This window comes from Gastrolobium bilobum, unplaced genomic scaffold, assembly GCF_033153095.1.
Source record: "Gastrolobium bilobum isolate Gb01-03AN ecotype WA unplaced genomic scaffold, APGP_CSIRO_Gbil_v1 utg1991, whole genome shotgun sequence".
NCBI classification, from domain to species: domain Eukaryota; kingdom Viridiplantae; phylum Streptophyta; class Magnoliopsida; order Fabales; family Fabaceae; genus Gastrolobium; species Gastrolobium bilobum.
This window is the reverse complement of record NW_026898956.1, coordinates 266,923-388,818: the sequence shown is the minus strand read 5'-3', so window position 1 is coordinate 388,818 and position 121,896 is coordinate 266,923. Positions and strand designations below refer to the sequence as shown.

At 32.4% G+C, this 121,896-nt stretch overlaps 5 protein-coding genes and 1 long non-coding RNA gene across 9 annotated transcripts in view; 2 read left to right on the top strand and 4 right to left on the bottom strand.

The window, feature by feature from the left end:
• Positions 1–13,021: 13,021 nt before the first annotated feature.
• LOC133285777 (auxin-induced protein 22B-like) lies at positions 13,022–14,542 on the top strand. The gene is made up of 4 exons (XM_061483058.1): positions 13,022–13,445; positions 13,584–13,780; positions 13,897–13,996; positions 14,086–14,542. The coding sequence occupies exons 1-4, from the start codon at positions 13,249–13,251 to the stop codon at positions 14,159–14,161; spliced, it is 570 nt and encodes a 189-aa protein (XP_061339042.1). The 5' UTR covers positions 13,022–13,248; the 3' UTR covers positions 14,162–14,542.
• Positions 14,543–21,590: 7,048 nt separating this feature from the next.
• On the bottom strand, positions 21,591–42,008 carry LOC133285744 (alpha-mannosidase I MNS4). The gene is made up of 16 exons (XM_061483024.1): positions 41,630–42,008; positions 41,404–41,496; positions 41,184–41,270; positions 40,206–40,296; positions 34,104–34,159; positions 33,729–33,801; positions 31,704–31,813; positions 30,494–30,544; positions 29,403–29,491; positions 29,191–29,272; positions 28,974–29,087; positions 27,574–27,653; positions 25,950–26,085; positions 24,334–24,404; positions 23,999–24,245; positions 21,591–22,268 (listed from the first exon to the last, which is right to left on the bottom strand). The coding sequence occupies exons 1-16, from the start codon at positions 41,882–41,884 to the stop codon at positions 22,170–22,172; spliced, it is 1,734 nt and encodes a 577-aa protein (XP_061339008.1). The 5' UTR covers positions 41,885–42,008; the 3' UTR covers positions 21,591–22,169.
• Positions 42,009–44,417: 2,409 nt separating this feature from the next.
• LOC133285753 (rRNA-processing protein EFG1-like) lies at positions 44,418–48,482 on the bottom strand. Of its 2 annotated transcripts, none has more exons than XM_061483034.1 (7): positions 48,213–48,482; positions 47,882–48,145; positions 47,651–47,789; positions 47,270–47,384; positions 46,896–46,959; positions 46,515–46,775; positions 44,418–44,791 (listed from the first exon to the last, which is right to left on the bottom strand). In XM_061483034.1, the coding sequence occupies exons 1-7, from the start codon at positions 48,360–48,362 to the stop codon at positions 44,786–44,788; spliced, it is 999 nt and encodes a 332-aa protein (XP_061339018.1). In that variant the 5' UTR covers positions 48,363–48,482; the 3' UTR covers positions 44,418–44,785. The 2 variants fall into 2 exon arrangements, with proteins under 2 accessions (XP_061339018.1, XP_061339017.1); XM_061483033.1 differs by having other exon boundaries at positions 44,419–44,791; positions 46,515–46,781.
• Positions 48,483–52,273: 3,791 nt separating this feature from the next.
• On the bottom strand, positions 52,274–66,632 carry LOC133285748 (putative ion channel POLLUX-like 2). Its single transcript, XM_061483027.1, has 24 exons — positions 66,477–66,632; positions 66,210–66,286; positions 64,316–64,437; positions 61,544–61,830; positions 60,386–60,457; positions 59,990–60,065; positions 59,782–59,880; positions 59,552–59,706; positions 59,356–59,460; positions 57,818–57,904; positions 56,906–56,990; positions 56,665–56,812; positions 55,974–56,050; positions 55,805–55,885; positions 55,237–55,419; positions 55,023–55,136; positions 53,941–54,036; positions 53,725–53,848; positions 53,586–53,662; positions 53,427–53,474; positions 53,265–53,334; positions 53,096–53,169; positions 52,620–52,730; positions 52,274–52,537 (listed from the first exon to the last, which is right to left on the bottom strand). Exons 1-24 carry the CDS (start codon positions 66,572–66,574, stop codon positions 52,436–52,438), a joined length of 2,568 nt encoding a protein of 855 aa, XP_061339011.1. The 5' UTR covers positions 66,575–66,632; the 3' UTR covers positions 52,274–52,435.
• Positions 66,633–91,113: 24,481 nt separating this feature from the next.
• Positions 91,114–92,641, bottom strand: LOC133285765 (CBL-interacting serine/threonine-protein kinase 4-like). Its single transcript, XM_061483044.1, has one exon. The coding sequence runs from the start codon at positions 92,616–92,618 to the stop codon at positions 91,320–91,322; it is 1,299 nt and encodes a 432-aa protein (XP_061339028.1). The 5' UTR covers positions 92,619–92,641; the 3' UTR covers positions 91,114–91,319.
• A 29,087-nt stretch (positions 92,642–121,728) lies between these two features.
• Positions 121,729–121,896, top strand: part of LOC133285769 (uncharacterized) — a 3,734-nt gene continuing 3,566 nt past the window's right edge. For all 3 annotated transcript variants that reach the window (XR_009748051.1, XR_009748050.1, XR_009748052.1), the window contains exon 1: positions 121,729–121,880. This is a non-coding gene — a long non-coding RNA (uncharacterized LOC133285769). The remainder of the gene's footprint in view (positions 121,881–121,896) is intronic.

Here is a 121,896-nt window from a genome sequence, read left to right as displayed (position 1 = left end):
CAAGTCGGCATTCGATATCTGTGGTCAGGGTTACATCACTGACATTAATAATTTTGTTGGTCACCTGATTTTCTATTTTCACGAGTCCAAAATCACCATCTCTGTAAGAGAAGAAAAAACCTTTGTGTAAAGTGACGTGGAAGGAGGCATCGAAGTCAACAATCCTGGTGCATTTATCATATACAACATTCAAAAAATTATCTTCACCGAGCAGAAATATCTCGACATCCAAGTTGGCAGCCACCACTGTGGTGCTCTTGTCTACTTTCCTCTTCAGAATGTTATAATCCGGCTTCATAGTGCTTTTCTTCTCGTCTTTCTATAGAGTCCTGCAGTCTGGCTTCTTATGACCGAGCTTCCTATAATAGAAGCACTTCAATTCATATTTTGATCTTAGCCGGCCTCTAGACTTATCCCGTCTGTCACGACCCCGACTTTTGCTTCGACCGCGGGCGTCAGACCTTCCCCTGTTCTCAGCAACGTTGGCTTCGGACATGCTAGTTACACCTCATCATCTTCTCCTTGACTCTTCGTTCAGGAGGCTATCATTCACGACATCCATCTTCAGTTTTCCATCTGGAGCCAAGTTACTTAAAGTAACTATAAGGTATCTCAGCTTTCTGGCAATGAGCTCAGCAGCACAAGGCCTGCATCTCGTTATCAACCTTAATCTCGGCTTTAAACATCTAATTCACAATAGTTTTGTAGGTGTTGAGGTGCTCAATCATACTCATGTCATCCTTGTACTCCAGTTTCATAAGTCGGCGAATCAGGTGTGCTTTGTTCTTAGTGTTTTCTTCTGAATCATGGACTCCAGCTTCGTCCATAACTCATAAGTTCGTGAACTCGGACACGTGCTCAAAGAGGCTTTTGTCGATATAATTCCTTATCGTGCCTACCGCCTTCCGACTCAAGATCTCCCATTCCTTCTTAGTTTTGCCTTCAGGCCTCTTTTCAAGGACGATGGGCTCATACAGGTCTTTGTAGTAAAAATGGTCTTCCTTCTTAGGTCTCCAATATGTAAAGTTGTCTACAGTCAGCTTAAACATGTCACCGTCATGTGAAATTTTACTGGTTTCCATCTTGTCTCCTTTAGAACCTGTCGAACCCAGGATCTGATACCACTGTTGGGATGAACTCGGTCCCTTAATCTCAGCTAAGAAGCCTTTGTGGAAGTCAAACGTCGAGTTCAGAGCTCGGTACAATCAGAGAGGTCAACTTGAACTTACCAGGTCGGCCTATACGTAGTAGAAACAAAAAAATTGCGAAGGAGAGTAAGAGAAAATAAACACAAACATATTTTAATGTGGGAAAACCTTATCCAATGCGAAGAAGTAAAATCCAACGAGACACTAGTCCGGAATCAAACTTCACCAATAATGGTGGTATTCTCTTAAACTTCCCTAAGGAGGTCTAACACTTAAGTTTTTCTCTAGAGGTGCTCACAAAAAACCAACCTTATCTCCATCCCACAACTAACGCTTTTATAGGGGAGGAAGAAAGTTTAGATTTTAGAGTTTTTCAAACCCCTCAATATGCCTTGGGCATTGAAGGAGGAATAGGCCCAACACGTCTACGATATTTTACATGTGACATATATGTAAGTGTATCAGAAAAATAAAAACATCTTGATTTTTTTTTTCTCTTTCTTTGCATTTTCTAAAATATACCCAATTTAATAAGTAGATGCGAGAAACACATCTACAAATTAGTTCATAAAGAGGAACTGAATTATAGAAAGGTATGGAAACTAAACTTAGGCCATATGTATCTTGTTGAACGTTGGGTTTGATTTAAAACAAATTGGTGGGATCACCCTGTGTGGGTATTGTCATTAGTCATTTTGGTCGGATATCATATCATTGTGAAATTATTGCTATCTGTCGCCAGCAGTATCTGTAAGCCATTATACATTCATTGAATGCAAATTGCAAATACAGCATTTTTACATATTATACTGTTTTTTTTTTTTTTTCCTTCAAATTTTCAAATATTAAAGTTTGTTAAATTGATTAATTAAAAAGCTAAGTCATGTAGTATCGAGAACTTCTCTATATAAATTCATCATTGGGTAAAGGATTTTTCAGTCACCGGAGATAAAGTTATCTCCAGTGAGCTCAAAACGATGTCGTTTTGAGACGAAAATTAAAGTATCTTTGTAATTATAATATATTGTAGGATTATATTAGTCTGTCATTATGATTTTTTAATCTTATAACTCAAAACAACGTCGTTTTGAGTTCACTGTAGATAACTTTATTTTCGGTGACTGAAAAAATACTTTTTCCTTTTATTATACAGTTACGTAATTACAACTTTACGATTCAGTAAATTTTTAATTTTTTCCTTCAATTATATATTGTATTTCTCTCAATTTTCTTTTCCTTTTATAATGTTTTCGACATATTGCATCAATTTTTCAAAAATTAGTTCACAGACAATTTAATAATTTTCTTACATTTAATTAGTGTATTTTTAATCAAAATTATTAATTTGGTCAATTCGATATATCAATTTAAAATTAAATATGAAAATCTAATGAATGAGCATTTTTTATTAAAATATTTCACATAACTAATAGTTTCAACTCCATAAAAATGGCCTCACAATTATCTATCGTTTATATACTTCACGCCATTTTGTATCATTATAACATCATTTGCTTGGCTCTAATGAAACCACGATGTCATCCTCGATATCATTCGTTCTCCTTGTTCGTCCTAAAGTTAGTCTTACAAAAATGTCGCTTTGCTTGCTGCATTAAAACTTCTGACTATCATATATACATCAACTTCATTTTAATTAACTCTATCTCTTTGTCTCCAAAGTTCTGTGACTTCAGCCACTATTGTCAATTATGAATCCACAAACATGTTTCATGTTATTTCACGGGTGAAAAAGTCTGTAAAGAACCTTGAGATACACTATCCCAAAAGCTAGTTCAAAGGGTAAGAGTGCTCAAGGCCTTATAAAGGCCACATTAGTTGCCCACACAATCAATGTGTGACTATATATCTCAACACGCCCCCTCACACGAGAGCTCATTGGGTTTGAAGCGTGGATTATGCACATGCCCAATTTTTGGTTTACCTTTTTTGTACTTTTTATTTTAATTCCACTTTAAAGCGAGAGGCGGTGAGGATCGAACTTGAGACCTCGTAGTCACTCAAGCTCTGATACCATGTAAAAAACCTTGGGATACACCACCCCTTGAGCAAGCTTTTGGAGTTGTGTATCCAAAGGTTCTTTACATGGTATCAGAGCCTCACCGTCCCCCACTTTGAAGTGGAATTAAAATAAAAAGCACAAAAAGATAAACCAAAAATTGGGCATGTGCAGTTCCACGCTTCTAGCCCAAAGGGCTCTTGCGTGAGGGGGTGTGTTGAGATATATAGTCCAACATTGATTGTGTGGGCAACTAATGTGGCCTTTATAAGACCTTGGACACTCCCATCCTTTGAGCTAGCTTTTGGGGTGATGTATCCCAAGGTTCTTTACAGTCCTAAAAAATGTTTCACGTTTATATATTATTAAAATATATAACACAAAAATTAGGATATAAATAGGTCAGCGATCTATAAAAAATGTACACTAGATTACATTATATTTGATCTGACTTAATATATTTAATAAAATAAAACAAGCAACTGTAACTAAAAAAAATATCGAAAAAAGGTTATAGTATATTTTTTTAAAGGCCCAGGACGTAGATTAATTTATATTATATTATTTATTTAAATAAAATAAAATTATTATTTAAACAATTTAAGTAATAATTTTTTTAATTTTGAGCTTTACAGATTTAAATATGTTAATAAATCATATTAAAACTTTTATAAAAAACCAATTCAACCAAAAAGTTTAAGCTATTGCATGTTGGGTAAGGGTCTTTTAATGATTTTTTTATTCTCTGACACGCCCTCTCACACGAGAGCCTATAGGGCATGAAGAGTGGATAATGCACACGGACACCTACCTGTGCTAAAAAATTTCATAAGAGAAAATATAGGGCGGTGAGGATCAAACTCGTGATCACTTGGTCACAGAGGCTTTGATACCATGTAAAACAACCATCTCACCCCAAAAGCTTTAGCTTTTAAGTTGAATTGATTTTTTTACATGATATCAGAGCCTCGGTATCCTTGGTTTGATCCTCGCCCCCCTCCCTTACCCAATTTTCTTTGTGGAATTTCTTAGATGTTCTTCCTGAGGCAAAGATGTCTAACCGTAGATTAGATAGTTGATGTTGGATCTAGTGCTTTCTCTAGATGTCTATGAATTAGGTATCTTGGGGACAGCGAATCACTACACACTATATGACGGCCTTAGCCAAACGGGTGTGTGTGTGCGCTGCGTGATTGTACAAAATAGGGTTAGAGAGAGATCAGTCATACCTGTGGTCTTTAGCTCCTATTTATAGTGTTTACCTTTGGGCTTGTACTACTTGGGCTTCATGCAGATGTGGGCCCTTCTTGGGTCCATAACATTAGCATAGGTAGGTTGAGTTTGATACATTATCCATCTTTCAAGCCCAATGGATTCTCTTGTGAGGGGTGTGTTAAAAATATATAAAACCATTAATGTAGCCTCACCTAGTAGCTTAAGATTTTGGATTGAATTTGTTCTTTCCTAATACCATATAAAGAACCAATTCAATCCAAAAACTTAAGCTGTTAGTTGAAGGCCCATCAATGTTTATATACTTCTCTAACAACTTTAATTTTTTAATTTTTTAAAAAATAGTATCAAATATCACATGTGTTTCTACAAAAAATAAAAAACGATAAATAATTAATTAGAATATATGTATTAATTTCCAAATTATGAATGATAATAACATTTAAGGTTCAAGATTATTTTAAGGTTTTATTAATTACTTTAATGTTTCTACAGTGAATGTAGAAAAGTTATTTACATTCACTATCAAAATGATGTCGTTTTAAGTTGAAAGATTAAAAAATTATAATGAGAAAGACTATTATAACCCTAAAATAAATTATAACTACAGAAAACACCTTGATTTTCGCTGCAAAATAATGTCGTTTTGGGTAATGTGATAACTTATCTATATTGACTGTAGAAAAAATGAACTATCTTTATATAATTGGATATGAAAATATTAATTTCAAATAATTTATTTTGTTGATTTGTATAAAAAACTTAAATCAATTTATATTAAAAGGATATGAAATAAATTATTACTTAGATTATGAGAGTATTTATTTGAAAATAATATTTAGATAAGTCTAAAAAAATTGACAAATTTTCTACTTAATTATGATAATTTTAAATTTGCAGGCTAGTAGCCATGGTAGAAATATAGAATGGCCCATGTTGGGTTGGGTCAAATTAGACTTGGCCGATTGAGGTCAAAATCATTTTTATTTCAATTTTATTTATCCAAATCACACATTTCGTCAGATTATTTGGGTTTATTCGTCGGAGTCGACCCACTTTAACACTTGTATAATAAAAATAATATATTCATCCGTGCCAAAAATAAAATAAAATGTGAAACCACCACAATCGGAGAAGTGAACTAATTAAACAAATACATATTGAGTTGATTAAACAACATATTTTCATGACAATGCAAGACCAGAAAAAGAATATTTCTTCTTAACACATGAACATTTATTTTTCATATTTATTAATTATTTATATATAAGTATATATAAAACTTAATTCCACAAGCCATAGTTAATAATTTTGTAGCGGCACAAAGGAGAGCTCTAAAATTTTTACTTCCACGCAACGCAACCATGCATTTGCAACGCATAACTATGAATTTATAACTTTATCTGTTTTATACTTTAATGGTAATTAAGAGATGACATGTGTGATGACTGACACCAGATCATGCTTTCTGTCGGTATATTCCTTACTATTTTATGCGTAAGCTAGTTGATCTGCTTCACTTTTTTGGATTAAAGCGCAGTCCTAAGAAAATATAGGTAGCCACCATGGAAAATTAAAGCATAGCACCGACTTGTGATTTTAGCTTACACCCAACAGATACAGCTTTTAACATCCTGTACAGGGTCCTCATTGTTTGGGTTCCAAGGCTTTCAATAGCGTGGGTTTGTTCTTTTGGTTCCATTAAACAGCAGCATGTACCTAAAGTTTGTCGTGTTTGTTTGAAACGCTAAAATTATTTTCTTTAATCATCACATAAACGATTTGATTTTTTATTTATTTAATGAAGTGATTCTTTGATATTCTATTACAACACCTTGTAGTGAATTTGATGGTATACTTGTTAATATGTTATAGAATTGCTGCGATTTAAAGGCTAATTGTCTTGAGGTTTTTTTCCAGTAGTTACCATTCATAGTGCTACTAATATACTCCTGTTTCATTTTTTTTTTTTACCAAAATATTTTATACAGTGTTCTCCCTTTTAAGGCTCCTATAGAGTCTTTCAACTTTTCAATGTGTCGCTAAAAAAAAAAGAAAAGAAACCTTCTTATACAAGTTTCCTTCGTACTTATACTGACTAGGTCAACAAAGTATACTCTAAATAACAGATCTAAGTCCATCAAGAATTACTCAATTGTGTTAATAAAATCTACATTATTATTACTAACAAATTTTAAGTATAAACATAACAAGGAATTAAACTATAAATATATCTTATTAATCTTTTAAAGATTTGATGATAAATATAAAAACGTAAATATTTCTTTCTTTATAATTGATCAGTTATCCTTAAATGCTTATAATTAAACTCCTTATTATTTAATTAGAATTTATTATTTTGGTATTATTAATCTGAACTAGACCTACAATATGTCTAAAGGCTAATGGATTCGTTTCCTAATAATTACAATTTCTAAGAAAGTTGAGAGACTCAAATTCAAAATCAGATTAGTCTGGTCCGTTAAGGTTTCAGACACCAATTAGTATTTAAAATAAATAAATTTTTAGTATTGAAATATTTTGTAACTTGGGGTTCGAAAATATACACATGTTGGCAATGACGATGCTAGTGAATAGATTGTACAATATATATTGGTACAAGAATATATATTTAATGTGATAGGGCTTCGTATCGTTCATTTTCCACAAGTCGATCTGTTAGTTGCCAAATACAATAAATTAGAATCTTTGTTAGCCACAAATGCCAAGCAATCATGTCATCGAAGTATAGCACCTGGTCAAAACCTGGTAAGTATATACATGATTGTCATCATATATTTCCCTCTCCGCATAGAACGAACATTAATTCTACAACTATAATTATATGACTCTAGAAAATCTTAAATAGAGATATTTAATTGTTCCAGACATTCCCTTCTCATTTCATGGTTGTAATGCGTTTTCCTCACCTTCCATAATAAATACCAATTTCCCTCATATATAAAGCCTTAATTTATGCACACGAAAGTAACATTAATTTGTCAAATCAGATCCAATCCGGAAATATTGTAGCAAGTGAACCAGAAAATCAGGCAAGGAAGAGAACTATTATCGATTAGAATCATTAGTTAAGCATCACTATCTTGCACTGCTGTTTTGGATTGTTTAAGTGCCCAGTGTCAAGCCTTCATAATAGGCCACCACCAGTCGTAGATTGCAGGCTTAATTACTCTACAGAGATGTTGGATTTCATACCACAAATTCTAGCTATATGATTCCTCTGTCTAACATCATTCATTAATCAGCGATGGTGACAAAAATCAGACGAACCCAGCAGCGAGGGCGAAATAACTTCATTGATAGTAGTGACATTGTATTCTTTTGAGTGCTTTATGCAATGCACAAGAGCTAGCTCGAGCTGTTACATATTCGGTATTTGCTATAGCTTAATTGAAGTTTTGAGAAGTCAATGTGAAAAGGTGGTATTATACCCAAGCACGGGATAACTATTAAGGGATTCTTTAAGTTTAATTAGTGATTTTGAATTCGAGCGTCATAACTACAATAAAATTTGGTAGAAAGAACTTTGTCATCCATATAATCCTACTTAACTCAAATTAGAGTAGTCGAACAATTAATTAACAGTTGGATAATATTAAAAAAATAATATTATTTATTTGGCAATACAATTAAAGTTGAAGTATTTAATTTGTGGCGTAATCTAAGGGTTTGTAGAACAACCTTGTACAGCTAAACTAAAAAGAACTACTATTCACCCATAATTATTAATTTAAGTGATAAAAAATTTCTTTACCTTAATAAAAAGTCTTAAGTTTAAGTTCCGGGAATAAAGAACTACCAAACTCAAATTAAATTGGTCGGATAATCAATAAATCAACGAAGAAATAAAAAAAAATAAAAAAAAATTTCAAGTCAGTTAGGAGTGGATGGAATACATGCATTCAGGTCATAACATGACAGATTGTATATGAATATGGGTAAAGTGTATGTCATTTTAAAGGATGTAAAGTTGTGTCATTTTAAAAGAGAGAAAGAGATAGATAAAAGAAGAGAGAGTTGACAAAAAAATAAAGGTGTGGGTCCCACCTCTTTGTGAGAGTGAAAGGATATAAGTTGTGTCATTTAAAAAGATAAACACTTTTCCCTATAAATATATATAAAAGTAGGAAATTTCTCCAACAACAACAGATAAAATAAGCTCTTACAATTTTAAGATGACATTATTTTAGGGTTTAGGAAAAAACAATTAAGGGTATTTTAGAAATTTTATTTTCTTCTTATATTATAAATTTTACTAAATACCCTACACTTTTTTTCTCAAACTCCAAAACTACGTTGTTTTGGGTTGTAAAAAATAAGTTTATCTTATATTACTGAAGAAACGTTAATTTCATAAAAGTAAGGTTTTAAGATTTCTCCTTTTGTTGTAGAAAATTCTTTTTTGTTACATTCACGTAAAAATAATAGATTCTGCTAAAAAAATTTCTCCCTTCTATTCACAATAAGATCTACTCAATTTTATATAAATGTGAAAGAAAAAATATTTCAGCATGAATATTTCTCCCTAAAAGTAAACCAATAACATCCTTTTTAATTATTTGTTTTCTTAGGCGCCCAAGTCAATTTTATTTTACTCAACATATTAGGTGAGACTTGACTTAAAGAAAAATTACATATAACAAAAATTGTTTGCCAAAGTTGCCACCCATCCACATTGAAGTTATTTTCATCAAAAAATGAGTTGATGGTTTTATATTTTATGCAATTATAAATTAATATTTTTGCATGTAAATAAATCTTAAATGTGGTTAAAAAAAATGAACTGTTTCTTTTTCAAGTTTGCGTATTGAAAAAAGTGAATTTTAAAAGAAAAGAGCTTTGGTAAAATAACTTTATATTTGATATATTATCTTTCTTTTTAAATCACTTCATATTTTTTGGTGATTGGATTATTATGAATTTATTAATTATAAAGAGGTACGTAAAAATTTTCAAGCAGTAATTAATTTTGTATGTAGGATGTGTTTTTAAATTTGATCTTATTTTTTTTATGAAAAGTTGAATCGCCATAAAAGTAAACTAAAAAGATAATCTAGAGAAAAAAAAAGCAGGGGGAGATGAAGGGTGATAATTTATAAAAGAAAAAGGTTTCAAAAAGAACGTTATTTGAGGAATAAGAATATATAATACATAATTAATAAAAATTAATTTTTTGAAGTTTTAAATGAAGATAAATTTAAAACTATCATAACAAATAAAAATTAGGGAGAATTTTTGGGGTGATTCCTTCCTTTAATGCTAGCATTCATCATATTTATCGGTGCAAGCTCTTTCAATTTTTGACCGACTTGATAACTTCAGGACAACCTCAAAGAGCCAAGCTCAACGTGCCAACTTACAATTCGCTTCCACGCTGAATTTGAGGGACCCATCCCAACATGAATAGCATATTTGAATGCGAAATAGCCCCGCCCCTCGTTGAATTTTTAAATAAATTCTTATAGTTTTTAACGGAATTTCTTTACTTTAAAATTCTTAAATATAGTCTTATTGGTTAACAGTTTAGACTCCATTAATGGGTGCTTATAATTATCTGCAGACCGTTTATTCCTGTAATAGGTTTCATGAACTTGATTGTGAGATTTTATTATTGGTAGCAACCTAATTGAAAATTTAGTTAAACAACATATAGAAGCCTATTTGCAATTAAAATCTATTCAAAAGTTCTAAAAAGTATACCGATACGTAGAGTAATTTAAGTTATTGAAAACAAAACTATAATTTTTTTATGCATTTACATTACGGGATACGTTATTCTACTTACTCCCAATTTACCTACCTTTGCCTATCCCTCTCAACATCGTTGGATTACGATCTCATCTGACGATCCAGATTCAAAATATAAATAAAAACCCTTTTACTCTTTTCTCTCTTTCTCTCTCTGACTCCACCCTTATTCTCTCCTTCCCTGCGATGAAGAAAGACGCAGGAAAAAATATATATATAGAGAGAAAAAAAATTACAATGATTTAGGAAAAAAATAGAGGCAATTACAGAAATTGAGAATTGAAAGTGGAAAAATGATACTAATCGTTTACGTATTGGAGAGTGAAGAAGACAGATTCGGGATGGAAGGGAGTGAAAGATGTCAATGCCTGGCAGGAGAGAGTTGCGTCTTCTTCATCGCAGGGAAGGAGAGAATAAGGGTGGAGTAAGTGAGAGAAAGAGAGAAAATTGTAAAAGGTTTTTATTTATATTTTAAATCTGAACCGTCAGATGAGATCGTAATCCAACGATGTTGAGAGGGGTAGGTAAATTGATAGTAGGTAGAATAACCTATCCCTTACATTACATGTTTTTAATACTTTGGTACTTTATTTCTTAATCGAAGAATAATTATTTCATTGAATATTTCTTGGAACATTATCAATCTAAAATACAGAAATTGCTTGATCTATTATGAATAAAGCATAACTAATAAATGGATATTATAAATTTAAAATTGGTTTTATGGGAAAGTCATTAAGAATTAACGCGATAAAAAGTTATATAATTAATAATTAATAATGGCCCTGGAAAATAAGGACCAAAGACATAGAAATTTGGAAAAATAGACTTTAATGAGAGGCAAGATAATATATACATATGTGGACATTTTGACGAGATATTAATTTTTGCATCGTTTTTATTAATAGAAATAATTAATATAACTATAAAATTACACCAGCTTATCTTGCAGTAAGACAATATTAAGCTTATTAGTGTGCAATTGAACTAATTTATTTTTTTAATCTAATTAAAAGTAGCCATCCATGTCATGATTAGGATAATAAAAGTAAATGAGTCTTACTCTAAGAATTAACAAAATAAAATTTAAACTTATAACATTGTATTTAGCTACACTTTAAACTCTTGTCACTGTATCAACAAAAATAATAACTACGTTAGTCAACAAACAAGATCAATCCTTAAGCAACATGCTTCTCCCTTTCTCTTTTCATACTTAGTACTTGGTCATTTCAAAATAAGAAAAATAAAATAAAATATAAACAAGGTAAATCCAAAATGTACCATTTTTTTTTATTCCATTGTGATCATTTTGTAATTGTAAATGCACAATTCGACTCGAGATCATTAATTAAACTAGAACAATCATCTAGGTATTTGGTGATTATTACGTGGCCATTTTTATAAAAAGAATGTTTCATCTCATGATCCCCAGTAAATTAATTTAATCTCACCATTAACTAATCCCTACTGACTTGATAGCTCAATTTTTTATTTCGCAAATTCAAGTAAAAATATAATTGCATTAAGATTTTGATATAGTATCCACTCTAATTTAATTGTTGCACGTATTTTTTTTTTAAAGAAGTTATATATTGAATTTGGATCCTCTTATGTGAAAAAGTGATCATGTGATTATATTATTTGATTACAACCATTCATTGATGATAAGATAAGAGAGAAAAAAAATATGTAACTTTTAAATGAATGATTAAGATTAAATAATATGACCACATAATCATTTTTACACATAAGAGGATTCAAATCTTTATATATTTGCAAATATTTCAGACAAAATCAACCATGATAAGTATAAATATATATACAAATCTTAATGTACAAGTTTTAACTCAAATTGAACAAAAAGTTGTCAGAGTCTTTATCTGAACAAAATCAAATAATACTGTCAACGAATTTTCAATCCGACCATCGGAGTTGGGCTGCTGCTTACAATTAGTTCAATTCCAATACTATTCATTTTCCGTCGAAAAATTTTGGCGAAATTTGTTTTCCGTCAAAAATCATTACAAGATTTTTCGATGGAATTTTTTTTCAATTTTCGTCGAAAATTTTTGACGGAATTTATTTTCCGTCGAAAATTGAGACAATATTTTTTGACGGAATTTCGTTCATTTTTTGTCGAAAATTTTCGACGGAATTATTTTTCCGTTGAAACTTTCCACAGAAATTATTTCGTCGAAATTTTTCGACGGAATCTGTAATTCTGTCGAAAAAATTGTTACCCACGAAGATATTTTCGACGGCTTCATTTCCGTCGAAAACATCATTTTCGACAGAATTTTGCCGTCGAAAAAAAAACATTTTCTAGTAGTGTTATGCATTCTTATAATTATCATTCCATTTTTATTTTTTTTTCATTTATCAGTATCAGTAACATAGAATCCTCCGTGTAAAATTATGTGAATTGCACATTACTGTTTTTTTTTAATTCTTTGTTTTTGCTGGTTGAAAAAGTGCTTACAAGTTCGAACGATGTTCACATGGAATAAGGCCCCACAAGGCATTGGAGCAATTAAAAAAATGAGACCCGCATGCCCATGACCAACTCCGAGGATGGACCCTCCATTCACATGGGTCTGTTTCCTTTGCTCTTTCTTAAAGCCAACGCTCCTGATTTCTCTCCCAAACCACATCTTGACCGTCCCAAAAGTCTTTTTCTTTATAGGAGAGAGGGTGAGTGACTCTGTCCCACCCTTGTCCTCCAAATGTAGGGACATGTTGCTTTAAAGTTGCTGCTCCTGCTACCGACACCTTAGCTTGTCTTTGTCCATAATTTATGCATTCAAACAAACAATGGCAACAAAGTAATTGCCCCTCTCACAACTCATACACATTATGTACCTCCTTTATCTTCATATATATAAAACATTACCTTATACACTTGCATCACATCTCATCTTTAGTCTTAAAGCATCTCACAAGGAACCCAAGAGAAGCTTAAGCAATAAGCAATTTTTTTGTTTCTATACAATTGTTGAATAACAAAGTTATAGAGGACTTGGCTTTGCATAGAGTATTTTGGATAGTTATTGAGGTGGGAAATTCTGAATTACTAGGAAGATGGAAAGCACGGTGACATATGAGAATGATCTCAACTTCAAGGCAACAGAGCTTAGATTGGGGCTGCCAGGGACAGAGGAAAAAACAGTGGCTGGTGTTAGAACCAACAAAAGGCCATTGATTGAAACTTCTAAGGAGTGTGGTTCTAAGGGCTCTAATGCTCAACATGTGGACAGTGATTCAACCCCTCCTAGCAAGTAAGTTTAACAGATTATTTAAGACTTAAAAAGCCTTTCTCTCATGTTGTTGTTGATGAGAGGGGATGCATGAAATTTCTTTGTTTGAATCTAAATTTTTTTGAGTTAATTGATTAATGAAATATGTTGACATGACAGGGCAAAAATAGTGGGGTGGCCACCAATCAGATCCTATAGGAAAAATAGCTTGCAAGAGGCTAAGGCTGAGGTTGCTGGGATTTATGTTAAAGTAAGCATGGATGGAGCACCTTACCTCAGAAAGATAGATTTGAGGGTCTATGTTGGCTATACAGAACTCCTTAAAGCTCTTGAAAACATGTTCAAGTTGACCATAGGTGAGAACTAAGAACAACTTTACTTTTCTTTTTTTCAATTTTATGTCTTTTGTTGCGATGAAAACTACTTGATGAATTCTTTTATTCTGAGAATGACATGGGTTTTGCTTTTTCAGGTGAGTACTCTGAAAAGGAAGGTTACAAGGGATCTGATTATGCACCTACGTATGAAGACAAGGATGGTGACTGGATGTTAGTTGGAGATGTTCCATGGGAGTAAGTTCTCTAACTCTTTCTCTCTGCTTTTGTTTGAATCATCAGGTATAAATTGATCTCAAGCTGATAGAATAATACTTTTTGTGCAGCATGTTTGTGACTTCTTGCAAAAGACTAAGAATAATGAAAGGATCAGAAGCCAGAGGTTTGGGTTGTGGTGTATGAGGAAAAGCTAAATTATCATGAAAGAAAAGCATGCTTTCAGCTTGGGTTCTCGGAACTAAATGGGTTTTGAATCATTCTACTGTATGCTGTCAACAATACATACCCATATGGTGTTTTACTCTAAAGCAGGGAAATGGAAGATACAGTGCTATTTCCACTGATCCTTTCAAGTTTCAAATGAGAAATCTCATAGATATTTGCTTCAAATGAACTTTGAGTACAAGAGGATAGAACTGTGTACATAGATATTTGCTTCATATGTATTGTTCATTATCCTAAGTTTTTGGCTTTGTTTTGATACAAGAATACAGTGTAATACACCAAGTTTTCGTATGTATGAATTTTTCTCTTTTATTAAATAGACACAGATTTAAGTATGTGCGAGCCACCGCCTCTCTTCCTGATCTTTTTAATTGCTTCTAATGTCTTATTCATATTCTTAATTCCCTTTTTTCCTATTTGAAAATAAAAGTTCAGATAGATTATTTGATTAGTGTTAATTTTGGAATCACATCTCAAATCATCAAACAAATATCTAAGATCAAGTGGTTCTCGCACCCATTTTAAAATATCTAAATTAAATCTCAAAACAAGAAAAAAAAATGGAATTATGGATGCCCTAATCTTGAAATGCAGTAGTCTCGTCCTAATTTTTCACCCCAAAAAAAGAAATTGTGTATTCTCTAGCTTCAAGTAGACCAAGTTAGAGGACATGTTAAAAGATACAAATCTATTATTGAGCCTTCATTAATAGTTTTGAAGCTGATCTAATACAAAAAGGGTTTAATATTTTTGTTTTTGCTGTAGAAATTTTTTTTTGATCATATTTATATAAAATTGAATGAGTCACATTATACAGAGAAGAGAGAAAAAATTTATGACATCTACCTACTTTGATACAAGTGTGGCCGAAAATTTCTTTCGCAAAATAGAAATATATTTCACATACAAAAAATAAAAAGTTATATTGTCTTTCTTGAATGGGTGGCTCTCTTCATTTTATTTTTGCCTATGTGATTTTCAATTAAATAACAAGATAGACATTTACTAAAATAAAATAAAATTACCAAGATAGGTGAACTCTGTGAAATGCATGTCCTTTATTTTAAGTACAAGTAGGTCCTTTTTCATCAATTCCACCAGCTCACAATCCCTACATACCCTGGCAATGACCCGAACTTGTTATGCAGAAGGAATCTCGTTAGTCTACAAATATAGATATTTAGGCATGATACAGCGAGGTTAGGGAAGAAAATGATGGGTGGTTGGAATAGCAATCTTCAAGGAATTAAGCTGATATTTGATCAAGAAAATAAAAGGTCATGGACAAAAAAATGTTGTAAACGGTATCAACCTTTAAATTTAGATATTCAGGTTTAATCCAGGTGTTGTTAGTAGAGTAGTTGAGTGAAGCAAAAGCTGTGTTTAGTCAAGAGATATGATGGATTTAATGAGAATAGGGAAGAAATAATGGTTGGTAGATATAATAAATATATTTTTTCCTGTTGGAATCTTCATAAATCATAATGCTGAGGAAGTTCACTTGTTAACTGACTATATAAAAAAAATAAAAATAAAAAAATCAACAGGACTTATTGCGAATCATTTTTGTATTGAAATAAATAAAAAGCTTAAGCAAGTCAATTATTCATATTTTCCCATGTAGTTCATGGATCAAAATGCAAAATTGCCAAAAGTTGTTAATCTAAAAAATAAAGGGTAAAAGGGCAAATTCCCTCAAAGCTTCTCAATTTGCAGGCAGAAATATGAGTTACACAACTTTACTCTTATATTTTTGTAAATACATTTATATTTTTCAAACTCTATATAACCATGACTTTCCAATCATACAGACCAAGTTTACCGCCGCTCTAAAGCTCCGTGTCCAAAATTTGTTTAGAGAACGGCTGATTTTAATTATATAAGTTATGCCAAATTTATGACATGAATGAATAGAGTCAAAACTATATATCTCAATTATTTTATAATCGTATGGCACAACGATCATTCAACGTGGACTGTATGCAGTTCACCTTATTAGCCAAGATGCATCGAGAAAACATTAATGGGACGCAGCTTTTAAGATAAGTGTGCATATATAAGTTCATGCATTGCAGTGAACTTCATTAAAATATAGGGATAAGAAGAAGCAGCTTCTTTTAATAATAATGAAAGGTGTTTTAGTAAAATTTATATAATAAATAAATAAAAATATTAAAAAAAAAATTATTAATTCTCCTAATTTCTCAAATTTTATTAATTCTCCTAACAATCAAAAAAATATAATTTTGAGATGACCGGAGATAAAATTATCTCAAACGATAAATCCTATGGTGGCTTTTTTCCTCTATTTTGTGTTCATCTTTTTTTGGGGTTAGAGCTTAGAAGGACTTATCCTGGTTAATGGTAAGTAATTATTATTTGTGTTGGTTTCTCAAGACTAAACCACACAAATGTAATATTCAATGACTCCTCTTTTTGCTGTGAACTCAATGACCTTTCGAGACAATGAAATGTTCCTTAACTGTAGAATATCCTTCACTGCCTATCATTTGCAAAAGAAAAGAGAAGAGAAAGAAAGAAAAGCACCATGAGAAAAGAACTATTCAATTTTCGTCTCCACAGTCCTAGCACGCTTAAAAAAGGTTTTTCTTTTTTTTTTTAGTTACGCTTTAAATACCCATAATTAAAACCCCACAATAAAAAAATAACATTTTAAATATATATTTTTTATAGATCAAGTTCATTTTATGACTTATATTATAATTTTAGCTATTAGTTTTATTTATATTTAACGACTTTAATTTATTAAATATGTGAGCTATTAAATATAAATAAATTAATAAAAATTTGATATAAGATTTCTTATTTTTAATTAATATAAGAATAACTTACCCCATTTTTTTACATATCTTTAAATGCAACTTTTTAAAAAAAAAAAAAAAAAAAAACCTAAATATTCGTCATTATATTTAATTTTAAATATGGAAAAATATAATCTCTTTACTGGAGAAAAAATTTGTCTCCTGCCTCGTCATCAAAATTGTGCCACCCTATTTTTTTTTTTTTTACTCTGGTTGGTCCCATGAGTTTTGTGTCACTCTTGGAAAAAAAAAATATAGGAGAGATATAAGACTTTTTAGATATATATAGAATCATACATTATTATTTTGTTAAACAAATTTACATGCTATTTTTTTATATAAACATTTATTTATCTCCTTTAAAATTATCTTTTTACTTAACATTTTCTTCTTTAAGGTATAATGCAATATCTTCTTTATATTAATGGTAAATTTATCTTAAAGTTCGAGTCTTGAAATAAAAAATAATTTTGATAGCGTCATCGTTAGTATAGGTTTAACAATACACGAACCGAATTATTCAAATAACTGATCAAGCTCTTGGGGGTAAAAAATTGTTAACTTTTTTTTTTATTTCTTTCCTATTGTAAGTATGCTTTTGTTAATCAAAAAAATTATATTCTGTACTTTTATTTTATAATATGGAAGACATAGAACAACATTGTTAAAATTAGAAAAAAAAATAGAAAAAAATAATGCATTAATTTTACTTATTTCACCTATTTTTATGATTAATAACCTGAATTCTATATATTTTTTTATTTCTAATAAAAAAATACATACTCTTGTAAACTGTAGCAACGAAGATATGCTCATTAATTATTTACTATGAAATGCCTTTGAGAATATATATCTCTACAGTTTACCCATCAAATATTAATTGATGCTTGATATGAATAATTATTTGTTTTCCGATCATAAAATCTTATCGATCAATGAGAAAATCTGTTAACCTCAGTAAACAATGTTTTGACTAATATTTTATTTTATTATTCATATAAGAATCCTTGGCATGACATGAAGGTGCATCACTTTCAGACTGTGTCTGTGTTTGCTTTTCTCACTTCATATGATGCATGTAAAGTTATCTATATCAGGGTCAGCATATTGCTTCTTTTTAGAAAAGTTAATGTGATTAAACATGCTAAAGTCTTATTAAATAATATTCACTCGACATAACTTCAGTTTTGCGATAAGTTCATTGTATATACTTTCTGATTAGCCGGTAGTTTTGTAGCCAAATAAATAAACTACACAGGATAACAAGGTCTTGCAATATTAAATATTTATACTATGAATGTGGCCAAGAAGTTTAGATCCCTTTTCCCGGCAAAGTTTAAGGAAAGGTACTCTAAAGAAAAAAAATGAAAATGTGCACAATATTTTACTGATACAGCAGAAACTGTCCTTACTATTACACTTTGGAGCAGGGAACAATGAGATTTTAGGCCAGTAAATGTCACAATTAAAGAAAAATAATTCTTGCAGACCTTAAACAGTGATGTTTCAAAATGTTGTTGACAAAAGAACATATGCTACTCACCAGAAGAGAGAGAGAGAGAGAGAGAGAGCTTATGCTTCCACGTTACGATGACAGCCGAGTAACGTCAGAAAGGGCTGATCCTAGCAAAATGCAAGACAAATATTATGTAAATAACTCTTGAAGAATAAAATAAAATGTGCTAGTTAATGCATAAAATTGTTGAATTATTTGTGGATCAGTTAAATAAAACAAATTATGCAACTTTATACAAATTTAACGATAAAGTTGATACACAATGGTTGTAGCTCAACTGACAATATAGTTTAAGTATGTTGAGAGAAAATTTAAATTTGATTTCTATCAAATATATTTTTGAAAAGGGTCATGATTTTAAGTTTTAAGTGTGACTATATCATGATTCGAAATTAGTCTCATAACTAATTTAAATAGTTAAAGTTTATGGGAATATTTGAGAGTTAACTCATCTTCAAGAAGTAATTAAGATTAATATAAAAAATAATTTTGATAATAAAAAAAGTCAATATATATATATATGGGTTCGTCGTTTCTCCTTTCTTTGCTGATGAGAAAAGTTGCAGCAAATTATTAACACTAGGATACGGGGTCGTATCCTGGCCTAAAAAAAAAAAAAAAAAACACATCAGGATTCGGACGCGTATCCTGATAAAAATAAGTATTGGTGCACTTTTTCTCATCTGCAGTGACAGAAGAAGTATATAACCCTATATATATATATGGGATAGGATCAACTTACACCAGTGTAAAAATAATAAATCTTACACTAAAGCTTAACTGTTGATTTCCGTGCATCTAACGGTTGAGATTTATTGGGAATTAAAAATTAATTAATGAGTGAGACCTAATAAATATTAACCGTTAGATGAAGAAAATCAATGGTTAAGATTTGGTGTAAGACTTCTTATTCTTACACCGGTGTAAGATGATCCTGCCTCTATATATATATATATATATATATATATATATATATATATATATATATATATATATATAAAGTTACCCGTAGTAATATGAAATTAAGGGTCTTTTTCCTATCCCTAGGTCATACAATGGACTAGAATATTAGCCTTTTCATACAAAGAAATGGTCACTTGTCTTTGACATAAAGGCAACATCATCCATACCAAAGAAAAAAAAAGGCAACATCATCATGGTGCTATCAGAAAGTATTTTGGGGAATTTTAAGTTACCTCTAGGTGTACTCTTACCTCGAGTGCCTTTTAATTTGATAAATATAATATATATAAACTTTGGAGCTAGGGCAGAGTAGGGTAATGTGACCCTAGTGTTTTGTTGAGGGAAGCCACGCCATATGAACGAGAAAAACGTCAATGCATTAGGAATATCAAATAATTCGATCTTACTTTTCATTATTTAGGGAAAGAAATTTCTCCTTTTATTTTTATTTTTTTTATATTTTTCTTTAAGTCTTAGTTTTTTTCTTATTTAATAAAAAAAATATCGAATTCAGTATTTTGGTGCATTGAAATTTTTCTCCATGTGAACATGTGTAGAACGGCCCCCCAAAAAATGCTAAGGGATCCTAGACTTCTCATGTTGGATAAATTATCTCTCTTATAGCAAAGACAAAATTTATGAGAGCGAAAAGTGAAAGAGGTGAGAGAAAAAAATTGACGTGGAGTTTATCATTTTTTGTGTATGCATAAACTTTTGCTTTTTTTATGTAAAACGAGATGTATAAAGCCCTCACGTTTATGAACATTTGTCCTCAACGTCCGATTGGAGCAAACTTGATAAATGTTCAAGCTTTGACTTTCATTCTTTTCCTTCCTTCAACTGATGCCTTTGACAAAAGGCAAAGGCAAAAATAAGATTGACGTTTATACAAGCCCAAAAATTCTGACAAAATTTTGTGAAGAAGAGTACCTAAACTAGATCCGGGCCAGGTGTGCTTTGGTCAGTCCAAGAAGAGTAAAAATTTGCCCCATTGATTTTTTATCAGTGAACAACGCCATGTGACTTGTAAAATTGTTGAAAGTATAATCACATTACATATTAATGGAACGGCGCAAAAAGATTGAATTATCGTGTGCATAAAGTATTACTTATTATGTACCCAAAAAATGTATTACTTATAATGTACCCAAAATAAAAGAACTACTTATAGAGTAGCGTTACCGATAAATAAGTACTGTCACAATACTGAGAAGCATGAGTTAATTTACAAGAACTTGCAACCCAATAAAATAATGAGTTCGTTTTTTCTGCAATTACTGCAGATAAGTTATCTGCAGTAAGCCCAATACGACGTCGTTTTGGGGTAAAAATTATGATATTTTATAATTTTAATTTATTTCAGGATTATAATAATCTTTATATTTTAATATTTCAATACCAAAATGACGTTTTGAGAATAAATACAGATAATTTATCTGCAGTAACTAGAAAATATTTTTTCCTAAAATAATTCCACGATCAACAATTTATGCGCACGATATAGAGAGAACGAAAAAACGAGATCCTGTTTCATTATGGAAAAAGTATCGAATAAGCATTCTAGAGATACTTGTAAAAGTCATACCAAAAAAAAAAAAAAAAAAGAGATGCTTGTAAAAGTAGTAATTGCAAAAATTATTAATAAAGGTTTGTTTTAAGAACAAAAGGAATGATATATTTGTCCGATAAAAAGTGAAAGTTGCCAAACAAGGCTGGAATTACAGAGTCTTCTAAACCATTTTCCATTCCGAACCTTCCATAAATCTCTCAAAAGTTGAAATATACTTTAGAGAAAGATCAACTGACGCGAGTATAAACCAAAAGTTTTACACTCATTGTTAGTTGTAAATCTCACGTTCGCGTGAATAAAAAATTAAAATTATTGGATACGAGTTGGACTAACTATTAATGGGTGTAAGACTTACAACCACGTTGACCCTTTCCATGTATATATATTGTCCCACACATCCTGTGAATTATGTAATGCTTGACCTAATCCGGCTAAAATTGTTCTATACAGCAGTTTTCTCCACTCCCCATAAAGGAATCTTAAGTGAGCAAAATGGATGATTAAGATTTGCTACTCTATCTGCAATTGAAATTGTTCATCCAAAATGGATAATTATGTACACTGATTAGATCACTATGGCAATAGGTTACATGAATCATAGGAAACAATGATACAACAAAAAGAATTACATTACCCTCTTTTAGGTGGCAGGATACTGTCTTAAGACCTTTTGGTAGCACAACCTATGAAACGTATCCAACGGGTCAGTTCATGCATAAGTCAACTCGTTCAGCTCCATGCTCATTGTATCAACAGTTGCCGAAATTATCAAATTTATGCTTTCCCAATTACTAACAAACTAACAAAACTCAGATTTATATTTCAGGTGGAGAGCCTGAAGAAGTTTGAGAAGTACAACCCTTGAAAAATATATACTTCCCAGCAATCCTCTTGCATAGCTAAGATCTTGGAGTTCCTACATTGTTGGAATCAGCACCTTGGTTTCTGCTAGCACCAGAAATCTCCCTCACTTCAAGAAGTAACGTTTGATTCAAGGGTCTGATTATCATTATGATCATTGCTATAGTCAGGTAGCAAATGGTTATAACTCTGGTCAGGAAGAACCAATACTGAATGACTTTGTACAGTAATAGATTATTTCTGTTGGATGGTTTCATAATCATGATGTTCATCAGTTGGATGCACGTATAATATGCCAAACTTCTGTCCATGATTTAGTCCTGGGCAGAAACCCTGCAGAATTATAACAAAATACTCAAAAAGAAAGAATGCTTCAAATTTGAATTACAGATTAATACAGATCAGATTTCTAACCATCTCTTATTTATTCTTGAATGTATGCATCATTTCATTACCCATTGGCATATACTTGTCAACAAAAATTTATGTCACTTCAAACATATAAAGCAAGGACATGCTTGTTAGACATTGAACATGAGACAACAGGCACAACATGGGCAGTGACACTTTGAAATATTACACCTACATTCCCTTTCTCATCAGGTTATCAGGAGAATGGCTTAAACCAAAACAGGAATGATATGAAAGGAGGGAAGTAGAGGGTCCAAGAGTAATATTCAGCGGGAGTAACACGAATACTGTGAAAGGAGGTGTAAAGAATCATTTCAACCCAAAACCTTAAGGTGTTTGGTGAGGGCCTTTTTAATTATATTATTCTCAACATGAGCATAAAATGGGAGTTGCAGAGATGAGGATGTTAAGGTGGATGTGTGGTTATACCATAGTAGTTAATTGCGCCGCAATAGCCCCGCGAGCCGCGCCGTATAGGCGTTGCGGTGCCTCGCCGCAATAAACCGCACCGTGCCGCACAGGAAGGCAATAGCGGTCATTGCGATCGCATTTGCAGCCATATTGTTGTCATAAGGCAAAATGTCAAATTTGTCCTAAATTTAAGTGTTTTTTAGTCTATCCGCGTCTCTCTCTATCACTTCTGCTATCTTTGCCTTTAAAAAATGTTTCTTTTTGTCATTATTTCTGTCATATATCTATTCTGCTATTTCCGCAACCGCAACCACTATAACGCTATAGCGTTTTTCGGGGTTGGCCGCGACATGCCGCAATCCGCATTTGATAACTATGGGTTATACGAGGATGGATAAGATAAGAAATGAAGATATTCGACGAAAGGTAGGAGTACTATCGGTGGCTGAGAAGATGAGAGAACATAGATTGAGGTGGTTTGGGCACGTAATGAAAAGGCCCATGGATGCTCCCGTAAGAATAGAAGTTTGTTACCAAGAGCTCAACACAAAAAAAGATAGAGGTAGACCAAAACTTACTTGGGGAAAGGTAGTAAAACAAGATTTAATGGAGTGGGATATAGATTGGCGGACAGTATGCCTTAGAACGGAATGGAGAAAAGCTATAAGCATGGTGGAGGGTTAGACCCATTGTTATTCCTATGTTCCAGATGGTCCCTTTTTAGTCATTTTCCCCTTCATTTCCCCCTCTTCTTCTTTTCCCTTTCTTTTTTTTTTTACTTTTATATATATATATATATATATATATATATATATATATATATTTACTATTCTATTTATTTATTTTTATTATTATTTTTATTTTTTCAACTTTTTTGTATCTTTTATTTGGGTTCATATACCACCGACCCCAATTAATTTGGGATAAATGTGTTGTTAATGTTGATGTTGTATATTATTCTCAACACACCCCCTCACGCAAGAGCCGTTTGGGCTTGAAGCGTGGATATTATTGCACAAGCCCAATTTTTGATTTACTTTGTGCTTATTTAATTCCACTAGAAAATGGGAGAGGTGAGGATCGAACTCATAACCCTGTGGTCACTGAAGCTCTGATACTATGTGAAGAGCCATTTCAACCCAAAACCTTAAAGTATTGAGTGAGGCCTTTTTAATGGTTTATATTATTCTCTAACAGGAGGGAAAGAGTCCAAGAGTGAAGGAGGAAAGAGTATTGAATACCTTGATCAAACCAGAATCGGCACTTGGCTCAAAAGTACTGTAGTCCGATGTATATGTAGCTTTAGTCCAGCTCCCATAAAATCTACTATTGTTGGATTCTTGCTTATACTTGTCAGCCTCCGATACAAAATAAGTTTGTCTCGAATCACCACTCCTGCAATAAGCCCCAAGGTATAAACAATGCTCCCTCACTAGGGAGATCTGAGGAGTCGTAGGCAGTAAATGGCCTTCAGTGCTGAATATGTACCTGTTTCATAGTAAAATGTAGAAACTAGTTACTCAATTTTATTGCAAAATGTTCAGCCAATAAATTGTAAATGCATAAGCTCACTCACTTGTACGGCCCATTTTCCACAAGGTTATCAGGACCAACGGCCAAGTCAAATAGAAGCCATAGATACTTGACCTAATTGTAACATAGGTTATTAGCAGCATTTCTCTTCTAAACGAAAAAAAAAATAGACAAAGACAAAATATCAAAGGTAAGAGAATGTAAAGAACCAATTTAACCCAAAAGCTTAAGCTATTGGGTGAGGCTATATTAATGGTTTTATATATCTTAACACGCCTCCTCACACGAGAGCTCACTGGGCTTGAAGGGTGGACAATGCACAGGCCCACTTACCTGTGCTAACAAAGAAATTCCACTTGAAAGAAAGTGGGAGGCGGCGAGGATCGAACCCAGGACACGAAGCTCTGATACCATGTAAAAAACCAATTCAACCCAAAAGCTTAAGCTATTGGGTGAGGCTATATTAATAGTTTTATATATCTCAACAGAAAATATTAAGGATAATCAGAGGCATAGTTTATGAAGGAAGAAAAAGAGAAACTCAAAAAAAAGGGAATTGATAGAGACATAAAACCATTCCTAAACTTCGACCAAATAGTTATGTTTTTAGGAGAGTTGGTCCTTGATATAGTATGAGAGCCTCACCAAAAAAATATTAATTTCCCACGCAATTCTCAATCCTACTAAGGACACCACCAGTTGGAGCCCTAAATAAAGATTGATCTGACAATGTTCTTCAGTGAAACACAACTGAAAAGATTATGGCTTGCTTGTTTTAATTTTTTTTTCTTTCACTTTAAGTAAATACAGAAACTGGCAAAGAAAACTTGTTTGATAGGGTATTTTCATTTTCAATTTTAGAAAATGAACTCCATGTTTCCAGTAATTTTGAAAATAAAAAGTCCTTTTCAGGGTTTTCACTCTTCATGTGGTGGCATTTTAAAAAAATTCATGACTTTAGTTTCTTTCTTCTTTTTGTTTTTCTTTCTCTTATTTCACTCTATTATAGCAGTCTTCTTGCAGATTGCAGGAACGGTGAGATGCTGGGTGGTATTTTGATGGTGGCACAAAGGTGGAGGCAGACAGTGGTTTGGTGTGCTGGTCTTGGGTTCATGACTAGCTGGTTTGTGAGAATGTTGGGGCTTTCTATGGTGTGGTTCTGGGTTGAGTTAGAGTGCCATGGTGGTGGTGCTTTTCCAAGGGATAGGCGGGTTAAAGGTCATGGCAGTGAGACTGGCAGTCACGGTGTTGACATGGTTATTTGGGATTGGAGGTTCCATAGCTATGGCTCAACGAGGTCAAATGAATGGGTTCCACAAGGCGGGGAATGATTTTGTTTTGGTTGGTTCTGCAAAGTGGGCTCGCAGAAGACACAAAAAAATTGGGATGGGTGTCACAGAAAAGAGGGATTGGGGATGAGGTTGAGGGAAAAGGAAACTGAAAATGGAAATATCAATACCAAAGTTTCCAAATTCATGAAAAACTTACAATGAAAATAAATAATGAAAACTGAAAATATTTCCACAAACCAAACAGATCCTTATGCTTCTTATTTTTATTTTTTGGGTTTGAAAAAGTTTAGGAGAGCCATGTTCTCAAAATTAAGTCATGTAGAATTAGTTCACCAAAAAAAAAAAGTCATGTAGAATTTATTCTTACTGTCTCAGCTAAAAAGAAGCTCTCCATGTGGTCCTCCTGTTTGTGATGCTCAACATCTGAAATGTGACAATATCCACAAGGGCATCGAGTCCCATACTGTAAACTAGCAACCATGTCCCTCCCAGCATCAAGATATCTACAAAGAAACAAATATGACAGAATTAAGCTTCATGTCAATAAATTACAACTTACGTCACAAATATCAACAAAAAGTATACAGAAGTTGAACAATAAAAAGTAATCCCAATTTCCAATTTTTGCGTGAGAAAAAGGAGAAAGAAAATCATAAAAGTAGATCACTTGATGAATGACAAAGCATTTTCTAAAAGTAAAAGAAGAATGGTGACAAAAAGATCAAACAAAATACAGTGAAAACCATCCATCTATTTATCATGATCAAAAGGATTTTTGACCCACCCAAAGCAACTTTTTGTAGATTTTGCTTGCCAGCAAAAATTGATGTTCTTATTATTACTTTTAATATAATCTAAGAATTGATAATGAGATTCTCTTGAAGCACTAGAAGAAAACATGCGATATATCTACCCGTTTTTGGCTTTCCCTTTAAAAGGAGAGAAAATAAAGCAAGAATACCCACAATGACACTAGGTAATTGACAGTCCAGAGAAAGAGAGGGACTGACTCTTAGTCCTTAAGTCTACTCTCAGAATTTATAATGTTATTCTCTTGAAACACTAGAAGAAAACATGAAATTTGTTAGATTATCAGAATTAATGTTTACAATATAAGTATTTAGTCAATTGTATTTGATTGGTGTAAATTACATAGTAATCAGCTCCTTAAGTAATTTTATTTATCCCCTTTCTAGATTTTATCTATACTACAAACAAGAAATCAATGAGCATGCCCAGACATACAGTTACTCTCATCTCTGTTTCTTGATAGCATCAGAGGCCACCCATTGTGGATAAGATCCATCCCAGTTCTCCCAATGTGCATTCAACAGTGGCATATTCTTCACTGGCTGTTTCTTGATGGTATCAGGATGTTGGCTTGCAAGCTTTGAAGGATCAACACAGCTTGAATGGAAGAGAAGGGTTGGGCACAGTGCCAGTAATGAGTAAGGGTCTCTCTGACCAACAAGATCAGAGTAGCAGAAGTTGAAAAAAAATAAAAATCAAAGAGGGAGGATGAACAGATAAGTGAGAAGATTACAGATTCTGAGGGGGAAAAAAAAGCTAAAAAAAGGTACCGTGAAACAAAAAAGAAAAAGAGGGACCGTGAAGCGGAAGTGAAGAGTAATTTGCTGAATAATATTCTGATACGAGTGAAACTGAGAAATCATGCAATGCTGGAATTGAAAAAAAATAAATAAATAAAATAAACTGTGCTAAATTTCCTAAACCATGCTCGTGAATATTGCTTTAACATAAAGAAAATGAAGTAGGCAACAAACATGAAAAGAGAGAGGATCTTTAGAGAGAGAACCCTTCTTTTGAATGTGTAAGTACTTAACATTATACACCACTAGTATTATTTACATTAATAAAGAGAGCTATGTATATCCAGTATATAGTCATAGTACTATAATTAATATTACAAAAGCAGACATAAGCAGCCAAATTATAATGATATCACAAACTAAAAGCAGATATAAGCAGACCTAGGATCTCTGGTAGCTTTGTATAGCCAATAGGTGCTCTCTATTAACTCGGGCCGCAATGGGTAACTCTTTTGCCCATGCTGATACAATGGGAGAAAAAAAAGAATACACAGTTCATACATATTAGAGATAATCAAGCAAAAAATTCCTCAGGAAAAAAAAAAAATTAATATATTTTCCTGTTGGCAAGTGTAAAGAACCAATTCAAGCCAAAACCTTAAGATGTTGGGCGAGGGCTTTTTTAATGGTTTATATTATTTTCTAACACGCCCCCTCACACGAGAGCACACTGGGCTTGAAGAGTAGACAATGCACAGGCCTACCTACCTATGCTAAGAAATTCCACAAGAGAAAGTAGGCGGCAGCGAGGATCGAACTCGGGACACCGAAGCTCTGATACCATGTAAAGAACCAATTCAAGCCAAAACCTTAAGATGTTGCGTGAGGGCTTTTTTAATGGTTTATATTATTTTCTAACAGCAAGAAAAATTATTAGACTTGGTCAAATGTAAACGAGTAGAAAAGGGCCATCAACTGAATGACTGGTTACATCTTAAAATCTTGCACAGTTAATCTGTCATTAACTGCTTAAATTGCTCTAAGGTATAACACTAACCTGTTAAACCCATCCTAGATAACACTGACAAGACAAACCTGTCAAACCCATCGTAGATAAAACTAATGTTCATCTTATGAGTAGTTTTCATATCAACACTTGTTGCAGAATATCTCACTACTCTTTCTCTCGATGTTATGTTTAGATCTAACTTCAAAAAGCAGGTCACTTGTCCTTGCACTATAAGGCAGCTAGCAGTCTACATTCCTATGGAACAATATTTTTGGGACTCTGGGTAATCATAGGGTGTGTCTTGCTATGAAGAAGTTTTTTACCGTTCATTTTAAATGTTTGCCAATGTGCAGTCTTACCAATTCTATGCTGTATTTGCTCAGAGTCAAATGCTCTCATCTGCAAGGATGCCACTATTCGTTAAACTTGTTATGGGATACAATTTAGTTCATTGCTTCTCTTTAGTGTTCTGCTCATGATGTTTCAAGAGTGTCACCATTTCTAACATAGACTGGGTGGCAGCCTTGTCACATTCTTGATTTTTCATGTTCCTCGTTCTATCCTGACTTTTCTGTTTGGAGGATATCTTATCATTGCCATAGTTGTGCTTTTCCAATTTCCTCTCTAATGAGATTCTTTTTTTGATAAACCAAGATTTATTTACTACATGAACAGAGATTTTAAGCTAATGGTTTATTTAAGAGGATATTGTTTAAATTCGGGTGCAAGAGATCACCAATTACCCAAAAATGCTACTAGTAGAAAGAAGGCTCAAGCTATAACTAAACGTAAACAAGCCATACTGGCCCTCAGGTGTTAGAACTAAATATACCTGAACACTGAGAGTAGCAAGATTAAAGCCTTCGGGGGTAAAGCCATATCTTCTCCAGACACTCAAGAAGGCAGCATGGGTACTAATTGCAGGATTTATATCTCCAGCTAAAACCTTGCAAAAATACACGCGTCAATTAGCCCTAGCCATGATATTATTATTTATCCAGGGTCAATTAAAAACACAAAATTACATCAAAAACAAGAAAAAGAAAAACCTGAAGGCCAGGCCAAAATGCTTGCAAACTGTTAAATAATGGCCAGACAATAGCAGCAGAATCCATATTTACTTCTACATACCTTCAAGCATAAACACAAGTCCGAGTTTCAAATTTGAAATAATTTCAAATTAAAAATACTGGAGTTTCAAATAATTAGACAGCAAGTCAAGTATATTTACAGGGTGGCATACATAGCCACAAGCTTTTACCAAGGATCATGGTAAAGATAATGCATGGCAGCAGCATAAGCTTCCTGGAATATATACAAGTATTCCTCATCTCCAAATAATAAATAAGCCTGAAAGATCATTTATGGAAAACAAAATCAGAGAACCCAATGTAATATTAACTAAAAAAGTGAAGCCCAAAGAAAAGGGGGAAATTACAAAAGAAAAAGGAGAGGAAAATTAATTCTCACTTCTCAGTAAAAATATGTTTAAAAATTGGTTAATCAATAACCACGGACTTAATCAATCACTTAAGTAGATAAATGTTCCTAAACTTCAAATATTTTAACCGATAATTCCATTTTGCAATTTTCCCCAAGGTCTTTGAGCACCACATCTTTTTTATGTAGTAAAATCATACATCATATCAGCAAAATACATCGAGCTGACAAGCATAAATAAATTGGCAGCAACAATCAGACTAACTTTAGAGATTTGTAAATGTAATGACAGTCCTCAATACTACCTCCTTTTTCTCTATTAAATTAAAAAAAGTCCTTAGTGCATAAAATGAATTATAGCTAAATCCTTAATACCAAATTTAAACAACTGGAATAAGAAGAATATCATGCTGAGCAGTTGTACTTATATGTTTATGGTAGATATAGAGAGAGAAATCATTTTCTTAAATATTTTGGTAAAAGATGAATTGATTAATTAATAAAGAAAGCACAAAATCAGATTATAAGATCTTTTTCCTAAATCAGATAAAATAGAAGGAAGCAAAAGAAGGAAAACGTACAAATGGGAAGAATATTATGGAGAGTAGATTTACTTATTTATTTATGAAAGAGACCGCACAATCAAATTATACGGCAAAGCAGAAAAAGCAAATAAAACAAAAACACGTGTGTGCTCGTAGCCTCACTCACAAACACACACAAAGGGAAACACATCACCACATAAAATATGTAAACAAAATTTCTACAACATCATGGGTATATTTTAGTATATTAAAGCAAATCTAGATAACCACAAGAACAATAGTTCTTTTGCATAATCATTGAAATTAACTCTTCAGTGCAAACTGTTCCAGGGAGGCTTCACCATACTAAATTCCTGTTACTACTAACCTTTAACAGATACTCATAGAAAGAGTCAATACTAGTTCCTATCCCGGCATCCTGCAAGAAGGAAAAGAGACAGCTGTAGTTGCCACTAATACATAAAAGTTGGAAGAATCTAAGTCCTAATTGAAAAGTAAGGCATATTCAGGTAAAGGAACATCACTGGGACAATGACAGATCAGTGGCAACATCTAGAAACTGTAAAACAACAGAAAATTCATACTTTGCACATTTTTTGCCTCTTCACATGGCCAACTATACAATCAAAGCTATGAGACAATAGATGATTTTCGAATATATACAGCTCAAATTCTTCAATAAGAGACCAAGCCAATATCTAGTGAAGCAACACAAACAGCTCTAAAAGAAAATTAGTTTACTCACTAAAGAAATGAAAACAAATTAGCAGACAGATAAGTTCAAGTCATGAGCCAGAGGTAAGGTCAACACCATCAATAGCCACAACTTCATTTAAGGTCAATCCTAAGTCCTACAATTCATTATACACATGTTGTATTCTTATTACCTTTATCATTCTTTTTTTCATACCAAGGGGCCTCTGGTTCCAGATACAAGGAGAAGGTTCACTCATTAATTACTCAGAATAGTTGAATACACAAGCCAAACCTAAACCCCTCCTATACTCAATAGAGCAAATACATAATGACTCTTATACTCTTCTTTGACTGCACTACAAGTAACTAATCATTAATCTCCGGAAAACACTTTCCTGGTAATTATACTACATCCTTACTACTCCCCCTCAAGCTGGAAGTCTATTAAGCTCTCAGCTTGTCGACAAAGGAAACCCAAATTAAAATAAAACAAAGAACATAAAAACCTCAGTGAATGTTGTTAGTCAGATGATATAACAGTGTTGACATATGAGAATCAATTACATAGCTGTAGTTAGAATCCCTGTATATTTATTCATACCAGAGGAATAGGGCATACAAATGTATTACAAGGACACATGTAGGTAAAACAGGAGTTGGAATAAAAGGCACTATATTTGGTAAAGAAAGTAGAGCTATATATCTCATGGCTCTACTATGTTAAAAATTTGCTTCCTAAAAAAATTAATAAATGAAATAATGCATCAAAATAAATAGTGTCATAATATCAGAATATATATATATATATATATATATATATATATATTTTCCTTTAAACTCTTTAAAATTTAACTTTCGACAAATAAAAATATATTCTGTACCTTTTGAGTCCATTCACCTGTAAAAACATTAATATGAGCACCAACAAGATTAAGCTTTGAACGTCGTGCCCAAAGTCCAAGCACTGCATTCTTGGTGACTTGTTCAAAAACTGAATGTCAAACATTCACAAAGAAAGAAAGGACAATAAGTAATAAGACCTTGTCTCCCTTTCCCCAAGAGAGCGAAGAATAGCAAAATTGAACATATAAAGAAAAGCTAAAAACCAAAGCACATAGTTTACATTGTGGAAAGAGAAAACTGACAACATTTAAGAAGCAACAGTATACTAACTGGACAGAGTCAATCTGCAAAGCTATAAATGGGAATAGAAAGGTAACCGATAATTACAAAGAATAAAATACTTCTTGGTAGGAGAGTCAGAGAGGTTAAAACAAGTTTAAATGTCAACAATCTCCACTTGGTATTGGTAAAAAGCAAAAAGAGATAACATTCTAAAGATGACAACGAAGGTGTGTATGTAGTGACTAGATCACCTGAATATCTAAGGAATGATAGATTAGCTAGTTGGTGAGGCAATAGCTTACCAAGGCGATGATCAGTAGCTGGTCCGAGAGGATGATCAGCCACACTGGGACTGAGACACGGCCCAGACTCCTACGGGAGGCAGCAGTGGGGAATTTTCCGCAATGGGCCGGGGGATCGAATTGATTATAAAAACATGAGTTTAATTAGTCGATTTATTAGTGAACAAGGAAAAATATTATCTAGACGTGTGAATAGATTGACCTTAAAACAACAACGATTAATTACGATTGCTATAAAACAAGCTCGTATTTTGGCCTTAGTGATCTGACGGTACCGAGTGGAAGGGCCGTCGCTCAACGGATAAAAGTTACTCTAGACCAATTCTTCCCTTTTTCTCGGGAGTATTCAATATACCCATAATTCTGAGCTTCATGTTACTTATCCCAAGAGACATGTCAGATCCAGGACATCCCAATTCAATTGAATGGGATGACAGTTTCTCATCCGAAATCTGTACAAAAAGGATTTTGATCAAATCATACATCGCAGTATACTAGACCTTCTAATTCTTTAAGAGGGGAGCTATTTTCTAAATAGGGTTTACTTTTCTACAGTTGCTGCAGAAAAGTTTGTTTGTCACTCTCACAAAAAAAGGAGTGGGTCCCCTGTAATACAGTTCGTGTAAAAAAATTTGCCTATGTACTCCGGGGAGTACAAAGTGTGTGGTAGATAATAACTTCTGCAGTAACTGTAGAAATGTTTTTCCCTTCTAAATATTATTCAACTAAGGCCATGCAACAATAATGAACTTGGAGGATTTAACTATTAGAGAGGAATATCTATATTACGATTTTTACCGAAGAATATTAGAGTTTGAGGAGAAGATGGTAGAAACTCTCGATGGTTTGGTCATGTGAGAAGAAGACTAATAGAGGCACCAATGAAAAGTGAATCAAATGAAAGATAGTCCGATTAAAAGAGATAGAGGAAGAAAAAAAAATTAGGAGAAACAATTAAAAAAGACCTAACTCTAAATAACTATTGAGAAATTTTAGTTTTTGATAAATCTCAAGCCAACCCCACACAGTGGGATAAGGCTTGACTGCTGTTATTGAATGGAAATAGATATAGTCAAGGTAGGGCATAACATTGGCTAGGAATACAGGTTTTTCCATTTATTTTCCATTCTCTCTCCCTCTCTCTCTCTCTCTCTTTCTTGATATATAAAAGAAAATACAAGTGTAAACAGATAGAAACTCTGGAAACAGAAATGAGAGTAAAACACAAAAAAGCCAACAATACAATCCTCTCACTTGTTGGCCAACTTTAATCATATTTCTTACATGTGAAAGATATTTCAAAGATTGTTCCTCATCTTTGGTAACTTCTAGGGTTATTTTCACAGTGGATACAAGGTTGCACCTGGTACCAACTTATTTAGAACTTTAGTTCACAAATCTTCTTGAAGACTATACAAGTGATGGATTCTATGCATAATGTATGCTTACAAACAATCTAAGGTAAAATGGTAAACTTACTAGGATCATTTGTTAAACGGCTTAGAACTCCAAATTCAAGAGTCAAGGTCCCACCACCAGCTGTTGAAGTTATCTTAGCACAAAATACTAATTATTAACACAATATGGAAACAAGAAATAGGTTGAAATTATATGTATGATAAACAAAAAAGAGCAGGAAATGGATTTCAAGAAAGATTCATTGTTTCTCAAAAGGAAAATAGTGGAGCAAAGATCAGTCTCTGAACCATTTCCTGGGCTAATTTAAAATCAGTTGACCATTTGTTTTTTATATCATTTGGAATTACTAGCCACTTTACCAGATCAGTGCCTAGAAAACATTTAGAGACCTACATATTCTAACATAAAAGGAGAAAGCATAGGTTAAGACTTTACCTTGCTTTCATGCTTATCAACTCCATGTAACAAATTTACAGATCCAAATGGAATTCCTGCAATATATCATAGCATATAAAAGTCAAGATATGATGTACTATTAAGGGGATAAAACAACATTCACTATCAAGTTAAACTGAAAATACGAGAAGTTTAGAATCACTCTAAGCAAACAAGTGGAATGGTGATTTCCAGATATCTTGGTTTCATGTACAGCAGGAAGTTAAGCAAGGGGAACCTCTATCCCCACTCTTATTCATTTTAGTGGTTGATGATCTACGTCACATGCAAGGTTATTGAATCGCAATTCAAATCATGAATCATTAGGCTTGTTTTTTGAATCGAGAATCGTAAATCGTATTGAATCATGAGATTCATAAACGTAAGGAAAAGTAGTTAAAAATATATCATCTACATGATTTATTGAATATATAAGTAGAAATAAAAAAATAAAAAATCTATAATACATAGGTAACCAAATTTAAAACTATTTATTCACCCACTCATCAATCATCAAGACTAATGTTATCACTATCACTTCCAGCTGTGTTATCATCTTGCTAGACTTGGATAGACTTCCTGAACCAATTTTATTTAAAATTGGTTAAAAAATTTTATTTATCTATTTAAAAATTATTTGAAAATAAATTTATCTAAATTTATTGAAGGTAAGTTGTTAGTGAGATTTAAAATTTATGGGGTAATAGTTTCAAGAAATACAACTTCTAAGATTTGAATTGTTATTGCTAAGATAAGGCAAGTTGTTATTGCTAAGATTTATTGAGATTTAAAATTTATGAGGTTGTAGTTGTTATTTAGATTTATTGAAAGTTAAAATTGAATGAGTGGGATGACCGTTCAGATCTTGAGATTGAGGCAGCAATTTCGACTTTCGAGGAATATAACTGCTATGTGCTAAGCCATTGGATTCTTTCAAACGTAAGATAAAATACCGGAACCAGACGGTACTATAGCACAGCAAAAACAAGACAAAGGGATGAGCAAAAGCCGGAGGATCTGAAACCAGAACTGAAGAAAAGAAGAAGTGTTTTGTCTTAATAACACTTTCTTAATTCATTGAGAGACCCAATGGGTCCTTTTATATTGAGTACAATGGGCTACCTCAACTACCTCAATAAATAAGCTACCTCAACTACTTCTACCTCAACTACCTCAATAAATAGCTGAACCTACATAAATAAATAGCAAGCAGAAAACTTTGACTTATGTACAATACAAAGAGACACTAATAAATGATAAATCACAATCTAGAATATTCTACACTCCCCCTCAAGTTGGGAGATATATATATTGATCATTCCCAACTTGCTGATCAAATCCTCAAAGGTCGGCTTAAGTAATCCTTTGGTGAGGATATCTTCCGTCTGTTCCTTGGTAGGTATATATGTCAAGCATACACTACCGTCTTCTAATTTTTCTTTGATAAAGTGACGATCAACTTCTACATGTTTTGTTCTGTCATGATGAACAAGATTTTGAGCAATGCTGACAGCAGCCTTGTTATCACAATATAATCTGATAGGTAGAGAATAAGAGATCTTCAACTCCTCCAGAAGCTTTCTTAACCAAATTCCTTCACAAATACCATGGGCTAGAGCCCAAAATTCCGCTTCTGAACTGCTTCTTGCAACAACATTTTGTTTCTTACTTCTCCAGGTCACAAGGTTTCCCCAGACATAAGTACAATATCCTGAAGTAGATCTTCAGTCCATTGCAGAGCCAGCCCAGTCTGCATCTGTATAGATTTCAATCATCCTTTTGTGCCTCTTTTTAAAGAAAATTCCTCGACCAGGGGTATTTTTGAGGAACTTGAGAATTCTATAAACAGCACTAAGGTGTCTTTACTTAGAAGAATGCATGAATTGGCTAACCATGCTCACAGCAAAAGCAATATCAGGACGAGTGTGAGACAAATAGATTAATTTTCCCACTAGTCTCTGGTACTGCTCCCTATCAACATCTTCCCCGTCCTCAACTCTCATCTTGATATTAGCTTCAATTGGAGTCTCTGTCGGCTTGCACCCAAGCATACCTGTTTCTTGCAACAGGTCTAGAATGTATTTTTTCTGAATTAAAGAAATTCCTTCCTTACTCCGAGCAATTTTCATGCCAAGGAAATATTTGAGAGATCCAAGATCTTTTAGTTCAAACTGATCAGCTAAACATTTTTTTAAAGAGGTTATCTCCTCGCTATCATTACCAGTGACAATTATGTCATCAACATAAACGATCAGAATAGCAATTCTTCCTTTGTCGGAGTGTTTAAAAAATAAAGTGTGATCAATCTGAGCTTGGGTGAACCCTCGTCCCTTAACAGCTTGAGTAAATTTTCCAAACCATTCTCTGGGAGATTGTTTAAGTCCATAGAGAGACTTCTGCAACTTGCACACAGAACCATCCCCTTTTTCAAAACCAGGAGGTGGATCCATGTAAACTTCCTTATGTAGATCACCATTCAAGAAGGCATTCTTAACATCTAGTTGTTGCAATGGCCAATCAAGGTTGGCGGCAAGAGATAGCAGAACGTGGATAGTGTTAAGTTTGGCAACAGGAGCAAATGTCTCCTGATAATCTATCCCATGAGTCTGAGTAAATCCCTTAGCAACTAATCTGGCCTTATACCTATTGATGCTATTGTCTGCATTAAATTTCATTGTGAATACCCATTTGCAGCCAACAGTTTTCTTTCCTTTAGGTAATGTCACAAACTCCCATGTTCCATTTTTTATAAGTACATCCATTTCTTCTAATACAGCATTCCTCCATTTTGGGTCATCAAGTGCTTCTTGGATATTTTTGGGTATCCTAGTACTATCTAACATAGTGTTGAAAGCACGAAAACCTGGAGACAACTTCTCATATGAGATATAATGGGAAATAGGATGAGCAGTGCAAGATCTAGTACCTTTCCGAAGAGCAATAGGCATATCAATGTTGGCTATACTAGTGCATTCAAGTGGGTTGCTGGAACAAGGACTCGAGTCAGGATCCTGGCAGTCTAGAGCATCTTGATGTGTTTTGCGCCTGCTGTAAAATTTTCCCCATTTTCCAAGAGGATCACAAGGAGGACCATTAGACTCAGGTATAGTTGCTCCCCCTGTTTCCTTCCCAATAACTCCCCCTGTTTCAAAGGCCAAGGTAAGACAGCAGCATCATTTGATTTCCCAGGCTTATCTTCATCCATACCAAGACCAATAGACTCCCCCTGAAGAGAAGTCGGGGAAAAAAAGGATTGTGTTTCATAAAAGGTAACATCCATGGAAACAAAAACCTTACGGAGAGAAGGTGAGTAACACTTATAACCTTTTTGATTTGGGGAATATCCTACGAAGACACATCGAATAGATTTAGGGTCAAGTTTGGATCTGTGATATGGAGGAATATGCACAACAAGCACACAGCCAAATATTTTGGGAGGAAGAGAAGAAAGAGCACTGAAAGAGGGAAAAGATTTAGTAAGACAGGATAAAGGAGAATGAAAATTTAGTACCCGAGAAGGCATCCGATTAATGAGATAACAGGCTGTCAAGACGGCTTCCCCCCACAGATATTTAGGGACATGCATCGTGAATAAAAGAGCTCGAGCAACTTCAATTAGATGTCTATTTTTCCTTTCAGCCACCCCATTTTGTTGAGAGGTGTTAGGACAAGAACTTTGATGAATAATTCCATGTTGGTTTAGGTAATCTCCAAGAACTGAATTAAAATATTCAGTACCATTGTCTGTTCGCAGAATTTCGATAGAGGTCTGAAATTGAGTTTGAATCATAGTATGAAAGTTTTTAAAAGTGGATGCAGCCTCAGACTTATCCTTTAAGAGATATACCCAACATACCCTAGAATGATCATCAACGAAAGTAATAAACCAACGAGCACCCGAGACATTTTTTTCACTAGCAGGTCCCCAAATATCACTATGAATCAATGTAAAGGGAGAAGATTCATGATATTTCTAAGGAGAATAAGTGACACAAGAGTGCTTTGCAAGCTGACAAATATCACAAAGAAGGGAACTTGGCTTTTTATTGATAAATAAGTTCGGGAATAACTTCTGGAGGTAAACAAAATTTGGGTGTCCCAACCTACGATGCCATAACAAAACATCATTACAGTCATCTGATAAACATAGAGAGTGGTTCGAAAAAATCCTCTTTTCACAATGAACCTCTGTAAAATAGTAGAGCCCTTCTTCCTCTCTAACACTGCCAATCATCATCCCCGAGTCCTGTTCTTGAAAGATACAAGCATTTGCAGAGAACTTAGCAACACAATGCAACTCAGCAGTAAGTTTGCTAATAGAGATGAGATTACAAGTAAGAGAGGGAACATGAAGTACTGAGTTCAAAATAATATGTTCAGGAAGTTTAATGGATCCCTTTCCCACAATAGTGGAGAAATTTTCATCAGCTGTTCTTATTCGTGACGGGTGATAGTAAGGGGTATAGGAGAAAAATAAGGTTGCATTACCTGTCATGTGATCAGAGGCCCCTGAATCAAGGATCCAACGATTACTACGTTCAACATAGAATGCCATACCTCTTTGAGCAACATGACTAGTTGCCTCAGCAGGTTGAGACATCAATTTCTGAAAAGACGAATTTTCAAAAAATTTCAGCGTCCATGGCTTTCTAACAACAGGTACCCAGAAAAAAAGTTCCTCCAAATACGATTTTGACCTTCAAAACAGGAAGAGGGTTGGCCACAGTGAAACAGTAATTGCTACAGTAATGAACAATACTGCTACAGTGATGAACAGTATTGCTACGGGTCTTCTGTGGGCTGGCTCGGAATTTTGTTCTGAACCTAATGGTGGCCTTGGTTTCGTGGTTGGAGGTGTCTAGGTAAGGATTCTGGCTTGGGCAGTGGCTAAAACGAAAAAAAGGAATAGGAAAATGACTTAAAAATAAATCAGAACGGGGAAGAGACTGGAATATAACCAGCTCTTGATACCATGAAGAAAAGAAGAAGTGTTTTGTCTGAATAACACTTTCTTAATTCATTGAGAGACCCAATGGGTCCTTTTATATTGAGTACAATGGGCTACCTCAACTACCTCAATAAATAAGCTACCTCAACTACTTCTACCTCAACTACCTCAACTACTTCTACCTCAATAAATAGCTGAACCTACATAAATAAATAGCAAGCAGAAAACTTTGACTTATGTACAATACAAAGAGACACTAATAAATGATAAATCACAATCCAGAATATTCTACAAGAACAAACCACATGGACAGAGGAAGGGATGTGCAAAAACCAAAGGAGCTTGAATCAGAAGAAAGGCTTGATTCACGATTTTTAACCATATCGCATGATTCCGGCATTCATGCAGCAATTTCGGCCAACATGTGATTCCCTCTGCGATTTGTACCATTTGGATTGCAAATCATATCAAACTGTAGGATATGAATTGTGAATCGGACGATTTCTACAACACTGGTCACACGTTTTCAAGATTTATTGATATTTGATAAGGATCTCATTAAGGATAGAACTATATAAGAGTTGGTTCAGATTAGATTAGGGTTCAACCTTCAGTTTGCTGAATAATACTACTTTCAAAGAAGGATAGCGACAATTCTGAGAATGTTTTTTCTATCTTATAGTTATTTGAAGATATCTATGGTCTGACAAATTATGAGCACTTTTCAATGATCTGGTGTGGGTGAACAAAACAAAAAGATTTTCTTGTTAGTTGAGAGGTTGTTGTAGTTGTAGGTCACGGTGAAAACAATGAAGCCAAGATTTTGACATGGGGTGCAGTTTATGCAATTCTTTGGTGTATTTGGTTGAAGCAGAACGCATGGATCTTTAGTGTCACATTTGCTCTTAAATGTCCTATATGAAGCACTCGAGAGTTTTATCATAAACACACACTATATCATTCTTCACCATGTATGGGCCAGTGTCTGTCAACAGTATGGTGGTATACAATGCCATCAAAAGTAAAAATTAGAAAAATAATATATTTAATTTAAAAAAGGATGCAAAAAATAACCCTTTCTGGAATTGAGAAAGAAGATTATGAGAGCAAAAACAGTACAAGACAAGCACAGCTGTGTATAAATCGAGCAATACCTGTAGGAGTATCAAATGCAGGTAACAACCTCCTGGCAAGATCTTCAGCTAAGTTTAGTAACTGATTATCATACAATGGAACTCTCATACCCTGCAGACAATGAAGGCAAAGATAATCACTGAATTAAAACTCTATGTACAAATATATTCTTAAATAAATTTATAAGTGAATGAGATATTGAATCAGTACACTGTGAATACATAAGTAAGCACCCAAAAAAGGAAAACCATAAACAGAAAAACATCCAGGAAAAAAATGGTATTAGTACAAATGGAATTTTATTTGAATTATCCAGTGCCATAAGGAATTAGTTTATAGAGGAAGATACTATGCCACTTATCTGCCAAAGAAATAAATTTGGGACAGCAAATTCCTAAGACCAAACACAACCCTCCACCCCCCCCCCCCCCCCCCCCCCCAAACTCCCCCTTACAAAAAAAAAAAGCCCCTCAAGTTCTTTCTATCCTTTGAGCCACTAAAATGGGGATCCAGAAGAGGGAAAGGTAATAAAAGGAATGGTGGACAAGCAGACCTGACTGAAAAAGAGTTATCTGACCACCCAAAGAGTAGAAAGCACCCTTCCAATTACCTAAGCGCTTAGAAACCTTATGTACCACTGGATCCCAAAAGGACTTAGGCCATGGATTAGTATCCAAAGAAACACCCAGATAAGTAAAGGGCCTCAAGCAGCTAAAGAGTGATATACAGAAAGAATCTGACTATCCACCAGAACACTCTAATCCAAAATTATTTTCAAACCAGAAATCCTGAAGCAAACATTCATGAAAGAGTCACTATCCTCCTCGAAAGCAGAAGTGAGAAACTATAACCTCATCTGATACCCTCAAATGAGATTCCTATCAACATCATCCGACTAAGTGCCTCCTCACCGGCCACAACACAAGACTCAGACTCACCATTCACAATTAGATAGTTAGAAGATACATGTAATGAAGTGTATGCATAATAAATGATACCGTAGCATAATCAGAGGCTATAAGATGAGCTGAAATTAATCCTCCAAGGATCCTGATAGTAGTCTCAAACACAGAAACCGTTTTATTCTGCAATTCAACCCAAAGTAGAATAATAAATCATAAGCAAAATAAACATTTTCATGATTGAATGAAACTAAGCAAGTAACTAAAAGACAAAAATAAAAATAAAAATTATGATAGGCGTTTAAAGAGCACTCACAACATCAAATCGAAGATTTTTACCAATCCATTCAACAGAAGCTGCGAAACGTTCGCGGTCACCAAGTAAAGCCAAAGTGTCTAAGGAGTCAATCTGTCCCGTTTCGGATTGGATTGGATGCATTAGACGAGAATTTGAGACAAAGTGTGATTGAATGTGAATGTGAATGTGAGTGTGAATTTGAATTTGAATTTGAATTTGAATTTGAATGGAGATGTTATATTACCAAAGTTAAGGCATAACCACCAAGCGTATCATGTCCTGTGCATGATAGAGGTTTCAATTCATCGAGAGGAAAAGCGTGTTCCATGTATCCATTAAAAGCGTGATAAAACATCTCACCGACCTCATCTCTCAGTTGTTTCGCTTCCTCTCGGGTAACGCTATCGGCGAAGGTGACAGTGACAGTGACAATGAGAGAGCAAAGAGATGCTAATACAAACACTGAACGGATCTGAATCCACACCCTCCCACCCTCCATTGAAACTCACCGATCACCGCTATGATATATGACTACACTACAGTATTGAAATACAACTCCCCTCACTCCTTTTCATTTCGGCATCAATTTCTACCTTATCAGTTTCTCTGCTCAAACTCGTATTAAAAATGGCTCCGCTTTTTCCACATTAGATACTTATGAGCTCAAAATTATTTCAGGTTTATAATATTATTTTTTATTGTAATTTTTTAATTTTTTAATCAAAAACGACTTGTTATTTTAGGATTAAATATAAATAACTTATGTATATTTACTCTAGAAATATTAAAGTCATTAAAAATTATTATTATTATAGAAAAATATTTATAAAAAAGATATAAAATTATATCACTTTAAATAAGAAAAAGATATAATTTAATATTTTTTATTTAAAATTTAAATTTAAAAAAAAAATACTTACTTTCTCTTCTATAATTTTCATTGTTTGTATTTTTTTCTTACTTAAAATGATATAACTCTATATTTTTTAAAATGACAAACATTAAACTCTTATTATTATTATTAGGCATAATTTTCTCAAATAATTTTATATGTATAGCAAATAAAATTATATGCACTAAAAACATTATTTATTATTATATTTCGATATATTTTTTGGGATTGGATACATTTTCTTCGTTATCCCAATTCCCAAGTATGCATTTTATGTACATCCCTACTTTTGTGGGTAACTGTCACATGAATGGAAAAAGTATTTTATGTTGAATATACAAAAATTAAAAAAGCGAATCGTGCATTTTTAATACACGCGAATGAACAAAATATATAAAGTTAAGTGTGTGACCTATTATGAGACATACAATGCATTATAGATGTATGATTACGCTTTAATCGGATTATTATATTTCAGCTCTTAAAAAGAAAAGAACTTAAATAAAAATACTTAATAGCATGGCAATACATTTATACAAAATTTCTACCCTGAGCACATGCAATGAAACTGTAGACAGTCGAATAAAATTCAGTCGAAATCATTTGATATATAGACAACATCGTTGTGTTAAATACCGTAATTCCAGAGGAATCATTACCGCAGGACATAGAGGGAAAGATCATAAATGTCTATACCATAAAATCGATTTTCGACATAATAAAAAATACATATATAATAGAATCATAACCATAGAATACAACCCTAATCGAAATACATACATTTGTCTTATATACTATGAGGATGGTGAGAAAAGATATATTTTACAGCCGAGAGGGGCTATTATTGAACATACAATTGTTTTTGGTGTATAAGTTCCTATAAAAATGGGAAATGCTTTACTTTTGAGTGCTGTTTGAACTATTGATTTATGTAATTGAAAGTAATCAATTAAAATGTTTTTCTCATTAGAGGAGATACCATGTAAGTCTAAAATGATATCATTTAAATTCAAGAGTAGCTCAGTTGGCAATTGAGTGTCTAAAAATTTCCTTTTATTAGGGGTTCAAACCTTAACCAAAGTAAATTCTACGGGGGACAAAGGGAAACTATCTCTCCCTGAAAGCGAAATTATTCTCACCTTTCCTCCAATGACAGTGATCCAATATACCATTTGTTCCATTGAAAAACTAACCTTAGAGGCCATATTCCGAGAACAATATGACTCGCAGAAAATTGTGAGGATATATCTATAAAAAAATGACATTATTTTAAAATTTGTAGAAAATAATAAAATATGTTTTAGAAATTTTAATTTTCTTTTACAATACAATTTTTTTTGTCGTTTTGATGTTATAAATGATAAAAGAAATATTAAACCCATAAGAAGACTGATTAACCTTTGTACCTAGAAAAAGATGGAATAATTATCATCTATCTACAACAAATGAGATTCATTATTTGTAACATTTTTCCTAAGAGAAATTTTTTAATTTATTAATATATAAATTACTTCTGATTCTTTGCTCAAGTAATAATAGAAAATCTGCAACCTTAGCTATTTTTATAGGTTGGTGTTTCTACATTTACGTGAGATGAAATTATCAAAGAAAAAAAATAAAGGGATATTTTATATTTTCCTTCAAACGAAATTTTATAGTTACCAAACGAAACACTATTGGAATATTCCAGTCAACTCACAGGCAAAAATTAGAGTAACGACTAGACTATTGCTCTCCTGCCAATGTTCCATTCAACTAAAACCATTTAACTTACACAACTAGTTACAACTCCATAAATGCCTTCACCCCAGCTTAACCAACCCAAAAAGGAATTTTTTTTGTATTTAAATATTTCATTCAGATAGAGATCAAACCACATAGGCCTATGCAGCATTACTTAATAAACATTCTCAATTTCTCATAGAAATAAATTATACTTATTACCTTTTTTCTTACTACCAAATCTTGACAGTTAATTTCTGTCAATCTAACAATTATAATTTATTAGATCACACTTATTAATTAATTATTAATTTTCAATAAATTATAACTGATAAATTGACGAAAATCAATAGTTAAGATTTGATAGTAAAAAAAATAGTAAATATAACATTTCCCTTTCTCATAAACTAAAATATAGCATCATTTTTCATGCTTCCAACTTTTAACCATTTCACACACCATATATTGGCCAATGCGATAGTAGTACTTCAAAACTCGTAAGGGTAGAAATACTATCCCACATAAACAAATCAGAATTTAATGCAATTTACAGTAAGCAACAGTTAAATAGGAAGACCCCACAGTCAAAAGTTAATCTACAGTAACGAATTCTCAATCTAACCTAACAAGTTAGTACATATAAGATCATCATAATGACCAATGAAACCGGCTCCCAGCAGGCCCACCGCAGAACATGACCCATCCAATTAAGACATAACTGTAAGAATCTCGAATGAATTCAAAGAAGCTAAATCCAATTGCTCATAGCAATGCTCGGTCTAACCATCATGCCTACAGATGGAGAATAGATATGCATTACAATTAGACAGAAAGAAGAGACAGGAAAGTAAATATTTGATGCATTCGATGAACAAAGAAATAATTTGCAAGTGTTCTATTGCAGAAGACATAAATAAATCATTCGCCCCCTGATGGCACATACGTAACATATAAACAAGTATTGACATTCGGGCATACGTTGTGTGATGCATATTATGTCATCCTATTTTATTTCATACTACTTATTTAGGAGTATTCCACAGTAGAACTAGAGCTCAATGGCTTCTCTATTGATTCTAACTCTCTTAATCTTCAGAATTCTACTTCAACTGCCGGTTCACACAGCAATCCCTGGTTCGCTCTTTAACAAATCCCATGCAACTTCTTTGAAGAAAGCCAGTAAGAAATTATTCTTTTCTTCATTAATTACCACATTAAACTACTGATTATAGGCATTTACAGATAATAAAACTACTGAGTATCAGCCTAATGTTAAACAAGAATAAACAAAGCCATTCCTTTAGATGCAAAATTCATCAATAAATATGTGCAAGACACAAAAAGAAAAGAGACAACTATGAGACTTGAACGTGGTTGAAAAAACCGGACCAGCCAGTTCAACCCAAAAAGCAGTTGGCGTCCTGTACAATCTACCCACAAAACTAGATGCCCAAAGAACAAATAAAACCATTTGTAAACCGGTCAAACCAATTTAGAGCTTTGAAAAAAAAAAATAGCCCATACAATGTCGTTTTGAGGTCTTTTTAAAAAGGACAATACAACATCTTAAATAATATGTCATGTTTTGGACTTATTAAGTGTAATCCTTAATGTTACGAGCTTATGAATATTATGTCTATTATTGAACTTGAATATGGTGTCGTGTTACTTGATTATTATTTTTTTGAAAATATTCTAATCGGTTCATTAATTCGCAACTAGTCCTATTCGGGGCAGGGGCAGGTCCAGGATTAATGTTTTAAACCTCTCTCATAAGTGGTACTACGGAGGATCGAACACATGTTCCCACCCCCACGATTATAATGTATATTATTGCATCAGTAGGTTGGTTTATTATTTAATATATTGTATAGATAATATATATATATATATATATATATATATGAGGTAGGATCCTTTGACACCTCATCTGAGAGTCGTTAGATCAAAAAAGATCAATGGTGTCATATGCTTACAAATCAGAGCCGTTGATTTTTTTGATCTAATGGCTCTCAGATGAGATGTCAAATTTCAAATTTGTCACTGGTGTCAAAGGATCCTACCTCTATATATATATTGTTGAGATATATAAAACCATTAATGTAGCCTCACCCAACAGCTTAAGCTTTTGGGTTGAATTGGTTCTTTACATGGTATCAAAGCCTCGTGTCCCGGGTTCGATCCTTGCCGCCCCCACTTTCTTTCAAGTGGAATTTCTTTGTTCGCACAGGTAGGTGAGTCTGTGCATCGTCCACCCTTCAAGCCCAATGGGCTCTCGTGTGAGGGGGCGTGTTGAGATATATAAAACCATTAATGTAGCCTCACCCACCAGCTTAAGCTTTTGGGTTGAATTGGTTATATATATATATATATATATATATATATATATCACCATTTCAACCACCTTCACTGGTTCAAAGACCGTTCTGGTTTTAATTCAACAAATAACCAAGGTATTTGAAAATATGAAACATATATTAGAACAAAAAACCAAGAATGAGCACAAGTAATGAACCTGCTTCTTTTTCTTCTTAGGTCTTCTCTTTCTCCGAGGCTTGTGAGCATCAGAGTTGGAGCTTAGACTACTACCATGACCTGTGCCTGATCTTGAGGGTCCCCTGACTTTGAAGTCTGAGCTGCTTTTGCTATTTGATGTGTTGCTGGATGTGGAAATCTCAGATCTATGCGTAGATGAATTTTGGCCTGAAGACGACCCAAACCTTGACAACTTCTTGTTTGAAGGGCGAGGAGGGGGCATCAAAGCTCTAGCAGAAATCTGCCTCTATAAAAATGGGTAAAGATATTTACAAATTGCAAAAAATAGTTTGTGACTATCTATTTACTATTATGGAAAATTGGAAATTAAAACAATAAAATTACTACTCATACTGCAGACCTGATTCTTTTCATCACTGGACATGCCAGATACAACTTTGCCAGAAGCACTAGAAGCCTGCTCTCTGCAACCAATAGAAAATTTCATGAACTTGAATTCATCAAAATAAAACAGCATATATGTTTAAAGCATCTCAATTGGCAATGAAATTCCAAAAAACAAAGTTTATTGAATATTTCTCTAGCATACCATTGCAACAGATGCCAGAAGTTTTACAAAAGAAAATACAGCTTCCATTTCATTATTACCAACATAAATAACACAGGTTGATTCAGTTACTCTCTTTTTAACATTATAATTATCTTTGCCTTACTGCACGGTTAGATGAGTTCTCATTGATATAACTGCTCAAGTATTGAAACATCTCTGCTCACCTTGTGCTTTTGTCTGTCCATTCATCATCTGCATCTGCTTCATCACTAGAACTTCCAGCAAGAAAAAAATCATCATCACTCAGATCCAAAAGGCCATCATCCTCACTGCCAGTCTCTGCGAAAGTAGCATGAAAACTTGTTGACGTTTAATTGAAAAGGAATAGGCCACAAACACAAAGGCATATTTATAAATATGAACCAAAGCCACCCAGTTTTCCTTTTTTTTTATTTGACAAACCATGTAATCCGTCCAATCATCAACTTCAAACATAGCCCATATAACTAAAACCAAGTTCTCAAAACAACATTCTAAAGTTAAAATCATATGAATCTGAGAAGGAAAATATTAATTAAATTATGCTAAGAATAAAATTAATGAACCTTCTAAATCCTTGCCACTTGCAGCAGCTGCAATTAACCTGTCTTCAATCTGTTTGCGCAGCCCATTTCTCCTGTCAACCATCTCAGAATCATCACCTCCAGTAAATAAAGGAACATATTTCTCAGTCTTGGGAAAGTACTGCAGTTTAAAATTGAAAATAATAAGGGTTATTATTGATTAAAGAACAATGCAACAGCAAGTATAATCTATGTTATTTTCCAGAGACAGACCATAACATATTGAAGATCTTTTTTTAGAGCGGAGAGCTGGTCAGAAGAAACTTGGGCAGATGAAGAAGAAGAAGAAGAAGAAGCACGTTGCAGTTTCTCGAGACGTCTAATCCTTCTTTCAATTTTCCTCCTCTCGAAGAACTTGATCTTCCTGTCACGCAAGAATATTTTGCGTTCAGCAGCAAGGCGAGTATGAATTTCCTGCTGCCTCTTCAGTTCTTCCAACTTGTGTTTTTGTGCCTCTCTCACCTCAGCTGGCAAATTCTGCTTGAAATGAATCGAATCAAAAAAATGAGGTTAGGGTTAGGGTTAGGGTTAGGGTTGAGGTTACCTTTCTGAGCATGCGCTCTGCTGACCGAATCTGGTTTTTAAGGGAAACGTGGGGTTTGGGTTTCTTGGCGACGCTTAAAGCCTTGGAGTTGGATCGACGGCTTGCGGGGTTGACTCTCACGCGCCGCTTGTTGTAGCCACCGTGAGCCATGAATGCTGCTTCTCAGTTTACACTCGCTATCTCTATCTTTATCAAATCTCAATGCCCTTTTTTGCTTTCTTGATTAGGTTTATGTCGTTCTATTATTCTTCTGCCCTCATCTTATACTGCGGAACCGGTCGGAGGGAGTTATATACTAATTAGGGTACGGGTAAGCGGCCTACGGGTATAATGTAAGAATCACCCTATTATATTAAATAAAATAAAAATTTTAAGGATGTATTGAATTAAAATTTTAAAAAACTTTTTTGAGATAAATTTTTTTATAGATTTTAAAAGTCTATTTAGAATAGAGAGACCTTAAAGAATTTTTTACAATTAAGATTTCATAAAATTGAATTTTAAAGGATTTTAATAAAATTTATAAGATTTGAAAGGATAATATGAATTTATAAGATTTTAAAAAATCATATGAATTTTTAACAAATATTCAAAATTACAAGAGTCAATAAAAAATAACAAATAAATACAATGAAATTAATAAAAAAAAATTAAAACCTAATATAATTTTCTCAATCAGTAAAATATAATATAATTTTTAATAAACATTCAAAATTATTAAGCAACAGCTCTCCATATATCTAAAGTTATATTAGTCTTCCACACATTAGTATTTTCTTGTTCATGATCTTTGGTTTGATTAATGGATTGAAAATTATTTTCTTCATTTGGTATCAGATCTATACATATATGATTATAAGACCCAATTTTTTTAAATATTAAAATAATTCTAAATTTGCATATAAAACCTAAAGTTCATGATAAAATTTCGTTTGGAATTTTTTGCAATTGATATTGAAAACCTTGGGTTTTTTGTTCTACGTGATGAGAGTTTTCTAACCATATATCATATGCATGTTTTCATTGAATATTCTAAAAAAAATTGAATCTGAATTTCTGGATTTTATTACATGAAACTTTAGAAAATTTCTTAAAAAAATTTCAATCGATACATTGAAACCTTAAATTGCTTTGAGCCTTTTGAAAAACAAGTTTTTAGTTATCTATTGACACAAAAATTGTTTGAAATTATTTCCTATAGTGAAAGAATTTCGTTCATGAATGTATTGTTACGAAATATAGGGTTCATATTATGAAAATTTCAAACTTTCTTTAAATTGATATTGTTTCATGGTTGTAAAACGAAATTTGATTTGAGGGTTCCAGTTCCCCTGTTATTTTCCCATTGTTTCATGTTATTTTTAATACAAAGATCACACATTTTTGTGCCAAGAAAAATCGCGAACCATAGATTGAAAAGTCACTTTTTAAACTTCTAAAATCTCTCAAAAATATGCTGTTTTGAGATAAATTATATTAAAATCTAGTTGGTTTGTTGTTTCTGGGTTATTTTGTGATAAAAAACGCTCAAAATCTGCTATTTTTGAGTTTTGACGAAGCTCCCATGGCGGAACTTGATTTCGAGCGAGTCAATCTGCCAAAGGAAGAAAAAAACACTGCAATAGAGAAATTTCAAGAAATCGTAAGAGTTAGGGTGAGATTGTGAAAGATGCATCCTATTTACATTTCTCACTAAAAAGTCTCACGAAATCCACACCAATAGAAAATTCATTAAAATCTTTAGATTTTTGAATACCACAATATTGTTTTTCCATTAATTAAAATCTTGATTGAATACCAACGAATTTGGACGGAGTCTAAAATAATATTTTAAAATCTTAATCGAATACCACGTGACTTCTTTTCAATCATTTAAAATCCTAATTGAATACAAATGGAAATTTTTATCCAAAAACAATCCTTTGAAATCTCAATCCAATAGAAAAACCTATTTAAAAAGCACGTCTGGACTTTTTTTTTATATGTCGGACCTAAATACATACATACCGGCTTATATTATATTACTTATTTTAACTAAAATAAATTAAACTATTATTTTAGTAATTTTGAATAGTAAAGTAATATAATTTTAATTTTTTTAATTATTAAATATCTAATGAGCTTGTTTGGATCTTTTTTTAAAGCTAGAAGCTACTTATAAGCTAAAGTTAAAAAGAATAGCTTAAAAAAATGTAAAAGTTGTTTGGTAATTACATAAAAATTTTAGCTTTAAAGTTACTTAAATACATATATTTCAAGAAAACTATCACTTTCTATCTTTATATCTCTTCATTTTGTTTAAAAAAAGCACACAATTCAAAAAAAAGTAAATAAGAGCTTAAAAGGAAGAGCTTTTAGCTTTTTTCTTCATTATAAAAAAAAACTTTTCATTATAAGAGTTTTTCTCAAAACCTGTTTGGCCCAGCTTATGATTATAAGTAGCTTCTAGCTTTAAAAAAAGATGTAAAAGTTGTTTGGCATAAAAAATTTAGCTTTAAAGTTACTTAAATGGGCAATGCTTTTCTCATGCTACATGAGATAGTATTATCTCATGTAGAGACATAATTGGGTGGGTCCCACGGTTAAAAAAAAAAGAAAAAAGAAAAAGAAATGCTGACTCGAATTACGATGTATCTGTGACATGAGATAAAAAAAATTTATGTAACTTAAACATTTCTCTACTTAAATACATATATTTTAAGAAAACTATCTCTCTCTACCTTTATATCTCTTCATTTTTTAAAAAGCACACAATTCAAAAAAAAGTAAATAAGAGCTTAAAAGGAAGAGCTTTTAGTTTTTAGCTTTTTTCTTAATTATAAAAAAATAATTTTTCATTATAAGAGCTTTTCTCAAAACCTGTTTGGCTTAGTTTATAATTATAAGTAGCTTTTAGCTTAAAAAAATGATCAAAACAGGCACTTAATCAGACCAACAGGACTAGGTCAAAACTTTTATTTTTTAAATATAAATCGCGTTAGACTTATAGTTTAGACCTACACAAGACTAAGAGACTAGACCTAAAATATTTTACATAGACCTAAACAAAGCTAACAGATCAGGTTAGACCTAAAGTATTTTATACAAACCTAGACTATTTAAGTCAAAACTCAGCCGATTTACCTCCTAATTAGTAATATCTATATCATTATCACTGCAATGGTTATAAAAATTAAAAAACAAAAAAACAAAAAGAGAAGCAAAAGAATAAAATTTTAACCGTAATACTACTGAGAGTAATCCACTGTCTTTTTTTAAAAAATTAGAGGATATTTATTTAAAAAGTGAGTTGATATCTTATTTTATTGTTTATAAATAGTAATATGTGTTGTTATGATTTTTTTTAGAAGCATAAAATCTTTTATTTTTACATTTTCTTAAACTTCAAGTTTAATTTTTTTTATTTAGTTGTCTTTCTTTAATATATACTTTTTAAAATATTTCAATTATTTATTTAAAAAAAAAATCGTTTAATGAACAAGATACTTATTAACAAAAAGAAACTCTATATTTCAACGAGTTTGCAATTTTTTTCTTTAAATTTTTAAAATTAAGAAATTTTTTTGTTAATAATTTGAATTTTTATTTAGATTGAAATACTAAAGTGTATTCTTGTTAATATATATTTTAAAGAAAGTATAAAAAAAAATTATAATAAAATTATATATTAAAGCACTTACTCTTGAATATGTTAGATAAAAATGCCTAAACTAAGGTAAAAAAAATAAGAGTTCAAAGTTGACCCTTGGTATAACTTTATCTTTAGTAATTATAGAAAAATTCCAACACTAATTTTGGCTTCATCATACTTATTCTTAATGATACAAATATAAACATGACATACTCTTTTTCTCCAAAACAATTATCTTGGAACTCTATCATAGCATTTTGAATAAATTTCTATTTGTATGCAATTAAATTAAAAAGTTGTCAAGTCTCTAATTTTGTGATTTCTCATTTATTAAGTAAACAAAAATAAATACCTTTTTTTAAAATAAAAAAAAAATCAATAATAAGTTAATAACCATTTGCTAAATAAGGATTTCAAAGAATGCATGAAAAATGGTCATTTCAATTAAGGAACAAGTATTTGGAGGGTTTATATATCCAAAGAACGTGTAACAATTAATTCTGAATCAAGAATATTCAGTAATCCTAATTAGCAATAAATTGCCTCAAATTTTAGGGGTCAGAATTTTCCCAACATGATTAAGGCCTCGACATTACAAAATGATGGGTTGTTCTCCTTCTAGCTCAGATATGACTATCAATGAGTCAGTCAATTCAAGAGAGAGGAGTTCAGACTTGGGAACTGGATTGATTACCTGCAAATGGTAAAGGTATTATTAATAGCATGCATGTTCAATTGAATGATTCCAAAATAAATTTGAACTGCCATTAGCATACCATCTTCTTGTTTTTCACATAACCTATGGCTACTTCTCTCCTCAAATATGCTCTCTCGGAAAGCTCAGAAAATGATGGATTCTCTCCTTCTTTCATGTAAAGACTAATATCCTGTAATATGAAAACAAAGGTGAGTCAGCAGCAATGCTACATTGCATACATCAAAAGAAAAGTTAAGGCTCATGTTCTAATTTGAAGGCCATATACTTACTATACAGAATAAATAACATGTTTGGCACATAGGTTAATGTTGTCAATAACCCCAGCCAAATCAGTTTATCATATATTCATTTCATACTGTATATTATTATTATTATAAAAGGAATGTAGAGTCATAAAGGAAAGAATTCATCCATGAAATGAAACCAAAGACTGTTGCTCGGTCATAATGATTCATGTAAGAATACCTTTACATACATTACCTTCATGGGATGAATGTTTACAAAATAAAGTATCACAACATGAATAGATATTACCTTTACATATATTTCATCGCCCTCTGCATTTAGTACGTCTTTCCAAACTTCATTCAGTTCACTATTCTCGGCCACTGTTTTTCAAGTTCGAAAAATAAATTTAACATTGACACATAAAATAGACCGTAATAATTAAAGCTCAGCCAAGAAGAGAACAAAAATTAATGACCTTGAGCTGTTACAAGGCTCATTACTTCCTCTGCTGCAATGTAGGTCACTGATGGCTTGATTCTAGTAATCTGCAGCATTTTATATACAATTACCATCATCAAAATATAATGCAATCTAAACTTTGAAAGGTTGAAAAAACCCAAAGCAACAAGAAAATTACTTGTTTCCCCAATTTTGAATCAACTATTTCTGCAGCTAGATTTTGCACCTACAAAACAGCCAATATAATCCAACTTTGCTTTTCCTATCTACTCATAAGAATAACTAATATTTCAGAATAAAAAATTCTTATCAGCATTAAAAAAAGGTAAATTATCACCTTAACTCCAAGTTTTTTGCAGATATCTTCAGCAAGTAAGAGAGAATAAGCAGATTGCTTGTCTGCCTTAGACGGATCTGCAAAGAGAATAGTCAGTGGTAGGCCATTTTCAGCCACAAAAAAATTTGTGCATAATTACCTCCAAGAAGCCATTCTCTGTCAGATATGACAGCAATCGACAAAGGAACTTCTTCATTCTTCAAAGAATTCTGAATATTCAAAATAGTTTCCTCTAAGGTGTCATAGTCCATAGGATTTCCAATCTACCAAATTTGAAAGAAGTGAAAGATTGTATCAAAAGCCGGACCACACTAAAAGAAATTTGAATACATTAATTGACTGCATGAAACAATACCCTATGAGAAACTCGAACATTCTTGAGTTTGCTATGACCAGTGATGTTCCTTTCCCTAATAATCCTGTGATCCAATGGTGTGTCGGATAATACTTCCTGCATATTATTTATGGCCAGAAATGATAAATATTGAACTGCAATGGAATGCATATATAACCTAGGTCCTAGGAAAACAAAAAACCACACCAATATACAGTATCATAAACCCTAAACAATCTCTAATATCATGATTCTTCTTGTGGTTCAAAATTATGATCAGTTCACACCAGCAACAGAAGTATCTTGCTGATAGATAATGCATTTTAGGTTAACGCAAATATAGCAAAGAGTAAACCACCTTAATTCCTTAACAATGTTGTTTCACTTGATTGACAACATCAGGGTGCATTATAGACACTTGGAATCATACAATGATGGCACAACGAAAATAAGTATCATGATCAAAAGCTCTTGGGCTGATTATGAAGCAGTCAGAATATATATTTTGCTTTTCCCCTACACAGTCAGGCAATAAAATTTAAAATTGATGAATGGAGGGAGATCACAATGCTTTACAGGTCACCGCTTTATAATTTCATCACACACACATTATGTAGGGTTTTCCAAAAAATTATCAAATTTTCATTAAATTCCCTAAAACTTTTCAATACCAAGGTTAAGAGGCGAGCCTAGAACAGTGATAAAACTGTTTCTTTGTGACTAAAAAGTTATAGATTCGAATCCGAGAAACAGCCTCTTTGCAATTATGCAAAGGTAAGGTTGCATACAAGAATTTCTCTCACCACACCCTCGCTAGTCAGGGTTTAATGGGGAGTGATTTTTTATTTTTTATTTTTTTTTCAATACCAGGGTTGGAGATTGCTTAAGGTTTTATTTGTATTTTCAAACCTTACACTCACAAAAGTACATAGTCAACTAATATTCAGATATATAAGAACATACCAAAACACTGCCAGGACCAACCAGGATTGGACAATACTATGTCTTCATTTTACTATTATTGCTTTTTTTTTTTTTTTGTTCAAATTATACACTCAAAAGTACGTAGATCAACGAAGATTCCAACATATAAAAGAACATACCACAACACTTCCAGGACCAAGATAGTTATCATACTCTTGAATCATTTCTACAGCATCAGGTCGCCACCCAAGTAAAAGAATGCACTCTTTCGGTCCTACATTCCCATCTGATGCCTAGATGGTGATAACCAATAAAGGTTAACTTTTCAAATAGTATATATGGCATAGCGCTCATTCAAAGCATCTATATACAACATAGAACTGGAAGTCATACCTTGGAACGTGATCTGTTAGAACGTTTAACTATATTAGCAAGTCTTAATCTACTCAATTCAATAGCATTATCCACCTCCTTTTGAAGTACTTCCACGTTATGAATTCCGTGTTTTCCTTCTTTCCCATTTGGGATTACAACTTCTGCCTTTTTAATATCCTGAAGAGATCCAATGAACAATACCTAACGAGGAAATCTGGATGATATCAGAGCGTATACTTGTGAGCCATGAAAATTGACTTGTGAAAATAGAATCTAACCAACAGGCTTTGGTCCTGTCGGTCAACTGGATGGCTGTGCTTGGCAGTGACCAGGTTCAATACTAAAATGTATTATGCTCTAAATTAGATCTTTATCCAGTTTACCAACTTTTTTATCATTGAATTGTTCTGATTGTTATTTATGCACATAATTGTTGTATAAAAAGATCTGGAACAATAACCCATGCCCTTGCTTTTTCAGACAACCATTTAACTGTGGAACTCTCATAAAATCCAAGACAAAAAGGTAGACAGAACAGACATAATATAAATATGAATTAGACTCATTTATGTGTTAGTCTACATACTTTGTCGGTTTGCTGCAGAATTTCATCATCATTAGGGTGGAAGTATATTCTCCCACTGCGGTAAAGACCACAGACAACAGCCTGAAATAATATTAATGTAGAGAACATCGATGTAAAGTATATAATTGAAGTTTCCGGTCAAGAAATTACAATTGAAGAAACTAATTACCGCTGGAAATCTATGTCTTATTTGTCTGTATGTCATTCCTTCTAGATAAGCCAAGCTGCAAAGATTGAATACATTTTCTGCAAGTGAAAGTAATAAAAATTAGAATTCAGGGATAAATACATGTAGGTCAACAAGAAAATTCATAAAAGGTTTAACTGGTTTTCAAACAGGAGAATGCATTTCTCATGTTACACAAAAAGTGGGTGGGACCCACTAAGGAGAAAAGAGAAAAATAGAAAAAATGGGTCCCACCCACATCTTTTTGTGTGTGCATAAGATCAAATTATCTTATGATCAAATTATCTTATGCAACATGAGAAGTGTATTTCCCTTTCAAATATAAGACAAAAAATACAGGTCTACTTAAGTGTAGCACCAACTAGACTAGGAAATGGAAACCAAAACAAAAGTATAAGGCCAGACCAACAAAAAGACTAAAAAGGGGACACATTAATATGTCCAGATAAGGCAATAGCAACTAATTTAAAAATAGAAACCCGCAAAATGAGTAATTTGTTAATTACTAGCTCCAATTTACAAATTATTAAAAAGTATTTTGAACTTATCTGAATTATTCTGGTCGAGGATAAACAATATATAAAATATCATTAAAGAAAATTTAAGAAATAATTAAACAAGCAATCCTTACAAACATGACATGTATGACATGTAGAGAGCATAAATGCAGTACTTTGAAAATTTAGCAAGTGCCTGTAGATCTTTATAAGCCCCTTCTGCCGAGAACACTGAACAAATAATTTCGATGCAACATTTTCTACAGGCTCTACTTTCAATCCTGAGATTGACTTCAACAACTCACACGTCTTGGAACTTGAAACCTACATTCATTAAGAAAAACTCAAATGTTTTATTCTCTGCATATTTTTACTTTTCTCATTAGTTTCACATAAAGCTGCTCATAAGTAACATACCTCAACTATTGTGGGGACAGAATCCATCTTTGGAATTGGTTGAAGGGCTAAAACAGAAAGAAATGCATCTGTGTCAACTTCATACCTAACATATAAAGGATCTGAAATCAATACACTTCATTAAGGTGAAATTCAGTATATTTCAAAGATAACAATCAATTTAAGTAAAAACTAATTACTCTACTAAAACGACTTAAGCTAGCTTTGTGGACAACTGAACATTAAGAGGCCAGTGTCATTAACCAACTATCCTGAAAGTTTAAGCTGTTAGATGAAGGCACATGAATAATTTCATATCTAAAATTCCCCTCATGCAAGAACCTTTTAAGCTTGAGACATGGATAGTGCACAAGTTGACCCTACCTTGAGCTAAAATTTAAATTTTATTTAGAAAAATTGGGACAATAGGTATCAAACCGTAGACCACAATCCACATGATCATAAAGGTTTGAATGGTTTTATATCCAATGCTTATATTAAAACAAGCAAGCAACTGGAAAATTAGTTTACAGAGGCTCTCACTAGAGTTAGAACTAAAGTAGTTGTAACATGCTGGGCTTGATCAATTGTGATCTAGCAAGATGGGAAGTGTTAGAATGAGTCCCTGTTTTATTGGGATGTGGAGCTTACACTAATATACACTTACCCAAAGTTTATGTATAAATACATACACATGGAGCCTAAATACATATCCATAATAACTTTGGCAGACACTAATCATTAAAATTCAAACCAGTAACCACTATGCTTAAGATAATTATACTAGAAATTACATATAGCAGTTTTCTCTAACATCATTATATACCCTCTTCCACTTCAATAAAAAATTCATGAAAATAAGTCAATTGATTTTAATTTAAACCAAACCATAACCACATGTACCATTAACAATTAATCTAGATCAGCTCTTACCGATCCCCTTTTGTTGGCAGTATAATTATTGCACGTGCCTTGTTGGCTGCTGCTCTTTCAAATGATTTTGTTAAACTAAGGCTGCAACTGTAAAGCCAGAAACTTTATGTATGAGGCATCAAAGAAAACAAGTTTTAAAGCAACTTAACATATGAATACAACTCATTACTTTTGTTTTTACACAGTTTAGAAATAAATGCTGACTATTTTACATAGTTCTACAGCCATGTATGGACTAAGTTGGGAGCTTTACATAAATATTGGGTTTGTGAAATGTCCTTTGAATTGTTTAAAGCAGTTCTTATTAACTTTGAATGGTTTGGAAGGGCCAAAGAGAGCGAGTGTTATGGCGGTGCACAGTTTCAGTAGTTCTGTGGTGTATTTGGTTGGAGCAGAATGCTTGTATTTTTTAGGGTGCTTCATTGTTCTACTGCTGTTATGACTAGTCTTAATAGCTTCTTTTTGGTGTTCTTCCCTTGCTTGTTTGAGGTAACCTCTGAATCAAACATCAGTGGAAATGCAGTGCAGAGCTTTATTGTGTTTATGACCTTGATTGTTTTGTTGCGTTCTATTTTTTATAGAAAAAATATATATTATATAGAAGAGAGGAAAAATACAACTAGGGTGAGAATCGAAAACAGAAGAAACTAGATACAAGAAATACCATGTAAAGACTGAAGAGTGAAGCAAGGCTGCAAAATCTCTCTCATGTCAGTAAGTGCAACCCACTTGAAACAGATGAGCTGAACACTTAAAGAGGGCTACAAACATAATCCTATTCCTATTCTAAAGAAAATATAGGGGCAAAGAAACATCCATATCCTTAAAAATGCAAGAATTTTACTCCAACCAAGTGAAACAAATAATTGGATAAACAGCGCACTGCCAAAAAAAAAAAAATCTTGCCAAACCCTAGAACCAAAACATAAAAAAGAGCTTGGAAGTTGTGGGACAGACCCAAGTCGCAACAAGAACACAAAAGGGTTTTCAAGGAAAGTATTTGTCTTACAATGTAAAAACAAATATTTTACTGTTTCTGAATTGGTTGTGCACACAACAAAAATATCAGGATTTGCAGAAACAAAGATAGTTTACTGTTTCTGAGTTGTTTGTGCACATAACGCATTAAGCAGGAGAATTATGAGGCCTCCAAATCTATAACATCGTTAGTATTAATCCTGATAAGTACCACTGTTCAAAATTTCTGCAAAAACACATTATACCCCAAAACTTGGGTTTTAGTTTCTGGTGTGTATCTAATTTCTAGAGCAATTTTCCATGGCAGGTATTGAAACAAAAATGACAAATAATCAACCTCGTTAGTGACAAAAAAAGCCATATCATCAGCACTGTTAAGTGAAGGTAATGGCGGTTAGGGATTTTCCTTAATTGCTCTTATTACAAAACGAAGCCGAAATTTCTCAACCAAGTAAATAGTAAAGAAAAATCTCTGGGCAGTCCTAAGCAAAGAAAAAACATGGTATTTCTACAAAACTTGCTTCCATGATTAAAATAAGGAAATTACCCAGCATCAATACCTCTTGGTAAGGACATCAATATGAATTAAATCTTTTGCAAGATTGTCAGCTACCCTATCAATCTGTTTTCTTGGAAGATCAGACATAAGAAGGATTCTCTGCCTCCTGCATAGAAATGAAAAAGGCATATTACAGAAGCCAGCAATCAGAACACAAGACAAGGGCAATGGGCAACTACCTTGTCTGAACCAATTACCTAGCTGTAGCTGTGCCTAAGCGGACAGCAAATCCATGGTACTTATTTAGCTGCTTTAATATGAAAGGAAGATGACTATTCATCCCACAAATAATGATATGATCAGTCTCCAGAACTTGCATTTGGGCTCCTTCCCTGAGCCTTTGCATATTATTCTGTTTGAAGAATTACAATTAATGACATGCACAGAATAATATACCTTAATAAATGCATAATGCTTCAGATTTTACCCTAAATTGTTCACTCATCGTGCTTAGAAGGCGAGAGTAAAACAATATACCCCATATTGCAAGAAGAAAGCCAATAACACGCTCAATGCGTGTTGAATGCTGCACGCCAACAAAAAGTATGTTATTGGTTACACAGGAAAGGCTTGTAAACAATGTCAAAGGAGTCCATTAAAAAGACATCATGAAGTCCATAATAAGACCAACATACTTTTAAATGAGTAGATGATGAACAAAGACACGCCCAGGCCTCCCATAGACAATCTTCCAAAGAACGTTGATTACCCCTGAATAGTTTAATATTGACCCATATTAACAAACATATATAAGCACTACAGCAGTGAAATCAAGTACTAGTCCACCATAACTTTCAGCTGCCAGGACCTAACTAGGTTGGTAGCAAAGTGGACAGCCATAAAAATAAATCTCATAACTCAATCATAACAAATAGAAGAACGTGAGTACCATAGGTTTTGAATTTAAGTAAAAAAGAAAGATTAAATATTTCTTTTCTTCTTGTCTAGGCTTCCAGGGAGTGGAGACAATTCCATTTACAGTAAGGAAACCAAAATATAAGAATGGTTTAATAAAATTTATCCATGACTACCTGAATTTGAAGAACAGGAGACCACCAATGACAACAAATGAGAAGCAAGCTAAAAGGAGCACCACAAAGAACCTGAAAGAGTCCATATGCTTCATTCAGACAACAAGCATGTATATCCTTACTTTTTTATACCAGGTAATAGTTTGAAAAATAAACAAGACCGATTCGCTCCATTCATAGAATAAAGCTGCTTAAATTACACATTTTCTACTAAGTCTTTAGACAAATTCTCAGTTACCCTTCATGGCCTCAAATAAGTAAGCTTCCTGGTAAATTACACATTTTTTTACCAAGTGTTCAGACAAATTCTCAGTAACCCTTCTTGGCCTCAGATACGTAAGCCTCCTGGTAAATTACGCAGTTTTTACAAGACAAATTCTCAGTAACCCTTCTTGGCCTCAAATAAGTAAGCTTCATGGTCCCTTCGAATAGCTGCAACAGAGTAACCAAAGTGTTCCAGAAACATAGCACCCAAGGGAGCAATGTAACTTTCCTACCTAAAGGTAATTCTAAAGAGTGTATTGATCCTTAAACATTTTTGTGCTTCTTTCTAACCATATGCACTTAATCCCCATAAAAGAGGCATGTTTACATTCTGCTTTTTTTTCCTGAAAGCTCCTGAAATGAATCACAACAGTTTTTCCAAAAGCCTCCTGCAGACTCATGTCTCATATTATAAATCAAAATATCTTTCCAATTCTCCAAGATGAATATAGTGCAAGCATAGATGACCATAAATCCCAAATGCTGCCATTCTTTCACAAAGAAAGTTGGTTTCCGGATACAGTAAATTCATGAACATTATAAACCAAATTAATAATAAAATGGCAACCAAGTTATGAAGTCATCCCTACGACAAATAAACCATTTTAGCTTGACAACAAACTAAAAGTACACACCTATGGAATTCATTTGCAAGATGACATATATAGCATATTATTTGCCTTTAAGCCCTGTCACATCAACAAATTGATGCTTCTATATTGATACAATCATCTTATACCAATATAATTATAAACACACCAAATGCAACTTACAAGGCTTTAGTCAAATAGGGAGCTTAAAATTTATTAAATAACCAGTAATAGAAAAGTTCTCAGCCAAATAAATGATGAATTGAGTTTTCCTAAAAAAAAAATGATGCAGTGATTAACTTACGTGGCAACATTTCTCTCAAGTTGGATGTTAAATAAGTACAACAACCGTGCTAAGCTCCATCTAATATCATTAAAAGATGGCAAGGACACATCTAATTGAAGCGGCTTAGGTTTGTTCAAGGCATTAGAAACACAAGCAAGAGGCAAGCTTGTTGCACTAAGAGTCTGAAGCACATCTGGAAGTATTGCTTGGACAACATTTACCATCAGATCAAAAAACTTCTTATGTGTCAATCTCAGCATTAAGTACAATGACATGGGTTGTATCATGCTTTTAGCCTGTGGACCCTGCAGTACATAGAGTGTTTTGAGAGATTTAGCAAACACTAAATAGTAAATACTGCAAAGTCTAACAAGCCAAAACCTAATAATACATACATTAATCCAACATATTTAAGCATAAAACAACCATGGTACTGACATAAACAAAGAATTTGAAGAAAGTTTATATCCATTAACAAGAATATTTATTTCATTTTTACACAATAGTCCAAAGATCCAACTGATAACATAATGCAAACATTGTCATAATTTGTTCAAAGAGCATAATAAACAAATACTTCAATAAAAACACCTTCAAACCTGCACATAAGTCAGCTTTATAAACCTTCCATAAGTTATAAATTGATGAGCACATCAAACCACAAGTCCACTATGATTCAGCAAATATTACAACTCAAGACAGGTATATAAGTTCCATTATAGAATTGGTCATAAATGAAATACAAACTTCCGTACTTCCAAAAAGTCAGGCTGACCTAGTGATGATACAATGTAGCTCTCTAGGTATAAAGATGACATTTTTAAGAAAGCTCATTCAAGTATCAGAAATTCAAAGCGATGTCATTATCAAAAAGAATGAAAATTCAGGTCCAGAAATAAAAGGAATAATGCTAAATAAACGTCTCAGACAAGAATCTTTTGAATATCCTTTGAGAAACAGCTTTAAAAATTTGAAAAACACCATAACGAATTAACGATGTCAAAAAGGAAATCCATAGAAGTTTGATGCATGAACTTATCCACAAAATTTTCAACATTACATTTCAGCAAAGACACAATAGCATTGTAAACATCATACAACTACCCAAAACATCTTCCCCTTCTTCCTTCCAAAACCTCCAATAGGAGTGAGCAGCAACCGCACGACATTTGTCAGCTGCTCACTCAAATGGCAAGTAGCTAACAGTCTAACACACATGCATACATACTGTAAAGAACCAATTCAACCCAAAAGCTTACGCTGTTGGGTGAGGCTACATTAATGGTTTTATATACCTCAACACGCCCCCTCACACGAGAGCCAATTGGACTTGAAGGGTGGACAATGCACAAGCCCATCTACCTGTGCGAACAAAGAAATTCCACTTGAAATAGAGTGGGGGGCGGCGAGGATCGAACCCGGGACACGAGGCTTTTGATACCATGTAAAGAACCAATTCAACCCAAAAGCTTAAGCTGTTGGGTGAGGCTACATTAATGGTTTTATATATCTCAACACATACAACTAACTATTGCAAGTCAAATTACTGAGTTTTAGAATGGCAAAACAAATGACAGGAATGTCAAAAAGATAGTGCTTTGTGTTATCTCTTATGCATTAATAAACTAGAAACATAAATAATATTAAGCATCATAGAACAAACAAAAGCCTAAATCTTAGACTTCAGCTGTCCATCTCTCATTTTAAAATATGGAAAGTAAATAAAGGATATTTGTGTTCACTTCTAATTCCCATACGCCACTAAGTATAATTGGATTAGCTTTTTATGGCATTCATTTAATCTACGATGTGCCATCTATACTTAGAGCATCTTCTTTTGATTAAGTTCAGAAATGTAGGCCCACATACCAAGCAACGATGGTGCCATTTACTAACACATTCTCTATATGGATATGTTTTAACAGAGGGTTGAAGCTACTCGGAAATAAGAAAAGTAGTCAAAGGCACCCTTCCGGTGCTAAGGACCAAAAAAACAGTAAAATATTTTACTTTTATGCATTAAAAACAGAGTGCACGTTACTCTGTTGTGCGCATGAAACAGTAAAGAGTGTGTACAGTCTGTACACAAAAGAAAACAGAGAATTAAAAAAGAAGGATAAAATCCATATACAAATAGTTATTGTGACACAGAAATTGCATAAGTAACGAAGAAGAAAATAGGAATTCAAAAAAAAAAAAAAAAGTTATAAGACTTTTATTCTTCTTTGTCGGCGGTGCAAGTTAATACATAACGTCATACAAGTTATAGTTGGCATTCATCCCCCATTGCAAATATTGGGCTTATTATGTAATGAGATTAAACTAATAATCCAAACAGCATTTCCAAAAATCCTTACTTGTGTAAAAGAAACAGCAAAACATGGAATATGTTTAATAAGCAATCCTACAAGCAGTTTTTTCTTCTTTTTTTGGCCAACATCACTATAATTTGTTTTCCTTTCTCTATTATCAGACACTACTGACTGGGACATTAGTGCTTAAAATATAGTTGCTCACATGCACAACATTCTTAAAAATCAGGAATATGGATAAAAAACTACAATAATATTAATCAACTATAACTCTAAATAAGTGATACATCATCAGATACAACGTTGAAACTGCATGTATGAAAAAATATATATATATATATATATAAATAAATTGCCAAAAGTATAAATACCAGCACGAAGGGAAGGAACAATGTGCACTGAATCCTAAGAAAATAGGACAATTACTATATATATCCTCAACAAATTTATATAATTAGTGTTCTCATACATTTCTTACCTGACAACCATTATTATTTTTGTCCATCCAAATGCACTTGGTGTTCAAATTTTCCGGAACATGTTTACAAGTGTTGGAATTTGACTCAACTTCTGACCCGTGAGAAACATCCTCCCATCTCCCTATAAATTATTTCACCAATTGACCTCTCAGTTTTACATAAGAACAGCCAATCAAATCAGCTCATATAAATTATTTCAAATCAAACAAGAAAGAGCAGATATTATGGGCAAAAATAAGATGGACAACAAAAAAGCACATATTAAAAAACTGAAATAACATAATTAAATTCTGCCAAAAGAAAAGGAGGATTAAAGAATAATAAAAGTTGATTACAGATCAAAGACCTCCAGTAAAACAATGTAGAAGCTCGTGGAAAATAACAAATCCAGAAAAAAAAATTGAACAAAAAAGAAAAGGAGATAGAAAACAATCTATAAACATCTTGCAAAAGACAAATCCATTAAGAAAGGCACTAAGATCTACCCAATAAAAAAAAATTAAAAACCAAAGATATGCTGGAAATGAAGTTTCATAATTATGACAGTATGAATCATTAATTAGCTTTTCACATTTGGTGAAGTTTCTTAGTGTGTTATATGCATATATCATGAGCCCAATCAGAAAGCAAGTGGAAGCCTCCTTTATTTCTTATGAAGCTAGCATAGTTAACAGATGCTAGACATCTATTCAGAAACAGGAAAAAAAACAGCCAAAACCAATAAAAGCTTTAAAAAGATATAGCTGAGGACTGGTTTGAAACCTTTGATAAAATACAAATATAAAATGAAAATTCAAGATCAAATAACTTTAAACAATGTAAGACTTGTGACCCTATCAACGCTGTTTAAAAAGAGACAAGATGACATTTGTTGGATCACTCATTTTACAATTTCATAGACACAAGAAGAAGAATAAAAGAGTGTACAACACATTAGAACTAGTCATAAAACAACTAATAAACTTATCAAACCATACGCAACGGCCTTTTCCCAAATAATATTATAGAGGATGAATAGAAGCAGGTAGATGGGCAAAAGTAAGAGAACTCTAGCTCGGCATCCTATGGGATTTGATTATTGACTTGCCTCTGTCCCAAGTCATATACCTCAGCAAATAAAAGTAGCATCACATATCGTCTATTCCTCAGAATGACAAATGATGGTTCTTATTAATCTCAAATGTTTGCAATCAATTGAAAGTTCAAGTAGTGCCCCATGATGAAATATGAATAACCCAAATATCAGTTTGTCAAAGAAAGCCAAAAATAACACAACTGTGTCCATGTAACTGGATGTTTTGTACAAATATTTGTTGACAAAAAAAGTGACCAGGAGAAGAAAATTATACATGACAGCCAACTACGGAGGCAAATAATGAATCCAAAAGCTGAACCGGGATAAAGAAAGTGAAAGAATGAATTTCATCAGTCAACTACAAGAAATACTAATGGGCTGAGGAGTGAGGACTAGATCAGTAACATAAGAGCAGTATAAACAATGAACCAAGTCATCAAAAAATCCAAAATCACAGATAAACTCCAATTGTACAAGCTTGAGACAGAGCTGTAACTCATGAGAGAAATGATTAATAAAAAAAAAAGGCAGTCAATTACAGACTAAGGCCATTTCAGCTATTCAGAGTTATACAAAAAAAAAACTTTAGTTCACTGAAATTTGGATTATCTCTTGATACTAATGAAGCTAAAAATAATATTTAAGTAGGTACTTAAATCTCTTTACTCAGTTTTACGATAAACAAGAAGTCAAGAGCATCTTACCCAACACAAACTCAATATTGACTGACTAAGTTTAAGATCTTGTATGCTCAAACAAAGCAGCATTATTTAATCTTTGAGCTCTATTATTGTTTTCTCTTGACTCAGGGAGCTCACCTTCACTGTATGCTCTAAAACCATGTGCATGCAATGCTGAAGATTTGATCAAGCTGAAGTGGCAAGGCGTAAACTTCCTGTGAAGCATCACCAGCAATCAAACAAAGAATTTTCCAAACAACATATTCAATTAAAATCTAGAAAACCCAATTGATTGTTTAGCAATAGTGGAATGGATCATAGGTACTCCCTTGAGGATATGCAAATCCATTGAAGTCGACATTAAACTATCATAAGTAACATAAATTACTAAACAACATAAATTACCTCGTACTGTGGGTGGTTGTTGAGAAGTGGGTATGTCTTGGAAGTCGAGGTGAAGGTAGAATCCATGGGTGACAAGTCTGCAAGTGATTGAGAAGCATAGGTCCTTCTTTCGGTGACTCTGAGAGAGGTCAATAGGGTCTTACAGTAAAAATGAGATTATGATTCCTCGTTATTGTTCAAGTAAAATAACGTTGTATTTACCAAAAAATAATAATAATAACGTTGTACGGTTGTACCAAAATACAAAAACAATTTACAAAAGCATGAATATGATGTCACAAAAATAGATAAATAAAAAATCATAATTTGGAAGGGTGAACAATCGCTTTCTCGGTTTGGACCTACTTACATATGAATTATGAAGTGGAACATACTAACACATGTTCCACAATTCTGTCACAGAGACCTCGTGGACCACGATTCTGTGATGATTCACTGAAAAGATTTTGGGATGAATCTCAATCCACCATCTGGTCACAAATGAATAACCAGCATTATTTGTTCATATTTTTTAAAAAAAACATTATTTGTTCATATATTTTTTTTTTAAAAAAAACATTATTTGTTCATATTTAATGTCTTACAATCGAATCAAAAATATAAAATATAATTCGCTTCTATATATGTACTTTTATATATTAAATTAGGGATAACTTATTTTACCTTTTTTTTTTGTCTGCTTAACTTTGTCTACTACTCTTTTAACACTATTAGGGTATGTTTGGTGTGACGTATTAACGTATAAGGCTTGATAGTATAAATTTATACTATACGTTATGATATTTTCACTTGTTTGGTGTGACCATCGTTTAGTATAAGTTTATACAGCAGAATCCCATTAATATATCAAAACGATGTATAACTCAATCCGGCCTAAAAGGGAGGGATAAGGCCTGATAAGATATTAATGTATTAACATCGTTGACCAGTGCAATTCTCAAAAATTAATATATTATTTTAATATTAATATATTAAAATAAAAATTAAATTTTCAATATATTAATTTCTAAAATATTGAATATTTTTATTTTTATAAAAATTAATTTATGTTTTGGACACATTAATCAATAAATTTTTATAAAAATTAAAATCATATGACATTTTTTGAAGAATTATATAAATTTTTATTAAAGGATATTTTTATTAAAAATATTTATTTTTATCCTATATAGCATTATACATTGGATTATCAAATACTAAGTGATATTATCTTATACAATATATTATTTTATACAATACCGTGCCAAACGCTGGATAGTATTAAAATTCAATCATATCTTATACTATCAGGTCTTAAACTATCAGGCCTTATCATATACTATGCACCAAACATGCCCTTAGATCAGAATCTCAATAGGAGAGAGAAATGATAAAGGTAGTTGAGATTATGATTTAATGATATTGGAGAGTGGTAGGCAGAAAAAAAAAAAGATAGATAGAATAACATATCTCATTAAATTAAGGTATTCTCTAGGTTAGGGTTAAATCTTTTAATTTACTGAAAAATATTTCTGCAATAACTACAAACAAGTTATCTGCATTAACTCCCAAAACAACGTCGTTTTGATGAAAGATTCAACATCAACATCAACATCACATTTATCCCAAATTAATTGGGGTCGGTGGTAGATGAACACACATGAAAGATACAAAACAGTTGAAAAAAAATAAAATAAAATAATAAAATAATAAAATAAAATAAAATATATATATATGTATATAAATAAATAATAGTAAAAAAGTAAGGGACAAGAAGAAGTGGGGGAGATGAAGGGGAAAAAGACTAAAAAAGGACCATCGGAAACATAGAAATAACAACAGGTCTAACCCTCCACCATACTTATAGCTTTTCTCCATTCCGTTCTAAGACATACCGTCCGCCAATCTATATCCCTCTCCATTAAATCTTGTTTTACCACCTTCCCCCAAGTAAGTTTCGGCCTACCTCTGCCTCTTTTTGTGTTGAGCTCTTGGTAACAAACTTCTGTTCTTACAGGAGCATCCAGGGGCCTTCTCATCACGTACCCAAACCACCTCAATCTATGTTCTCTCATCTTCTCGGCTACTGGTACTACTCCGACCTTTCGTCGAATATCTTCATTTCTTATCTTATCCATCCTTGTGTAACCACACATCCACCTTAACATCCTCATCTCTGCTACTCTCATCTTATGCTCATGTTGCCTATGTGTTGGCCAGCATTCCGCGCCATATAGCATTGCCGGTCTTACTGTCGTTTGATAGAATTTTCCTTTTAACTTAAGAGGAATTTTGCGGACACACAAAAACCCAGATGCACTGCGCCATTTCATCCACCCTGCACTGATTCTGTGGTTTACATCCTCATCAATCTCTCCACCTTTTTGTAAAATGGAGCTCAAGTATTTAAAAGTATCTTTTTTGGGTACCTCTTGATCACTTAAATGCACGGACTCTTGGTCCCCATCTCGTACCACCGAAAACTCACACTTCAGATACTCAGTCTTGCTTCGACTTAATGTGAATCTTTTGGATTCCAATATGCTTCTCCACAATTCAAATTTTCTATTAACACCCTCCTTGCTCTCATCAATAAGCACAATATCGTCTGCAAAAAGCATACACCAAGACACTTCCTCTTGAATATCTTTTGTTAGTTCATCCATAACTAAGGCAAAGAGATAAGGAGTTAAAGTCGACCCTTAGTGTACACCTACCGTGATAGGAAAATAACTTGATGTTCCGTTACAAGCTTTTACACGTGTAGTAGCCCCATCATACATATCCTTGATGGCCTTTACATACTTTGATGGAACCTTTTTCTTCTCCAGAACCCACCATAAAACTTTCCTTGGAACCCTATCGTATGCTTTCTCAAGGTCTATGAACACCATATGCAAGTCCTTCTTCTTTTCTCGGTATCTTTCCATTAGTTGTCGCATCAAAAAATGGCTTCCATGGTACATCTTTCTGGCATAAATCCAAATTGATTTACAGAAACCTTGGTATCTCTCCTCAAGCGACGTTCAATAACCCTCTCCCACAACTTCATGGTATGGCTCATTAGCTTAATGCCTCTATAATTTGAACAATTATGTATATCTCCCTTGTTTTTGTTGATAGGCACAATCATACTTTTCCTCCATGCATCAGGCATCTTATTTGTCTGGAGAATCTTATTGAAAAGATTGGTCAACCATTTTATTGCCACATCCCCCAGGCCTCTCCACACTTCAATAGGGACACCATCAGGCCCCAAGGCTTTATTAGTCTTCATCCTCTTTAAAACCTCCTTAACTTCATGTGTATTAATTTTGCGAACAAATCTTCTATTCATATCATCATACGCGTCCTCCAAGTCCACCTCGCTTGTATCTCCATCCCCATTAAAAAGCTTGTTGAAATAGTTCAACCATCTTTCATTTACATCTTCATCTCTCACCAGAAGTTTTTGATTTTCATCCTTGATGCATCTAACTTGGGTGAGGTCTTTACTTTTCTTATCCCTTATCTTTGCAAGTTTATAAATATCTCTTTCACAATTCTTGCTCCCAAGATTTTTATACAACTCGTCGTAAACCTTGCCTCTAGCTTCTCGCACAGCTTTCTTTGCATTTTTTCTCGCCAATCTAAACTTTTGCAAGTTCTCTTCACTGGGACTTTTATGCAAAGATCTAAAGCAATCCTTCTTATGTTTAATTGCCTCTTGCACCTCTCCATTCCGCCACCATGTTTCCTTTGTATGAAATTCATTTTCTTTGCTTTCTCCCAACACCCTCCTTCCCAAATTTTGAATACACTTAGCCATCTCATTCCATTTTGCATTTACTCCTCCATCAAACTCCCAAGGTCCTTCGAGCAACATTCTTTCATTGAACTCTCTCTCTTTTCCCTCCTTAAGCTTCCACCACCTTATCCTTGGGTTCTGAGCCCTCCTCTTCATTGTAAATACTTTAAAATTACAAAAAATAAATTAAAATTACAAAAATATCATGATTTTTGTCCTAAAATGATGTCATATTAGGTTCAATGCAATAACTTATACGTAGTGACTACAGAAAAAACAAACCCTTTAATTTATTTTAAGAATTGAAACATATTATTTTAGTTTTTTTAATTCATAATGGGATATGTTATTCTGCTTACCTTTGCTCACCCTTCTCAACACAGCTAGAATACAATCTTATTCAATAGTGAAGATTTGTGAAATAAAATAATTTTTTTTTCCTTTCTTTCTCCTTTAACTTGCAAACCTTTCTATCTCCTCCCCTTTCTCTCTATCACACCATATCCTACCACCGCAGACTCCACTCCCTTCCTCTTTGTCGCTCCCCCCACCTGACTCAATTGTCCTCGTCAACGCCTACCGCTCATCAATATTTCCAAGTTAATATCACTCTCGTGTGTTCTCTCCACGCCAATTGCCAACGGCCGAGCAAAATTGTGCACTAGGAATAAAGCAACCTATTTTCTAGGAATGTTCGTCAATTGAAAAAACAAAATGATAATCGAATTAATAGAAAATTGACTTTTTTTTGCATATTTTAAATGGATTTGATCAGTTTTCAGTTTGATCGGTAAAAACCGATCCAATATATTATTTATTTATTATTTTCGAAAGATGTTGACTTGAAATCTTTTTATTGTGTAGACTTTGAATCTTTGATGTTATTGATAGCAAACTATCTTATTTTAGGTTTTTATTGTCTATTAATCTATTTTAACTCTTCAATGAGTTTTAAGACTTAAGTTAGTTTGAAGACTTGAATTTTTCAGTGGTTTGTAATTTTGAATGACTTTATTTTAATATAGTTAGTGATTTGTATGATTGAAATTTTAACCTTTTAAAAAAATAAAAACTGATCCAATCCAAATCGAATAAAATTGGATTGGATTGGATTGAATCAGATTTAAAAAAAATTCAAACCGAATGAATGATTAAATGATCAAACAAAAAGTATTGAATCAGATAATTTTTGCTTCAAAACAGATCCAGTCCAGACAACGAACACCCCTACTTTCGTTTTACATAGTTCAGCCACGCCGATTCCACTCCATTCCATTAAGGGTAGGCAGAATAACTTATTTGATTTATAATTTTTTTAATTAATTATTTTGCTAATATTTGTTATCATTAAAAATATTTTTCTATTAATTTATATTTTTTAATTCTTGATTAATTAATTATGCATATTTATTTTAAGGGAAAAAATTTCTGATGTTACTTTAGATGCGACGTCGTTTTGAGGTTAAAAAATTAAAAAATTATAATGATAAAGACTATTATAACCCTGAAATAAATTAAAATTACAAAAACACCATGATTTTCGTCCCAAAACGACGTTGTTTCGATGAACATTAGATAAAGTTATCTAAAGTAACTTTAGAAAAAACAAACCCTTATTTTAGAGTAAATACGCTTTTAAGTCATGAACAAAAAAAAAAAAATCATTTTAATCCCTTAGAAAAAAAGTTGACTTGTGATCCTTCTGAAATTCCAATTCTTTAAAATTGTGGTCCCTTAGAAATTTAAAGAAGACCCATATTAGCCCCTAAAAAAGAAATAATATAGATACTTTTTTTTCTAAAGTATTAAAATAGGTTCCGTATTTTTTTGCTAAGGACCCAAAATGATATTTACTCATTATTTTCAAATATTTTTCTCTTTTGTCTCATATTTGTTTATAGTTGACTTAAATTTTAAAACCCTCTTGTAATGCTATAAATACCTATTAATTAACATATTTTCTTGCAGCGAGCCAGCGAGTGACTTGATTTCTTAATTTATTTTTTTAAGAACAAAAAATGTAATTTTTAATTTCTCTTCTTCTTTGTTTTGGTAAACATTTCTCTTTTTTTGAAATTTAATGTTTAAATTCTATAATTTAATTATTTATATTTTTTAATTTTAAATATTTTTCTCTTTTAACATGTGTTTTTATATTCTACTTTAATAAATTATTCATGTTGATTTCTTATAATTTTAAATACTTTTCCTCTATTTTTTTATATTTAAGTACTTTAAATACATGTGAAATGCACAAAAACTTGTTAATTAAATTGAAATACACTGCTTACCAAAAAAATAAAATTGAAATACACTATCTCGAAAGTAACGCAATTTTTTAATATAGTCTCTCTCTCTCTCTCTCTATATATATATATATATATCATTCTTAATTTATCTTTTTGTCAATTTAAAGTTTTTAAAATTTTGAATCATCATTTGTACACTTTTTATAAAAAAATAAAAATTAATGGATACACATTTTATATTTTTTATTATTTTTATTTTAATATATGCTCTTTAGATTACATCTAATTAATTTTATATATTTCTTTATAATTTCAATAATTTTCCCCTAAATATTCTTCAATTTATTTTCAAATTTAATATAAACTTATCAACACAATACGCAGGATATTCATATATAAAATATTAAAAAAAATTCAAAAATTTGTTGAAAGCAATATCTAAAGATATTTTTCCCAAGAAAAATAAGAAAAAACAATGAGGAGAAATCCTATAAAACATAGTGAATCGAAAAATAAGTAAATAAGGATACCAAAAAAAAAAAGAGGTTATACTTACCACTTATTTTTGTTTACAACTTCTTACAACTAGGGGTATAAATAGATTAGGCTTTGACTTAAATAGGCTAGGCCTGTGTTAAAAAACACTGGGTCTGGCCTAGCCTGTTGGCCTATGTAGGCCCCAAATTACAAGTCTAGTCTGACCTATATTTAAAAAATAAAAGCACTGGCTTAGGCCTGTTAGCCTGTTTAAGCCTATTAAACATTCAACAATTAAAATAAAACTAAAATAATATTACTTTATTATTCAAAAAATTTAAAATAATAATTTTATTTATTTTATTTAATATAAATAATATAATATAGGCCGGCCTGTAGGCTTATAGGCTCGACATGTACAAAAAAAGCCTATGGCCTATTTTCTAAATAATTTTTTTTAAAAGCCTAGACATATTCTATTTTACTATTTGTAATAGGCCAAACCTGACCTAATATAGGCTAGGCCATAAGCCCCTGTAGGCCGGCCTATCCCATTTACACCCCTACTTACAACTATATCTTAATCGTTGATTTCCGTCAATCAACGGTTAAGATTTTCGCAAATCAAATTTATTAATTAATTATTAATTCGCAATAAATGACCACCGTTGATTGACAGAAATCAACAGTTAAGATATGATTGTAAAAAATTGTAAATGAAAATAGGTTATAAGTATAACATTCTAAAAAAAAACAATAAGAAAATAAAACTAAGGAAAAAATATTTCTGCAGTTACTGCAGATAAGTTATCTGCATTTATTTCTAAAACGACATCATTTTGATATTAAAATTTTAAAAAATTATATATATACAAATTATTATAATCTTAAAATAAATTAAAATTATAAAAATATCGTAATTTTGACTCAAAACATCGTATTAGACTTATTAAAAATATTGACGCGGAAAAGTGGCTCCACAAGTTTGAGTGACTTGACAGTGACACTGCCACTTGAACTCACAAACAAAAATAGCTTTATTCTGTTTGCGCTCCAGTGGGTGTTAGTTTTGTTTTATTAATGGTTATGGAGGTGTTTATAAACTTTAAAGTTAGTTGGGGTGAATGATTGAGTTTGAGCACGTGCCCTGGGCCATTTTACCTACTTATCAACATCAAATTCCACAGAGGTTATGCCACCAATGAGTCCACACTGCAAGTGGCAACCCTCTGTGCTCTATTTCATGGTGGAGGCGATCTTTATGTCTCATTCTCACGTTATCCGAATTTATTCATCATAGATGAATAGTAAAACTTTTAATAATAAAAAAAAATCATAAAATTAAAAGGAAAAAATTTTAACTTAAATTTTGAACTGTTTGTGTTGGTCCGTGTAGAGCCATTAATGTATAAATAGTAGAGATCAAGGCTCTTTAGAGTATCTCATGTGTTATATCTTAAAAAAGCGAATGTGTAAATAGCTTATAAAATGAATACTACCATAGATGATCCACATCAATAGGAGAAAGGAGTATTTAGAGAGAAGGATCACTTTCCAAGCTTGGGAAAGAGAATATGGAATGAGTGTAGAGTTGTATCTCACATGTGTCAAGTGTTGCTGCTGCAAGATGTGCTATGCTATGCTCACTGTCAATATACAGAGAAAAGCAGTGTAGGAATAAGTGGAATTCCCCTGTGACGAGGCTAGGCTCTATATATGAGAGAAACAAATGTTAACTTTTGTTCCATTTTTATTAACTTTATTGGAAGATCATCCGTGACTTAACTAGTCTATTGATTGCCAACTCAATAATGGAACATATATGTCAAAAGTTTTCCAAACACGGAAACAAAACCAAATGTTAGCTTCTGTTCCATTTTTATTAACTTTACTTGAAGACCCGTCCGTGACTAGTCTATTAATGGAACTACAGAACAATTGGTACAGCTGGAAAGCCAGACAGCAAATTTTCAATTATTTCAGAGATTTATGCTTAAAAAAACACACAAACAAGGATTTTGAACGATTTGCTCCTGCTAGTATGTTGTCTCGGTGTAACAAAAATTCTTGACGTTTTTATATTATTTAGGAACGTTCTAGACTTCTAGGATATGATTGAGTTTTTTTAGTACTTTTTTTTCTAATTTAAATCATTTGTTTATGGATGCAAAATTTTAACCATCTTAAAAATTTTAGATAATCAAATGGACACAATGCTTATTCAAAGTGTTTGATAGCAACTTTCAATTTACCAATAGTTTTGAAGGGATTCTATTTTCTCATATTGTTGGAGATAGTTATCTCCTACTATAGACATTAGACACATAATGTGGTGGGCCCACCATTTATTAAAAAAAAAGAAAAATGGTGGCACAATTTTTTATGTGAGACAACATGATAGAGTTATCTTATATAAAATGAGATAATGATTTCCCAATTTCAAAAGTAACCAATTCATAAAATTAATGACAACATTGATTCTATAATTTTCAGTGTGATATTTTTATGTCTTAAAATTTTAATCGTTGATTCATATATTAATAATTAGAAATTTGTTTTTTCCTATCCTTTTAGGCCCAGCAAGCTGGGCCCAATATTATTAAGGGGAAAAGGAAAAGAAGAGAACAAAAAAGGAAAATACGATGCAGACGGGCTGCTTACATACATGTTAAGGCATAAACAAGTAATTAAATTGCAAAAAGTAAAAGCATAAAATTAAATTTAAGTGAGAACTCAAGCCATATATGATAGGCCGAAGTCAAACTTGAGTGGAAGGGTTGAGAAGAGAAGAACTAATTTTACATAGAAGATATGGAAACAAATTTTATTTAAAACATAAAGATTGCAGTTACAGATTGGGAATACAGATTGAAAGAAAGACAAAAAATAAGATAAGAGAAAATACTCATAAGTACCTTGTCGTCTCTCTCTCTAAACTATCTCTCTGAGAAATGGGAAAAACAAAAGGTGCCTTCAACATTTTGAAAGAGACCTATAAATAGATTGAAAAATCATTATTGTTGCAATACAAGTTACATGACCAAAACTATTACAATAGTGAAGGTAAAAGTGCACAGTAACTGCCATGTGCTGCTAAAGTAAATTGTTATAGGACTTTTTGCTACAGTAATTGCTGACACTTCTAATTATGTCACTGCTTGCATCACCTTTGCTGACATCATGCCATGTCATTCTGTCATCGGCTCAGTTACAATGATCATCTTCAACAATCTTCCGCCAAATTGATTTCAAAGCAGTCATCTTCATTCTAGTAGAAATCTTTTGCTGAAGAGGAGATGGATAAATAGGGAAAAACAGTCTTCTGCTTAGAACTTTCAGTTTCTTCCTCTTGAAGGAGATAGAGGATACTCTGCAAATTTTTTGCAAAATTTTCCTTGCTGGTTGATACTGCTAGTGCTGCTGTGATTTGAGCTTTTTGATTCAGGAAAGTGCAGGTTTCTGGATTAGCAGGTTTGATTTGCTTTGGATGTTGTTTAAATCAAAACTTGACATTTTATGGGCAAGCTCTTGAGACATCAAATTCATTCCACCATTTAATGAACGCTTATCGTCTGAGCAATGGAATTTTGATGCCTGGTTTTTCTCCATAGTTGCACTGCCATGAAAATATCCATGTCGGAGAGAATTTGGAGAATAAGTGCAGATCGATTGGGAAAGGATCTGCTAACTTGCCATATTTTTTGAAAAAGATTGTCAATCCTTCAAACACCATTGGTGGAAGGATATATAAGATTTGTCCAAAATAACCCCCCCATTGATAAACCATTGCGGGAATTTATATTCAACATTTTGTTTAAAGTAAATTAACCATAAGTGTTTATTTTCTTTATTTTGCATAAAGAAGATATTGGTCCAGGCTAATTCATAATTCCAATAATTGTATCCAACCAGATCATAAGGTTGGGAAAATTTTGTAATTTTGTTTGGATTTCCATATTCTGACGATGTCATTACCTTTAGAATCTAGATGGTTGAATGAGTAATGAATTCATGGTCCTTAGGACTTTTGTAGTATTTGACGGAAATGGAGTTTGAATTAAGTAGAATAAACTCATAGAAATTTTGAGATTTGGTCGAAGAAAAAGTTTTGAAATGGAATTGACGGCCTTTGAAGTCTTTGGAAAAAATCTTCGCAGGTACCTTGGTTGGTTTGTTATCCCAGTAGGTTGGTTCCATTTGGATTACTTCTATGAACTTGATTTTTGGTATGTATGGTGTTTGGGGTTTTGGTTTTTGGGTAGAAATAGGTTTAGGTTGGATTTCTAAAGACTTGGTTGGAAGGTTGGAAATCTTTTTATTTTTAAGGGTTGGAAATTAGAACAAAGAGAGGTGGTTCTTCCTGTTCATCTTCTGATACCACATCAGCCCAAGATTTTTTAGATAGATAGGTCAAGCCTTGATCTTGGAAGGCTAAGAGGTTTTGGATTGGCATGGCATAGTTTGCCTTGGTTTGTTTAGAAGATAAAGTGTCCTCAACTCTTTGGATGGATAACCTAGTTTGGGGTTGGGTCGATGACCCATATTGAGGTTGGGTAAATGACCTATATTGATGTTTGGCTAGTCCAGCTAGGACTAGTTTACCTTTCCTTTTGGAAGAGGTTGACTTTGTCGATTTTGACATTTAATACTGTTTATCTTCCCTGCAAAAATTTACAAGTGAGATAATTAGGGAGAGAGTGTGAGGTGCCTTTGAGGTATTTTACATAAAATTCAAAAACACTTAAAAATGTTTTTCATCAATCAAAAATTTGTTTATCTTCCTTGCAGAAATTTACAAGTGAGATAATCAGGGAGAGAGGTTGAGGTGCCTTTGAGGTATTTTACATAAAATTCAAAAACACTTAAAATTGCTTGTCATCTAGCAAAAATTTGTTTAGATGCTAAATTTTTAAATTTTTTTTGTAAAATATCTTTTGCAGTTTTGCAATCAACACGAATTAAAACTTTTGATTTAATAAATCATATTAAAATTTTGAAATGCATAAAACAACTGCTAAAATTTCTTTTTATAACAGTGGAATAATTTTGTTATGCAGAATTCCAATGATTTGAAGTATATGCAATAATATACTCTTTGTCTGCGATTTTCTGTTTGAGAATGCCACCATAACCTATGTCAGAGGCATCAGTTTCAACAATTTTGAAAGCTTGAGGATTGGGTAGATAAAGGCATGAAAGTTCCAGGGGGGAGGATCTTTTTTAAGACAATTATAAAGAGGCTTTATCAGATTACTAGGCTGAGAAAAAAGATCAATTACATAATTTAAACAACCAAGAAATCATTGTAATTGATTTTTATCAATTATCTGTTTGGGAAATTTGTCAGCGAAATCAATGGCACGATCGATTGTAGTAATAGTCCCTTGATAAATGTGATGACCAAGGAACCTGATTTTTGTTTGAAAAAGATTAAGTTTTGAATTAGAAAGAGCTAAACCATTTTTCTTGATCACATCAATGAAAATGTGAAAATGTTTGAAATGTTGATCAATAGATTGAAAAAAGATAAAAACATAATCAATATAGACAATGGTGAAGGTTGAATAAGGATTGAAGATGTCGTTCATGATTCTATGAAATTTAGAGAGAGCATTTTTAATCCAAAAGACATCACTTTCACTTTCCATTCGTATTGCCTAAATGGAACAGTAAAAATTGTCTTGTAGCTTCACTGTCTTTAATCAGGATTTGTCAGAACCTAGACTTCGTGTCAAACTTTGAGAAGATTTTGGCTGAATACAACCAATTAAGAAGATCTTTTTTGTTTGGAATCGGATATCGAATCCATTAAAGAGCTTGATTGAGAGATTTGTAGTTGATGACTAAACGGGGAGTTCCACACTCAATCTCAGCTTGTTTGTTGACTTAGAAGGTAGAGCACGACCATGGATTCTTGCCTTTTCGGATGAGACCTTTGCTTAGAAGATGAGAGATTTATTTTTGACAATAAACAAGAAATTTGTCATTCATCTAGATGGGCCGAGCTTTGATTGGAAGTTGTCTTTCATTGAAGTCCTTTTCGTTAGGGAGGTCAACGATGTGTTTTTTTGCCAAAAAGCATTGGGAAGATAATAACATATTGTATTTTGGATTTGTTCAAGTAAAGATTTTATTTTTCGTTGAACGTCAGATTGATTTAATTGATTTTCAATATTCTTAAAAGAAATTTCTTCTATAAGGAAATTGATTTGTTTTTGTTTGTAATGAATAAGATTTAAATCTCTAATAATTGGTTTTTAAAAAAATTTAAAAAAAAAATTGGTTTGTCCAGATGATAAGTAATCATACCTTCATTCGTGATTGTTAAAAGGAAGAGAGATTTGATATACAGAGTTCCAAGGATAAATTTCATTCATGATATTTTTAACATGAAGAAACAGTGTTTCAACGCTTAAATTTTCATTTTCAATTATTGCTTTGGGAAGTTTGTAATTGACTTGAAGTTTAGAACCACTAGCAGTGCTAAGTCGTTTGGAAGTTTTTTTCAAAATATTTCGTAGGGATCAGACCCTCTTGAATGCAGTTTGAATCTGCGCCTATGTCGAATAGAGCTTCAATTTCAAGGTCATTCATATGACCTTCTGGTATCAGAAAGGGCCTCTGATGCCCCATATGGTATCAGAGCCTGATAGGGAAGTATGAATATATGGCTAGATCTAGATTATTTGTTATTTATCTGAGCTTTATGTTGATATTTTAGTATGTGTTAGAAATATGTATGATTGTATGATGAGAAATGAAAATCTTGAGAACTTATACATCTGTAGCAAAAAGTCCCATATGTTGGGCAGCAAGTCTAATTTGCTAATATTGTATGAGGAATCAAGAAGATCTCTGACAGTTTGTTGTTTCTTTACATTACATTTTTAAGATAACTCTCAGTTGAAAAAAGTTAATTTAGATATATCTCTATGTTGCTGTGGAACTAAATGATGGTAATGATACTTTGGGGAATACATATGATATTTGTTGTTATGTTTAAATCTCTCTTCTAAGCTTTCTTTTAAGTCTTCTCAACTATCATCTTCTTCAATCCAATAACATCAATTAAAAAGCCCTTCAGAAAAACACACACACACACACATATATATATATATATATATATATATATATATATATATATAGGATTAACTTACACAAATGAAAGAATAATAAGTTTTACACCAAATCTTAACCGTTGAATTTTGTGCATCTAACGGTGTAGAAATAATAAATCTTACACATACTTTGTGTCATTGATTTCGGTATATCAAATAGTTGTAATTTATTCAAAATTAATAATTAATTAATGAGTGTAACCCAATAAATAACAACTGTCTTACGTAAGAAAATCAATGGTCAAGATTGAGCATAAGACTTATTATTCTTACACCAATATAAATTGATCTTGTCTCACACACACCCACACACGCACATATATATATGGGTCAGAATCATTTTACACTGATGTAAGTTACACATATTACTCTTGATCTTGAAAACTCACGTGTTATCATTTTATGACTCGTGAATTATAAATGCTTGCTTGAGTTTGGTGCATCATTATTATTTTTCTTACATGAAGTTTGAATACTCGAGTATCTTGATTTCAATAGGTTTCCTGTTGATAGTTCATTTAGCATAATCACCCTTTTTTTCCCCATAGTTTTATTCTAGTTAATTGCTAGGGACAACAATATCCAAATCTGAAAATTATTTGATAAACCTTTATTTTACCATATTTCAAGGACTAAAATTATATAAATTATTTAGTCAAATACATAAGAATTAGGGTTAATTAGTGAAAAGGTATGAACTATTGAGATATGAACTAAATAATTGAATTTTGTTTGTTTTGAAGGTAAATGAATATAAATTGGAGCAAACATGAAGTTCAAAGACTTGAGCATGAAATTTAAGATCATAATCATTAGAAACAAGTTCATCAATTGAGGAGAGTACTTAAGCTCCCTACAGAGGGCTTAAGCACGCAAAACACTATTAAAATATTGATTTAATTTTGCTTTTATCACGAGGGATTTGTTGCTTTTAATTTTGGCTGAAAAACCTCTGCATCCATACAGTATTGAAATATTGTCGCCTTTCAACCTAACTAGGACATGCTCGTAACCTATCCAACCATCAAACCGTGGGCAACTAAGGACTTCGCCTGTGGTGTTAGGTAGGAGTCAACCTTGTTCAAGTTGTGGTAAGTCCCACCAAATTTTAATTTTTTTTATAAAAGTTATTGAATATAATTAAAGGCATCCTCCAACGAACGGCCGGAGATTAATTCTTTTGAGATGTAGAGATCATCGAAGTGAATTTAATCTATATTAACAAAGTCTTTTTCATACACACAGCCAAAAATTAAACTTCTATCAGCATGCTTAAGATACTCAACTATCTATCAATTGTGTCGTATTTTATTGGTTATATAAAAGTTATTAATTTAGTGGTGATCTAGCTAGGTTTCTTTATTTGACTTGTTGAAAGTGTAATGAATTAAATTCTTATGATGATAGAAATATTTAAATCCCAAAACGGATTAGTCAGACCATTATGATTTCGGAAACTGGTTAATACTTATCAAAACAAAATTCAATTTTTTTAAAATATCCTCTATTAACAAACTCTATTAACTTTTTTTTTAAATATTCAATGTATTACAAACAGGGAAAGATTATACTTACAACCTATTTTTCTTTACAATCTCTTACAACCAATATCTTAACCGTTGATTTCCGTCAATCAACGGTTAAGATATTGGTTGTAAGAGATTGTAAAGAAAAATAGGTTGTAGGTTAAGATTTTTGCAAATAAAATTTATTAAATAATATTAATTCACAGTAAATCTTAACCGTTGATTGACAGAAATCAACGGTTAAGATATTGATTGTAAGAGGTTGTAAAGGAAAATAGATTGTAAGTATAACCTCTCCCAAATAATATTATTCTAAATTTGTTATAAAATTTTAATATAAAAGATGTTGTTTAGTACCCAAAAACAAATAAATTTCAACCTAAAATCACTCGACCTGAACTAACATCACTATAGGTTGATTTGAGTAAATAAAAAAAATCCTGTCAACCATTATTGATTTATTTTTTATTTTTTCAAATCGGCCTGACTTTATTTATGAAATTCTTGTTATGTTAACGAAGGTGGATAGCAAGTTAGATTATTCAACAAACCAACAAATTTTGGGTCAACATAACCTATAAAATATGAGTTGGGTTACTTGAGTTAAAAAATGCTTCCTATCTACAAAATATGGTATGACGACTTGACGAGTCCACCACTAAATGATTTATTCAAATATATATGTATACATGAGATAGGATCATCTTACACATGTGTAAGAATAATAAATCTTACATCAAATCTTAACCATTAATTTTCTACATCTAACGGTTAAGATTTATTAAATCTCACTCATTAATTAATTTTTAATTCTCAATAAATCTTAACCATTGTATTTTTTAATTATATATATATATTCTTGTTGGCCTCAGCTCCCTTTCATTACTTTCAAAGTTCAATTACAACACATTTTAGACAGAGAGAGAGAGAAAAAGAGCCTCATTACCCATATGTATATAACCATATACATAACTCATTTTATTCACACTAACTAGCCATACCATTGCAGTAGGAACTAGGAAGAGTGGACAATGATCACGCCATTGCAATTGTAGGTTCGTTTTCTTCTCTCTTTTTAATGACAAAAAATGGTTGATCTTTTGCTTTGGATGGTCCCAACTAAGCCTACTCACAACCTTGTAAGGTGGCGTTTGATTTGAGGAGAAATTTTTGAAATAATAGGGAAAAGTAATTGATAGGGAAATAATTGAAAAGTGAGATAAAGTGAGATAGGTAGAAAAATGTAAAAAAAAGTTGTTTGGTGAGAAAAAACTTTACTAGAAAAATTAAGTAACTTTTTATGAAATCTATATTTGGTTGGAGGTAAAATATAAATGAGAAAACAAGTTGGTATTACGAAAATAACCCTGATTTTAATTTTTTTTTTACGGTGGCATGCTACCGTAAACAGGGTTGTCCCAATTACTTTGTGTGTGAATAACATATATTTGTTGTAGTTCCAGTTTTATTGTCCAACACAGTCAATAAGGAAGCATTGTATTTGTTAAGGGAAATATGTATCAAATGATTGGAAGATCAAAAGATACACTTTAAGTTAACAACCCAATGGGATTTATGTTTGGAAAATGTTGCTGATGTTTTCGACTAGCTGCAGAAGACAGGGTGTTGCAGCAACTGATGAAGAAGACGATTGATTTTTGTAATTGAGTTAAAGAAAGTGGAGTAATTTTCTCCCCAATTGGAGGGTTCTCTTGTCATCTCATTCTTGCCCACTGTCACCATTTAGAGCCCGTTTGGATGGGCTTTTTTTTCTTCAAAAACTGTTTTTTTAAGGAAAAAAAGCACTTCTCGAAAAAAGTCTGTTTGGATGTCTGCTTTTAAAAAAAACAGAAGTCATAAAAAAAGTCAAAAACCTACTTTTCTCGGAAGCTAAAAATTTTAGCTTTTAAGAAAAGCAGAAGTCAAAAGTCAAATATTTTTTTCAAAAAACAAATATTTTTAAAAAAATCTAAATAGCTGTAACTTTTATAAAAAATACTTTTAAAATAAGGAAGTGATAAAAAGAATTTTTTTCAAAAGTCCATACAAACGACCTCTTAGCAAGCTAACTTGCAATACCACATAGCAAGATGGATTATTTGGCCAGCTTTCTCATGAAGATAGACATCCATATTGTTTTGATGGCTTAATGATTTAGCTAGCCATATATTCAGAAAGTTTAAATCAAACAAAGGCAACCCATTATCCCACTTCTCAAATACCCATCTATCTTAATATAATCCTTTAGGTTGTGTTTGGTTCAAGAGATCTGTGAAGATGCCCAGTAAACCATAAGTGGGAATAAGTGTTTGCTTCGTTTGGTTGAGGAGAACCAAAAATAAACCCACTTTTCAGGGTTGCCTAGCCATCTCTTTCGCGTGCAAAAAGGAAGCAAAGTTACTGTGTGATATGTCCAATCTTAACGTGGTATTTGAAGATGCATAGCGAAATAGCAAAGAGTGGTGTAATTTTGTGACAAAACTACCCCGTTAGCAAAGTACACACACAACTACTCCCATTGAGGTTCTCCACTGCAGCAACCTTCTCTTCCTCTACACGTTTAAGTTCATCTTCAACTGATGAAAGATCTGTATTCCATTGTACTGTTGTAAGCTTGTTATGTAATATTGTAACAAATTAACAGTCCAACTGCTATTCTAACAATAAACAAAAAGGGTTTTCAGGGAGGGGGGAAGGAAACCTCCTAGCAGTAGTTGCTTCCAGTCCTCACATTCCTACAGCCTCTCAGGTACAAACCAGAAGCAAGCATAGAAGCCAATAGTTCCCATCAAAGACCAGGGGTACTGATATACCAAACTATAAGAAAACTAGAGCAAACATTGTTCCAAAAGGGACTGCCCCTCCCAGATTAAAGCATTCAAATGAGAGAGAGAGTCTACGGTGAGTGTTATGGAGATGTTGAAATTGTTGAAGAACGAAAAGCGTTTTGTAACAACAGCAAAATTTAAAATAAAGGTTATTTTAGTCATTAATATCAATTTTCCCATCAATATTTTACTTTCAACCAAACATGAACTCATATAATCTTACTTAATTTTTCCAGTAATTTTTTGGTCAACCAAACAGATATTTTTAAACTTTCCTATCAAACTCACTTTCCAACCATTTCCCTATCAATTATATTTCCCTAGTATTCAAAAAATATCTCTTCAACCAAACGCCTCCTAAGAGAAAGTTGAATATAGTGTACCAACATAGGTGTGACGATAAAGTATGAATCAGGAAAAACATTCGTACACTTTGAACTAGACTAGGGATCATCGGATTGAACGAATTAATCGATTAATTGATGAAATGGTGAAGAAATTTCAAAAAAATAAAATTCAAAATTTTGATGTACAAGTTTTCCTCAAAATATTTCTTCTAACTTGGGTTTCATTCTCGAGTTTCCTCTTTCATTGGTAATAAGTAATTTTACCATAATTGTGTCGTCCTTTATTTAATTTTTTTATTTTCCAAAAATAAAACTTCATATGCACAAAAAATCAATTCTTACTACCTCAAAGGAATGTTGCGTTTAATTGCGTCACTATCCAAGTAAGATATAATATATATTGGGGTTCTATATTTTTCTATTTTATTTTATTAAATGGCTACAACCTACAAAGAAATTGAGACATGAGTGAAAGTTATATTCATGAATAATACGAGGCCTGTTTTGACGCTGAGCGAAGCCCAAGTGAGTGAGTGACCCAGTATCACACAATTTTGGACCACATGCATGGATATTGAAGAAGCATAAAAAATAAAAAGGGCTAAAATTGAATAGCCATACTAACTCGCAGAATTAGAGCGTGAAGCACACTATTTTTATCTATTTACCTACTATTGTCTTCTTTTGTTCTATAAGCCATATTTTTGTTTTTGTTTTTTTGTTTCTCTGAGTTAGTTTGTCTTTGAATGGTTCATTGTGCCTAATAATGCAACATTTTGATCATTACAATTTGTTTATATCCTCTGAAAAATATCAGAAGGCTGTGTACAATTTGTCTTTGAATGGTTCATTGTGCCTAATAATGCAACATTTGTTTATATGTCCTGCATTCTTCTTTTTCTGTTTTCGAGCCTGTGATTTCTTGGCCCATGAATAAGCCATTTGTCCATGCACAAGGCTGTGTGCTCTAAAGAAGTAAGGATAATATTCTTAACTTTTTATAAGATATTAATTTTTTTTAATATAGATAACTTTGCTTTTTTCTAGCTACAATAAATTTATTTAAAATATTCATCAACTTAGACTAAACTCATTTAAAGTATCACATTGTTGTATTAAAAATATAAAGTATATATGTTGATTTTTAAATATTCAATAAAATCAATGTTATTAAACCTAACCCGGGCATCGACCTAGTCGGAGTACTGGATCATTGAATTACTGGTCGGACCGGTAGGTCACTGATTGGACTGGTTAGACCGGATATACATAGATATATAAAAATATGTATAAATATGAAAATATAAATTCAATTATATTTTTCATATCTAAAATGAATTAAACAAGGTTCACTAAATAAGCTCAAAAACATAAAACATTTAATAAATAAAAATGCACGCTATTACTATGTCAATTTAAATTGCAACTCAGAATCCCTATAAATATACCTTTCAATGACATTGAACTCATATTTTTCAAATTCAACTACATTAAAATGACATATGTCACATTCTCTAATTTATTATTCCTCAAATTGCTTTAGTATTGAAAACTAAAATTTGAGGTCATTGTAGAAGAATATACTAGCAAATAAAATTACAAAAAGTTTTAAAATGAGTTCTATATTTTTTCTGATAAGATGAAACAATTTTGGTTTTTTGATTTATTTTTTTTTAAATACATGACCCGACGGGGTCATAGGGTCACCGATTTTGACCGGATTTGATCGATTTTATCCGAATTTTGACCTGATTTGACCGGATCGATGCATGACTGGCTCAATGTTTGAGCCGAACCGGTCTGATGATCGATTCTTCGGAGGGTCGACCCAGCCGGGTCTTACAACAATAAATAAAACTACCTGATATTTCCTTTTGTTCATATATATTATAATAACCTCGATTACTATGAATATCGTAATGTACTAGGAAATATATATTTTTTAAAAAAAAATCACTAGAAAACTTACAAAAATGCAAGAATTAATCTGTAAATAGGTGGAAAATAAAATTTCAACTAAGGAATTAAATGCTCTGTATGAGTAATATACAATAATATGAAAGGATACGATCAAATCTTCACTGTCAAGATTTGTCCTTGTGAATTAAAGCCATAATTATTGTTTAAGGGAACCTTTAGATCTAATCCTCAATAAAGGGTTTGACCTTAAAAAGAAAGAGTATATATGCAAAAAGATTGGATTAGCTAGACTCTAAATATTTTATTTTATCAGTGTTCTTGAAATCACTAACTCAAGTACACATTTTCCTCCTTTTATATCTTAATCTTCAATGTCGTGTCTATCTCTTGAAGTAAGGACGTTTCGAAAGCGTCGCTTTCTGCGAAGCATTCAAGATGATTTCTTTGTTTATAGTGTCGGCACCGAAGCAAACTGTGTTATCCCATGAGCATATATATACATGTAACATGCTCGAAGCATTCAGATACTACACCGAAAGAAAAATGTGACCCAAAGAATTTCCATAGCTATCTTCAATAAATAGTGTCAAATACAAAATGAAAGCCAAAAGAAAAATCTACTTAAAACACCAACTTCTGGAGTACTCCATCATCAGGATTGGCTAAAACTCTTGCATGTGATCATATTATTCTATTCACTTTCACCAGTGGTCTTACGTATATACATGTGTATGAATGTTGCGTGGCTTATCTTTCATATCTAAATGAAATGCGTCGTTAGTGACGGATTGAAGATTTTTTATAACAAGAGACGAAAATAAAATATTAAAATTATAAGTATTATTAAAATTAATAGGAGATACTAATTATTATGAATATTTTTTAGGGAGAGACTAACTATTAATCCTAATAATTTATTATTGTTAAAAAATATTATTTTATGCATAAAATAATAAAAATTTAGGGAGGTGCGGTGTCAATGCTAGCCCCTCCCTCGGTCCAACCTTGTATATGATCAAGTGGAAGATATAATTTGAATTAATTATATTTTGTTTAATATATTAATTGGATTCGCTTTTTCTGCAGTAAGTCCAATATGACGTCGTTTTGGGACGAAAATCATGGTATTTTTGTACTTTTAATTTATTTCAAAGTTATTATAGTCTTTATAATTATAATTTTTTAATATTTTAATCCCAAAACGACATCGTTTTGGGAATAAATACAGATAACTTATCTACAGTAACTGCAAAAATATTTTTATGTTAAAACTAAAACATGTAATATAAGAAAATATTAACTTACAAGTCACAACTTCTTTTTCGGCTTTTTGATCGTAGTAGTTTGTTTTTCAAAAAGTTTGACTGGATTAAACTCATAGTCAAACTTATTATCAGACTAATGCAGAGAGATGTGGCACGTGACATACCGCATCTAATCGTGATAGTGTGCCTGACGCGTTTAGTGTTGACAAGAGACTGAGCATTTGACATGTCATGTCTAAACGTGGTAGTCACACTAACACTTTTAGTGTAACGATAAACATAAACACCATTTTACATGCCACATGGCGAAGTCACACAGACTCCCACGTTTAGACGTGGCATATCATGTGTCACGTCTCTCTGTATTAGTCTGATAATAAGTTTAATCAAGAACTTAATCTGATCAAACTTTTTAAAAACCAAACGGCCAAAACCCCCTTATTTTTCATATGTTCAATCATGAACAATGTCTCTTTAAATTTGCGGCCAAAATTTGACAGTTACGCTAAGGGAGCATTTGGTAAAGAATATTTTTTTTAGTGGGGAAACATAATTAATGGGGAAATAGTAGGAAAGTGAGTTTGATAAAAAAATTTAAAAAAAGATGTTTGGTTCTCTAAAATATTACCTGAAAAATTTATGTAAATTTGCAAAGTTTATGTTTGGTTGAAGGTAAAATAGTGATGGGAAAATTGGTTGAATTGACCAAAACACCCCATTATCAAAAAAATTTAAACAAACCACTACCTAAAAATGAGAGTCCAAAATCAATAACTTGGTTTCCTTAAAGTTTATTTTTGCTCAAACTAACTTGGTATTTATGAATAGTTAGTTTGAGCAAAAAAAACAACACAAATCTAATTGCCTATGCTTCCTATTTAGCTAGCCTTTTTTTTTTCAAAACTTGAACCAAAGATGATCTTTTTCAATACCCACTCATATTTCCCTATCAAACTCAAATGGAAACGTATACCAAAGACACCCTAATTGTATTTGATTTACGTTTCATAATTTTGTATAGAAATACCATTTTCAATAGTTTTTTTAATTTGAGAATCTTCATATATCATTTTCTTTTTTAAAAGGTTTGAGACCCCTGTTAGTAACTCTACATTTTCTCTTAACTATGCTTCACCTAGAATAATTGGAACATAAATGGTTTTTATTGAACGTTCGCCTAACGCTTCGAGTAGTAAAAAAAAAAAAAAACTTGACTTTTTACAATAGAAAAAAAAAACTTAAATTAGAGAGAAAACTACATTATTAGGAGGGACTATTCACATGCGCGCAGTAATATCAGTTAAGTATGTTTTGTGCATATAAAAATAAAATAAAATACTTTCACGGGTGCTTGGTGGTTCCACCACTCAGCCTCTAATTTTGAGTTGCTTGAATACACAATTTGGCTACTCTGTTTTGCAATATAACTGATTCAGTGGGTTCTCTACAGGCCTCCACCACAGAAATTGCAGTTCTTGCTGTTGTTGTATCCAGGAAAGAGATCACGATAATTCCTTTCAAATATTAATTATATGATTGTGAACAGTAATTTGATTAAGAAACTATCATGCATGCTGTGAAGCTGTTGAAAATATTGGAAGACTTGCTCTGTGGTAGGGCCTTGCCACTTTGCGATCCCAATAATGCTCCTAGATTGAATTGACCACATATGTTTTTTGTACAAATAAATACAAGAAGGCAAATGTCTGGAGTTTTTCTACAAAAAAAAATTCATTAGTGCTCTTTACAGGTACGATGCATCGATGTTTCAAAAAAATCTGACGGGTCATGTCTGACACTCTTCAATACTCGACATTTTCTGATACTCCCATATATTGCAGAAATTAAAAAAAAAATATTAGATTACTATTAGATTAGTTGGATTAGGATTTCTATTTTATTGAGTTAATATAAATATTTAGAATATCTTATGTTTCTTTGCAAAATTGATAAATATTATAAGTTTAACTTATTTTTTTAAATATAATATACATGAAATAAATTAAAAATATTATTTAATATTAAAAAAATGTCAAAATATAACATTTTTTCGAAATGTCTTATTGTAACCTATCTTGTCCCACGTGGGTTTCAATATAGCTTCAAAGTAAGAAAATTTTTCAATGAACATACAAACTCCATTGATATAGAAGAAAAATGATCTCTTCTGCCTTGAGGGTTAGCTGTCATACTTTCTTCAATAATCAGAAACTCTAATTCATTTTCTTCTTAATTATTACTGCATGATAGTTGATAGTAGGGGTGTCAAAACGGGTTGACACGACACGAATTCGACACGACACGAATACATCAACACTAACACGACACGAATTTTTATTCGTGTCAAAATCTTCAACACTGACACGACACGAATTTTTTGCGGGTTGACACGACACGACACGAATAACACGTAAAATAAGGGTCAAAACGGTAATTGACAAAAAAATTTAAAAAAATGGATCGAAATTAAAAAAATTTAAAAAAATTATAATAAAAAATTAAAAAAAAAATAATTTTAAAAAAATACGGGTCGACACGAACACGAATACATCAACACGAACACGACACGAATTTTTTACGTGTCATTTTTCCCAACACGAATACGACACGGATTTTTTTGCGGGTCAACCCGAACACGAATTTTCTTGTCGTGTCACGGGTCGACCCGCGTGTCAAAACCTATATTCACACCCTAGTTGATAGGCTATATACATTGATAAAGTAGCATAGAACTTGTCGGAAATTGCACTATTTTATAAAATATTAAAAGATAGATAAAGTGAATAAAATATTTGACTGATATTTTCTTCTGTATTATTTTGTAACCATCGTAAATATAATGAAAAAATGTGACTTGAGAAAGTTATTGAGAAGTGTTATTTTCAAGAATATTATATTAATTCGATTTATGTTCACTTTTTACAATCAACATTTACAATTTATTAGAGGGCGGACAAATTCGGAAAATAATTCCTCTGCAAATATACATGTACCATCGCGGGTCGAAATTTAATGTAAACATCTATCTAAAATTCATCAAGTAAAATATGAATCAATAAATATTTATTGGTGTTGGAGTTAAATCCTTTTTTGCATGCATAAAAAGAAGACAAGAGCATTCATCTTACATACCATGAACTGAAAGGTGGTGGATTAATTTTCACATTATTGTAGGAACTGGAAAATGGTATAACTAAGGACTAAGCTGCAATAAGATAACCATCATCTATCAACAATCAAAACACAAATTTTTGCTATGGAATCAAAAGGAAGAAGAGAAAACATTTAACCACCATTCTAATGTACATATTCTGATATTCACTCACTCACTCACTGTATGTACATATTCATGATTCATTGTTGTGCCAAGAAAGCACGAGATCTTGCAAGGCATCTTTCCAATCCCCCCAATGATGTTCCTCAAACTCCAAACCACCCTCCACCACCGTGAAAGCCACCAAAAGCAGCTGAGCAGGCACAATCTCAAACATCTCAAACACCAAAGCCACCTTCCCTTTCACCAAACCAATTGCACTATTCTTCTTCCCTATCTCAACCTTAAACCCCAAAACCCCTCCAACCTCTTTCACCTTCTCTTCCACTACCTCCACCTTTGCACTTGACGTGAACATCTTCTCCCTCCTATTCGACGTCGTTTCAAACAACCCCCTTAAATCCAAACCCGAAGACATCGATATTATATCAAACGCGTTCACACTCGAACCCTTCCCTTCGTAACCCTTCCCATAAACATCCCATCCAAACACTCTCTCTTCTGCTTCAACTCTCAGTGATTTTTTAAACCACGCGTTCCCAAACAGACCCTCCACGCTCATTCGGGTCTCCGGATTCGGGTCGAGTAACTTGTGGATCACAAAACGGGCCGGCTTCGAAATACACTCCGGGAACCGGTAATCTCGCCGGGAGATCTTCTTGCACATCGCCGGAATATTCGAATCGTCGAACGGGAGGTGACCGGCAAGGAGAACGTAGAGAATGAGGCCGCACGACCACGCGTCCGCTTTGGACCCGTCGTAGCCGCCGCTACGGCGGAGAATCTCCGGCGCAGTGTACGCCGGCGTGCCACAGGCGGTGTGGAGAAGGCCGTCCTGGTGATGCTCCGGCAGCGCGGAGAGCCCAAAGTCAGAGACCTTGAGGTTGCCGTCGGCGTCGAGGAGGAGATTCTGCGGCTTGAGGTCGCGGTGGGCCACGCCGTTGCGGTGGCAGAAGCGGAGCGCGGAGACGAGCTGCTGAAAGTAGCGGCGCGCCGTGGCCTCTGGAAGACGGCCGCGGCGTGAGATTTTGGAGAAGAGCTCGCCGCCGGCGGCGAACTCGACGACGAGGTGGATCTTGGTCTTTGTGGCCATGACCTCCTGGATTCTGAGGATGTTAGGGTGGTGGTGGAGGCGGCGCATGGCGTCGATCTCGCGGATGATTCGGGGCTCCATGGCAGCGTCGACGGTCTTTGACTTGTCGATGATCTTGACGGCGACGGTGGCGCCGTCGATTAGGGAGCGGGCTTGGTAGACCTTGGCGAAGCTGCCGCGGCCGAGGAGCCGGGTCAGTTGGTACTTTCCGAGAATGGTGGCGGAGCGCGGCGGAGGAGGAGGTGGCGGTTGTGGTGGATGTTGCAATGACGGTTCCATGGCTTTGCAGAGAAAAGCGAAGTAGTAACGCACGGAACAGAGATAGGGTGTGAGAAGAAGTGGGTTTATATACAAGTTTTGGTTTCTGATTTGTGGGAAAAAAAAAATGTTTTATAAATTATTGAATAATATGTTAACTTTATTTGGAATCGGTTGTTTATAGAGTTATAGTATAATCATTATATGTTCGTTAGTCTATTTACTATTTAGCATCTTTTAATAATTAGGAAATAAAGCATGGTAGTATGTCAAGACTTAATTAGGGAACGAAGTACATATAAAAATTAAAATAAACATACATTACTTCGCACAGTTGAATGAAGTAAAAACTATCCGAGTTATGTAAAATCGGTAAGTAAAATATATAAGTTAAAGTAAACATCTCTAAAATTAAGTAAAATATGAAGAGAAAATTAAATAAAAGTTAAGGAAAAATACCGAGTTAGTTCAAATGGTTGCAAATTTAATTTTAATTTTTCAAACCAATCCAACTTCAATATTATAAATTATGATCCAAATCACCACTCAACAGTTGCTTTTGGAATAAATAAATTTGAATTTGAGGTGAGTTCGTAGCTTTCCAAAAAGACTCTATAAGTGATACTAAAAAAATAAATTTTAGTAAATATAGGATCCAAAAAAATTTCTATATTTGTACGTTAATTTTTTTATATTAACTTATTTTTACAATCTAATCTAAGTGCAGTACAAGGGAAATGAAAATGCAAAAAAGATTTGTTGTTTGACAAAGGCTGTTTTGAATTCGGGGACCGAAGATAGGAATTCCGTCTCTCTTTAAAACCACTTTTCATATGCATATTGTCAAGTACGCTATCTCGTGCAAGTTGGTCTGAAAAAAGCTTACTGTTAGGCTAATCAAATGTATCCAAAAGAATGGTAGTTAGCGTTAGAGTTGAGTAAAAATATATATTCAATTTTTTTTAATAATATCTTTGAGAATGATTTAAAACATTAATTCTGAAATATGTTTTGAGTCAAAATTAATCGTGAAGCAATGAATTAATTAAAGTATTTATAAAAAAAGTCATCGAAAGAAAGGCCACTAACACAAATTAATAACTATTATATTATAATGACCAATACAAGCGCTACAATACAATACAAATCATAAACAAAAATATCACCTAATACGCTTCTCTTTCAAGAAAAAAGGTTATTAAGACCGAGGCATTATTACCGTTCATTGAGTCGTCCACTCTGTACGAATATGATTTCTTTTTGCTTTTGCTTTTCATTTTTCCCAATATGCAAGAGCCGTGTGACAATATGGAATCAGAATATGCAAAAGCATATAATTAACTGGCAATCATTAATATTTTCTCCCACTTTAACGCATAAGCCAATCACACCGTTTTGCTGCAAGACGAGGTAGTCATCGAAGACCAGTTACTAGCCAATTTTGGGTTCACTTTAACTTCCCGAAATACTCACGGAATCGTTATGGAATTATCTGTGTCTGTTTATACCTTTTTTTTGCTTACACGATTTTTTTTCATACTCAAATCCCGTTTGAAAAAATGAAGTTGTTCTTGCTTACAAGTATTCCTTCTTCTTCTTCTTTTATTTTTTTTTATTTTTTTATTTTTTTTTTAACAAGTTCAAATTTCTATCATTGCAAAAGCCCTTTAGTTACTTAAATCAAACTGGTCACGAGCTTTGTTTGGAGAATGCTTTTAAAGAAAGAACAAGGGCTTTATTAGGCAATTGACAAGAAACATTTAATTCAAGTAAGTTATAGAAGAAACCTTAATGACATAATTCCAAAAAGATAAAATAAGCACTGAGGTGGGGGAGGTTTGGTTAGGTGAATTCAAGAATAGAGTAATGACAACTAAAGGCTATGCCTCTTTTCTCTCTCTTTTCTTGTCCCTGTAACCGCAAGAAGCATCATGCGTGTTTTTGGGTTCTATTTGACGGCCCATGAAATGCCACGTGAGAAATAATGATTGTGATCCTAGCTAGTTGTTATTGTAAGCAGCATGAATAATGTAACACAAAATAAATCAATAATCACGAGAGGCAATAGGCATGATAACATGCATATAATAAACCCATGAAATGATTGAGTACAAATTGATTGGGAAGAGGTATATAGATCAACTTTTTTTTTTTTAGTAATTTTAGTTAAGTATTACTCCTACAATTACTTTCATACAAAGTACATTTTACAATATAGTTGCCCAACTTATATCAAATTAATATTGATTTGAGTTAGACCTATTAGAGTTAAAAAGTGACTCACTTTGTTTAGGGTCATATCAGTAATTGTATCTTACCTGATATAGTTTGTTACTTTTCTGATTTTTATTGGTTTTAAAGTTTGTTAGAATTTGTTATATTTTTTCCTTCTTTTACGGACAGGTGAGAGCAATCCTGATGCTGAATGTGATTCCTCTTGGTATATATATTATCCTTTTTTTGTACTGCAACTCAATTAATGAGAATATTTTCTTTTTCATTCCTTATCTGTAATATGGTATCCATAGCAATATGGTTTCTTCCTTGCGTTCTCTGACACCCTTCTGCCATGGTCAATGGTACGACTAACAAATCAACTGGTGGAGGTGCTTCTTCCTCTCCCATTGAAGACACCTCAAGCCCCTATTATCTCCATAGTGCTGATCATCTTGGTCTGGTACTTGTCACTCATCTTCTCAATGGGACCAACTACCATACTTGGAGTAGGGCCATGTTTATGGCACTTATTGCCAAAAATAAAGCACAGTTCGTTGATGGCACCATTCCCCAACCTGAATCGGATGATTTGCTTCTTTCTTACTGGACTCGATGCAACAGTATGGTGACTTCTTGGTTACTAAATTCAGTGGTGCGTGAGATTGCAGATAGTCTTCTTTACACACCCTCTGCTGCAAGTATATGGCTCGATCTGAAAGAACGTTTTCAACAGGGAAATGGTCCACGGATTTTTCAGTTGAAATCTCAAATCTCGTCTAAAGATTCTATGGGACGAATTGAAGGAGTTTGAACCGATTCCTACTTGTAACTGTGGAGGTATGAAATCCTGGAATTCTTTTCGTGAACAGGAACGATCGCTGCAATTTCTCATGGGTCTGAATGATTTATTTTCTTTTACCCGAGCACAAATCCTACTAATGGAACCTTTTCCCTCTCTTGGCAGGATTTTTGCTCTGGTTATTCAAGAAGAACGTCAACGACACATTCAAACCAGTTTCCCTTCCAGCGATTCGATTGTGAATGCTTCTCAAGGAAATCCAGGCAGCTTCAGACAACCTCAACGGCGACCTTATTGCACTCATTGCAACATGAATGGACATACTATTGAGAAATGCTTTCAGATTCATGGGTATCCACCCGGTTTCAAGGGAAAACAGTATCCATCTGGGTCAAGCTCAGCCCATAACTCCACAGTTGTTGTGTCCACTGATGGGCATGTCAATCCTATTGGGCCAACCAGCCCAAACCATCCTCTGAGCCCAAGCCAAGTATCCCAATTACTTGCTCTCCTTCGTTCGTCTTCGTCACCGTCTTCCAAGTCGTCTAAATCGTCTTCCTCATCACACACTACCGTCGAGTCCGGATCTAACAATTTTGCGTCAGTATCCTCAGTTGCTCATGTGTCAGGTAAGTCTTCGTATCTTTCCTTTTCTTCTTAGATCTTGGACACAGGGGCAACACACCACGTTTGTTGTGACCTGGGTTCTTTCCGTTCATCTCGTCCTCTTCATGATTTTTGTGTAAATATTCCAAATGGTACATCCATTCCTGTCCTTCGTATAGGGTCTGTCTGTCTATCACCTCATTTTATGCTCTTTAACATCCAAATGCTCTTCACACACCACGTTTTATTTGTTCGTGAGTTTCAATATAACCTCCTGTCAATTAGCTCTTTAACATCTTGTTTTCCACTTAATATTTCATTCTCTTCTTCGTCTTGTATTCTACAGGATCCTATCACGGGACACAAGATTGGGACTGCTGAACGTCAAGGGAATTTATATGTGTTGCATGCACTACCTCTTAGTGATACAACTCATGTTTTGTCAATCGATGGTTCTACTCTTTGGCACCAACGTCTTGGTCACCCTTCTTTTTCACGTTTACAATTTTTGAAAAATGTTTTAGGATTATCTTCTATCTCAGATACGTCTGAATCATGTCATGTTTGTCCTTTGTCCAAACAGAGGCGTTTGCCCTTTACTTCAAATAATAATATTGCTGATTTTCCTTTTGATTTGGTTCATCTGGATATTTGGGGCCCCTTTTCCACTGTTTCTGTTGATGGATTCCGTTTTTTCTTGACCATTGTTGATGATTGCAGCAGGCACACTTGGGTGTATTTTCTCCATGCTAAGTCTGATGTTTTGCGTATTTTTCCTGAGTTTTGCACCATGATTGCAACCCAATTTCAGAGTACAATTAAGAGTGTACGCTCAGATAATGCTCTTGAGTTTAATTTCCCTGAGTTATTCAAACAGAAAGGGATTATTTATCAACACTCTTACGTGGATAGACCTCAGCAAAATGCGGTTGTCGAACGGAAACATCAACATTTGCTGAATGTTGCTCGATCCTTGTTCTTCAAGTCAAAAGTTCCATTAAATTACTGGATAGATTTTGTACTTACAACTACTTATTTGATTAACAGGTTGCCAACCACACTCCTAGATGACAAGTCTCCATTTGAAGTCTTGATGGGTAAACCACCTTCATACACTCATCTTCGTACGTTTGGCTGTCTCTATTTTGCCTCAACATTGCCTCGTGATCGGCATAAATTTTCTACAAGAGCCATTCCAGTGGTGTTTCTTGGCTATCCCCCAAGATACAAGGCTTATAAGGTTCTTGATATGACCACAAACCGGGCTTTTATCTCAAGAGATGTTATTTTCCATGAAATCGAATTTCCATTTAAACATTTACCATCTACCACTGACCCATTTTCTGATTCTGTTTTGCCTACACACTCATATACCTCACCTCCCTTAAAATCATCCACTCGCACAATACAACCACATTCTTACCTTAAAGACTATTTTTGTTCTTCAATGACATCCAATACCAAACACCCTTTACATTCTGTTTTATCCAAATCACTTTTATCTCCTTCATATGATGCTTATATCAATTTGGTTACTCTACATCCTAAACCCTCTTCTTTCCATGAGGCTATCAAAATACCTTCATGGAAAGCTGCTATGCAATTGGAGATTGCAGCCTTGGAAGATAATAAGACCTAGTCACTGGTCACCTTGCCTCCTGGAAAAAGACCCATTGATTGTAAATGGGTTTACAAAGTCAAGGTCAATGCTGATGGTTCTTTGGAGAGATACAAAGCTTGTTTGGTTGCTCAAGGGTTCACTCAACAAGAAGGAATAGATTACTTCGACACTTTCTCACCAGTGGCCAAAATTACTTCTGTTCGGATGCTTCTAGCCTTATCTGCTATTAAAGGTTGGTCCCTCACTCATTTAGACATCAACAATGTTTTTTTGCATGGTGACCTTACCGAGGAGGTCTATATGCTTCCTCCTCCCGGATATCACCATGAGGGGGAGTCTGTATCTTCTATCTTCTAATCTTGTTTGCAAACTGCACAAATCATTGTATGGCCTTAAACAGGCATCAAGGCAATGGTTCATCAAGTTCTCAAATGTCTTAACTGACAATGGCTATCAACAATCACAGGCTGACTCTTCTCTTTTTATCAAGACACATGGTGATTCTTTTCTGGCTGTTCTAGTCTATGTAGATGACATAGTAATAGCCAGCAATGATAACATAATGGTTCAGTCCTTAAAAGTTCTTTTGAGTAGTTATTTCAAGCTCAAGGATCTTGGTGATTTGAAATATTTTCTGGGAATTGAAATAGCTAGGTCATCTAAAGGAATCAGCATTTGTCAACGTGGTTATGCTTTACAGATCCTTTCTGATGCAGGATTGACTGGTTGTAAATCGAAAAATACACCAATGGAAACAAATTTAAAGCTGTCTCAAGAGGAAGGAGATCTAGTTGATGATCCTTTGGTTTATAGAAGATTAATTGGTAGATTATTATATTTAACCATCACAAGACCTGACTTGTCGTATGCAGTAAATGGCCTCAGTCAGTTTTTAGCTAAGCCTCTAGTTCCTCATCTACAGGCAGTTTATAGAGTGCTTCACTATATTAAAGGAACTATTGGTCAAGGGCTGTTCTATCCAAGTTCAGGAGAATTAAAATTAAAAGCCTTCTCAGATTCGGATTGGGCATCTTGTGTGGATACTAGAAGATCTGTGACTGGTTTTTGTGTGTTTTTGGGAAATTCCCTCATCAGCTGGAAGTCAAAGAAGCAACTAACTGTGTTTAGATCTTCAGCAGGGGCAAAATATAGAGCAATGGCAAATGTGACTTGTGAGTTAATTTGGCTTCGCACATTGTTGTCAGATTTCGGTGTTATGCATCAGGAACCTGCATTGATGTTTTGTGATAACCAGGCAGCCTTGCATATTGCAGAGAATTCTGTTTTCCATAAGAGAACATAACACATTGAGATAGATTGTCACTTGGTGAGAGAAAAGATTTTGAATGGAGAAGTGAAAGCCTTGCACATTCCTTCACAATCTCAGTTAGCAGATTTGCTCACTAAGCCCTTATTTCCAACTCAGTTTGGATCTTTGTTAAGCAAGATGGGAATACTCAATATTCATACTCCATCTTGAGGGGGAGTATTAGAGTTAAAAGGTCACTCACTTTGTTTAGGGTCATATCAGTAATTGTATCTTACCTGATATAGTTTGTTACTTTTCTGATTTTTATTGGTTTTAGAGTTTGTTATATTTTTTTTTTCTTTTACGGACAGGTGAGAGCAATCCTGATGCTGAATGTGATTCCTCTTTATGTATATATTATGCCCTTTTGTACTGCAATTCAATAATTGAGAATATTTTCTTTTTCATTCCTTATCTGTAATAAGACCAATACTAGTTATAGTCTTAAAAGATTAGAAGAAAATTTATATTTGCTTAATTATAAGATAAAATGTTGAGCAAGAATAGTAGTTATATGAATCGACTTAAATTTTATGCATTAGAAAGGTCTATGTAATTCTCAAGAAGCAAGTGACATATTTTGATCACATATATTTATAAAAAAAGAAAAACATAAATTAAGAAATAAATGCTTTTCTGCTGTGAGAAGTACTTGCTGGTCAAAAATACGTGTTGCTAATTTTTAAGATATTCCTAGCATAAAAGAGTAATAAATAAGAGTGCGTGGGTCTGCTTTCATCCGTGCACGTAACAATTTACAGTTTAATTTTTGGTTTTGTTTTCGCACAAGGAGAAACGATAACTTAATTGATTGGTGCGGGAGAGATAAGTAGGCATACTTTTTTTCATTATAATACGACAATAAGAACCAAGCAGTACTGAATCGACTAATTCGTAGTAGAAAAATTACAATACAGCACCAAATTTGGTGTTCTCTTTTATTAAAAAATAATAATTAAGACTTAAAGAGAAATATAAAAAAAAAATTGGATAAAAAAAATAATCTCTTTTTAGTGAAAGGTTTTCTCAATTCCTAGAAGATCATAGGTCCCACGTCAGTTAATTAAGGTTCAATAAATTTACACCCTTTTCCAAGTATGCGTTCAAGATATTAGGTAAAGCTCACTCGGCAAATCTGTATCAATATTTTACCAATTGAAATAATCGATATATATATATATATATATATATTCACTCCGTTCTGTCCTTGAGATAGAGATGTCTAGTCCAATTAGGCTAGTACGTTAATGTTGGATCTGGTGCCTTTGCCAAGGTATCTATGAGAGAGATACCCTTGAGTCAAGCAGATCACTGTGCACAGAATACTATCACGCGTTAGCCAATGGGATGTGTGTGCACAGTGACAGCATAACAATAAGAGAGAGAATATGTGTACCTTTAGGGTTTGCCTTTGTATTTATAGAGATTACCTATAGGTAGTATGAATAGGCCTTTGGTTCCTACGGTGAGGGTCCAGCTCTGATAGCTATGCTGTCGTATTAAGATTAATATCCTTGATTAGCATCAATCCATATCTTGGATTGTCCCTTGTTGGGCTTGCTACTTAATGAGCCCATTATACGGGTCCATAACACACTCATTCATCAATTATCGGATCAATTGAGTTTGTGTACGGTGGAAGATTTCTAATTAAGGGAAAAAATTCCTTACCACTTGAATCAATATTTGTTTGTCATAGATATTAAGATTATACGGAGCTACCTCTCCCCTTTAAAATTTATTTTTTCAAAAATAAGATAAAATTTGAGACTGTTAAAAAAAACATACAATATTCGTTGTTTCTTTGTCAGTGCTAACGATAAGATTTGTCTTTTTACAAACTTATATTTGTATTTACCTCTACGAAGAATCGATATTATTAAGCCAATTTGAGTTTACAGACACAATACTAACGAATATACCCCCAAAATCATCTACTTTTATGTCTATGTACTTAAAAAAAAAAAAAAGCGTACTAAACTTGAATTATATAATAACAATTGTTTTACAAAATTGATTTTTTTTATTATAAATAAAAAACAATTACTAGAACAATATTGTAGCGCTCTTTTATTTATCGAGTGTAAAAATCACTCATTATAATTATATTCTACATTGAGAAATATAGTCTCATATTGGTTGTATGGGCAACTAATGTGAGGTTTATAAGGCCTTGGGCACTCTCACCCTTTGAGCTAGCTTTTGGGGTGGTGTATTCCAAGATTCTTTACATGGTATCAGAGCGTTCGAAATATCACCGCCTCCCACTTTCTTTGTAGTGGAATTTCCACATGTAGGTGGGCTTGTATGTTGTCCACCCTTCAAGTCCAGTGGGCTCTCGTGTGAGGGGGCGTGTTGAGAAATTTAGTCCCACATTGATTGTATGGGCAACTAATGTGAGGTTTATAAGGCCTTGGACACTCTCACCCTTTGAGCTAGCTTTTGAGGTGGTGTATCCCAAAGTTCTTTACATACAGTCATTTCAAATAACATTAATTATCCTATATATGCATACTTACATTTTTTTTATTGAGTAAGACATATTTAAATTGATAATATGTCAATTGCCATCTTTTATTGATCGATATTTAAAAAAATTAAGAGGAAAATGTAACCTACTGGCTACTATAGGCGCTGCAAAGTGCAAACTAAGTTGGCATACGGTGCACCTCAAAATTTTACACATTATTCAAGCATGGAGTATTTGACCATTTTATTGTTTAATTCACCACGTCCATTGTCTATTAAGTTGTTTAATGCCTGCACTATATATTTTACGTTTTCAATCTCATTTATATTGGTTTAAGATGACTTCAACATTATCACTAATCTTATTTTATTCAATCATATAATTAAATACTTCAAATTTTGAAGCCAGTATTTTCTTAAGAATAAAATAACAATTTATGCAATTCAATATGTTGAGGCCATTCTCTTAGGGCGAATTAAATACTCTCCATTTCGTTGACTATCTCATAAAAAATATCCATTGAAGTTCATTATATGTATAAACTGTTAAAGAAAATAGCTTAATTAGGTTCTATTGTCTTTTATCATTGGATATAATTATATTTAATCTCTCTGCATAATGTCTCATCAAAGTATATATAATAACAGTTTTTGCGAGAGTAAAATATTATTTGGAGGAGATTTTTGGCTTGTCTTCTGAGTTCTGAGATTGGATTCCATTTTGATTCATGACGTACTAACTTATTTATTTCATAAAGTAATACAAACTAAAAGGAAAAACTTTAATTTCACCACCCTTATCATCTGATGCATATAATTTTCTTAATTTTTATCTTATATTATTAAGATATTATCAATTAGAATTATAATACAATTAAGTATCAAAGATTATATCAAAATTTATCTATAATTATTTATTTAATAGTTTTCTTTAAAAAAAAAATATTTATTTAAAAATAAAATTATTATTAATGATAAATTAAAATTTTAGTATCTCAAAAAATATTTAAATTTATTCAGAAAATTAATTTTTACATATATCACAATCGATAATAGTATGATAATATAAGATAAAAATCAGATACAATAAAATATATTTTGTCTAAAGTTCTTTTTAATTAAAAATAAAAAACAAAATTCTAAATTTTATTTTCAAAAAATTATTTTTTTAAATGACAAAATATTATATCATTTTAAATGAAATGATAGTTTTCGGTTAATATTTAAATAAAATAATTCATCAATAATTTCTCAGGATGATCTTTGTGTGACAACTAACAAGTGTCTTTTATTATAAAATACAGTCAATTTATTTACAATAATACAATATTATATTCTATAATAGGATAAATATTTTTCCTATTTATTTTATTTTATTTTTTAGAGTAAATACCATTTTGGGTCCCTAACAAAAAACACAGTCTCCACTTTAATCCCTTACAAAAATAAATTAGTCAGTTAGTCTCTAACAAATTCAAAGTTGACCCATTTTAGTCCTTTTGAGGGACTAATATGGGTCTTTTTTGAATTTATGAGGGACCACAATTTCAACTAAATAGGTCCACTTTGAATTTGTTAGGGACTAACTGACTAATTTATTTTTGTAAGGGACTAAAATGGGGACCATATTTTTTGTTAGGGACCAAAAATGGTATTTACTCTTTTTTTTAAATATTTTTTCAAGATAATACACTTTTAATTTCTCTTAAACAATATTTTCAATTTTTAACATAAATTTTAAATAGATTATAAGTCTTTTAGTATATACTTTTTGAATAGTATTTTTAAAAAGTTTTAATACTTAATTATATTATAATTTTAATTGATGATATTATATGAATAAGAAAATAAGAAAATATAGTATATATCACAAGGAATCTAAATGATAATATATAGAATTAAAATAAATTTAAAAAAAAATAATAAATTTAGAAAAAATAATTGATAAAACTGAAAAGATTTTTATGAAAATATTATTGTAATTTGGCTCAAATATATTTTAAAGATAATAAACTGTTAATTTGTCTTCAACAATGTTTTTAACTTTTAAGACAATGTTTTTTTGCTCACATTCAAATTTTTATGATAATTTAAAAAAATAAATTTTAGATTATTTTAATATAATATTTGATACTTAATTGTTTTGTAATTTTATTTGAAAATATTATAATAATATAGGATAAAAATTTGAAAAAACTAAAAATTTATATGTAAAAAAACCATAAGATGTCTAAGTGATATATTTTTATAATTACAATAAGTTTAAGTGAAAATTTAAAATCACATTATCTTAATTTGATTAAAAAATGTGATAAGTACCCTCAATATATATCTTTCTCGTTAAGTTTGATAAAATTATAGCTTGGAATAATACTGGCGAGTGGCGAGGCTCTTGTATAATCACAAACAACTTTATTTCTTAACAGAAAAAAAAAATTCAAATGTTTTCATTTTCATTACAGTTTGTCAACTGCCATATTCCTTTGCATTTTCTAAAGGAAACTATTTTCCGTGTTCCAGAGTATTCGGTATTCCTTTTATCAAATATTATAAAAGTTTTATACGTATTCTTGTTTTTATATTTATTTTCACTCATATCTCATATTTTTTTTATCCTTCAACAAGGACTATGTACTCAGAGCACAAAAAATGAGCTCCCCCGAACGTAAAAAAGCATATGGAAAGATTGTCTCCCATTTTGCGAAGAAACATTTGCCGACTATGTGAATTATTAGCATATTGGCTCCAGCTGAAGCAGCATGGCAATTTGATAAGAAACAACCTTTTTTTAAAAAATAAGTTAAAAAAGCGCAAGATTACATTGTTGGATGGAATTATTCTTTATATATCCCGGCCTTCACTTTTTTTTTTTCCTTTTCAATGTTAATGCACTCAAAAGGAGCTGTCATTAATTGGTTAACCACTAACAACAAGACTCAATGAATAGATTTTTTATTTATTTAATTTTTAAATTGAACATCACTGTCCACCTTATGTAAAAAAATAAGCTTTTAATATAAGACACAGTCGTTTCTGATTAATATATTGCGAGCAAAGAGTCAAAAATCATGATTAGTGCTTCATGATTAAGACCTTTCCCTAAGTTCCCACCGTCAGTATTCATATTAATTAATAAGAGTTAAGTCTTGTTTATTTTAAAAATAATGCTACTTTCATAATTGTTCATTATAAAAAGATTTAATGTTTATCATACTATAACAGATAAATTTATCTTTTTACATGCACGTAACAATGTGTGAGACCATGTGAAAAGAATATAGAAAACAAATATATATAAGTCCCACTTACTTTTTGTGGAGACAAAATATTTACCTTACAGAAATATAGAATTCTATGCAAAACTAGAACATGTCCGAAGGTCAAATTCAAATTAAGTATATAAATGATGTCATAGCTCGTACGGTGTAGGGTAGATTTATGTGATAAAAAAAAACAAAGAATGTTTAGGTATAATTCATCTATTATATTTCAGGGTCGTGGGAGGATATGCTAAGGATATGAATTCTACAGATACTAAACACAAAGGATTTTTTTATTGTAACGGTAAGATTTTTTTATTTTACAGAAACGTATACAAATAACAAATTGGTAGGATACGTAGTTCTTATTAAAAAACTGATGTAAAGATTAATAGATATAAATAATGAGTTTAATGTTTCAGTTTTCATTGCAGAAATTTTTTTTTTACCATACTAACATAAAAGAGTCTCATTAATTTTTTTTTCTCTTTTCTTTTTATAATGGGAGACCACTAACTTTTATGTGAGTATGAAAAAGAAATTTTTTCTGCAGAAAAAACAAAAATATTATTTTGATAATTAATATGCAAAGAAATTAAGTTGCAAAAGAATTTATTAAAACTAATTTTTTTGTAATACTACACATATGAAAAAACATATTAAAAGATAGGTGATTTTTTGTATGCATAAAATATTATTTATGCAATAGTAGTTCCTTTATTTCTTTGAAGAGACCCAATTGCACGCGCTTCCAATTTTTTTTTTATGCCTTCTTTATTTTGGAAGTGATTTTTACAAAATATAAAGCTATTTAGATTTTTTTTTAAATATTTGACTTTTACTTTTTTTATAAGCTAAAATTTATAGCTTTTAAAAAAGTAAATTTTTAACTTTTTTTATGACTTTTACTTTTTTTAAAATTAGGCATCCAAATAGACTTTGTCTGATAAGTGCTTTTTTTTTTTTCTGGAAAAAAAAGTAGCCTTTAAAATAGAAAAAAAGTTCATCCAAATAAAATTGTATGAATAAGTCGATAACGTTAAATATTTAAAACTCATGTTTAATTTGTAAAAAAGAAGAAGGTTATTTTAACTCGACTTATTTAGTTGAATAAATTGTATTCTAAATTAGAAATCGGATTATTCAAAAATATGAAGATTTAGTATGGATTATTTAACTTGTTTATAACTTTATTTTTTAATTTATTATATTTATTTATTGTAATATTTTTTAAGTTCATTAATATAATATTTAATATATATCTTTATGCCAAAGTATAAAGTAAAAATAAGAAGGATAGTATTCTATTTTAAAGTTTGAGTTAGGTTAGAGATAAATAGTAATAAAAAATTGAAGTTATCTAAATACAAATATAAATATAATTTATTAAGTAATAAAAATAATCAAATTATTACCTTATCTTATATAAAATTATAACTTTTTCTAGTTGAATGTACACAAGAATTAATAATGAATTTTTAATATCAAATTTATATAAAGTTTAACTCGACTTATTTATATAATATCTATATTTAAATTTACAATTATTTGTTTTATTGAATAAAAAATTTCAATCTAATATTGAATGAGTCAAATTTAAATAGAATATTCAAAGTTACTCAATTAATTTATATTCCTAATCAAACATTTTTTTTCATCTTTCTATGTGCTAGTGCCACTCTCTTGTCCTATTGTACATTAAATTGTTTAAGGCTCCACTTATTTCACTAGATACATAAATATCTACCTAAGGTTCCACTTATTCTAAAGAAATGCTTGTTTTTTAATGTTCAATGTTTTTATGCACATGTATATTTAATCTTAGTGCATTGATCAATAGAGTCTGTGGTGGTTAGGGGTGAAAGTGGGTCGGACCGGTCTAAAGGGACCTACAGCCTAGCCTATATCAGGCTGGGCTGGGCTTGACCTATTACTTATAGTCAAATAGATCAGGTTCGGGCTTTAAAAGAAGCCGATTTTGAAAGTAGGTGATAAACTTTTTTTTTTACATGTGGGGCCTATAAGCTATAGGCCGGCTTATATCATATTATTTATTTTAAATTAAATAAAATTATATTATTCATAATAGTACCAAATGGTGATAGTTCAGTTGGTGCATATGAGCTAAATAGGTAGCGGAAAGACTTAGGTTCGTTCCTTCACCAATACTATCTTTGAGAATGTTCTGCCTGAGTGGCAGAGATGTCTAACCGTAGGTTAGTTAGTTGATGTAGGATCTGATGTTCTCTCTAGATACCTATGAATTAAGTATCTTGGGGGTAACAAATCACGACACACAATATCACTGCCTTAGCCAAAGATGGGGTGGTGTGTGTGCACTATGATTGCATAAAATAGGTTAAAGAGAGATTAGTCATACCTGTGGTCTTTAACTCCTATTTATAGAATTTACCTTAGAGATTAAGTCGTTTGGGCTTTCCAAGGATATGGGCCTTACACAGGTCCATAACAGAGAGTGACATAAAATCTGTACCAATCTCTACAATACCATCAGAATCAACATTTAGTGTTGGATGAAGAGTTATTGATGCCTATAGTTTAAGCTTGGCTGAAGATACCATCCAAAAATATACGGCGGAGATTGGCTACGTAATAGGTATGACTTGAAGAAAAAAAAGGTATAAATTTAATCAATTAAGATTATTTTATAATTTAATTATATTCGATTAAATTTTAATAGAAATTTGATTTTAATTTTTATGTAAGAGGAACCAACATCTCAGCATGTGAGATTGCCTATATAAATTTATTAAAAGATTTTTTGTTTCTTAATCTTATTTTTTCTATTCTTTATTCTTTTTTTTATTTTCTACACTTATAAATTGTTTGTCAACTTATGTAATCTTGGAATTGTATTTGTAGGGGGAGAAGATGAAGAGAAGTTTTTGACTACTACAAGCATCATGATGTGTTTGTTGGATTCATGTAGTTATTTTAATTTACATAATATAGATTTGTTTGTTGGATCTGATGAAATATATGTTATTTAGTTTGAGCATTTTACTTTTGAGAGTGACTTAAATACAGATTGTGTGAGTTTTGTTGTGATTCATGGTTCTGTTTGGACGTTGAAATTGTGGTTTTTGTTTTAGCAACAAAATTTGAGTATTTTGTGAAGTTGATTCATGGTTCTGCTTGGAAGTTAAAAATTAACAGGCTAACAGGCCAAGCCAGACCATTTGTTCTTTTATAAACGGGCCAAGTCAGGCTAACAGTTAGACTCGTACTAGGCTCGAGGCAGGCCAAATTAAAATTTTTTGGCATAGACTTGGGCTTTTCGAGGCAAAGCTCGGCCCAGCCCAGCCCACTTTCACCCTTAATGGTGGTGTACAATAATATCTTAAGATATGCAAAAAGTTGGATTTCTTATAAAAAAGGATGGGAAAGAAATTAACATGAAAAATTAAAGATAGTTATATAGGAATATTAAGGAGACAAGAAAAAAAATTAAACATGCAAAATGGATTATTACGTTACAAGTGGATTTGGGAAATAGTTATAATATGGTACCCGTGCCATACATGGATTGTTTAAATTATGTAGGGGTGGCAATTTGGGTTGACCCGCCTCGACCCGTCACCAACCTGCTAAAAACGGGACGGGTTGGCCTGCCGTTGAATATGGGTTGGAAAATTGAACTCATCTCGTTTTATGGTGGGTTGGTGGGTCAACCCACCAACCCGCCAATTAAAAAAAATAATTAAAATTTAAAATAAAATTATATTTTATGAAATTTTTTAATATTATTTTATCTTATTTCACACTTCTCTTAATTTTTTTCAGTCTCAATCTTAAATGTATACTAATATTTGTCAAATATTTTTAGAAACTCATTTGTATCCATATATAGATAATATTTGTCATAAATAAAATTGTTATTCTTTATCTTTTATAGGAAGTATTAAGATAAAAAAATTGAATATGACAAAAATTTAATGACAAATAAAATATTACCTAATTGTAAAAATAAATAAATAAATAAATAAATAAATATATATATATATATAACCTGGCGGGTCAACCCGCCCCGCGACTGGTTGAACCCATTTTGACCCACTTCTAGGCGGAGTGAGTTGAAGTGGGTTGGTGAGTTGAAAATCTCAACCCAACCCGTTCTATTTTGACGGGTTGATCTGTCGGGCTCAACACATATTGCCACCTCTAAAATTATGAGTGTGTGCGTGTGACTTCGAGTTTTTATTTAATAAAAGAATATAATATATGTTTTGATTTACTTATTTTACTTTTTTGAAAAACTTATAATGAAAATTTTCGAAAGAGCTCTTTGAGTGTTGCATTATCAATCCTTGTGAACACAGAGCTACTAAGGAACTAAAACCACAATTCAAGGTTGCATCTATGGAAAATGAGCAATTCTAAAATCAGAGAAAATTTTGGAGCCCAAATCCTATATTTATAGAAACCATGCAAATTATATGTATAAAGCAATCATCTCACATAACAATTTAATTTTGTAAGTGATGTCTTCAATTAATTTATACTATATCTCTCTATTTGGACATATAACATATGTTTAAAGATGCTAAAATGAGTCGATCTAACCTGTCTTCAACCTGCAAAAAATGAGATGAGCGAAGTTAACCTGCCATTGAATAATAGGTTAAAAAATTAAACTCACTTCGTTTTAAGGTGGGTTGACGGGTTGACCCGCATATCACCAAAAAATTGTTGACTTAATGAATTGACCAACCAAAATAAATGGTTATAATTTTTTATTAAAATTGTACAAATAAAAAAAAAATAACACATGTCTATACTAATTGCAGAACAACTCTTTCAACGGAAACAATAAGTAACATTAATTCTAAAATTAACCCTTCAATAATTATTTACGTTTTTATTTTGATTAAACTATCAATGCTATCCATTAATGATTTTTAATGTTAAAAAATTCAACTTAAGTTTAACGTTTTTTTATTTCAAAATTACGAGCCCATCATTTTTTCAATGTTGTTTATGTAGTAAGTACTTCAAAGATCTCACAATATTTACGTGAAAGAGATATATGTAACTGCAATAATGTTAACAAATAATCATAAAAATACACTTTATTGTAAGCTTTTACACTGCATACTGTATCAGAGCAAATTATATTTCTTCTCACACCATCTGCACCCAGCTAATAACAAAGGCAGTGAGTATGAAAAGGAGCAACGCAAAGGTTGGTTTGTAGTTTCAAAATAAAAATTAATGATAACATAATATATTTTTTATAATTTTAAATTAAAAAAAATTAATAATCCATGGGTTAACCCATTCTATTTATAACCCGTTTTAACTGCCTACTTGATGAAGTGGGTTGATGAGTTAAGATATATAACCCGTTGAGCTTCATTTTAACGGGTCGAGGTGACGAATTCAACCCATATTACTATATTTAAGACTTATCATTAATATTTCTATTAAAGGCAGAATTTTTTTTAAACACCTCTGTTATGTCACTTTCTGAACAAAGTAATGATTGCAACTGCGGGATGAATGGACATGGATGAATTTACAGTCTCATCCTTCATTTTTATTTGAGTTAAATTGAATAGTGATGTCATTTTGTGTAAACAAAAAGTTGGATATGAAACTTGGATAATATCTCCTTTATTAGTAGATTAGATTAGCAGCAAAAAGATACACTAGTCACAAATTAATTGACACATCGCATGGGTTATTTTAAAGCCTTATTAAAATATATTATTTACTAAATTTTTACATATATAAATGAGAAAGTTTTAGTTATTTGTATCTAATCAACAAATTTTGTTGTACTAAATTTTTTGGGTCTTTATTTTATTATGTTACATGATGTCATGCAACACTAAATGACAAAAAAATAAAATAATAAAAAAATATGATAAGACACTTTGTTCATTAATTTTATTTTGTCTTATCTCAACATAACCAAATTATTTTTCCTACAACATAACTCTTATTTATCCCAATTTTTTGTTTTTTGTTTTTTGTTTTTATAAGGTGAGATGTTTCCTTTCATTGGAAGTTGTGATTTCTAAAGCAATCACATCATGAAGGTGAAAATATCTTGATCAAAGAAAATAATTTTTTGCTATGCTAGATATTTTTATAAAATAAAAAACGTAGACGTGAAGTTGGCCAAGCTTCATATTGCTTTAATGCTAGGTATGGTTTGATTTGACGTTCCTGTGAATATGCACCACTAAAAAGATGCTATTTGATTATGTCCACTCAAATGAGAGTAACAGATATTATGTAATCGTCACACACACCCCTATAAAAAATAATAGTTTCATGTTACACACACGAGACAATCGATTTTTCCTACTACTAATTTAAAAAGATGTGAGATTTATTTCAATTTTTTTTATGTGCAGTGGAATTCATAATATTTGTGTGTGTGTTTATGACATGAAAAAGAATCTTTTCTATTATTGCAATATATAATATGAAAAATATTTTTCTCATGTTACATAAGATAACATATCTGTTATGAGTATTTCCTAAATTTGTAATATCACGTTGTATATATATGATATAGTCATTGTTGAATTTATCCCATCGTTGAATCTGTTCTGTACATATACTGGAACTTGTTATAATATTTGTTTAAGCCATGTGGGCCCAAAATATGAATATGGCATTATTATTTTGGGGCCCAAAACAGCTTTGCTTTATTAATCACATTTGGCAGTATTATCTTAACAAAAAAAAGGTTAAAACGTTGCGTTTCTTTTAATGGTGGTATACATATCAAAATGTGAATGACATCAGTGTGTGGAAAATTCAGATTTTATGCATTATTCAGATTGTGCTCTTATCTCTCTCGGGTTCTTTGAAATCAAGAAAAGGTTAGGGTTTGTTGAGTGTGTGTGAGGGAGATTTGAGGGAAAAAGAGTGAGAATCTCATCTTGGCTCTTTGAAGAGAAGTGATCCTTGTGTGAAGGTGCATCAATTGATCGGAGCATTGTTAGAAGATGCTGTCAACAGTGAACGAAGGTGAAGCTTGGAGGCGTTCCTAGCTGGTGAAGTCTGATCCGTGGAGTTGTAGAGCTGAAGACACAAATCCATTGGTGTTTGCTCTCTGATTCGGTGATACATTTCTTTTATTCTTTCTACTGTTGATTTTTTTTGTTTGCATGTATTTTCTGGTCTCGAAGGTTCTTTTCTCTGTAATTTTGAGTAGTGCTGTTTTTTACATGTTTCAGTGTATGCTGTGTTAGCTGCTGGTATATGTAAACTGTTGAACATATTTGTACCTATTTCTATTCTGAATATTAGTGCATGCTAGAGGGCGTTTGACCCTCTCTGGCCAACTTGGATGTAGGAAATTCTTATACAAAGAATTTCTGAACCAAGTATAAATTTCTTGTGTGTTGTTTCTTATGTTTTCTGTTTCTGTAAGTTTGGTTAGTGGGCTGATTCTTGGTAGCTCTATACCAAGAATTGTAACAGGTGGTATCAAGAGCTTAGGTTCTTGGTTCTTTTTCCCTTCTGGTTCGTCTCTGTTTCTGTTCCGTGTTTTTCCCTCTGGTCCTCGTGTTTTCTGTTGCTGGAAACTGAAGAGGATGGGTATCACCAAGGTTGAGGTGGAGAAGTTTGATGGGAGGGGTGACTTTAACACGTGGAAGATCAAGATGATGGCTGTCTTGGTCTAACAGAAGTGTGAGGATGCTGTTGGTCCTGAAAAGGATCTTCCTAATTCACTGACACCTAAGGAACTAAAAGACTTAATGGCTTTAGCTCATAGTCTAATTGTTGTAAATCTGTCTGATAGTGTCCTTAGGTGTGTATGTAAGATAACTAATCCTAGAGAGCTTTGGGAAAAGCTTAAGGCTCTCTATCAAACTAAATCTGCCCCAAACAAGATGTTTTTGAAGGAGATATTTATGTCCTTCAAGATGGATCCTTCTAAGTGCTTGAAGGACAATCTTGATGAGTTTAACAAACTCACCTTAGATCTGGATAATGCTGGGCAACTGCCTCAAATGAGGATCAAATTTTGATCCTCTTGAATTCTGTTCCAGATTCTTATAGGGGTGTAAAAGATGCTATAAAATACAGCAAATGTGGAATGGACTTAGATGAGATAACTGAAGCTTTGAGAGCAAGGGAGGTTGAAATACTCTCCCATAAAAAGTCCCATGCTGAGGGGCTGGTTGTGAAGGGTAAAGGGAACAAGAAGGGGAAATTTAAAAATAAATGGAAGGGAAACAATAATGTATCCCAACCTAACCAGAACACACAAGGAAATAAAAATAAGGAGCAGCCAAAAGGTAAATTTACCTGCTGGTTGTGTCATAAAGAGAGGCATATCAAGAAGAATCGCCCTGAAAATAATAAGGGAGCTGCAAAGGCAGCAACTAAAACTGAGTATGCAAATTTACTTAGTGGGTGTGAGGGTGCTGAAGTCCTTATGGTGTCTAATAAGGGTTTTGAGGCTGAATGGGTCATGGATTCAGGTTGCACTTTTCACATGACTCCTAGGAAGGAGTGGCTTGCTGGTTTAAGGTTCCAAAAGGGTGGAAAGGTCCTTATGGGGAATGACCAGGTCTGTCAAATAGAAGGGATTGGGGCTGTCAAGTTTCTAATGGCTGATGGCAGCCATAAAATCCTCAAAGAAGTGAGGTATGTCCCTAACTTGAGGAGAAATTTAATTTCTCTAGGTATGCTTGACTCAAGTGGGCTGTTATTCAAGAGTGAGCAAGGTTCACTCACTGTTCTTAAGGGTAGTGAAATTTTAATGGAAGGAAGGTTGATTAATAGCCTGTACATATTACAGGGCCATGCTATTTCATCCGAAAGCTGTATAACAGCAGCCAAGGATGATGAATCTGTTCTCTGGCATAAGAGAATGGGTCATATTAGCAACCATGGTCTGTCTGAGTTATGTAAACAAGGAATCATAAGTTCTAAGAAAGTAACTTGTGTTGATTTTTGTGAAAATTGTATTTTAGGGAAAACACACAAGTTACCTTTTCCTAGTTCTTCAAATTTTTCTAAATCAGTCCTTGATTACATACATTCTGATTTGTGGGGATCACCTAATGTTCTCCCTTCTCTCTCTGGTTGCCATTACTTCCTTTCGGTTGTGGATTCATATTCTAGAAGAGTATGGACCATGTTCTTGAAGCAAAAGGATCAAGCCTTTGATAGCTTTGAGAATTGGAAGACCCTTGTAGAGAATGAGACTGATAAGAAAGTCAAGGTCCTAAGGACTGATAATGGGCTTGAGTTTTGCAATAATCAATTTTTTGATTTTTGCAATGAGCATGGTATTAAGAGGCACAGAACTTGTGTTGAATCACCCCAACAAAATGGGGTGGCTGAAAGGATGAATAGAACCATCCTAAATAAGGTCAGATGTATGCTGGCTGAATCTGGTCTCCCTAAATCTTTTTGGGCTGAGGCTGTTTCCACAGCCTGTTACCTTATAAATAGGAGCCCATCCACTGTTATAGGTCTTAAAACCCCTATGGAGCTTTGGTCTAGTAAGCCACCAAGTCTAGGACACTTAAAACCATTTGGTTGTCTTGCATACATGCATATAAAACAAGATAAGTTGAGTCCTAGAGCTGTTAAATCTGTCTTTGTTGGTTATCCTTCAGGTGTTAAGGGATATAAGCTATGGCTCATAGCTGAAAGGAAGTGTGTCATAAGTAGAGATGTGATTTTCGAAGAAAACACATTCTATAAAGACATCCAAACTTAGTGACAAAGAGCATCCTCCTAGGACTGTTGAGTTGGAGGTGGAGCTGCCCAACAACACTGGGCAGCAACCTAATGTGGCTGAAAATGAACAACAGCACACTGTTGCTGAAGTTCAAGGTGATAGGAATGACATTCCCATTGAGGAGCATGATGTGGAAGTGGATAGAGATAATCTAGAGGATTATTTGCTATCTAGGGATAGGACTAGGAGGAATATAAGACCTCCAAGTCGTTTTGCACATGCAGATGTCATAGCATTTGCACTCCAAGTTGGAGATGTGCTAGAGTTTAATGAACCCAGCTCATACCAAGAGGCTATGAGGCTGGATTCTAAAATTCATTGGCTAAAAGCCATGAAGGAAGAGATGGAGTCTCTTGAGAAAAATAAGACTTGGGTTTTGGTGGAGCATCCAAAGAACAAGAAGGTGATTGGATGCAAATGAATCTTTAAAAGGAAGCCAGAAATCCCAGGTGTTGAAGCTGCCAGGTTTAAGGCAAGGGTTGTTGCTAAGGGATTTTCACAAGTTGAGGGGGTTGATTACAATGAAATTTTTTTCCCTGTTGTGAAACATGTTTCAATTAGGCTCATTCTTTCAGTTGTTGCAATTCATGATTTAGAATTGGAACAATTGGATGTCAAGACTGCCTTCTTGCATGGCAGCCTTGAAGAGCTCATATTCATGGAGCAACCCGAAGGATTTATAAAAAAGGGGCTGAGAACAAAGTGTGCCTTTTGAAAAGGTCCCTTTATGGGTTAAAACAAGCCCCTAGGCAGTGGTATAAGAGATTTGATGATTTTGTTTTGTCCAAAGGCTTTAATAGGAGTAGTTTTGATCATTGTGTGTACTTTAAACAACTGCATGATGACTGTTTTATCTACCTGTTGATTTATGTTGATGACATGTTAATTGCATCGAAGGACATAAATGAAATTAATAATCTGAAATCATTGTTGAAGAAGGAATTTGAGATGAATTCCTTGGTCCAGCCAAAAGGATACTTGGCATGGACATTACAAGGACTAGAGATGAGAGGAAATTGACTCTCTCTCAATCTGAGTATGTGAAAAAGGTCTTAAAGACCTTTGACATGTACCTGGCCAAACCTGTAAGTGTTCCCCTTGCTGGTCACTTCAGTTTGAAGGCTGTAGATGGTGAGTTAGCCTCGGATGAGGCTTCTTTTATGTGCAATATTCCATATTCTAATGTTGTTGGATGCCTAATGTATGCCATGATAGGTTCTAGGCTTGATATTGCATATGGTGTTAGTGTAGTAAGTAGATACATGAGTAAACCATCTAAGGAACATTGGAATGTTGTTAAATGGTTGCTTAGATACCTTAGTGGCTCTGTTGATTGCTGCATTCATTATACTGCTGAAAACTCAGTTAATTGTGATATTACTGGTTATTGTGATTCTGACTATGCTGCTGATCTTGATAAAAGAAGGTCTCTAACTGGTTTTGTTTTTTGTGTGGGAGGAAATGTGGTGAGCTGGAAGGCAAGCTTGCAACACATTGTGGCACTCTCCACAACTGAAGCAGAGTATGTGGCTTTCACAGAAGCTGTCAAGGAGGCAATGTGGCTACATGGAATTGTCTCTGAGTTGGGTCTAGGTAAGGACCCTCCTAAGGTATTTTCTGATTCTCAATCTGCCATACACTTGTCCAAAAATGGTGCATACCATGAAAGGACCAAGCATATAGATGTTAGGTTGCATTTCATAAGGGAAATAATTAGTAATGGTCAGGTTAGTGTGAATAAAATATCAACTGAAATTAATCCTGCAGATATTTTGACTAAGACTGTTCCTCTTAGTAAATTTAGGGAGGCTCTAAATTTGCTAAAAATAAAACCTCCCTAAATTGCATGCATAGCATAGGCCTTGGGTTAAACGCCAGAAAACTCTGGTGTGCACTTTATTATGTTGTATGTTTAGTAAATAGGTGGAGATTTGTTATGAGTATTTCCTAAATTTGTAATATCATGTTGTTTATATATGATATAGTCATTGTTGAATTTATCCCATCGTTGAATCTGTTCTGTACATATACTGGAGCTTGTTATAATATTTGTTTAAGCCATGTGGGCCCAAAATATGAATATGGCATTATTATTTTGGGGCCCAAAACAGCTTTGCTTTATTAATCACATTTGGCAGTATTATGTTAACAAAAAAAAGGGTTAAAATGCTGCGTTTCTTTTAATGGTGGTATACATATCAAAATGTGAACGACATCAATGTGTGGAAAATTCAGATTTTATGCATTATTTAGATTGTGCTCTTATCTCTCTCGGGTTCTTTGAAATCAAGAAAAGGTTAGGGTTTGTCGAGTGTGTGTGAGGGAGATTTGAGGGAAAAAGAGTGAGAATCTCATTTTGGCTCTTTGAAGAGAAGTGATCCTCGTGTGAAGGTGCATCAATTGATCGGAGCATTGTTAGAAGATGCTGTCAACAGTGAACGAAGGTGAAGCTTGGAGGCGTTCCTAGCTGGTGAAGTCTGATCCGTGGAGTTGTAGAGCTGAAGACACAAATCCATTGGTGTTTGCTCTCTGATTCGGTGATACCTTTCTTTTATTCTTTCTACTGTTGATGTTTTTTTGTTTGCATGTATTTTCTGGTCTCGAAGGTTCTTTTCTCTGTAATTTTGAGTAGTGCTCTTTTTTACATGTTTCAGTGTATGCTGTGTTAGCTGCTGGTATATGTAAACTGTTGAACATATTTATACCTATTTCTATTCTGAATATTAGTGCATGCTAGAGGACGTTTGACCCTCTCTGGCCAACTTGGATGTAGGAAATTCTTATACAAAGAATTTTTGAACCAAATATAAATTTCTTGTATGTTGTTTCTTATGTTTTCTGTTTCTGTAAGTTCGGTTAGTGGGCTGATTCTTGGTAGCTCTATACCAAGAATTGTAACAATATCCTTCTTACTCATATATCAAAAGTTAAGCCAATATTTTTTTATTTTTTTAAAGAGTGTCCCACATACTTTGTGTCTGATATGAGATAACAAATCTGCTATAATATGAGACTTGTATTTCCATATATATATATGGAAAAATATTTCTCCGACAACTTGAGATAAGTTTATCTCCGGCCATCCCAAAACTACGTCGTTTTATTTATTTATTTTTTTATATTAATTGATTCATCTTTGAATGATTATGATTCCCTTTTTCTCTCTCTTCCTTCATTACCATTGATCCATCTTTATACAGTTATGATTTAGTAGCCGGAGATAAAATTATCTCCGGCAACTTGAGAAATGATAAGCCCATATATATATATATATATATATATATATATATATATATATACAGGTAAAATCATTTCTGCAACCGCTTTATGTACAACAACGATAGATGTATGATTATGATTTCCCACATTTAATGCTTTCATCTTTTATATAGTTATGATTCCTCGCATTTAATGTTTTCATGTATATATATGGCAAGTATTTGATTGCTGCACGTACAACAATTGCAGAAATGTAAGCCCCATATATATATGGAATTTAGTATTCTTATGTTACTTAAGATAAAATCTATCTCCTTCACACACAAATTCAAAATGGGTCTCACTTTATTTTATTTTTCTCTCACCTGAAAATGGATCTCACTTGTACAAATGAGTCGATAGGAGATAATATTTATCTCCTAGAACATAAGAAAACTATTACCTTATATATATTGTAGGAGATATTTTTATTTTCTATACATACATAAAAATATATAGGACCCATATGAGAAGAAAAGAGAAAAAAAAATGGTACTCACATATTTTTATGGGTAAATAGAAAATAAAATTTTATCTCATATAGTATAAAAAATGGTAGGATCCTTTGATACTGGTGTCAAATTTAAAGTTTAACACTTCATATGAGAGCCGTTACAGAAAAAAAGATCAATGGTGTCTTGTAAATTAGAGTTGTTAATCTTTTTTTATCTAACGGCTCTCAGATGAGATATCAAACTTTAAATTTGACACTGATATTAAAGAATCCTATCCAATATAAAAAAACATAATAGTTTAGCTTAAACTATGAACAAGAAGACGAGCAATTCATTGCAGAAGGAACATTTGACAGAAACAAGGCACTGTGCTTTGATTAATGCTAACACAAGTGTTTTAAACCGCAAACGCCAAACACCAAAACAAAGTGGGCTGGCTGCATTTTGCATTGAGAGATAGAATATTGAACCGCATGACAAATAGTATTTTAGGGTCTTGTATGTTTTATTTTTGTGTTTCTCTTTTCTTTTCTTATAATATATGAGGTATTATTATTTCTCATGTCATAGACACAACAATTAACGGAGGCCCACCAATTGTTAAAAAAAAAAAAGTTTCAATATCTCACAATATGAGAAAACAATTTCGTGTTGTATGAGAAAATAATTTTCCTTTATTCTTTTCCTATGAGCATTTTTTTTATAAACAATGAAAAATAAAGGAAAATGTATAGGAAACTAATCTCTGTCATAGCTCAAGCCCAAACATCACTAAGAAAAGTCATATAAAGTCAGAGCAAGAATCTACCTAGCCGGGGATGGAATTAACAGAAATTGACCACTAATGTCATGTTTTACTTAAACAATTCATCACTAAATGTTTGTTTTGCTTTGAAACCATTCAAAAGTTTATTTGGATTGCTTCAAAGGCTGTGTTATTGTGCTTGGCACTATTCGAGATAAAATTAATTTTGGTCTCGCGTGATTTTGATCCCTTAAATAGTTAAATGTAAAAGTAACTTTTTATTGTTTACAATGAAAATAAAATCTCATTTGTGTATATTAATGTTTTTTATAATCTTATATTATACAACCATCTTAATAATATTTAAATGAGTGGAACTCAACAACTTTTTAGTTTAATTTTAATACATTGTTAATAAAAAAATATGTTTGCACTATTTCCTAATTTTGTATTATCACCTCCATCAATAAATTTGTATATATCAAGTACATTAAATGACGCGACGGTAAGCATTCATCAATATTCACATACATTATGGTTAAGTGTATTAACCTTTATTTATTATGCGGAAAATTCTTTAATTTTTTTTATGTTGATATTCTCTTTCAAAGTTTTTAGTTTTTACTCTTTATAGGTAGACAACGATGATTCTATAATTTTATACTCCTTATGAAAATAAGAGTCAATTGTTTTTCTGATAACTATACCTATTAATAGTTATTTCATTGCATAACTTCCTTATCATTTAGCTAAATTATCCTTATGTCCTTGACTCATTAAATTAAACTTGGCATAACTTTATACATGAAACACATAAAGGTCTTACGCATCAATATATTATTTTGATCTAATAGTAATAAAATAATTATAAGTTGTTGTAAGAATAAGAAAGTTATAAGTATAATTTTCTTCTTAATTATATTTTTGGTTTTGTCTTTTTATGTTGGGTTAAAACAACATATTTAACTGAGAATTTAAAACAACAAATTTATTATCTATCCTTGCATCAATATTTATCTTAAAGAATCAATAATTATTTTGACGCCCAACAATATCAACACTCATCAAGAGCCTAGCACATGATATTGAGCAGAGACAGACTGGGCCAGTGAAGTCCACATAATTTTATTTTTAAAAATGCTAATGGGCCATGAAAGCCTGTGTTTCGATTACTAAGATGGTGCCGAGCTTATGGTTAGCACTGGGCTATCTTTGGTTTCCGAGAAAATACCGTTGTCAATATCAATCTTACTACTTAGTATATTTTTCTTTAATTTTTTTACGAATGCCTAATAATTAATTGTAATTGAAAAGAGGAAAAAATGTATAATTTTTTTATTGTTAGTTTAAGAGGTGAATATCATCAAACTCAATACATCTCCATAGAAACTTATAATAGCAACTACTAAACCATAACAACTTATTTATTTACTTATTAATCATTATACTTCTATTATCATATTTATTATATGAAAAATATAAATTTTATTATATCACTATACAAAAACTTGAACTATTTTTCTGTTTGATAATTATAATATATTTTAACAAATTAAACAAAAATAAATTCTAATGAAATTGTTTTAAAATGTGAGTTTTTTCTTTATCATTTTATTCATTTATTTTAAAATACTAATTTAGTTTAATTTAAAATGATCTCAATCAGATATTTTTTTTATTAAAAAAATTTAATATATAAATTTAATTTTATAAAAATTTAAGTTTAAACTAATCAATATATATTAAATGTAAGTTTAAACAAAATTATCAAAATACATCAAACTATAAATTTAAATTCTGTAGATAATTATTAATCATGAATTATTATATATTATCCGTAAACATTATTTTTTTCTTATTATGATCTTTATTATTTTAAATTTATATTTTATTATTAAAAGTCAAATCAAATTTATATAAAAATATATATAAATATAATAATAGGTTTACCAGAATAGACAAATAAATTCACGTTTACATAAATTTGCCTTAACTTTTAATTATAAAATATAAATTCAAAATCATAAATATCATAATAAGGAAGAAATTCATGTTTATGGATTATAATAATAATTTATGATTTATAATTATCTTTAAATTTAAATTTATAATTTATTAGCATATATGTGTCATGTGTGTATTTTTCCTTTTTTTACCCTTCTGTTATTTTGTTGTAACTACTTTAGTGTGGCTTGTATTCTGTTAAGCACCCGCGTCTTTTTGGTGCTTTTGATATTTTTCCCTTTTCTCTTTTTAGGCTGATATATATACTCTCCTTTGTATTTTTTTTTCGGTAAAAAAAAATATAAAATAAAAAAACAAAATAAAAAATACTCTCTTTTGTATCTCTTCTTCTTCAATTTAATGAAAGATGAATATTCAGTTCTCTGTTGTGTTTTTCTTCTTCCACAACTAATAAGGAAAAATACACACACTACAGGAAAAACGGTATTTGGAGTCGGTTCATCTACGTCGATTATAGATAAACGCCACTGATTAGTGATTAAGTTTATAAAAGGACGATTGGGTTAACACCACAAGAAAAGTGGTCAATTTATATGCTTTAAAAAATTTAAAAATAATAAATTTAAAAATGCAATTAAAAACGAATAGCATCGCTAAACGGCACAACACTTATTCTCTGGCTCTTTCTTCGTTCTCAAATTCTCATAACAATTAAAAAAATATCCTTTTTTAATTTTGTTTTCTTCATTTTTTTTCCTTCTAGGATTCTAATTAATGTTTCATTCTGATTTCTTCATCTTTCCTGCTAGGGTTTGGATCTGTGTTTAGTTTGCCAAAATGGTAATCGTACCTCATT

Bases quoted from the DNA above. Each gene is read 5' to 3' on its own strand.
- LOC133285777 (XM_061483058.1), top strand. From the start codon at position 13,249: ATGGAAAGCACGGTGACATATGAGAATGATCTCAACTTCAAGGCAACA. The intron at 13,446-13,583 runs GTAAGTTTAACA...TTGACATGACAG, and splicing joins GATTCAACCCCTCCTAGCAA to GGCAAAAATAGTGGGGTGGC. The intron at 13,781-13,896 runs GTGAGAACTAAG...TTGCTTTTTCAG, and splicing joins CATGTTCAAGTTGACCATAG to GTGAGTACTCTGAAAAGGAA.
- LOC133285748 (XM_061483027.1), bottom strand. From the start codon at position 66,574: ATGCTTCTCAATCACTTGCAGACTTGTCACCCATGGATTCTACCTTCA. The intron at 60,066-60,385 runs GTAGTCATGGAT...TAAACTATTCAG, and splicing joins CTCCTGTTCTTCAAATTCAG to GGGTAATCAACGTTCTTTGG. The intron at 53,849-53,940 runs GTATTGTTTCAT...CAAATTTGGTAG, and splicing joins ATGTTCGAGTTTCTCATAGG to ATTGGAAATCCTATGGACTA.
- LOC133285765 (XM_061483044.1), bottom strand. From the start codon at position 92,618: ATGGAACCGTCATTGCAACATCCACCACAACCGCCACCTCCTCCTCCG.
- LOC133285744 (XM_061483024.1), bottom strand. From the start codon at position 41,884: ATGGAGGGTGGGAGGGTGTGGATTCAGATCCGTTCAGTGTTTGTATTA. The intron at 29,088-29,190 runs GTTTTTCTTTTT...TATTTTTGCAAG, and splicing joins CATTTTGGCCTGGCCTTCAG to GTTTTAGCTGGAGATATAAA. The intron at 24,405-25,949 runs GTAAGAATAAAT...TGTTACAATTAG, and splicing joins GCTTCTTTTTAGCTGAGACA to GTCAAGTATCTATGGCTTCT.
- LOC133285753 (XM_061483033.1), bottom strand. From the start codon at position 48,362: ATGGCTCACGGTGGCTACAACAAGCGGCGCGTGAGAGTCAACCCCGCA. The intron at 48,146-48,212 runs GTAACCTCAACC...CATTTCAAGCAG, and splicing joins CAGAGCGCATGCTCAGAAAG to AATTTGCCAGCTGAGGTGAG. The intron at 46,782-46,895 runs GTCTGCAGTATG...CCATTTTTATAG, and splicing joins CCAGTGATGAAAAGAATCAG to AGGCAGATTTCTGCTAGAGC.